We start from the raw sequence: 144,179 nt of genomic DNA, 5'->3' as shown, positions 1-144,179 counted from the left end.
ATTCTTTCAAACAATGATGATAAATCTATATTTTAGGAACTTATCTTTGGAATAGTTGTATATTGGCAAATGTTTGCGAAGTGGAATGGTTAGCATTCACTACCTATGTTGGGTGGACAAAAGAACACTGCTGAAAGAAAAACAGATAACAGGAGGAGTGACTGGAGATGTTTGTTGATTAGAATACTGTTAACAGGATGAGTGACTAGAGATGTTTGTTGATTAGAATACTATTAACAGGATGAGTGACTAGAGATGTTTGTTGATTAGAATACTGTTAACAGGAGGAGTGACTAGAGATGTTTGTTGATTAGAATACTGTTAACAGGATAAGTGACTAGAGATGTTTGTTGATTAGAATACTGTTAACAGGATAAGTGACTAGAAATGTTTGATGATTGGAATACTGTTAACAACATAAGTGACTAGAGATGTTTGTTGATTAGAATACTGTTAACAGGACGAGTGACTAGAGATGTTTGTTGAATAGAATACTGTTAAGAGGAGAGGCTACTAGAGAAAAAAAAGGAAAAAGTCATTTGTATACGTTTATTTGGCGTTGATTGCCAGAGAACAAAGCAATATTTTTGTGTATGTTATTCGTATTGTCTTCACAAACTAATATCTTTAGATGTAGTTTTAAAATGTTATTAGGATAAAAAGTGTCCTTTTTTTTTTTTAGCTTAGTAAAGGCCATGTATGTTTACCTTGGCAAAGAGTTTGTTGATTGTAGGGCCAGTAAAACATTAAATATATAAACCAAGAATAATTTTCTTGCGTTTATTGGTCATCATAAGGTTAAACTTAAAATAATTAAGAAGAAGGTTTACGGCACCTTATGGGCTTCAGACACGAATGTCAACCAGAACGGAAGTGACACAGTCTCACATGGACGTGAAATGTATCTTATTTCTTTACATGCAGAATGAGATCAAAACCAGTTATTTGCAGAATGTCGGGTTTCACAAAGAAGATATTAATTTGTGTTCTCTCCTTCAATTTTATATCATTCTGACATCTGATTTTTCATGGTTATGTGTAACTTGGTAATTTTTATATATAGTAATAAAGTCGTTGCAGATACAGTCATTTAAAATAGATACATACAGACGTGTCACAATAAACTTCTCTGTTGTCCTACATATCCATATCAAAAACAATTATATATCAATAAAATAGACATGATCATTAGCTTTCCGTGTACGTATTTCCTTGAACCTGAGTGTAGTGGCTAGAACATCTTGCACTGGAAGTATTTCCTTTAACCTTTGTGTAGTGACTAGAACATTTGACAGTATATGTATTTGCTTTATTCCTAGTGTAATGATTGAAACATCTTACAGTATAAATATTTTTTTCACATAGAGTGTGATGTTGGGAGCATCTTGCACTATATGTTTTTTTTTCAAACCCAGTGTAGTGACTGGAACATCTTACAGTGCAAATTTTCCGTCATCCGGAGTGTAGTGACGGGACCATCATGTAATGCAAGTATTTCTTGTAAACAGAGTTTAGTGACTGGAACATCTTATAGTGTAAGATTTCCGTCAACCTGAGTGTAGTGAATGGAACAAGTTACTCTGGAAGAGTTTCCTTCAAACAGAGTGTAGTGACGGATACAACTTACACAATAAGTATTTCTTTCAATTTGAGTGTAGTGAATGGAACATGTTACAGTGTAAGTGTTACCTTCAACCTTAGTTTAGTGGCTGGAATATGTTACATTGTAAGTGTTACTTTCAACCTGAGTGTAATGTCTGGAACGTCTTACAGTGCAAGTATTTCCTTTAACCAGAGTGTATCGACTGGAACATCTTACAGTGTAAATGTTTCCTTCAACCTTGTAAACGATTGTAGAGCTTCACCCACTATGAATCTATGGATTTATGGTACGAGACTTCTTGCCGACAAAACACTTTACGCGCTTTGGAGTCTGTTGATACGGTTTAAAAATAACAGTGAAATTCTGCTATTTAGTCTAGCAAGAGCAGCTCAACAGGTGGCTGTGGGTGCTGTTGTGTAGTGGTCTTTCATTTCAAAATTATGACCGCTATGTGCATTCGCTTTTTTTATGTTTTCAAAATGAACAAGCACACCAATTGGCCAACAAATAAACAAACAATTACTTCAAAATGTGGCTAGGTGGTTTTGGCACTGGACTCGTAATCTCAGGGTCGGGAGTTTTAATACCTTCCCTGAACATGCTCGCCTTTTGAGTCATGGGTACGTTATGATGTTTCGGTTAATCCCACTATTCGTTTGTAAAGAGTAGTTCAGAAACTGCATTTTTTTTAGCGTGTTACTTCAAAATTGTATTCACAGTTATAATGTATTGTCACCTAAGAAAGTGGAATTCTGGTATGTATGGTGATTTGAGCGTGATACTGTTTGTAATTTATTAATACTTTGAATGTTAATCAGCCTGTAATCAGCAAGTTTCCTGGATAGAATAAAATTTATTTTTGAACTATATAGTGAGAGGGCTGTGATGGTTTAACTCTTGATATACATTTGACTTCGCTTAGCTGTTTTATCCGTAGTCGCATTATAAAAGTGACAGTCAGTCTTACTGTTCAGTTAAGAGTAGCTCTACCAGTGATCGGTACTTCTGATTGAGTTCACTTTTTCTGGTCAGCAGTTTAAGGCGTTTTAGTCGTTGTTTAATTGAAAATAGGAAGTTTACTGATGTAATGCAAATGAAGGTCTCGTTGTATGTTTTATTATTTTATAGACAAACCAGGTTTTCTGTCGACTTGTCGGATGTTTAACTAACTAAACTATCGTAGGTAAACTTCGAAGGTCTAGATTTTCACTTCTTAGTTTATTCTTTATAAACTTTATCAAAAATCTGCTACTCTGTCATTCAGAAATTCTCCTTTTTTTCTATTAATTTTAAAGTTGTAATTTTAATACATGTAAGCAGCGTAGTTAGAATTTATATGCAATAAAAGCCCCTCAGTGGCACATTGGTATGTATCCGGACTTATACTATTAGAAATCGAGATTCAATACCCATAGTGTGCAGAGCACAGATAGCCCATTGTGTAGCTTTGTGCTCAATTACAAAGAAACAAACAGTCGTGACAAAAAACACGAAACTTCCTGAACGTGAAATGTCGCGGGAACTTTTAAAATTGGTTAACATGTCTTTTCTGTTGAGTCAATTTCAATCTTTCACGGTTTCAACGTCTATTTATTTAGAAAAAAAACAAGAAACAAATCAATAACTTCACAGTACTCTCTTAAAATGTCAAAGTTCAGTTTGGAGATAGTAAGGTACTGATTGCACTAATTTGAATTAAGTCATATAGGTAAGAAGCTTTATATATATAATTAGTTCAGCTTGTAGCCATGGCATCAGAGTGTTGGTTGAAAATAGTAGTAACGTTACTGGTTCGAGTGATAACGCGTTTGGTTGTATCAGAAAGTTGGTTCTTAACTAATGTCTAGTATCAGTCCATCCAATACTTTAGTGGTGTTTCGAATGGTATATTTAAAAAGTTAATTTAGTAACTGATTGAAATCAACGGTTTATAGAAACCAGTTTTAGTAACTGGTTTAGCAGCACCGAGACCAATTGTATACTGAAACTAGTTTTGGTAACTGGTTTAGCAACACCGAGACCAATTGTATGCTGAAACTAGTTTTGGTAACTGGTTTAGCAACACCGAGACCAATCGCATACTGAAACTAGTTTTGGTAACTGGTTTAGCAGAATAGAGATCAATGGAGTGTCAAAACTAGTTATGGTAACCAGATAATTAGTACCCAGAATAATGGTGTTTCAAAACTGGTTTCAGTAGGGATATTTTTTTTTTGCTTTGAATTTTGCTCAAAGCTACACGAGAGTTATCTACGCTAGCCTTTCTTAATTTAGGAGGGTAAGACTGAGGGAAGACCACTAGTCATCACCAACAACCGCCAACTCTTGGGCTACTTTTAACAACAAACAGTGGGATTGATCGTAACACTATAACACCCCCACGGCTAAAGGGCGAGCATGTTTGGCGTGACGGGGATTCGAACTCACGACCCTCAGATTATTAGTCAAGCTCCCAAACCACTTGGCCATGCCGGGCCAGGTTTCAGTCAGTGGTTTAGCACAATGCTTTAAGGTTATTTTTTGGTTGAAATCTACAGATTTGTAAAGATGGCGCTACTAAATTTAAGGAAAAAGAAAGAATGAATAGTTACTTTGTTACAAATTTATTTGATTTCTGTTCATTAAAACACAGCCAGCATTGAGCTTGAGTGCGTATGTTACTAGAATTGGGGTCAATATTTCCTTGTGGACACAGTGCAAATTGTCCATTGTTTAGTAGTTTTCGCCAAAATTATTTATATTATTTTTTTCTCTAACACACAACACAAGATATCGTCTTCGTCGCTGGCCAAATGAAAGAAATGGATTGTTAAATTCTTTGTTGACATTGATGGTTAAATAATATTATCCTGTGTTAATGTTGACTATTGAAAACAGTGGAATATTTTATTCGTTGTTGACATTGATGGTTAAATAATATTATCCTGTGTTGATGTTGGCTATTGAAAACAGTGGAATATTTTATTTGTTGTTGACATTGATGGTTAAATAATATTATCCTGTGTTGATGTTGACTATTTAAAACAGTGGAATATTTTATTTGTTGTTGACATTGATGGTTAAATAATATTATTCTGTCAACACACATGTTGACTGTGTGTGTTTTTCTTATAGCAAAGCCACATCGAGCTATCTTTTCAGCCCACCGAGGGGAATCGAACCCCTGATTTTAGCGTTGTAAATCGGGAGACATACCGCTGTACTAGCGGGGGGGGGTGATGTTGACTATTGAAAACAGTGGAATATTTTATTTGTTCTTGACATTGATGGTTAGATGACATGAGATGTTCTTGTTTCATAGTACAAACATTTTAATTTTTGTAAAATAACAAGGTTTTTTATTTTCTGTAAACATTGATGTATATCATACATGAGAATAGTGAAGTTTCATCAGTTGGTTTCTTTAACGTACAGTCGAGCCTATTTTACCAGCTCATATAAGAACAACTTTCATCATAGCTAACGTTTTATGTTCTTGGCAAAAATTCACATTTTAGTGTTTTACCAGAAACATTCAATTTGTGTACTTGATGTTTTTTATTTAAATAAATGCTATTTTAACTTTATTTTATTTGTAAATATTTTGAAAACAAAAGCCTCAGAAAAGCTATGATTTTTATAACTGTCTCTGAAATCCCCAAACCTTGAAATATTAGATTGAAACTGGTTGACGTGGGATTCTAGAATAATATTCTTAAGTTCCACATTCCATAGCTATCTTGTTTAGACTAATATTTGAAAATTTAAATTCTGAATAAATATACATTTTGGATGATACTACGGTTATTTAATGTCAGTAGTTCTCAAACCTATTGATTGTAAGAACAACATACTAAATATTTGGGAAACGAGTTGAAAAACGCGTCTTAAATTACACTTATATCCCAAGAAGAGAATTATTTAAAATAATAGATCCTTGTTTTATGGTCGTCCAGTACGGTCTAGCAGTACTTGGAGCCTCCACGTTAGAAGTGGACTTACGTGTAAGACAAGGAGGTCAATGACCTGTCTCTGGAATGAAACTGTAGAAGTAGTTGCTAGGTAACGATTGAACAAGCCAGACAGAACACTCACTACTGATACGTCGCTGTTGTTGGGAGGGGGTCTACGAATAGTTCCTCATTTTTTTATTCTACTGATTATGTTAATACTCCAATCATTCAGGAATTACTAATCTTTGGCAAGAATACTTTAGGAGTCAAGAATGTTGTAAAGGTATTATACGATGTAGTTCGGGTACTTTATGAGTCCAGGATGTGGTAAGGGTATTTTGTGACGTACATAAGTACTTTGTGAGTCCTGGATGTGGTAAGGGTATTTAACTATGTAGTTAGGATACTTTATGAGTCCAACATGTGGTAAGGGTATTTTACGATTTAGTTAGGGTACTATATGAGTCTAGGATGTTGTAAGGGTATTTTATGATTTACTTAGGATACTTTATGAGTCTAGGATGTTGTAAGGGTATTTTATGATTTACTTAGGATACTTTATGAGTCCTGGACTGGTATGTGTCTTTTATGATGTACTTAGGGTACTATATGAGTCTATAATGTGGTAAGGCTATTTTACTATGTAGTTAGGGTATTATATTAGTCTAGGATGTGGTAAGGGTATTTTATGATGTATTTAGGGTACTTTATGAGTCCTGGATGTGGTAAGGGTATTTTAAGATGTAGATAGGGTGCTTATTATATAGTTAGGATAATATGCGAGTCCTGGATGTGCTAAGGGTATTTTATGATGTGGTTAGTGTATTTTATGAGTCCTCGATGTGGTAAGAGTATTTTATTATGTAGTTAGGGTACTGTATGAGTCCAGGATGTTGGAAGGGTATTTTATTATGTACTTAGGGTACTTTGTGAGTTCGAGATGTAGTAAGCGTATTATACGATGTAGTTAGGTTACGATATGAATCCTCGATGTGGTAAATGTATTTTATTATATAGTTAGAGTACTTTATGAGTCCTGGATGTGGTAAGGGTATTAAACGATGTAGTTAGGGCAGTTTATGAGTCCTGAATGTGGTAAAGGTATGTTACTATGTTGTTAGGGAACTATATGAGTCTGGAATGTGGTAAGGGTATGTAATGATGTACTTAAGGTACTTTATGAATCCTGGATGTGGTAAAGGTGTTTTACTGTGTAGTTAGGGTACTACATGAGTCTAGGATGTGATAAGGGTATGTTATGGTGTACTTATGATACTTTATGAGTCCTGGATGTGGTAAGGGTATTTTAAGATATATTTAAGGTAATTTTGAGTCCTGGATGTGGTAAGGGTATTTTACGATGTAGTTAGGATACTATATAATTCTAGGATGTGGTAAGGGTATTTTACTATGTAGTTAGGGTAACTTATGACTCTTGGATGTAATAAAGGTATTTACTATATATATAGGGTACTTTATGACTCCTGGATGTTGTAAAGGGTGTTGTATTATGTAGTTAGGGTTCTATATGAGTTTAGGATTGGTTAGCGTATTTTAGTATGTAGTTAGGGTTCTACATAAGTCTAGGATCTGGTTAGGGTATTTTACTGTGTAGTTAGCATACTTTGTGAGTCCTGAATGTAGTAAGGGTAATAAATGATGTATTTAGGATAATTTCTGAGTCCTGAATGTAGTAAGGGTAATAAATGATGTATTTAGGATAATTTCTGAGTCCTGGATGTGGTAAGGATATTTTAGTATGTTGTTAGGGTACTATATTAGTGTAAGATGTGGTAAGGGTATTTTATGATCTACTTAAGGTACTTTATGGGTCATGGATGTAATAAGAGTATTTTACTATATAGATAGGGTACTTTATGACTCCTGGATGTTGTAAAGGGTGTTGTATTATGTAGTTAGGGTTCTATATGAGTTTAGGATTGGTTAGCGTATTTTAGTATGTAGTTAGGGTTCTACATAAGTCTAGGATGTGGTTAGGGTATTTTACTGTGTAGTTAGCATACTTTATGAGTCCTGAATGTAGTAAGGGTAATAAATGATGTATTTAGGATAATTTCTGAGTCCTGGATGTGGTAAGGATATTTTAGTATGTTGTTAGGGAACTATATTAGTGTAAGATGTGGTAAGGGTATTTTATGATCTACTTAAGGTACTTTATGGGTCATGGATGTAATAAAAGTATTTTACTATATAGATAGGGTACTGTATGACTCCTGGATGTTGTAGAGTGTTGTATTATGTAGTTATGGTTCTATATGAGTCTAGGATTGGTTAGCGTATTCTAGTATGTAGTTAGGGTACTTTATGAGTCCTGGATGTGGTAAAGTTATTTTACGGTGTAGTTAGGGTACTTTATGAGTCCTTGATGTAGTAAGGGTATTTTGCGATGTATTTAGGTTACTGTATGAGTCTAGGATGTGTTAAGGATATTTTATGATGTACTTAGGGTACTTTATTATTCCTGGAGGTTGTAAGGGTATTTTACGATGTATTTAGGGTACTGTAAGAGTTTAGGATGTTGTAAGAGTTTTTTAAGATGCACTTAGGGTACTTTATGACTCATGAATGTGGTAAGGGTAATTTTCGATGTAGTTAGGCTACTGAATAAGTCTAGGATGTGATAAGGGAATTTTATTATGTACCTAGGGTCTTTATGAGTGCTGGATGTAATAAGGCTATTTGACTATGTAGTTGGCGTACTTTATTACTTTTGGATGTTGTAAGGGTATTTTATTATGCAGTTAGGGTACTTTAATAGTCCAGGATGTCGTAAGGGTAATTTACGATGTAGTTAGGGTACTTCATTATTTCATGACGTGGTAAAGTTAATATACGATGTATTTAGGGTATTTTATGAATCCATGATGTGGTAAGGGTATTTTATGAGGTACGTAGGGTATTTTATTAGTCCTGGATGTGGTTAGGATATTTTACTACGTTGTTAGGGTACCATATGAGTCTTGGATGTGATGAGGCTACTTTACGATCTCGTTAGGGTACTTTATAAGTCCTGGATCTGGTTAGCGTATTGTACGATGTAGTTAGGGTACTATATGAGTCGAGGATGTGCTAAGGGTATCCTGCTATGTATTTAGTATACTTAATGATTTTTGGTTGTGGTAAGGGTATTTTATGAGTTGAAAAGCTTTAGGTTTAACTTATTAAACTAATTTGAATTGTATTGTTTTGTTGTTTTTTCTTAGTTAAAGAATTCAGTGGATTCATATTTCCTTTTTCGTTATTGGTAGTGTCTGTATATCATGTTATTTACATTGTTACTATTGGAACAAATCATTTCTGCAAATATCCCCTAGGATATATCCATTTTCCTGTACTAGTTAGCCAAGTAAGAAAAAGGTGAGAAGGGAGATCATAGCAGTAAGTATTTGTGATGTCGTGCATAGTAAAGTACCTGGTAGTATTTTTTGTACCACATGATAAATTGGTGTATTTGCATCATTTGTGGTTCATCTTTCTTTGTTTCTAGCTTTTTCGAGGTGGGAGAGTGTTGTGTGGAAGACATCGTCCGAAATTCTATCCTAGTTACTTTCCATTTTTGGATTGCTTTTTCCACGTTATCTGAGTACATTCTATCCTAGTCACTTTCCATTCATCGATTCATGTTTCCATGTCATCTGAGTACATTCTATCCTAGTTACTTTCCATTCTTGGATTGTTGTTTCCATGTCATCTGATTATATTCTATCCTAGTTACTTTCCATTCTTGGATTGACGTTCTCATGTCGTCTGATTATATTCTATCCTAGTTACTTTCCATTCTTGGATTGATGTTCTCATGTCATCTGATTATATTCTATCCTAGTTACTTTCCATTCTTGGATTGATGTTTCCATGCCATCTATGAACATTCTGTCCTAGTTACTTTCCATTTTTAGCTTGATGTTTCCATGCCACTTTAGTGCATTTTATCCTAGTTACTTTCCATTCTGGATTCTAGGATTGCTGTTTCCATGTCATCTGAGTACATTTTATTCTTGTTACCTTCTTAAGAGGTCGTTTTAGAATAGGTTTATGACTGTCACGCCAGTTTAGCGTCATGTACGTGTCGTTATATTCAATTACACTAACAGTCCATGGCTAGAAATAACATTTTGTAAGAATAAAAACCCATCAACTATCTTAGTACCAATAACAACTATTTAAACGCGTTGAAATGTACAGTATTTCAAACCACGATCTAAAACTGACGACCATCTTTATAAAACTTCTTTGTAAAGAATTCGATATTCAACGGCTTGAATGATTGGATAGAATGGAGAGTTGGTAGTGAGTAAACATTGGTTCAGTTAGGTTCTGTTGCAACAGGTAAACACCAATTTTCCTAAATTATATGATTATCAATGTTTGTAGAGAAAACATTTAGTAGTTTTCTTTCATATTTAATACACTTAAAGGTGATGGTCAAAATGGATTTCACATTTGAAATTCATAATGGACTAAGAAGGCTGATTAGAATGAGTAACAAAAACGTTCACGACATAATGTGATTATCACTAATACTAGGCCTGTTGGCTTCAGGAGTTTAGTGCCTTATAACATATGAAAAGTAGTGTGGAATACCTGCCACCATGAATTTCCACTTCGGCAGTAAATTTAGAGGTTTACCACGCTGAAAATCGGGTTTCAATACCCGCTGTGGTCACAGTACAAATAGCCCTTTGTTCAGCCTTGTGCTTAACAAACATTTTTCTTTTTGTCGTTCCTCTGATTTGAAATATTCAGTAGGATTTGAAAAATAAGAATTTTTGAGTCTGTTGTTGTTACATCGTTCTGTCTGTATTTATCGCGTGTATCGAAACCTGATTTTTAGCGTTATAAGCCTTCAAACTTGTCGTTGATCTACCAGGGACAAACAACATCAGTACAATGTGTTGTTATCACGAGTACTACGTATTGAACACTGTAACATTAATAGGTTTGGGCTGTGCGTGATATGTCGATTGGAGTGGCAGACTGTGATATGAAGTTCCTGGTTCACATCCCGTTAAAATATAAACATTATTACCCCGCACTTGGGCTAAATGGGTTATAACATTTGTCTTATAGGCATAGTGGAAGAGTTGGCGGTGGGTGGTGTTGACTAGCTGCCTATCATCTTGCCTACCACGTAAAAATTAAGGACTAATAACGCATATAGACTCTGTGACTCATTCTGACTCTGTGAGAACAGTTGGTGTCAAAACTTTTGAATTACTTCATTCATTCAGTAAAATGTGAACGGTTGACTTAGTGCAGAATATACTAATACTGTACTTAACTTGCTGTGTAGCTTTCTTTGTACGAAATTCAAAACAAGCCAAGCCACAATTTACCCAAAAAAAAATGGACAGCGAACATGTGACGTTACGTATGATTTAGGTTTCGGAGTTCCTATAAACAAGTGTGCAGATCTGAAGTGTGTTTTGAGTCTGTGTTTAGTAATTACGGCAGAGCACAACCAGGGCAAGAAACGGAGTAAGCAGCGGAAGTGCCCAAGAATTGCGTAGAAATATTATCTTTACCCCTCACCGTGTACCTGTTTTCCGCTGTTGTCGGAAGGCGGGAAGAAACAGTTATGTGTCATAACATTACAGAAGCGATTCATCACTAAACTATGTTTCGAACTCTCTCTTAACCTCTTTGATGTAGTTGTCTTTGTTGAATCTGTGTGAAACACCATGTTGGGGCTGCTCCACAACCAAAACGTTATATTTGATTAATGCAAGTTAAGAAGGGTAGATACATTCACTTCCCAGTATTGGAATGAAAGTCCCCTGATTCATACGTACATTAGTTATGAGTTTAACATAAAGAGATCGGGATTCTGATATATAATGTGGTACATGACAGAGTCTAGGGGCTTGAAACTACAAAAGTGAGTATCACACATGGTAGTGTTAGGCCAGCCAATATAAAGTACCACATTACAGGGTCAAGGAGGCGTGAAACTATTAGGGTAGATATTACACTGGGAAGGTTTGGTTAAAGAGGTTATTCATATCTGATAAAAATCACTGATGAATTCAACAGAAAGCCTTCTTGTATTAGCTATATTTATCTGCATACAAATATGTCTCTCGCTAGGTGTTTGGGTATATATATTTGTATACCCAGGAGGGTCAGGTACACTAGACCTCTTCCTCCATATAAATATGTAAGATTCTTTGTTTGTTTTTTTAAAATTCCCGCAAAGCAACATGATGGCTATTTATCAGTGTGAGAATAGAGGGAAGGCACTAGTCATCAATATCCACCGCCAACTCTTGGGCTACTCTTTTACCAAAAAATAGTGGGATTGACCGTAACAATATAACGCACTCACGGCTGAAAGGGCAAGCACGTTTGGTGTGACAAGGACTCGAACAAGCAACCTACTGATTACGAGTTGAACCCTTAACCACCTGGCCATGCTGGGTGTAAATTATGAACTTTCAATCCCGGGAATCCAACCCGCGCCAACGATGTAAGGATAAGTTCTTTCTGAAACGGAGATACAAGTTTATCTTTCATAGAAACTTGCAGCATCGTTGAACTCTTCTGGATTATTGTCGCATAAGTTTGTTTGTTTGTTTGTTTTGGAATTTCGCACAAAGCTACTCGAGGACTATCTATGCTAGCCGTCCCTAATTTAGCAGTGTAAGACTAGAGGGAAGGCAGCTAGTCATCACCACCCACCGCCAACTCTTGGGCTACTCTTTTACCAATGAATAGTGGGATTGATCGTCACATTATAACGCCCCCACGGCTGAAAGGGCGAGCATGTTTGGCGCGACGGGGATGCGAACTCGCGACCCTCAGATTACGAGTCGCACCCCTTAACGCGCTTGGGCATGCCGGGCCTTCGCATAAGTAAAGTAAGTGTAAAATATTGTAGATACTTGTCTCATTAGTAAAGTAAGTGTAAAATATTATACATACCTGTCGCATTACTAAAGTAAGTGTAAAATATTATACATACTTGTCGCATTACGTAAGTAAGTATAAAATATTGTAGATCCTTTTCGCATTACTGAAGTGTAAAATATGTAGATACTTGTCGCATTACTAAAGTAAGTATAAAATATTGTAGATACTTCTAAAGTAAGTGTAAAATATTGTAGATATTTGTTGCATTAGTACAGTAAGTGTAAAAAGATTGTAGGTACTTGGGGCATTACTAAAGTATGTATAAAATATTGTAGATATTTGTGGCATTATTAATGTAAGTGTAAAGTATTGTAGATACTTGTCGCAGTACTAAAGTAAGTGTAAAATATAGATACTTGTCGCAGTACTAAAGTAAGTGTACAATATTGTAGATACTTGTCGCAGTACTAAAGTAAGTGTACAATATTGTAGATACTTGTCGAGTGTGTGTGTGTTTTCTTATAGCAAAGCCACAAAGGGCTATCTGCTCAGCCCACCGAGGGGAATCGAACCCCTGATTTTAGCGGTGTAAATCCGGAGACATACCGCTATACTAGCGGGGGGCGATACTGGTCGCAGTACTAAAGTAAGGGTAAAATATTGTAGATACTTTTCCTGTTAGTAAAGTGTGTGTAACGTTTGTGGATGTTTATCGTATTAAAAAGGTAGTGTAAAATATTGTAGATACTTTTCCTGTTAGTAAAGTGTGTGTAACGTTTGTGGATGTTTATCGTATTAAAAAGGTAGTGTAATATATTGTTAGATGTTTCTCTGTCATGATTACAGTGATTTTATTCTCTGATGTCTCTTAATTTTCTGTGAGTTAAAACAGTTGTGTCGTGTTATACAACAAGAAGGCTTGCAGTGGTCGTGGTTTGTTTTAACTAATAAAAGATATAGTTATCATCTGATAATTTAAATGCTAACATTTGTATCCACCCATTTAAATTTGCTATCATGCAATATCAGAAAATGTTTAGATCTTTTACTTTGTACAAGATGTTTCGAATTTTTAAACATATAATTAATATGTGTTGAACTTCTGTGTAAGAATCTAACACTCTAATGTTTGATGTCAACACAATCAATAAGCAGTATTATTTGAGCACCCGTCATTGTATAGAACTGATAGTGTTCATAAGGAAACAAATCACAACTCATGATATTATCACGTTTGTGTGTATTACACCTAGTAACTACACAATACTGTAGTTACATTATACTTTTGTGTGTATCAGTATGTAGTGACTACACAATACTGTAGTTACTTACATTAATCTTTTATGAGTATTAGAATCTAGTGACTACACAATGCTGTTGTTGGAACTTTGTGCGCATTTGTATGTTGTGATTACACAATACTGTACTTAGTCAAACTAGACGTTTGCCTGTATTAGTAGCTAATTACTACCCAATACTGTAGTTACTTACATCAGACATTTGTGCGTATTAGTATCCAGTTACTTCCCAGTATTGTAGTTATTTACACTAAACGTTTGCGTGTATTAGAATCTAGTCACTACACAATACTGTACTTACATTAAACTTTTGTGTGTATTACCACCTAGTAACTACTGTAGCTACTTATAGTAGACTTGTGTGTATTAGTATGTAGCAATTGTACAATATTGTAGCTACTAACTCTAGATTTCGGTGTTTATTAGTTTGTTTTATTTTTTATTTTTTTATTGTTTTTGCAAAGCTACACGAAGGCTATCTGCGCTAGTCTTCTCAAATTTATCAGTGTAAGACTAGAGGGAAGGCAACTATTCATAACCACCCACTGCCAACTCTTGGGATACTCTTATACTGACGAATATTGGGATTCATTGCACATTATAACGTCCTAACGACTGAACGGCGAGCTTTTTTGGTGTTATTGGTATTGAACTAGCGACCTTCAGATTAAGCTTAAAGCTCTTTAACCTCGTGACCTGTCGAACCATGCGTTTATTAGTTTCAAGTGACTACCCAATAGTGTAATTACAATAGACCTTTGTGCCTAGTAGTATCTAGTGACTATGCAATCTGTAGTTATACTAGACTTTTGTGTGTATTAGTATCTAATATATACACCATATTGCAGCTACTCCCATTAGACTTTTGTGCGTATTAGTATCTAGTGACTACACAATACTGTAGTTATGTAGATTGGTCGTTTGTGTATATTAGCATCTAGTGACTATACAATACTGTACTTACTTAAATTTGACGTTTCTGTGTATTAGTATATTGTGACTACACAATACAGTATTTACTTACAATAGACTTTTGTGTGTATTGTTATGTAGTGATTACACAATACCGTAGTTAATTACATTAGACTTGTGTGTGTATTAGTGTCTACTGACTACCCAATATTGTAGTTACTTACATTAGACGTTTGTGTGTATTACTGTCTAGTGACTATACGCTTCAGGAGTTACTTACGTTATCCTTTTTTGTGTATTAGTACCTAGTGACTACACAATAGTGTAGTTATATCAGAGTTTTCTGTGTATTAGTATCTTCTGACTGCATCTAGTGATTACGCAATATTGTAGTTATTTACGTTAGACTTTTGTGCGTATTAGTATCTAATGACTACACAATACCTTTTATGGGATTTATTATGTAGTGACTATACAGTACTGTTGTTTCTCACATTAGATTTTCGTGCGTGTTAGTGTCTAGTTCCTACACAATACTGCATTTACATTAGACTTTTGTATGTGTTAGCATCTAGTGATTACGCAGTATTGTAGTTACACTAACCGTTTGTGTGTATTAGTGTCTAGCATCTACACAATATAGTGGTTACTTACATTTGACGTTTCCGTCTATTGGTATCTAGTGACTACACAGTATTGTAACTACTTACACTACACGTTTGTGTGTATTATTAACTAGTGATTAGACAATACTGTAATTACATTAGATGTTTGTGTGTATTAGTATGTAACCACTACACAATATTGTAGTTACTTACATTAGATGTGTGTGTATTATTATGAAGTGACTACACAATACTGTATTTACTTACCTTGGACTTATGTATCTGTTAGAATCTAGTGACTACACTATACTGTAGTTATATTAAACTTTTGTATGTATTAGCATGTAATGATCACGCAATATTGTAGTTACTTACGTTAGACTTTTGTGTGTATTAGTATGTAGTGACTACACAGTATTGTAGTTACTTACATTAGATGTTTGTGTGTATTACTATCTAGTGACTACACAATATTTTAGTTACTTACATTAGACTTTGTTCGTATTACTATCTAGTGGCTACCCAATATTGTAGTTACTTACATTAGACGTTTGTGTGTATTACTATCTAGTGACTACACAATATTGTAGTTAATTACATTAGACTTTTGTGTGTATTAGTATGTAGTGACTACACAGTATTGTAGTTACTTACATTAGACGTTTGTGTGTATTAGTATCTAGTGACTACACAATATTGTAGTTACTGTAGTATTGTCCAGTCACTAGATACTAATACACACAAAAGTCTAATGTAATTAACTACACTATTGTGTAACTGTTAGATACTAATACACACAAACGTTTAATGTAAGTAACTAGAGTATTGTGTAGTCACTAGATAGTAATACACATAAACATCTAATGAAAGTAATTCAAATATTGGGTAGGCACTGCATAATAATGCACGCAAACGTCTAATGTAAGTAACTACAAATTTGTAGTTAATTACATTAGACTTTTGTGTGTATTATTATGTAGTGACTATACAATACTCTAGTTACTAACTTTCGATTTCGGTGTGTATTTGTTTGTTTGTTTTATGTTTTTTTTTTTTTTAATTTTGTGCAAAGCTACACGAGGGCTATTTGCGCTAATCATCCCTGATTTAGCAGTGTAAGTCATCACTACCCACCACCACCTTTTGCTTTACACTTTTATCAACGAGTAGTGGGATTGATTGTTACATTATAACACCCTTTCGGCTGAAAGGACGAGCATATTGACGGGTATTTGATCCCGCGATCCTTAACTTGAGGGTCGAGCTGTTTATCCACATCGGCATTCCGAGCCATGTGTGTTTTTTGTATCTGTTGATTACACAATACTATAGTTACATTACAGTTTTGAGTTTAGTAATATCTAGTGACTACACAATACTGTGGGTATTTATATTAGACGTATGTTTGTGTTAGGGTCTACTGATTACACAATAGCGTGTTTCTTAGTTTTGTTGGTTTTTGTGTTTTGTTTTTGAATTTTGCGGATAGGTATATGACGGCTATCTGCGCTAGTTGTTTTTAATTTAGCAGAGTAAGATTACAGTAAAGACAACTAGTCAACACTACCTATCGTCAACCCTTGGGCTACCTTTTTACCAAGTAATAGTGGTTAAACTGAACTTAACTGTAAATGTATTAAACGAAGCTAAATGTGTTTCAGTATAAAATTGTATAAATATATGTATTGTTAACAATATATTTTATATTATGGTGTATATTTGACTATTTACCTAATTTTTGAAGCATATATATATATGCTATATATTCCTGATTCTTTTATCGTTGTTTCATTTACATTGATCACTGAGTTCAAACTAACACGCACCACGTGGTAGTGGAAAGAGTTTTTAATAAATAAATAAATATATATATATACTGTTTTCACGTCTACTTCCATTCTGTAGGAACAGATGTGGTTTATGATACTATTGTTTTTGAAATATCAAATAATATTGAACTGAATGGTATAATACAAGACGTAGGGGTCGCTCCATTCGGTAATCAGGGACATAAAACCTTTCTTCTATTGTTTACATAGTTGGAGTTGTTGTTTTGTGGTTGTCGTCAAAGAAGAGAATAGTTTACTTGTCTGACAATCAAGAAATTGAAGTTTGTTTAAATAGGTTCTATGTATAAAGAGTGTTTCTTGTTTATATACCTGTCTTGATTTTTCACTGAGTAAAATTTGAACCAATTCACTGATTGAATCTTTCTTTTCGCAGTAGAAGTGATAGAATGGTTCGTATTATGTTGTTGAGGTTTTATTTTGTAAGGAATCACTAGTTTAGATATTGTTTGTTTGATATTAATATTTTTATTTGTAGATTTAATTTGTTTTGTTATTATGCACAAAGCTATGCAGAGGGCTATCTGTACTCTGCCCACCACGGATATCGAAACATGGTTTCTCGCGGTGTAACTCCGCAGACATACCGCCGTGCCACTATGGGGCTCAGAGAGCTAGTACAATAATATTTTGTTCTACAATTATTTTGGTGTTTCCAGTGTTGCAACTTGGACTGTTTGCACTCCAGATTTTAGTATTGTAAGTCACTTTTGACCCAACGGGTAACCTTAAGTCACTGAAACTATCGCACTCTTTGTGTCAGAAAGACAGAAATGTAAGAACGCCCTCTGCCGTCAAAAGAGCTAACTTACATTTTATTTAAAGTATGTCTGTCAGATTTGAAAAGAGTTGGATGCTTATTAAACATAATTAAAATTATAATGAATTTGTATACGTGTATATTTTTACTAGAACATGAATATTATGCTATTCATAGTTAGGTTTTATTGAATATTATTTTTTCCTTAAATGTTTCTAAGTTATAAAAGATAATTTCTTTCACCTAAAATAAAAACAACACTTAAATATTATTTTTATTATAGAATAAGAAGCTCCCTCTGCCGATCCAATCGAGTTAAAGAGCTTCACTCCATACAAGTATCCAGTGGTTTCTGTTCTGCCTCTGTCATCTGCTGATTGGTCGCCATCTTGGAATCGCCTGTGACTTTTAAATGACGCGATCGTCTAAGTGGCGACCTAAAATTTCGTTCCGAAGAAGCATTTTTTACATCTTGAACCGCTTTTTAAAAATCACAAATAGCTCAGAATACACGAAGATATTTGAAAAGTATACTATTCGTATTTCTTGTTCGTTTGAACTTGTGAACTGTCACCAGGGTAAGTGCTTTTCTAACCAGTTAGGCCCAACTTTCGGAGTCTGGGTAGTATGTAGTCTACACATATAAGTGAATGAAGGCCAAAATGCTGTTGTGTGGACGTACGGAAAAGCGACATATTTACATAATGTTCTATGTAGGCTGAAGTCATGACACAGTATATAACTATAATCTTCACTTGTAAACATTTCAAGTTGTTATGTAATGTCTTCATGTTCATAATTCTGTGTAATCAATATGACTTTTTTATAAATACTACACGAAAAAAATATAATCGGTACGTAGATTTCGTAAATAATAAATAGTTCCTGAATAATAAACAGTTTTAGTTCTTTGATACATTAGAAGAGTCTTTCATCGAAAAAAACCGGCTATTTCTATGCTTATAAAATTCTGTCATGATATGGATTATGGAGAAACAGGGTTTATGTTGTGGCATCCGTATGAGTCAGTCGAGTAAGTGTAACTGTATACCTAAGTCAGACCAGTTAGTGTAACTGTATACCTAAGTCAGACCAGTTAGTGTAAATGTATACCTGAGTCAGTCCAGTTGTTTAGAACGTGAAACAGAAATGAAAACAATGCAAGGTAAAGAATTAAGACACTATCTGCATGTAAGAAAAAAAGTGACAGAAAATCAGAACAATAATCATAGAAAACCCACTTTACCTTTCTTTGGACGTACATTAATGAGGTTGTGTATGATATTTGGGATCTCTCATGCCTCATATGTTTGTTTGTTTGTTTTGGAATTTTGCACAAAGCAACTCGAGGGCTATCTGTGCTAGCCGTCCCTAATTTAGCAGTGTAAGACTAGAGGGAAGGCAGCTAGTCATCACCACCCACCGCCAACTCTTGGGCTACTCTTTTACCAACGAATAGTGGGATTGACCGTCACATTATAACGCCCCCACGGCTGGGAGGGCAAGCATGTTTTGGCACGACTCGGGCGCGAACCCGCGACCCTCAGATTACGAAGCGCACGCCTTAACGCGCTAGGCCATGCCAGGCCTTGCCTCATATGATTCCTACCACATGGTCAGAGATTCATGCGAAACTCAGAAAAATAAAGTTCCGCGATATTATGGGTATTTTATTGTTCTTATAGCTTCCTACGTATGTGTCAAATTATAATGTATATATTGTAACACGTTTGTATTGTTATATAGTTAAATGTTTAAAATCGTCATAGAAAAGTCCCTAGTTTATGTTTACTTTGTTGTTGCCTTTATATATATATTATGTATTTATTAGACGTCTATTCATCTAATTTATTCTCATGTTTAGTACACTTCTCATGGGATTAATATGAAACATTTCATGCTAATATATGACGTTTCCTGTACACGCTGAAAATGTTTGACCAACGTAGTTTTATAATTGAATAGTTGTTGTTATTTTTTCAAATAGCATTAAATATTCTACTTTCAACGAATATCTGTTTGTACATATTACAAATGAACATTTTGGAAGGAAGTCCTTAAATATTACAGATTACACAATAAATGTCGTAACCAGCAAACTAAAGGCGCGTAAAAGAGTGCGCCACGGTAAAACATGGTTTGACATTTTCAGTACGTAAGTCGGCCAAGGAAAAGTAAATAGCGGTCACTACTTAAACAATTGATAACTACTGTGTATTTGAAATTAATGTTTAGTATACAAAGAAACTATAGAATTAGAAAACAATGTCCATACTTTCCTATACAATAAAAAATATTGGTCTCAACTACGCACGTATTGTGATCTAAACCAGTGTTTACGAAATATTATTGTAGTGTATAGAGATATTATTAAAACTCGTATTTAAAATTAATATATTCAGCTTATTCCGATCATTTAGAAATTATGCTCATTAACATGTTTGGACTTTTTTCTGATATTATTATGTAATAAAAAGTATCAAGTTGTGTTTTACTCTGTTATACAGTACAAACGTTTTTCAAGTTGTATTTTCTGGGGTTGTACAGTATTAATGTTTTCCAAGATGTGTTTTACTCTGTTGTACAGCATTACGGTTTTTCAAGTTGTTTTATTCTGTTGTACAACACTAACATTCTTGAAGTTGTGTTTTACTCTGTTTGACTTACTAATGTTCTTGAAATTGTTTTACTCTGTTGTCGAGTAGAAACATTTCTCAAGTTGTATTTTACTCTGTTGTACAGCACTAACGTTATTCAAGTTGTTTTTCATTCTGTTGTATTGTACAGCGCTAAAGATTTTCAAGTTGTGTTTTATTCTATTGTACAATGCTGAAGTTCTTCAAGTTCAGTTTTTATCTGTTGTATATCACTGATGTTCATCAAGTTGTGTTTTACTCTGTTCTACAGCACTAAAGTTTTTCAAGTTGTCTTTTGTTCAGTTGTACAATGCTAACGTTCTTGAAGTTGTTTTATTCTGTTGTATAATTCTTACGTTTTTTCTCTTTGAGTTTTACTCTGTTGTACCGTAATAATGTTTTTCAATTTTTTTTATTCTACTGGACAAAGCGAACGTTCTTGAAGTTGTGTTTTATTCCGTTGTACAATTCTTAAGTTTTTCACCTTGCATTTTACTCTCTTGTATAGTAATAATGTTTTGCAAGTTGTGTTTTATTCTGTTGTACAATGCTAACGTTCTTCAAATTGTGTTTTACTCCGTTGTACAGTAGAAAAGATTTTGAAGTTGTGTTTTACTTTGTTGCACGGTACAAACGTTTTCCAAGTTGTGCTTTATTCTGTTGTACAGTACTAACATTCTTCAAGTTTTGTGTTTTTCAGTTGTACAGTACTAATGGTCTTTAAGTTGTATTTTCCTCTGTTGTACAGTACTAAACTTTTGAAGTTGCGTTTTACTCTGTTGTACAGTACTAATATTTTTCTTGTGTTTTATTCTGTTATACAATGCCAACGTACTTCATTTGCGTTTTACTCTATTCTACAGTACTAATGTTTTCCAAGTTGTGTTTTATGCTGTTGTACAGTACTAATGTTTCCAAGCTATGTTTTACTCAATTGTACAGTATTAACGTTTTCAAAGTTGTGTTTTACTCTGTTGTAAAGTACTAAAATTTTTGAAGTAGTGTTTTACACTGTTATACAGTACAAACGTTTTCCAAGTTGTATTTTCTGGGGTTGTACAGAATTAATGTTTTCCAAGATGTGTTTTACTCTGTTGTGCAGCATTACGGTTTTTCAAGTTGTTTTATTCTGTTGTACAATACTAACAATCTTGAAGTTGTGTTTTACTCTGTTTTACAGTACAAACCTTTTGAAAGTTGTGTTTTATTCTGTTGTATAATATTAATTTTTATGAAGTTTTGTTTTACTCTGTTGTACAGTACAAACCTTTTGAAAGTTGTGTTCTATTCTGTTGTACAGCACTAATGTTTTTCAAGTTGTGTTGAACTGTGTTCTACACCACTAACGTTTTTTAAGTGTTTTATTTTGTTGTACAGTACTAACGTTTTTTAAAATTTTATTTTATTGTACAGTTCTAATTTTCTTGAAGTTGTGGTTTACTCTGGTGTACAGGACTAACGTTTTTCAAGTTGTATTTTATTCTGTTGTTCAATTCTAACGTTCTTCAAGTTGTGTTTTTCTCTGTTGAACAATACAAACGTTTTCCAAGTTGTGTTTTGTTCTGTTGTGTTACACTATAGTTCATGAAGTTGTGTTTTACTCTGTTGTATAGTACTAGCGTTCTTGAAATTTTGTTTTACTCTGCTGTACACTACAAACGTTTTTCGAGTTGTATTTTATTCTATTGCACATTACCAACGTTTTCCAAGTTGTGTTTTACTGTGTTTTACATTACCAACGTTTTCCAAGTTGTGTTTTACTCTGTTGTACAGTACAAACATTTTCCAAGTAGTTTTTAACTCTGTTGTACAGTACTAACGTTTTCCAAGTTGTATATTATTTTCTTGTATGGTGCAAACGTTCTTCAAGCTGTGTTTTACTCTGTTGTACAGTACTATCGGTCTTCAATTTGTGTTTTATTCTGTTGTACAGTTCAAACGTTTTCCAAGTTGTGCTTTATTCTATTCTACAGTACTAACTTTTTCAATTTGTTTTGTACTCTGTTGTATAGTAATAACGTTTTCCAAGTTATCTTTTACTCTGTTGTACAATGCTGGTGTTCTTCAAGTTGTGTTTTACTCTGTTGTACAGTACTAACGGTCTCCAATTTGTGTTCTACTCTTTTGTACACTACTAACGTTTTTCAAATTGTATTTTATTCTGTTGTACAATGCTAACCTTCTTGAACATGTGGTTTATACTCTGTTGTACGTTAGTAATGTTCGTCAAGTTGTTTTTAACTCTGTTATACAGTTCAAACCTTTTCCAAATTGTGTTGAACTCTGTTCCACAGCACTTAAGTTTTTCAAGTTGTATTCTGTTGTACAGTACTAACGTTCTTCAATTTGTGTTTCTCTGTTGTATAGTACTAACGTTTTTAAGTTTTGTTTTATTCTCTTTAACAGTTCTAACATTCTTTAAGTTGTGTTTTACTCTGTTGTACTAAAGAAACGTCCTTTAAATGGTGTTTTTCTCTGTTTTACAATACAAACGTTTCTCAAGTGGTCCTTTACTCTGTAGTACAGTACTAACGTTTTCCAAGTTGTGTTTAACTCTGTTGAAGAGTACTAACGTTTTTCAGGTTGTGCTTTACTCTGTTGTACAGTACTAACATTTTCCAAGTTGTATGTTTTTTCTTGTACAGAATTAACGGTCTTCAATTTGTGTTTTAATGTGTTGTACACTACTAACGTTTTTCAAGTTGTGTTTTATTCTGTTGTAAGTTCTATCATTTTTCAAGTTTTGTGTTACTTTGTTGTACAGCACTAACGTTTGAAGTTGTTTTTCATTCTGTTGTATTGTACAGCACTAACGTTTTTCAAGTTGTGTTTTATTCTATTGTACAATGCTAACGTTCTTCATGTTGTGTTTTAATCTGTCATACAGTGCAAACGTTTTTCAAGTCGTGATTCACTTTGTTGTACAGGACTAACGTTTTTCAAGTTGTGTTTTATTCTATTGTACAATTCTAACGTTCTTCACGTTGTGTTTTTCTCTGTTGCACAATACAAACGTTTTCCAAGTTGTGCTTTACTCTGTTGTACAATACAAACGTTTTCCAAGTTGTGTTTTGTTCTGTTGTGTTACACTATAGTTCATGAAGTTGTGTTTTACTCTGTTGTATAGTACTAGCGTTCTTGAAATTTTGTTTTACTCTGCTGTACACTACAAATGTTTTTTGAGTTGTGCTTTATTCTACTCTACAGTACTAAATTTTTCAATTTGTTTTGTACTCTGTTGTACAGTACTAAGGATCTCCAATGTGTGTTCTTTTCTTTTGTACACTACTAACGTTTTTGAACTTGTGTTTTATTCTGTTGTACAATGCTAACCTTCTTGAACTTGTGTTTCATACTCTGTTGTACGTTAGTAATGTTCGTCAAGTTGTTTTTAACTCTGTTATGCAGTTCAAACCTTTTCCAAATTGTGTTGAACTCTGTTCCACAGCACTTAAGTTTTTCAAGTTGTATTCTGTTGTACAGTACTAACGTTCTTCAATTTGTGTTTCTCTGTTGTATAGTACTAACGTTTTTAAGTTTTGTTTTATTCTCTTTAACAGTTCTAACATTCTTTAAGTTGTGTTTTACTCTGTTGTACCAAAGAAACGTTCTTTACATGGTGTTTTACACAGTTGTACAGCACTTAGGTTTTTCAAGTTGTGTTTTATGCTATTGTACAGTATTAATATTTTTGAAGTTGTGTTTTATTCCGTTTTACAGTACTAACATTTTCGAAGTGGTGTTTAACTCAGCTGTAGAGTACAAACGTTTTCCAAGTTGTGTTTAACTCTGTTTTACAGTACTTACATTTTCCAAGATGTATTTATTTTTTGTACGATATTAACGCTTTCCAAGTTGTGTTTTACTCTGTTGTACAGTACTAATGTTTTTCAAGTTGAGTTTAACTTTGTTTTACAGTAGTTACATTTTCCAAGTTGTGTTTTACTCTGTTTCACTGTACTAACCTTCTTGAATTTTTTTACAGTTTTAGAGTAGAAATTTTTTCAAGTTGTGATTTATTTTGTTGTACCCTACTAACGTTCTTCAAGCTGTGCTTAACTCTGTTGTACATTACCAATATTTTCCAAGTCGTATTTTATTCTCTTGTGCAGTACTAAAGGTTTTGATGTTGTGTTTTACTCTGTTGCACAGTGCTAACGTTTCTGAAGTTGTGTTTTACTGTGTTGTATGATAGTAGCGTTTTCCTAGTTGTGTTTAACTCTGTTTTACAGTACTAACGTTTCCAAGTTGTGTTTTATTCTGTTGTATAGTTCTAACGTTTTCAAGTTGTGTTTTACTCTGTTGTATAGTAGTAAGATTTTCTTAGTTGTGTTTTACTCTGTTTTACAGTACAACTTCGTCAACTTGTGTTTTACTGTGGTTTACAGAAATAACGTTCTTCACTTTGTGTTTTACTCTGTTTTACAGTGCAAACGTTTTCCAAATTGTGTTTTATTCATTTTACAATACTAACGTTTTCCAAGTTGTATTTTACTCTGTTGTACTTTAATAGCGTTCTTGAAGTTATGTTTTACTCTTTTGCACATTACTAGTGTTTTCCAAGTTGCCTTTTATTCTGTTGTACAGTACAAACGTTTCCAATGTTGTGCTTAATTTATTTTTTCAGTACTTTCTTTTTCCAAAATGTGTTTTAACTCTCTTGTATAGTGCTAACATTCTTCTTGCGTTTTACTCTGTTGTTCAGTTCTAACGTTTTTCAATTGTACAATGGTATCGTTATTGTAGTTGTGTTTTTATTCTGTTGTGTTGTACTAATATTTTTCAAGTTGTGTTTTACACTGTTGTACAGTACTAACATTTTTCAAGTTGTGTTTTATTCTCTTGTAGGATGCTTACTTTTTGAAGTTGTATTTTACTCTGTTGTACAGTACAAGCTTTTTTCATGTTGTGTTGTGCTCTGTAATAAAGTACTGATGTTTTTCTAGTTTCGTTGTATTATATTATAAAACTCAAACGTTTACAAAATTTTTAGAGTTGGTGTGTTGAGTGATAACTGGTAGTGTTACTCTCTGTCTTCATTGTTGGCGTTGCTGTGACTGTTACTAAGTGGCCAGAGTTATTATTATTGTCTCTCTGCATTGTTGGTGTTGAAGTGATACCAGTTAGCCAAAGTTATTATATTTGTCTCTCTGGATTGTTAGCGTTGTTTCTTTGTGAGAGATACTAGGTAATGACTCTTATTATTGGTATCTTTAATGGATTGTTGAAGTAGATTTTTGTGATTACTGCCATTTAGTTCTATATTGTATTACAGTTGCTCTGGATTGTTGATGCTTCATTGTTGTAACTCCTACGATGTAGTGATGCTTATTATTACTTACTCTTTGGATTGTCGGGTTTTTTGTTGTGACTTGTACTAAATATTGACACTGGATTGTTGAAGTTGGTTTTGTGACTGCTACCATGAAATGACATATTCTGTTACTGTCTCTCTGGATTGTTGAAGTTGTTTTACTCTGACTGATACTAGATAGTGACATTTGTTGCAGTCTTTTTGAACTGTTAGAGTTGTTTCATTGTTACTGATACCTTGTAATGACAGTTATTATACCTGTCTCTCTTGATATTTGAGGTTGCTCTCAGTTCGCTGATACCAGGTAGGAACACTTTTGTTTGTTTGTTTGTTTGCTTTCAGAATTTTGTGCTAGCCGTTTCTAATTTAGCAGTGTAAAACTAGAAGGAAAGCAGCTAGTCATCACCATCCACTGCCAATTCTTGGGCTACTGCTTTACTAACGAATAGTGGGAGTGACCGTCACATATTTGAGCCTATAACCCTCTGATTACGAGTCAAGCGCTTTAACAATCTTGTTCTGCCGAGCCCACTTATTATTACGGTCCCCTGGATTGTTGGAGTTGTGAATAATGTCTGGTAGTGACACTTTTATCGTTGCTGTCCTTCTGGATTTTTTTTTCCCGACTGATACCATGTACTGACACTTGTTAATTAAATTATGTCTGGATTGTTGGAGCAGTTTTGTTGTAACTGATAACATGTAATGAGACTTATTGTTTTTCCTCTTGATTGTTGGAGTTATTTTGTCGTAACTGACACCAGTTAGTGACTATTATTTATGTCCCTTTGGATGGTTAAAGTAGTTTTATTGTTACTGATAACTGGTAGTGACACTTATTATTGCTTTTTCTCTTGATTGTTGAAGATGCTTTTCGTCACTTAGACCAGTAGTGACACTTATTTCTGTCTCTCTGGATTATTATAATTGTTTTATTATGATTTTTGTGACTGATACAAGGTAGAGACACTCATTATTTCTGTCTTTCTGGATTGTTGGAGTTGTTTTATTGTTACTGATTCCAGGTAGTAATATTCTTTACTTCTGTCACTATATACTGTTGGAATGATTTTCTCTCATTTCACTACTTTCGTTTTCTTCACAATTTATGTAATACTTTGACGAACAATAAATACAATGTTCTGTATAAGTTTTATGTAAATACAATGTTATGTGTATATTTTATATAAATACAATGTTCTGTGTATGTCTTATATGAATACAAAGTTATGTGTGCTTTATATCAATACAATGTTCACTGTATGTTTTATATAAATACTATGTTCAGTATATGTTTTATACAACTACAATGTTCTGTGTATATTTTACATAAATACAATGTTCTGTGTATGTTTTACATAAATACAATGTTCTGTGTATGTTTTATATAAATACAATGTTCTGTGTATGTTTTACATAAATACAATGTTCTGTGTATGTTTTATATAAATACAATGTTCTGTGTATGTTTTACATAAATACAATGTTCTGTGTGTGTTTAAAATCAATACAATGTTGTGTATATGTTTTATATAAATATAATGTTCTGTGTATATTTCACATAAATACAATGTTCTGTGTGTGTTTAAAATCAATACAATGTTGTGTGTATGTTTTATATCAATACAATGTTCTGTGTATATTTTGTATCAATACAATGTTCTGTGTATGTTTTATATAAATACAATGTTCTGTGTATATTTTACGTAAATACAATGTTCTGTGTATGTTTTATATAAGTATAATATTGTGTGCATTTTTGTAATTACAATTATCTTTGTATGTTTTATATAAATACAACATGCTGTGTATGTTTTATATAAGTACACAGTTCTGTGTATTTTATAAAAATACAGCGTACTGTGTATGTTTTATACAACTACAATGTTTGCATGTTTTTATCAATACAATGTTCTTTATGTTTTATATAAATACAGTGTTTTGTGTATGTTTTACATAAATACAATATTCTGTGTTTTTATAAATAGTGTTATCTTTATGTTTTATATATACAATATTCTGTTTTTCATATAAATACAATGTTCCGTGTATATTTTATATAAATACAATGTTCTGTGTATGATTTACATAAATAATTTTTTGTGTATGTCTTGTGTAAACACAGTATTGTTTGTCTTTTACATAAATACAATGTTCTGTGTATGTTTTGCATAAAATATCATTGTGTCTTCTATATAAATAAAATGTTTTTTTATTTTGCTGAATACAATGTTCTGTGTATGTTTTACATAAATGCAGTGTTCTCTGTGTGTTTTTTATATAAAAGTTTCTGCTTTTTTTTTAAATACAATGTTCTGTGTTTGTTTTATAAATATGATGTTTTGTGCATGTTTTATATAAATACGATATTTTGTGTATGTTTGATATAAATAGAATGTTTTGTGTATGTTTTAAACATACAATATTCTGCGTGTTTCATATAAAAACAATGCTCTATGCATGTTTTATATAATGTTCTGCTTATCTTTATATAAATGAAATGTTCTGTGTATGTTTTTTATGAATAGAATATTGTTTCTTTTATATAAATAATGTTCTGTGTATGTTTTATATAAATGTAATGTTCTGTGTACGTTTTACATAAATACAATGTTATGTGTATGCTTTATATAAATACAATATTCTTTGTATGGTTCATATCAATACTATGTTCTGTGTATGTTTGATATAAATACAATGTTTTGTGTATGTTTTATACATACAATATTCTGCGTGTTTGATATAAAAACAATGCTCTATGCATGTTTTATATAAATATAATGTTCTGCCTATCTTTATATAAATGAAATGTTCTGTGTATATTTTATATAAATACAATGTTTTGTATGCTTTATAGAAATACTATATCTGTGTGTTTTATATAAATACAATGTTATGTGTATATTTTATATAAATACAATGTACTGTGTATGTTTTATATAAATACAATGTTCTGTGTATATTTTATATAAATACAATGTTCTGTATGCTTTATATAAATACTATATCTGTGTGTTTTATATAAATACAATGTTATGTGTATATTTTATAGAAATACAATGTACAATGTTTTGTGTGTGTTTTATATAAATACAACATTCTGTGTGTTCTATATAAATACAACGTTCTGTATGTTTTAAATCAATACAATGTTCTATGTGCTTTATATCAATACAATGTTCTATGTGCTTTACATCAATACAATGTTCATTGTATGTTCTGTATATGTTTTATACAACTACAATGTTCTTATGTTTTTATAAATACAATGTTCTGTGTATATTTTATATAAATACAATGTTTTGTGTATGTTTTACATAAATACAATATTCTGTGTGTTTTTATAAATACAATGTTCTCTTTATGTTTTATATATACAATATTCTGTGTTTCATATAAACACAATGTTCCATGTATATTATATATAAATACAATGTTCTGCGTATGATTTATATAAATACAACATTATGTGTATGTTTTATAAATACAATGTTCTATGTATATATTATGTAATTGTAATGTTGTGTGTATCTTTTATAAATACAATGTTCTATGTATGGTTTATATAAATGCAGTGTTCTATTTTTATATAAAGTGTATGTTTTATATAAATACAATGTTCTGTGTATGTCTCATATGAATACAAAGTTATGTGTGCTTTATATCAATACAATGTTCACTGTATGTTTTATATAAATACTATGTTCTGCGTATGATTTATATAAATAATTTTCTGTGTATGTCTTGTGTAAACACAATATTGTTTGTCTTGTGTTATATGTATGATTTATGTTCTGTGTATATATTATGTAATTATAATGTTGTGTGTATATTTTATAAATACAGTGTTCTATGTATGTTTTATATAAATATTTTATATATATAAATGTTTTATATAAATGCAGTGTTCTCTTTTTATATGAATAGAATGTTCTGTATGTTTTATGTGAATGCAACGTTCTGTGTGCTTGATATAAATATAACGTTCTCTCTATGTTTTGCATAAATAAAATGTTATTTGTGTGTTTGATATAAATAGAATGTTCTGTTTGTGTTTGATATACTCTTCAAAAAAAGAAACGCAAAAGGCAAAATTTGAGACCAATTGTTAATAAGTTTATTCCGGGTAGTTCTATATGACATGTGTGAAACTTTGCACATTCACTGCTGAACATCCACAGTCTGCAAAGGCGAAGTCCATGCTCACTAGTTGAAGTTTAACGTCACTCAACGTCAATATCGAGTATGCCCCCCGTGAGCATCAATAACTGCTTAGCATCTCCTGCCCATGGAAGCGATGAGATGACGAATAACATCCTGTGGAATGGCTGTCCACTCAGCCTGCAAAGCTGCTGCAAACTGAGATAGAGTCCGCGGTTGAGGTTGTCGCCGTCGCAGATGTCGGTCCAACTCGTCCCAAAGATGTTCGATGGGGTTTAAATCTGGTGATCTCGAGGGCCAGGGAAGAACGTTGATGTTGTGGTGTCTCAAGAAGACAGTGGTGAGTCGGGCTGTGTGAGGACGGGCGTTGTCATGTTGAAAAACGTCGTTGACGTTCACCATGATGGGTTGCACATGGGGCCTAAGAATCTCGTAGACGGTTGCGTACGTCTGATCGGAAATCCTACGCAGCCCTGGTATGGTTGAGGCAGTAGACGTCGCAGTGGTGGTTCTATCCCGAAGGTGACATAACCGGATGTAGCGATCTTGTGCGGGCGTGGTCACACGAGGTCTGCCAGATCGTGTACGGTCACGATCCATATTGTTGGTGACGATTCCATAGCCTATGGTGTTTGGGTGGACATTCACAGCTCTGGCAACATCTGATCGAGATTCGCCTGCTTCCAAGAGACCAATGGCGTTGTTGCGTTGTGCTTCAGTCAGTCTTGGCGTAACTGTATTGCGTGTCGGTGGCTTAACACTGAGCTATGGAAACCGAGAACTCGTCACTTTTATCGGGATTTTGCTCGTGTTGCACTTGCAGAACATGCAGATCTCTCAAACAAATTTACTGGACACGAATGCGTTTTGGCGAAAAATCCGATGTTTTCCTCAGTTTTCAAAGTGCACAACTTTTATTGTCATTTTGGTCTGACAATTAGTGCCTTAACACGTGTAACATCACATACTCTGAGCTTGTAGCGTTATTACATATATTTCTCTTTAAAATAAAAAAAAAATCCCTTTTGTGTTTCTTTTTTTGGAGAGTATATAAATATAATGTTATGTGTATGTTTTTATGTATGTATAAAGTTTTGTGCATGTTTTATCTTATCTTACTTTATATACCTGAGACTATTACGTTAGAAGCAAGGTTTGAATATTTTCTGTGTGGTGTATATTTCAGGCCTTCTGTTGTTTTGTATGAAGTATCTCTCTTTATTATTTTTACTTTCAAACACCCCATCCTGGCATATGTAGTTAATTTTATGTAACTTTAGATATTCTGGCTACTGTACTCAATACTTGCATATTTGGGAGGATATTTACGGAATACTTTCTCTTCGGTATCGTTTGACCTCAAAGTACGTACTTGTTCGAGCCTCTGCTAACAGAGATAAATAATATGGGTTGTTATCACCTTCCTGGCGGCTCGTTCTTATTGAACTAGTTTATTTTTAGACATCTCGTGTCTGGTGAGATTTTACGGTTCACTTGTGGAGATTAGTTGATTAGTGTAACGTGCAACGTTGTTGACAAAGGATAATAATAGTGTGGGACATCATTCCAAAGGATAATAATAGTGTGAGTCATCATTCTACTTCCTCTTCCTCCTCGTGTAGTGCAGCCGTTTCGGTGATATTTTATCTATTTCGGTTTTGGTCTCCCAGCATCTGGAGTTGTAAATGTGTATGTATGCAATGATTGAACACTTCAAATTCCTAACGTCCACTTATTCGGTAGGGCCTGGAAGAGAATTTAAGTACTTGATATTAGATTAATTAAAACTTATCATCCAACGTGTCTTACTAGTTCCGTAAAGCCCCTGTAACAGTGGTGCAGCGACCTCTGTCATTTTGACACGGAAGTCTTTATCTTACTTGCATGTCCATTTAAATACACGTTCCACAGATGAATTACACAAATTTACATGGGTCTACAAATTAAATCACTAGACAGCTTTGGATTAGACGAACACTTGTTAACTTAGGTATCACACAAATAGACATATGTTGAGTCCATTTAAAACACGCATCTATTAAAAATAGACGGACGTGAGAATAATTTTTGTTTTTGAATGTCCGGGGAAACTTCTTTCGGTCAACGCACACTTGTGACCACCACCCACTACCAACACTTGGACTGTATAACAACACGTTATAACAGTCAGCCGGTAAATAACATTATAAATACGTGAATCAGGTGGACCTAACAGTCAGCCGGTAAAGTCCGTTGTTCAATAATAATTTTAATAATTACAACTAAGTTGAAAGACCATAACTCATGATCGTTACTCCCTAGAAGAAGACGTTAATAAAGTTTGGTTGTTAAAAGAGAAATACAGTGATGGAATTAGTAACATTAACCAAAACTAACGAATCATATTTATTTGTATCTGCTACACAATCAGTTATCTGCTCTATGCTGACGACGGGTATTGAAAGCCGTTTTTAGCGTATACGCCCTGAATCATACCGCTTGGCCACTGGATGAAGGGGGAGAGGTCAACTTCATATGAAATGCTCGTTAGTGTGTTTTAAATTGTACTTTGGATATCTATATGAAGTTTTGTCTTTTTTAGCAAACTAGGTGTAATTGTATAAGAAACGACATGAGAGATCTATTTCTATGTCTATTTCACGAGCTAATGAGAAAGTAGGTTCAGTTTCATATCTCGGTTTGTTTGTTTTTTCATTTCGCGCAAAATGATAGATAGAGGGAGGGAATGCAGCTAGTAAATACCTCCCACCGTCAACGTCTGAGCTACGGAATAGTGAGATTTGACTGTCTTACTTTTAAAGCGTACATTATAGCACCGTATTGCAGAAGAAATTTGCTTTGGCAGCTACGAGACGCGAATCATGCGCCGCTGTTGGTCCAGTTCCCAAAGCAATCAGACTTAAATGTATTTTATGATAATAACTTATTATTGGCGTAATTATAGTTTGTTTCTCTAGTGCTCATGTATTTCAGTCAGAAATAGACATTGTTTGTTTGTTTTGAAGTTTATCACAAAGCTACTCATTGGAGTATCTGTGCTCTACCCACCACGAGTATCGAAACCCGGTTTTAGCATTGTAAGTCCGCAAGCATATTGCTGTGAAACTACGAGGCCAGATATAGACATAAGTGTATTTTGCGATAATAACTTACGATTGATATAATTTTAGTTTGTTTCTATGGTACTAAATAATAATTTAATTATCAAGCACTCAACCTGGATGCATGGCGTCAGTTGGTACGTTTGTTTATTTGTGTATACACTAATTATTCAGTGTTTCCTGAATATATGTTTAGAAACAGAAGCAAAATAAGAGTTAGCGATCATACCTTAATAACCTTTAGCGGACACTAAATAAAAATGACTTAATATTAATAGTTTAAAGCATAAAGTAACCCTAAATTTAAATTACTCTGATAAACATTAATGGTGTAAAATGTGATCTCATAGGAACAAAACTAAAATCATGCCCGTCTTAGTAAAATATCCTTCATTGACGGTCTAATAACTGGGTTTGATATGAGAAACTATGAACCATGATTTATCTGGTGTGGGAATCTAGGAACAGCATGGTCCAAATGCCTGTAGACTATATATCGCTAAAGAAGTAATTAAAAACAACAGTAATGATTTATAATAGTGTTATTGGACTAATTGAATGACAAACATATAACTAACTGTTTAATACTTAAAGTGTTATCACCGTGTACTTGCTTCAAACTTGTCTGGTTAAGGTCATTTGAGGTTAGGAATCTCAGGAATTTGACCGAAGTGGCCGCCCGAGGGCGCTCCTGGCAATCACAGAACGTCAGCTCTGGATCGTGAGCTTTTAGCGGCTCCTATCTTCAGTGTAATTTATTAGGTTCTGTCTAATAAGAACAGCTTCTTGCTCTGTCGTTTGAGTTCCATCATTCAAATCGTGCAGAAACTCGAACAGTGATTAGTCGACGAGATCATTTCACGTGTCTTTATTGGTTAGTTTAGGAACGATACTTCTAGCGATGTCGAACCAAGGTGACCGGCTTTAAGACGTCTTGATTCTAAGAAAAAAGAAGTAAAATTATTGTGCTATCACAAATATTCGCCCGCGGCGTTTTTTTTTATTGTAGAGATAATTCCCCCCTCCAGATTTACTGGTATTCAATTCTACTGATTAATTAGACGCTAGTATAGATTTGTTACTGTGATATATTGTTGGTAGCATAGATTTGTTTCTGTGATATATTGTTGTTATCATGGATTTCTTCCTGTGATATATTGTTGTTATCATAATTTGTTCCTGCGATGTATTGTTGTTAGCATAGATTTGTTCCTGTTATGCATTATTGTTAGCATAGATTTGTTCCTGTGGTATACTGTTATCATAGATTTCTTCCTGTGATGTATTGTTGTTAGCATAGATTTGTTTCTGTGATGTACTGTTGTTAGCATAGATTTCTTCCTGTGATATATTGTTGTTAGCATAGATTTGTTCCTGTGATGTATTGTTGTTATCATAGATTTGTTTCTGTGATGTATTGTCGTTATCATATATTTGTTTCTGTGATGTATTGTCGTTATCATAGATTTGTTCCTGTGACATATTGTTGTTATCATAGATTTGTTTTTATGATGTGCTGTTGTTAGCATAGATTTCTTCCTGTGATATATTGTTGTTAGCATAGATTTGTTCCTGTGATGTATTGTTGTTATCATAGATTTGTTTCTGTGATGTATTGTCGTTATCATAGATTTGTTTCTGTGATGTATTGTCGTTATCATAGATTTGTTCCTGTGACATATTGTTGTTATCATAGATTTGTTTTTATGATGTGCTGTTGTTAGCATAGATTTCTTCCTGTGATATATTGTTGTTAGCATAGATTTGTTCCTGTGATGTATTGTTGTTATCATAGATTTGTTTCTGTGATGTATTGTCGTTATCATAGATTTGTTCCTGTGACATATTGTTGTTATCATAGATTTGTTTTTATGATGTGCTGTTGTTAGCATAGATTTCTTCCTGTGATATATTGTTGTTAGCATAGATTTGTTCCTGTGATGTATTGTTGTTATCATAGATTTGTTTCTGTGATGTATTGTAGTTAACATAGGTATGTTATTGTGGTATATTGTTTCAACTTTGAAAGACATATACGTGTAAATTATAGTATTTTATGTTCATAAAGTAAGAAATAATCACTGGTTCCCGCCTTATCGTTTTTTAGGCACCCCTGGTGGGATTGGATCACTTAAAGTTTACTACACCTTATTTAGTGGAGTTTACATTAAACGGTGACGTCGCACTGACGACCCATATCTAACACTTACGTCACCGTCTATTCTTGACGTCACATAACGACAGAATTACTTCATATTGTTGCCTGTTTTTAGAAACGTGAACAGTTTCACTTCACTTGTTTTTGGTATTACCACGCGTATTGATGCCTGGGATCTGTCTGCAACTAACGGTATATATATTTTTTCATAACCTAGCCTTATAAACTTTATTATAACGGTATTGTTTTCTTTTTTATTATTATTTAAAAGGCAACTTAATAGTGTCATTATTCTCTCGCATGTTATAAAAAAAGACGTCCAAGTGTTTAATTTAGGTTTAAAAAGTACAGAAGTTAATATCGCCTACATGTAGCGGGTATAGTCAAATGATCTCCCAGTGTGCTGTAACCGTTATGGGTGGTGTGATTTACAATACTCTGTGTTTCTTATTCGTTTATTATATGCAACTGTCTTCGTCATTTTATAAGTTACTATATGATTTTCTTCTAGAGAATTAGCCTTATTTAGGTCAATATATTAACTTTGTTATTACATGACTAAATCCCCCCAGAGGCCCAGCGGTATGTGCGTGGATTCACAACGATAAAATCCGGATTTCGATACCCGTGATAGACAGATCATAGATGACCTCTTGCGTTACTTTGTACTTAACTTCAAACATGTAATACACACTTGAAATACACGACTAAATAAGTATTTCTTTCTTTTTGGATATAGATACAGATAGGAGTAACATATTTTACATTTTCTCGATATAGATACAGATAGGAGTAACATATTTCACATCTTTTCTATATAGATACAGATAGTAGTAACATTTCACATCTTTTCGATATAGATACAGATAGGAGTAACATATTTCACATCTTTTCTATATAGATACAGATAGTAGTAACATTTCACATCTTTTCGATATAGATACAGATAGGAGTAACATATTTCACATCTTTTCTATATAGATACAGATAGTAGTAACATTTCACATCTTTTCGATATAGATACAGATAGGAGTAACATATTTTACATCTTTTCGATATAGATACAGATAGGAGTAACATATTTTACATCTTTTCGATATAGATACAGATAGGAGTAACATACTGGGCATTTTTTTCGATATAGATACAGATAGGAGTAACATATTTTACATTTTTTCGATATAGATACAGATCGGAGTAACATATTTCACATCTTTTCTATATAGATACAGATAGTAGTAACATTTCACATCTTTTCGATATAGATACAGATAGGAGTAACATATTTCACATCTTTTCTATATAGATACAGATAGTAGTAACATTTCACATCTTTTCGATATAGATACAGATAGGAGTAACATATTTTACATCTTTTCGATATAGATACAGATAGGAGTAACATATTTTACATCTTTTCGATATAGATACAGATAGGAGTAACATATTTTACATGTTTTCGATATAGATACAGATAGGAGTAACATATTTTACATGTTTTCGATATAGATACAGATAGGAGTAACATATTGGCATTTTTTTTCGATATAGATACAGATAGGAGTAACATATTGCGCATTTTTTTCGATATAGATACAGATAGGAGTAACATATTTTACATCTTTTCGATATAGATACATATAGGAGTAACATATTTTACATGTTTTCGATATAGATACAGATAGGAGTAACATATTTTACATCTTTTCGATATAGATACAGATAGGAGTAACATATTGGGCATTTTTTTCGATATAGATACAGATAGGAGTAACATATTTTACATTTTTTCGATATAGATACAGATCGGAGTAACATATTTCACATCTTTTCTATATAGATACAGATAGTAGTAACATTTCACATCTTTTCGATATAGATACAGATAGGAGTAACATATTTCACATCTTTTCTATATAGATACAGATAGTAGTAACATTTCACATCTTTTCGATATAGATACAGATAGGAGTAACATATTTTACATCTTTTCGATATAGATACAGATAGGAGTAACATATTTTACATCTTTTCGATATAGATACAGATAGGAGTAACATATTTTACATGTTTTCGATATAGATACAGATAGGAGTAACATATTTTACATGTTTTCGATATAGATACAGATAGGAGTAACATATTGGCATTTTTTTTCGATATAGATACAGATAGGAGTAACATATTGCGCATTTTTTTCGATATAGATACAGATAGGAGTAACATATTTTACATCTTTTCGATATAGATACAGATAGGAGTAACATATTTTACATGTTTTCGATATAGATACAGATAGGAGTAACATATTTTACATCTTTTCAATATAGATACAGATAGGAGTAACATATTGGGCATTTTTTTCGATATAGATACAGGTAGGAGTAACATATTTCACATCTTTTCGATATAGATACAGATAGGAGTAACATGATTTACATTTTTTCGATATAGATACAGATAGGAGTAACATGTTTAATTACTTTTTCCGATCTTCCAAGTTTTCTAATTTTCCTTTTTATCAGCCATTGCAAGTAACAGAAGGTTAAATTATAATCCCCCTTTGTATATCTATAAAAGTGACTCTTTATATTAATCTTGACTGGATTATGTCAGTTATTGGTTAGATTATTACTTTAAAGCTCCTGATAAAAGAACTGTGTGTTATCCATGTTTGGTTTTTGTTAATATATATGACTATCATTATTGTTCGTCACCAGTCATTGATCACGTTTCATGAGTTTCTTTTATTTGCTTATTTCTGGCACATTCCATAACTGTTCCACTAAACTGTCCAAAAGAAATAATTTCAAATTTCTTGTTGAGTTGCTACGTAATTTAGCAATAATGAACCAGAAGGAAGACACCTACTCAAACCACCCACCGCCCGCTGTTGGGCTACTTCTTTACTATGAATAGCGGAATGGACCGTATATTATAACGCCTCCAAGGCTTAGAGAGCAAATGTTTTCGGTTACTGGGATTCAAAACCACACAGCGGTATGTCTGCAGACTTACATCGATAGAAACCAGGATTTGATACCCGTGGTGGGCACATAACGTATAGCCAGAACATTGTGTATCTTTCTGCTTAATTACAAATAAATAGAACGCCCATCGACTGTCGGTTTGTTTTATCAGATATAACGATTTTACACAAGAGAGTGGGGAAACTTTACACGTTCTGAAGTATCGGTGGTCTGAAACTAGCTACTGACTAGGAAACGTTTGAATAGAAAACCACGTGTACAACAAAGAAGAGATCACATTTAATATAATTATTAATGAAATATAAAACCATGTTGTTTCTTGACTGTGGTAGGTCTTCAAGTAACGATTTATAAACAGCCATGTTATGTATCACTTATTTATGATATTATTAACAAATTTGTCATAAATAATTATTGTACTTCGTAGACCAAACTGGAGTAAATCTTCCAATTGGACTTTGTGGTTACATCATGTTTCTGTAGGATGGTTAAACTTTTCTAAAACGTACACTAAAGTAAGAGAGAACTATAGCTGTTATTAGAAGGTGTTGACATCATTATGTGTAAAGAGAGAGTGAACTATAGCTGTTGTTAGGTGTTGACACCATTATGTGAACTATAGCTTTTGTTAGAAGATATTGACACCATTATGTGTAAAGTGAGAATGAACTATAGCTGTTGTTAGAAAAAGGTGTTGACACCATTATGTGAACTATAGCTGTTGTTTGAAGAAGGTGTTGACACCATTATGTGTAGAGTAAGAGTGATCTATAGCAGTTATTAGAAGAAGGTGTTGACACCATTATGTGAATTATAGCTGTTGTTAGAAGAAGTTGTGGACAACATTATGTGAACTATAGCTGTTGTTAGAAGAAGATGTTGACACCATTATGTGTAAAGTGAGAGTGAACTATAACTGTTGTTGGAAGAAAGTGTTGACACCGTTATGTGAACTATAGCTATTGTTAGAAGAAGGTATTGACACCATTATGTGAACTATAACTGTTATTAGAAGAAGGTGTTGACACCATTATGTGTAAAGTGAGAGTGAATTATAACTGTGGTTGGAAGAAAGTGTTGACACCGTTATGTGAACTATAGCTATTGTTAGAAGAAGGTATTGACACCATTATGTGAACTATAACTGTTATTAGAAGAAGGTGTTGACACCATTATGTGTAAAGTGAGAGTGAACTATAACTGTGGTTGGAAGAAAGTGTTGACACCGTTATGTGAACTACAGCTATTGTTAGAAGAAGGTATTGACACCATTATGTGAACTATAACTGTTATTAGAAGAAGGTGTTGACACCATTATGTGTAAAGTAAGAGTAAACTACAGCTGTTATTAGAAGAAGGCGTTGACTCCATTATGTATAGAGTAAGAGTGAAGTATAGATGACACCATGAATTTTTTTCAGTGATCAAGATCAGGATGAACTGTGAACGGCTGGAAAATAATATCGTATTCTGTCATTGTTTTGTGAATGTATTGTTTCTAGTTCTCACAGTGTAACAATGACAGTCAGTTTTCTTTCTTTAAACGTAAAACTGACAATGGGCTGTCTGAGTGGTGTCTAACAAAAGTATCGAAATTCAATTTTCAGTGTTATAAGCCCTTAGACTTGGAGCTAAGACACCAATGGGCAACAATGTAAGTCAAAGGTTAACTAATAGAATAAAATGGTTATATCAATGACTATTTGAACGATAGGTCTATAAGATATGGCTTTGTTTAGTCAATGTCTATCTAAACGGTAGGTATTAAGATATGCTTTTAGTATATTAAATCAGTAATTGTCTGAACGGTAGGTTTTAACATAAAGTTTTAGTTTCTTAAATCACTGACGACCGGAACTGTAGGTATTAAAATATAGTTCTAGTTTATTAGATCATTGAGTATCTGAATGTTCGGTTTTAAGATATGGTTTTAGTTTATTAAATCACTGACTACCTGAACGGTAGGATTTAAGATTTGGTTTTAGTTTATTAAATCACTGACGACCGGAACTGTAGGTATTAAAATATAGTTCTAGTTTATTAGATCAGTGAGTATCTGAATGTTCGGTTTTAAGATATGGTTTTAGTTTATTAAATCACTGACTATCTGAACGGTAGGTGTTAAAATATGATTTTAGTGTATTAAATCACTGACTATCTGAACGGTAGGATTTAAGATTTGGTTTTAGTTTATTAAATCACTGACGACCGGAACTGTAGGTATTAAAATATAGTTCTAGTTTATTAGATCAGAGAGTATCTGAATGTTCGGTTTTAAGATATGGTTTTAGTTTATTAAATCACTGACTATCTGAACGGTAGGTGTTAAAATATGATTTTAGTGTATTAAATCAATAACTATCTGAACGGTAGGTTTTAACATAAAGTTTCACTTTAAGTCACTGACTATCTGAACGGTAGGTGTTAAGATATGGTTTTAGTTTATTAAATCACTGACTATCTGAACGGTAGGTGTTAAGATATGGTTTTAGTTTATTAAATCAGCGATTACCTTAACTGTAGGTATTACGATTTGGGTTTCATTTATTTAATCAGTAACTATCTTGAATGGTAGTTATTTAAGATATGGTTATAGTTTATTAAATCAGGGACTATCTAAAAAGTATGTATGAAAATATTTTTTTTGGTTTATTAAATCAGTGGCTATTTGAAGGGTATGTTTAGTAAATGTTCCGGTAATTATTAAGGACTCTTTTAGTGCAAATATTTTTTTTGTCTTCTATTTTGGTGATTTTGTATACTGTACAAATAAATCACCGTAATAAGGAAAAACAAGTGTGTATTATTAACTATGTAAATGTATGTAATAAACTATGCAATTATATGTGACAAACTGTATAAGTATATATGATAAAGGTATATGTAATAAAATTGTTTAATTCAATATAGTAAGCTATATAAATATATGTGATAAACTGTACAGTTATATATGATAAACTATACAATTATATGTGATAATCTGTATTAGTATATATGAACTGTATAAGTATATATAATACACTAGTAAACTATATAAGTGTGTGTGATAAACTCTATAAGAGGTGTTTACCTAATTACTCCATTATGAATGTTGTTTTTGGTTCTGTGACTCTTGTCTTAAGTCTTGTAACCAACTAAAATCATTATCCTGTAAACAGTTTGGTGTACGAAGAAAGAAAATTTCATTTTAACTAACCAGTGGAACTTTCTAGTTTAAGACGTGTGCTCCATGCTAGTTGAACCAATCACCTTGTGTAACTGACTGACCCGTGACTTTGGTAATGTTTTTGTAGGGTTAGTAACATTTGTATTTAATAAGGTATCACGTGTTTAAAGAAAGAAGTTCAATTTTCTATGGAAATGTAGGTTCATTTATTAAATTATAATCTGTACTATAAATGTTGGATCAGTGTAGCGAACCACAAGGCTTAAGTATTGTCCAGAAGTGAACTGAAACCAAGATGGATTCTTCTCATTAAAACCCAGATTCAGTCCGTTAAGGTGTGAAACATTAACGCCAAGAAACCGAGTTGTTAAAACACTAGTTGAGTTACCTCGAGGTTTAACAGATAACAGTTTAAGAGTCTTAAATTCTAAAGTTGTCATTTGTCTTTTTCTCTATTTGCGAGTTACGTTAGTTGAGGATTCGTGAATTTTGCTGGCTATGGACCCTCTACTAACCTAAACCTAATCAGTATTAATAAATTGCCCTAACTACTGGTGTGTGTCTTACATAGAAAGTGGACAATTTCTCACGTCTTAGATTAGGTCAGATCCTTGAGTGATCTGACAGACAAAGCATGAAATTACTTCGCGTTCTGACACCATGAGCAGCGAACAGTATATGTAAAAATTGTGTAATAACAGGATATGTAAAAAGTGTATAATAACAGTATATATAAAAAGTGTGTAATCAGAGGGCTGAACGGGATACCACTCTTTTTATAATTAAAGGAACATATAAATTTTCGAATGGATTTTTTTTCTACTACTGGTTAGCACACGCCGTAAACCTAACGATTCTGTGTTTCTACTCCAAACAATACTTTGTTACGTTGCTCTTGACGTGTGATAAGTGTAAAAACCTGGGAAAAAGAGAGAATTTACTGGCGAAACAAGATCAGAATGGGATTGTTAAAGAATTTATATTTCTTGATTTATTCCCAACAGTGGTAGTGTGTATGCTTATATCGTGAATATTGTTTTTTTCTGTTCGATTACTGTACGGCATGAATACGGGAGTGAACCTTTATACAGATTCTCAGAGTTTACACACCGTGAAGCTATGTGGAAAATGACCCCACCCTACACAATTTCGTTGTGTCAAAGTGAACAGGGAAAGTGAGAAATATAGATCGTGCTGTTTTGAGTGCACACATCTGTCGATAGATGGCGATACGTACCGGATTTCAGCATGGTATGTTTTAGTCGATTTGTTTTTGTATTCGATTATTATTTAAACCTTTTCGATCTGTAAAAATTGTGTTATTAGTTTGGCGAGGACAATGTTCTTAGTTTAAGTATGATTTTTCTCTCAAAGTATATTTATTCATTTCACTAGAGAAAGTGACGTAAGTCTAATACAATTAGCAGTTACTTTTACCTCCAATCAGATGGAACGAAAAAACTACCTTGGAATGTACTAACAGGTATTTTACACTGCTACTAGATGCTACAAAGTATTTATGTTATCGTAGTTTACGTTTTACTTGCATTGAATTATTCCGACAAAGTAGATAACATTTGTGATGAAAGAATAACATACTATAATATATAATTTTTTGTATAAACTTTTATTTTTCTTCAATCTTAAAGAATTACGTATTTAAAACATAACTAACTGTTGGGGTAAAGGTTTCACATACGTGTACTAATAATGTATGTCTTGTAGTACTCATTATACTGCTATCTCAACCAGCATTCGGGAAATAGGTTGAAATATAAGCAGGTTAATGAAAATTTCTATTAATACAAAGATAAATAAAAAAGGTCCATTTTTTGTTAAGGAGGAACTAATAGCGTAGACTAACAGTGTGATATTGAGTTCATGTTTTACTTTATTATCGAATTGCTAAGCTAACCGAACCTCCTGAAATATTATTGGGATTACGGTCTATAACAGCTAGAATATTTTACTTATAAAAATAAGGAAGAGAGGTTTATTACAAGTAAGAACGTGATAAAAGTATATTTAGTTATACTTATTACCAAGTTGATTTGTTTGTTTGGTTTAAGTATATATGGCTAATGTATGTGAAATCTGAAACTCTTAACAACTTTATGTTAGAAAAATATGATTTCAGTGTGTGAGCCATTCATTAGAAAAGTTAGTTCAGTGAAGATATTATATACCCAAGGAAACTGTATTCGGGAAAGGATAGAGCTGTTTAACTGGTTTATATCCAAGGAAACTGTATTCGGGAAAGGATAGAGCTGTTTAACTCGTTTATACCCAAGGAAACTGTATTCGGGAAAGGATAGAGCTGTTTAACTGGTTTCGAATCCGTGTAATTTCCACAAAGTATTGCCATCCAGCTTTAAACAATGAGTACATTATAAGAGTGACAGTCAATTGTTTATCTCAGATTGTATGGTTTTCCGTGAGTGGTTTCCTGCCCTAAGGCTAGTAATACCAAATTATGATATGCCTTACTAGCTTTCGTTTATATTAGCTTTTCCACCTTTTACTCACCCGAAGCTCTTACTGAACTAAATAGGTTGCAGTCTTGTTTAAGGTTGATTCAGGGAAAATTTCAGAAACCGAAACATAAATGTAACGTTACTTTCTTCACTGTTACTGGAAAAAGTCACTAGATGGGGCCAGTGAGGTTCGTTTATATAAAATTGCAAATTAAATAACACGGATAATATTGTTTATTTCTGAGTACGATGCATAATTTGTTATGTTCGAATAACAAGGTGAGGTACTAGAATCATACATTGTGGATTTTGTGTTAACTACTACAGGTAGTGAAGTGAGGTACTAGATTCATACAATGTGAGTTTTGTGTTAGCTGTTACAGGTAGTGAAGTGAGGTACTAGAATCATACATTGTGGGTTTTGTGTTGATTGAAAACACAATTAACAAATTATTGAAACCACATTAAGAAGCTGACTTCAGGGCGGTGAAGAGTGATACGAAGTCTGTGATTCGTCTACTCCTCCCTTCCCCCCACACTGATGTAAAGGGATAAGTTCGAATGTCGTTAGATTTACAGTTGTCGCACACAATACTGAATGTAATTAAGCTAAGTGCTAAACTTGCGTCTACAAATTATATGGATTATATTTGGTTTATGAGGCTAACATGGTATGTAGAGATCAATGGATAAAAGAACGTATAGTCTTCGCAAGATAGTGGCTATTCTTTTGTAACTGAAAATTCACTGTGAACATAATTTTACAAGAAACAGTATACGAAGATGAGCTTATGTTCCTACATGGGAGTCTTTAAATATCTTGGACAAAACTGGCCTTCACATTGATTTTCCAGATGGATTTGTTTTCTGAGATCATTGTGAAAGCTGATTTTGTTGTCCTGTCGGCGTGACGTCCATCATTTAATTGTGATTGGTTTTTTAAACTGTTATGTATCCTAGTGCCGTCGAGGGATTGGCTTTTTAAACTGTTACGTGTCTTGCTATCAGCCAGTGGCTGGAGTAATACATGGTTTTTCCTACATTACCTTAACGTTTATAATGTCTGAACGTGACGTTAACAGTAATATACCTTAACCTTTATGTGTCACGATCTGACGTTAATGGCAATATATTCAAACATTACTTTAATTGTTACTATTGTAATGATAGAAGTATAATAAATAAAAGAGATAACTTTATAGCACTAGTAGGAATAGATGATTTTGATACAATGAAAGTAACTGAAACTTGGTTAAATGTAGATGATTTTGATGTAATGGGAATAAGTGAAACTTGGTTAAATGTATATGATTTTGATATAGTGGGAATAAGTGAAACTTGGTTAAATGTAGATGATTTTGATGTAATAGGAATAACTGAAACATGGTTAAATGTAGATGATTTTGATATAGTGGGAATAAGTGAAACTTGGTTAAATGTAGATGATTTTCATATATTATGGGAATGAGTGAAATTTGGTTATATGTAGATGATTTTGATGTAATGGGAATAACTGAAACATGGTTAAATGTAGATGATTTTGATGTAATGGGAATAACTGAAACTTGGTTAAATGTAGATGATATTATGGGAAAAAGTTGGTTAAATGTAGATGATTTTGATGGAATAACTGAAACATGGTTAAATGTAGATGATTTTGATGTAATGGGAATAAGTGAAACTTGGTTAAATGTATATGATTTTCATATATTATGGGAAAAAGTGAAACTTGGTTAATGTAGATGATTTTGATGATGGGAATTTGATGGTAAATGTAGATGATTTTGAATAGAATAAGTGAAACTTGGTTAAATGTAGATGATTTTGATGTAATGGGAATAAGTGAAACTTGGTTAGAAATGTATATGATTTTGATATTTGATGTAATGGGAATAAGTGAAACTTGGTTAAATGTAGATGATTTTGATGTAATGGGAATAACTGAAACATGGTTAAATGTAGATGATTTTGATGTAATGGGAATAAGTGAAACTTGGTTAAATGTAGATGATTTTCATATATTATGGGAATGAGTGAAATTTGGTTATATGTAGATGATTTTGATGTAATGGGAATAACTGAAACATGGTTAAATGTAGATGATTTTGATGTAATGAGAATAAGTGAAACTTGGTTAAATGTAGATGATTTTGATGTAATGGGAATAAGTGAAAATGGGAATGAGTGAAATTTGGTTAAAGTAGATGATTTTGATGCAATGGGAATAAATGAAAATTGGTTTAATGTAGACTATTTGATGTAATGGGAATAAGTGAAACTTGGTTAAATGTAGATGATTTTGATGTAATGTGAATAACTGAAACTTGGTTAAATGTAGATGATTTTGATGAAATGGGAATAAGTGAAACTTGTTTAAATGTAGATGATTTTGATGTAATGGGAATAAGTGAAACTTGGTTAAATGTATATGATTTTGATGTCATGGGAATAACTGAAACTTGGTTAAATGTAGATGATTTTGATGTAATGGGAATAACTGAAACTTGGTTAAATGTAGATGATTTTGATGTTGGAATTAAATGTAGATGATTTTGATGTAATGGGAATAACTGAAACTTGGTTAAATATAGATGATTTTGAAACTTGGTTAAATATAGATGATTTTCATATATTATGGGAATAAGTGAAACTTGGTTAAATGTAGATGATTTTCATATATTATGGGAATGAGTGAAATTTGGTTAAAGTAGATGATTTTGATGCAATGGGAATAAATGAAAATTGGTTTAATGTAGACTATTTGATGTAATGGTATTAAGTGAAGCTTGGTTAAATGTAGATGATTTTGATATGAGGGAGAATAAGTGAAACTTTGTTAAATGTAGATGATTTTGCTATGGTGGAAATGACTGAATCTTGGTTAAATGTAGATGATTTTGATGACAGAAATTTCTTTGAAATACAAAGTTAAAAGGGTATTTAACTGGGATAGAGTTTTAAAGAGGGGGTTGGTTCTATTTTAAAATGTGAGTTATATTTTATTGAAGTTTATGATATCAAAAAGTAGGAAGGAAATTGAGTTCGTTCAGGTTTTATTGGTGGACATAACGGAAAATTAAATTTTGAAGGCATCCAACAAGAATTATCTCTTGTTATTTGGTCAGCTGAGTTATATAGAGACACTGATGATGTGTAGAAAGACAAATATTTAAATATCTAAAGTAAACAGTCTTTTAAGAAAGTAAATGGTAGCTGTATGTAAAAAACAAGGTTGGTTCACAAAGGGTATGAAAGAAAACATCACAAATGTAAGAACGTTAAATTAAGTGATATAATAGTTGATTTACAAGATTATAAAAGATCAGTAAAATTGGTGAAACAGGAAATTAGACATCAAAGAGGATGTATGAAAAACAGGTTTGCTGAAGATGTAAAGATTAACAGTAAGGATTTATTTGAGTAGATAGGGTAAACAAAATGTATAATTTAGATTGGAATAATCTTAAGTGTCACAAGAGAAAGGGATCTTGGTGTAATGGTTGATCAGTCTCTAAAACCATCCAAGCAGTGAACTGTTGTTAGCAATATGAGAAATATGATTTTAGGATGTACTACAGAAATATTTAATATAAATCTAAAAAAGTTATAATTTCATTGTACAGGTCACTGGTTAGGCCATATCTTAAATATTCTGTTCAGTCCAGGTCTTCTTACCTAGGAAGTATATTTAATTGTTGAAAAAGAGTTCAGAGAGGAATTACTAGAATGGTACCTAGAATGGGATGGAGGGGTTGTCATATGAAGAGAGGCTGAAATCTCTCAAATTATTTTCTCTTGAAAAAAGAAGAGTTAGAGAGATCTGATTGAAGTGTTTAAGATTGTAAAGGAAATAAATAGTGTTTAAAACTGTTTATGTATTTTTTATATTATTTAACAGTAAGAACAGTAGGACTAGGAGACATAAGCATAAGTTTGGCAAGGCAGGTGTCATTTTCAGCTAAGACAGTTTCATTTTTCTAACAAGGTGGTTGGCTTTTGGAATGGGTTGCCTTTGGATGCCATGGAGGCAGTGAATTTAAGTAACTTTAAAATAAAGTTTTATAAATATATTAATCATAAGGGCTGGCTTTTCTTTTATCATTATATTTAATAGTTTACGTTTAAAGAATAGAAGAGTCGAGATGACCAATAGGTCCTATGTTGTTCCAATACATTATGTTATTTTATGATGTACTATAACATTACTTGAATCTTTATAAAGTAATCAGCCTTAAAATTCGTAGGTTAGGGTAGTGGTCAGATAGTGTCCACCATGCAGGTTAAGCCTAGACAATCGAGCATGCCATGTGGAAGTCAACAACTTCCACTTGTCCAGATACGTCTAGCCCTATTCTTTTTAAACTTGAAAAACAAATTTACGAAGGGACATAGGTTAACTATTCTTCGTTCTTTCTGATGAATTTTTTTTTCGGTACTTGTCACATCTTGTGTGTGTGTGTTGTTGTTTTTTGTATTTTCTAAAATATCATTGAGAAAACAAATAACCTGTGTTATTTTACTGAATGCAAACTCAAAGATGGTTTAAAAATAATTGTTTGGTTTTCATTTAGACTCGTTTTTCGATGTTGACTTTCGAGGATTCTTCGATTTCCTTGTAATTTGAACTACTTTTCATAGTAAAGTGTTGTATTGTTGAGATTTGAGATGCTTTCAAGTAATATGATTTCTTATGTGAATATTAGATGGCGCCACAACATAAGGACGAAAATGTAAGCAGCAAATATTTTTAACATGAAACTTTCTCTAACTGTAAATAGTTATATTATCACCAAATTAAAACCGACAATCTATAGAATTTTGTTTTACAGAGAAACAGTTCTAGAGTAACGATTGTGTATCTCTTTCTAACAACAGTTATCTTAATGGCATCAGCTTTACCAGCTAACACGAACAACCTGCAGCTGCGATATGGGTTACTTAGTATCTTAGCGAGTATCAATACAGTAAATGACGCTGAAATCAGTGGTACTGGAATCGATTTTGTGTTGAAGAATGAAATGTTCATAATAATTATGAACTTACCAGGTTAACGAAGCCTTTCGGAAAACGAACAAGCCTACTGTACACATGTGTTTACAATTTTTGTCCTACAGCGTTGTCTCTGTGTTTGACTCAGAATGACTAGTTACAAAGCACATTATTGCTGTACATCTTGTAGTTTGCATAAGATATTTACATAACCTATAGAACATGCAAAAGGCACACCTACAGTTTTTCTTGGGCTTCCTATATATTGTAACCAGGATTAGCGCATCTGAAAATATTAACCTGCAGTAACAGTGTGTTAACCAGGCTTAACTGGTTACTTAACACTTTGAATGGTGTTGTTTCCCAACTAGAACCACTAAAGTTGCTCATATAAACAACAATTTGAATGGTGTTGTTTCCCAACTAGAACCACTAAAGTTGCTCATATAAAAAATATTAAAGTAACATTTTTCTCCACCTAGAACGATCCAGTTTGGTGACTACACAAATTAAACTTAGTCTCTATAATTGCTCGTATAATGTAAGTTATTTTTACAAAGTAAACAGCTGCTTTATGTTTTATGTTGTAATTAATAAAATATTAACGTCAATTATAATCATTTCTATTATTAAACATTGTTAATAAGAAATGTCTATATTTTTGTTGCTAAAAGTATTTATATCGATTGAGTGAGCTTGGAGTTACAAATTATATTTTGAATGACTTGTAACGAACCTCAGAACAAACAGGTATGGCCTAGTGATTATCTGTCGGTCTGTGAAAGTCAATGTCCATGGATAATGTCACATTGCCGCAAAAGCGCGCTCCGCTCTTCGAGACGCGAGTACACTGTGAAAATTAAGTTAAATCTCACTATTCGATTATAGTTATCCAAGATTTGGCGTATGGTACTGTAGTTTAGCTTGCCCTCCTTCTAATTTATCAGGTCAAACTTAGGAACGACTAGCAGAGACAGCTCTTATGTAGCTTTCTGTTAAGAGGGCTATCCAATCCAGCAATCAGTTTAGCTAATAACAATTGTATGATAGCTTCATGAACTTAAAAACGCTAAAAACTGGGTTTCGATTCATTTTTATGGACAGAGTGCTAATCATTTATTTCGTAGCTTTGCGTAAAACAACAACTCAGAAACGTAGGCGATGTTTAAAGTTCACACGTGTTTATTTAAAATTATTTCTTATTTTGACATTCAAAGTAAGTTTTACCAGTCTTTTGAAATGGAAAGGGTCGATTTAGTTGCTTTCCATAGAATACCCTGTTTTCTTGCGTTTCTCAAGAAGTGCACGTGCTTACATAGACTTGCTATCATACCTCTCCATTGACTGCATTTTCATACCCGGAATCTATTCGATTTCTCAGAACACTTCGTCACATCACGAACTTCGATTAACCACGCGACCGACTTTAATGCCCCCTCCAGCACTTGTTTACAGGACAATTGTTGCTTCCTTGAACTATACACATGAACAAATTTACATAACACACTTTTGTCAGAGCCCAGACAAATCCGGTTAAAATTAAAATCACTTACAACTATTAAGTTAGGTAAATGGAAGATAGGGTCATAAAACGTGGCAGTCTGCTTTGTTAATAGGTTTTAATTATACGATCTTCACTTGAAATGAAGGTCATAAAAAGGACACCTTACGTTTTCATCATATCACCGTGAAGGCTGTGAAAGATGTTGCATGACAGCCAAGTCTCTAGGATGTTCATCATATGACGTGGGGCATGAAACCTGAGAGTTCAATCTGGGTAGAATATTTTTCACATATTCTTGAAATGTTATTCACGAAAATGTCAGAGTCGAAAAAAAAACACGACATCGTTTGCTGTAACAGGTGTTATTTTAAGTGTTAAGTACACTTAAAATAAGAACTAGTCAAAGCGACTACTTTTGAATAGTAAATCAGGTAGTCAAGCGGTGCCAAAAAATACTCTCCAAGTAGTCGCTAAAATCGATGACTACCTAATATAACCATTAAATATTAGTCATTTGTACTATTGTGTAGTCGGAAAATAGTCGGGTGATGGTGGCAGGGATACCTGGCAGGTAGTAAATTTGACTGCTCTATGATAGGCGTTATGACTTTCGTTAGGTAGTCATTCTGAGCAATGCTGACCACCTGACAATAGTCTCATTGCCTACCTGCAAACCACTACAGAGTAGTCATGACATAGTCAGTGGGACCCTATTCGTCCAAGGAGCTGTTGTCATAATGACCATCCATTAACAATGGACTGTTGTCATTATGACTATCCAACGACCATGGAAGATAAGTTGACCCGGTCATGACCACCTCTGCAATGTCACTGTTAGGCAAAGAGACCGTCTTCAGTCAGTTGTGGTCAGCAGAACCATCACTGAGTAGTCAACCCTGCTGCCATCTGATGATTCAACCTAAGTCCCAGTAACCTGCCACCATCCTGAAAAATATGCATTTTAGCAGCACCATTTCTATCCCAAACTGAACACAAGTGTACATCAATATACATGTACAAAAATAAAATTCAAAATGCAGCAACAATTTGAAAATAAACAATTGAACTTTACACTTAGTTTTTGAAAATTCGCTCTGGATCAAATACACATGACAAGTTACTGTTACCAGATCTAATATAACCTTATGGCTTTGAACACTTTCCTCTTCCTTTACTTTTGGATGTTTTGACAGATTTCCCGCTACTATGTTTTTGACATTCAAGAGATCAAGCAACTGAAGAACACATCTGTCTGTATCTTTATCAGATTTGGTAATTTTCCTGGAGTCAGCATAGAGCTTCAGAACAATTCCTTCAACAAAGTTGAAAGTTTTCTTGAGTTTTGTTGGAAATGTAAAGTTGAAGATATAAAAACATACATAGTGAATGCTTCCACAAAATCTTCAGTGGCACAGATATCAAAGCCATCAACATATAGTTTGAATTCCTGATCACAAAACTGAGAAATTGAACCACATTGAATGTGTATACCACTCTCAGCATGTTCCCTAATTTCAGTACCCATCATGATACTTTCACTTTCTTTTAGAAGAAAAGGGATACCAAGAATGGTAATACTAGATGTAACATCAGGAATGTGTGAGAACTGTTTCATAAGAAATGCTAACAATGGATTATTTTCTGGTGATGTGTTTCTGTCCTGCAGGTGAGAATTTACTGAGTCCTTATGTTGAGAAAGTTGGATACCCCTTTTTCTGCATCATTTCCAACCCGCTTAAATTCATTCAATAGCTGTACTGGTAATGCCACAAGGAAAGGATAATGCTCTATAAGTTCATTGACAGGAGTGTTGTCACTGACCAGTTTCCTATGATCATGCAGAGATTTGTCCATAAGCAAGTCCACTTCACAAAAATCACCCTTTTTTCTGCAATGAAGACGAGTTTTCATCCTCCCCAACTGGCTTTTCAGACAAGTATTGCTTTAATCCATATAGCCTCTGTTCTGAGATGTGGTTTGGAAATGGGGTTTCATCTGTTGCAATTTTCGTCTTTTTTTCTTTCTTGGACTATAGACAATGATGAATCCTTCCGCTTTCTATTATTCTGGAATTTCTGACGAAGCCTTATCCTCCACAGCTCGTGCAATTAGAATTGACAAAATTAGTTCTATTGAGAATGAATAACAAAACTGCCCTGGTATAACTATAATTATTTTAAACAATATTTCTTTTAAACCACTTTTGGCATTTTCAGGTTTAATCTGAGAAACTGAAAGTCATACACATACTGGTTAATAAATCAGTTGTACGAGTTCATCTTGACAATGTATTCTCTTTAGCGTCAAATTAGTAGTTTCATTAGTTGAGCCATGTTATATGGTATAAAACAAAACAAATGTTTCAAAGTATCAAAATAGTATTTTCCACAGCCCCTCCTTGGTAGACATATGTACTTGTGTGTATTTAAAAAATATAAAACTTCCCACAAAATTTTCACTCGTTTCTTCACTAATATTATGCAACACAAAAATGTTACTTAATTTATTTTGTAACTAATGAACATACTTCTTGCAGAATACATTTACACCCTTACAAGTGGTCATATGGTCATTCCTGTTATGCACTTTAGAACAAATTTTATTGGGCTCATTGGATTTTAGGGTCATAAAGTCAAATGTATAGATAAAAGAATATATTTGGGATGAAAATATATTTCACAACAAACATAATGAACATGTGGATAGTACTTACACGAACACCTTGAGGTGTTAGATTTGGCAGCCATAATAGAACAGGACAAATTTTAAAAAAATACTTGTAGTTTTGTAAGTAATATTTTCATTTTCACGCAGCTGCAGAATTGTTTTAGCTAAGGTTCTTCACTTGTTTGTGACAATCATCTCCTTATTACCATCAACTATCTCATCACTGTCAGAGTTTTTATACCTCTGTTTCATAAAGTATTCGCACATTCACCACCAGCTTCATTATCATGCATACTGGTAGTAGCAAACCATCCATGCATTTTATTTATGTCTTTTCAAATATCTGATGCGTTTTAATGGTCTTTCACATCCATTAACCCCACATGAGACAACAAATCCAGGCTCATGCTCATGAACCAAAGAAAAATGTGGAAGAAGCTTGCTAAAATGCCTAACCTTATAATTACATTTAATGCAAGGGAAAATATTGAAAACTTCTGACTGTTCTGCCATGTTTAACTCCAAAGTTTACCAAAGTTCACAGTGTCTATTAATAAATATCATGCAAGACATGCATCCAAAGGTCACGGGTTTTCATTCTGGAACGTAAAATGTATCATTTATTTAACTAAATTTAATGAAAAATGTCAACAATAACAACTAGCAAATGTCGGTCGCCCGCGAACCGACGGTGTATCCTCGGACTTGCCCTCAATCTAGCGAATAAAAACGTATTTCAAAATGCAAATTCTTGCCACAACCCCCTCCCCCCCGGGGGTGGCCAAAGACATTCATTGGCCAGACCTCAACCTAACTAACATATTCACCAAATTAGACATAAATCCGTAAGGAATTGTGGACTATAGAGTGAACACAAGGAAATCTCTGCAGACGCATATGCATGCTGATGCGTGATCCATTGTATCCACTGATTTTCGTAAGGGTATACAATTTTTATTATTTTAACTACACAACTCGGTTGCTCATGGCTCGATGCAATATCCCCCGGATCCTACATTTTTCTCACCGGTATGGATGTGGTATGGATTATGGGAGGGACACAAAGTCTGAGAAAGTTCCCTGGGAACAAAGAAGGGAGAGGGGTTGGGGGAATATTTTACAGGATTACAGGCCTTCTATTCATAATGTACGGCCTGACGTTGGCTCCTATCTCGCACCATTCGATTTCAAAGTATAGAGTTTAAAATTTAAATACATTTTGTATGTGAAGATATTTTAGATAGTTTGTAATGTTATATTAAAGAAACACACATTAAACACAATATATGTTTCACTTTTTCACTGTTTTCATATGATTTGTCTTGCCACCCCCATTTGTAACTCCATTGTTGGCTGTGTCAGTGGATCCCGCCATAATACACACGTTGCATAAAGTGTGTACGCTTTAGCATTTGTAGCTGTGCTGAATTATTAGAAATAAGGATTTATTATTTACGTATTATCGTATGTCATCTTTCATTATCAAAGGTCTATAAAATAATAATAACAGACGAGGTCCTTTTTAATGAGTACACAACTTTCATCTGTGTAGCGGTGGCCGTACAAATCTTTTTAACAGCGGTGAAGTTGGCGCTAAATTTAACAGAGCAGCAACATGGATCATTGCGGGCTTTTGATTCTACCACAGGATATACATTCAAGATACCAAATATGTGCATTACTTATGTCAAGACTGGAGAATGTTTTCGATTTCATACTTGCTTCAAAGCATTACCAAAGTATAAATATTCCTACTCTACTACTACTGGACTATAGTAGTACATACCTACATAATGTAACGGGCAACCATCCTTGTTTACACATAACGAGTTGTACAATAATATATGGATGGATTCACTTCAGCTAATCTAGAAAGTTAGACATTCGTATTCTTATATTGCTTTATTGAAACATAGTATAGGAAAATAAGACATAAACGATTAATATTTACCTGAATTTCTTCTTTAGTTTACTTTAGACATTAGCTTACTAGTGTTTCTAACCAGTTTCTATGGTTTGACAAACATTAGCTTACTAGTGTTTCTAACCAGCTGTGATGGTTTGACAGACATTAGCTTACTAGTGTTTCTAACCAGCTGTGATGGTTCGACAGACATTAGCTTACTAGTGTTTCTAACCAGCTGTGATGGTTCGACAGACATTAGCTTACTAGTGTTTCTAACCAGCTGTGATGGTTTGACAGACATTAGCTTACCAGTGTTTCTAACCAGCTGTGATGGTTTGACAGACATTAGCTTACTAGTGTTTCTAACCAGTTGCTTTAGTTTGACAGACATTAGCTTACTAGTGTTTCTCACCAGCTGTGATGGTTCGACAGACATTAGCTTACTAGTGTTTCTCACCAGCTGTGAGGGTTCGACAGACATTAGCTTACCAGTGTTTCTCACCAGCTGTGATGGTTCGACAGACATTAGCTTGCTAGTGTTTCTCACCAGCTGTGATGGTTCGACAGACATTAGCTTACTAGTGTTTCTCACCAGCTGTGATGGTTCGACAGACATTAGCTTACTAGTGTTTCTCACCAGCTGTGATGGTTCGACAGACATTAGCTTACTAGTGTTTCTCACCAGCTGTGAGGGTTCGACAGACATTAGCTTACCAGTGTTTCTAACCAGCTGTGATGGTTCGACAGACATTAGCTTACTAGTGTTTCTAACCAGCTGTGATGGTTTGACAGACATTAGCTTACTAGTGTTACTAACCAGTTGTTATGGTTCGACAGACATTAGCTTACTAGTGTTTCTAACCAGCTGTGATGGTTTGACAGACATTAGCTTACTAGTGTTTCTAACCAGTTACTAGTGTTACTAACCAGTTGTTATGGTTCGACAGACATTAGCTTACTAGTGTTTCTAACCAGCTGTGATGGTTTGACAGACATTAGCTTACTAGTGTTTCTAACCAGCTGTGATGGTTTGACAGACATTAGCTTACTAGTGTTACTAACCAGTTGTTATGGTTCGACAGACATTAGCTTACTAGTGTTTCTAACCAGCTGTGATGGTTCGACAGACATTAGCTTACTAGTGTTACTAACCAGCTGTGATGGTTCGACAGACATTAGCTTACTAGTGTTTCTAACCAGACATTAGCCTACTAGTGTTTCTAACCAGCTGTTATGGTTCGACAGACATTAGCTTACTAGTGTTTCTAACCAGCTGTGATGGTTTGACAGACATTAGCTTACTAGTGTTTCTAACCAGTTGCTTTGGTTTGACAGACATTAGCTTACTAGTGTTTCTAACCAGCTGTGATGGTTTGACAGACATTAGCTTACTAGTGTTTCTCACCAGCTGTGATGGTTCGACAGACAGACATTAGCTTACTAGTGTTTCTCACCAGCTGTGATGGTTCGACAGACATTAGCTTTAGTGTTTCTCACCAGCTGTGATGGTTCGACAGACATTAGCTTACCAGTGTTTCTAACCAGCTGTGATGGTTTGACAGACATTAGCTTACTAGTGTTTCTAACCAGCTGTGATGGTTTGACAGACATTAGCTTACTAGTGTTTCTAACCAGCTGTGATGGTTTGACAGACATTAGCTTACTAGTGTTTCTAACCAGCTGTGATGGTTTGACAGACATTAGCTTACTAGTGTTACTAACCAGTTGTGATGGTTCGACAGACATTAGCTTACAGTGTTACTAACCAGCTGTGATGGTTTGACAGACATTAGCTTACTAGTGTTTCTAACCAGCTGTGATGGTTTGACAGACATTAACTTACTAGTGCTAACCAGTGATGGTTTGACAGACATTAGCTTACTAGTAACCAGCTGTGATTTCTAACCAGCTGTGATGGTTCGACAGACATTAGCTTACTAGTGTTTCTAACCAGCTGTGATGGTTCGACAGACATTAGCTTACTAGTGTTTCTAACCAGCTGTGATGGTTTGACAGACATTAGCTTACTAGTGTTTCTAACCAGCTGTGATGGTTTGACAGACATTAGCTTACTAGTGTTTCTAACCAGCTGTGATGGTTTGACAGACATTAACTTACTAGTGTTTCTAACCAGCTGTGATGGTTTGACGGACATTAACTTACTAGTGTTTCTAACCAGCTGTGATGGTTTGACAGACATTAGCTTACTAGTGTTTCTCACCAGCTGTGATGGTTCGACAGACATTAGCTTACTAGTGTTTCTCACCAGCTGTGATGGTTCGACAGACATTAGCTTACCAGTGTTTCTAACCAGCTGTGATGGTTTGACAGACATTAGCTTACTAGTGTTTCTAACCAGCTGTGATGGTTCGACAGACATTAGCTTACTAGTGTTTCTAACCAGCTGTGATGGTTTGACAGACATTAGCTTACTAGTGTTTCTAACCAGCTGTGATGGTTTGACAGACATTAGCTTACTAGTGTTTCTAACCAGCTGTGATGGTTCGACAGACATTAGCTTACCAGTGTTTCTAACCAGCTGTGATGGTTTGACAGACATTAGCTTACTAGTGTTTCTAACCAGCTGTGATGGTTTGACAGACATTAGCTTACTAGTGTTTCTCACCAGCTGTGATGGTTCGACAGACATTAGCTTACTAGTGTTTCTCACCAGCTGTGATGGTTCGACAGACATTAGCTTACTAGTGTTTCTCACCAGCTGTGATGGTTCGACAGACATTAGCTTACCAGTGTTTCTAACCAGCTGTGATGGTTTGACAGACATTAGCTTACTAGTGTTTCTAACCAGCTGTGATGGTTTGACAGACATTAGCTTACTAGTGTTTCTAACCAGCTGTGATGGTTTGACAGACATTAGCTTACTAGTGTTACTAACCAGTTGTTATGGTTCGACAGACATTAGCTTACTAGTGTTTCTAACCAGCTGTGATGGTTTGACAGACATTAGCTTACTAGTGTTACTAACCAGTTGTTATGGTTCGACAGACATTAGCTTACCAGTGTTTCTAACCAGCTGTGATGGTTTGACAGACATTAGCTTACTAGTGTTTCTAACCAGCTGTGATGGTTTGACAGACATTAGCTTACTAGTGTTACTAACCAGTTGTTATGGTTCGACAGACATTAGCTTACTAGTATTTCTAACCAGCTGTGATGGTTCGACAGACATTAGCTTACTAGTGTTACTAACCAGTTGTTATGGTTCGACAGACATTAGCTTACTAGTGTTTCTAACCAGCTGTGATGGTTTGACAGACATTAGCTTACTAGTGTTTCTAACCAGTTGCTTTGGTTTGACAGACATTAGCTTATTAGTGTTTCTCACCAGCTGTGATGGCTCGACAGACATTAGCTTACCAGTGTTTCTAACCAGCTGTGATGGTTTGACAGACATTAGCTTACTAGTGTTTCTAACCAGCTGTGATGGTTTGACAGACATTAGCTTACTAGTGTTTCTAACCAGCTGTGATGGTTTGACAGACATTAACTTACTAGTGTTTTTAACCAGCTGTGATGGTTTGACGGACATTAACTTACTAGTGTTTCTAACCAGCTGTGATGGTTTGACAGACATTAGCTTACCAGTGTTTCTCACCAGCTGTGATGGTTCGACAGACATTAGCTTACTAGTGTTTCTCACCAGCTGTGATGGTTCGACAGACATTAGCTTACTAGTGTTTCTGACCAGCTGTGATGGTTTGACAGACATTAGCTTACTAGTGTTTCTAACCAGCTGTGATGGTTTGACAGACATTAACTTACTAGTGTTTCTAACCAGTTGTTATGGTTTGACAGACATTAGCTTACTAGTGTTTCTCACCAGTTGTTATGGTTTGACAGACATTAGCTTACTAGTGTTTCTAACCAGCTGTGATGGTTTGACAGACATGATCCTGCTCTCTCAATCAGATGTGTGGTGGTTTTTGGCACAAAGCCACAAATAGAACTTTATAAGTTATATCCTTTGCGGGGAATCGAATCTCCGGTTTCAGTGTTGTAACTTTGCGAACCCTCATCGAAGAGTTCTCCGATTGGTAAAAAAATCCAAGATCTGCAAAATCAAATAGAAATAGAAGAAGGAAAAGCAAGTGACAAAAGAAGGTGTTTCGTAACCAATTGTTTACTTGTTGGAAAAGTGTAAACAGAGAAACTCTAACAGAACTATTTCTCATTTTCATAAAATGAAGGAAACTAATTTTCACTCTTATATTTTAGTAATAACTGTCCTGTTTCATAGTTCAAATTTTGCAGTTAATGTGCCGCGTAAATCGACAATAAATCGGGAGATTTTGCCCTCCCGAGGTTTGTTTGTTTTTTAATTTCGCGCAAAGCTACACGAGAGCTATCTGCGCTAACCGTCCCTAATTTAGCAGTGCAAGACTAGAAAGAAGGCAGCTAGTCATCACCACCCACCGCCAACTCTTGAGCTACTCTTTTTCCCAACGAATAGTGGGATTGACCGTCACGTTATAACGCCCTCACGGCTGAGATGGCGAACATGTTTGGTGCAACAGGGATTCGAAATATTTAAACTCGTATTAGATGCTACTATTACTTATTTCTAAAAATAATGGAATAAAAAATTCCCCTCCTCTTCTCAAATTGAGTTTCACGTCCAAATCTTTATGTAATTAATAGAAAGTTCTGAGAATATGGAAACATCATTATATTTAAAAACAAACATCGTTTGATTAAGATACTTCTCTGTAAATACATTTCATCTGTTTACAGTTCCTGGTACTGTACTACAGGGTTTTATTTTTCTGTCGAGGCACAAACTAATCCGAAAGTTTGTTTCGTGACGACGCTAGTCCATTAAAGAGATTTCAAGCTATTTAAATTACTATTTACATTATTCAACCTTTCAAAGTATGATGTGTTGAAATGAAAGACGAATAATTTACAATTTTTTAGCAGTTTATTTCCTAACATACTAATATTAACTGATATTCATTTTGCGTGTTATTTTAAAGCACAAACAGAACGTTCAGTTTTCCACCACGCAACGGAATGCATTACATGACCCTTAGAAGTTTGTACTTGAACTGTGATAAACTTTACATGGTCTGGACGTATCCAAATGGTTAGTGTGGAGGGTATGAACAGTAAATTCAAGGTTGCGGTCTCGATATGCTGCAAAACGTGCACCCCCATTATAAATCTATTGAAACAAGTTTAATGGTGAAAATAATCGCTAGAAAAAAACCAAAAAAAACATTTATGCAGATCTGTCTACTGAACTGGAGAAAACTTACTAAACAAGATAGAGAGATAGGTGGACTTAATCTGGCTACTGATAATGTATTAATTCGCCGCTACAACTGGGGTTCAGTAATAATAATAATAATAAACCTTACACCTTGACAACAACAGAAATCTAAAGTGTAACTTTCAAACAATTGAAATATAAAGTTGATAACTCACCAAAAAAGGGCTTCACCCAGAACTAGAACTAATGTAATGTAAATTCAGCCTAACAAATACTGAAATCAATAAATTAATAAAGGAATCGGAAAAAAACAAACCAAATGAATAAAACCTATTTCCAACATAACGATATTCCATATCGAAACTGAAACCTCACTCACAACATACATTAAAATTACCATTTAACTATACTGGGTTAAATAAATTATTATACCTAAATGTCAAGTTTCTATTCACTTGTTAGATTGCGAGATTACAAATCACGTGATGGTAATTTACATAATCCTGTGGTAAACATCCGTGCAAAATTTACATACTTGTTTTGTATTAATAATATATTTAATCACCGCTAGGAGAGGCTGATGACGGTCTCATAAAACATGCAAATTACTCAAATTAAATGTAGTTATCTGTAAGAAAGGTTAGATTTTTAAATGTGAATAAAATTCATAGCTAACTTAAACAATAGAAATAATAATATACATAAGTATAAACAAATTAAAAGCATAATTAATTACCTCACACTTCATCCATTTAAAAAAACGACATTAACCTCTTCATTGAACATGCTCGAGCTTTCAGCTTTGGGGGCGTTATACTGTAACCATCAATCTCACTATTCGTTTGTAAAAGAATATCCCAAGGGATGGTGGTGGGTGGTGATGAGTAGCTGCCTTCTCCAACTGTAACGTTAATTACGTGATATAAAATATCATAGTTTCGTATAATTACTTTGTAACCTTTGTTTATACTGATTAAATTTGTATCCTTACTTTTTACTCTTTGTGTATACTGATTAGTTTCGTATATTTACTTTTTACTCTTCCTTTATCTAACTAGTTTCGTATTCTTACTTTTTACCCTTTGTTTATCTAGTTAGTTTGGTATCCTTATTTTTTACCATTTCTTTATACTGACTAGTTTCGTATTATTAGTTTTACCCTTTCATTATACTGAAGGGTTTTGTATCTTTACTTTTAACCTTTCTTTATACTGACTAATTTCATATACTTACTTTGTAACCTTTGTTTATGCTGATTAGTTTCGTATCCTTACTTTTTACCCTTTCTTTATCTGATTAGTTTCGTATCCTTACTTTTTACCCTTTCTTTATCCGATTAGTTTCGTATCCTTACTTTTTACTCTTTCTTTAAACTGGCTGGTTTCGTATCATTAGTTTTACCCTTTCTTTATCTAATTAGTTTCGTATCCTTACTTTTAAATTTTCTCTATACTGACTTGTTTCGTATCCTTTCTTTTTAATCTTTCTCTATACTGATTAGTTTCGTATCATTAGTTTTTACCCTTTCTTTATACTGACAAGTTTCGAATCCTTACTTTTTACCCTTTCTTTATACTGATTAGTTTCGTATCTTTACTTTTACCCTTTCTTTATCTAATTATTTTCGTATATTTACTTTTACCCTTTCCTTATATAGACATCATGAATCATTTATAGTTGAAATACAGACATCTTACAATAAAAATACAAATGTTTTTAAATCTTGTTTACAGTCTCTAACTTCTGGCTCTGATTTGACTTATCAGAAGTTTAACTGTTTGAAATACAGTTAACTAGGATAACGAATTCTAAGTAAGGAACTGGTTGTTAAAGTTCCACTGTATTTCATCAAACTGACAGAATGGGGAACTCACCAACGTGTTTAATGAAACTAACCTACTCTGGAATTCACCATTAGACCTCCTCCGTGTTTCACTGAACTAACTTAACGGGGAAATGGCCATTTGATTTCCATCTTGTTTTTCGAACTATCTTCTATAAATACGAATTTTGCCAATACTTTTTAACATAGCCCAGAATGACCAACTTGCTCGTGCAGCCACAGTTCCAAACTTATTTCAGGAGACAAGGTACTGTGTGTTATTTTTATGCCCAAATTTATGTAGAGAGTGACCTAATACCTATAAAAACCCATAGTTTAAGATAAGCATACGTACTTCCAACAAGTGATAAAAGCTGTAAGATGATACTGATGAAATGCTGAAAAATACACATTCTGTGACATTGGTCACTCAGTTTCTGTTTTGTGAAATATTCACCATTATGAAGGAGAGCTTAACAGTTTATCATCAAGACAACGTCACATCTTTCCCTTAGTGAGCCTGAAAGAACAATATAGCTTATTGGCTAAACATCTGGCCAGAAACACTTGTCTTCCAGTGTTTCTTTCTTTTCTCACAATTATTTCGCTTGACATTTCGAATATAGTTCATATTACTGTACATTATATAAAAGATGTAGGGTTTATTTAGTCTTTGTCGTTATTTTAGAATATAGGACATAAGTAATATTTCTTGATGACGAAAATACAACTTGAAATAAAAATGTATCTCAGAACGGCTGGTATGAGTATTAACACTTTTATTGATAAGGGGTGAACAACGTTTCGACCTTTGTAGGTTAACCTGAAGATGACTTAGAAATGTTGAAACGTTGTTCACTCCTTATCAATAAAAGTGTTAATACCCATACCAGCCGTTCTGAGATACATAAGGAATATTTGTCTCGGTATTGGTTACAGCAACGTTTTCAAGTGCAGTAACATACCTCACAACGAGAAGTCTTCTCTTGATAGATTAGAAGTTTTGTCAAACTTCACACTACAGATCACGAAAAGAAATTGAAAATAAAAATTGGTAATAATTTGCTCTTTCATTTTTACTTAAAACTGCTCGTGCATCAAAATCTTTCTCACAACAATTCTCTGTCAAGTTTTAACAAATCAAGCTAATCTTATCAATTTTGTTTTGACGATGAATATACCTTTAATTCTATTGTATATATATATTGTAATTATATGTTCTAAAGTCTATGTCCCATCAAATGGTGAAAAAAGTCAAATTTCGTTCATTGATCGTTTTATCGTTTTCGAACGTATACGAAGGGTTGAGTAAATTTACTACAGATTTTAAATTTGCAGATCAGTATATCATGTGTCAATCACAATAGATGTAAAACTTCGATGGAATGGCATCTATAAGAACTATGTTTTGATATTGCTTGCTGATCGTAGATCGTCGATATCATATGAGTTTTATCGAATTTTAGGAAGGATTGTAACAGCCCTTTTCACAGAAAATATTCATACACAGATCATAATAATGTGTTAGTATCGGAGATTTAACATTTTTAAGACGGTGAGAATATATCTCATACTTAACAACAGTAAAAAACAAAGGAAATACCACGACGTAGTTGAAAGAAGCTGATATAATGAAGTACCACTATATAGTGACAAGACGCTGATATAATGAAGTACCACTATACAGTGACAAGAAGCTGATATAATGAAGTACCACTATATAGTGACAAGACGCTGATATAATGAAGTACCACTATACAGTGACAAGAAGCTGATATAAAGAAGTATCACTATACAGTGACAAGAAGCTGATATAATGAAGTACCACTATATAGTGACAAGAATTTGATGTAATGAAGTACCACTATACAGTGACAAGAAGCTGATGTAATGAGGAACCACTATACAGTGATTAGAAGCTGATGTAGTGAAGTACCACTATACAGTGACAAGAAGCTGATATAATAAAATATCAGTATAAAGTGACAAGAAGCTGTTATAATGAAGTACCACTATACAGTGACAAGAAGCTGATGTAATGAAGTATCACTATACAGTGACAAGAAGCTGATATAATGAAGTACCACTATATAGTGACAAGACGCTGATATAATGAAGTACCACTATACAGCGACAAGAAGCTGATATAATGAAGTACCACTATACAGTGACAAGAAGCTGATGTAATGAAGTATCACTATACAGTGACAAGAAGCTGATATAATGAAGTACCACTATACAGTGACAAGAAGCTGATGTAATGAAGTATTACTGTACAGTGACAAGAAGCTGATATAATGAAGTACCACTACGCAGTGACAAGAAGCTGATGTAATGAAGTACCACTATACAGTGACAAGAAGCTGATATAATGAAGTACCACTACGCAGTGACAAGAAGTTGATGTAATGAAGTACCACTATACAGTGACAAGAAGCTGATATAACGAGGTAAGAGAAATATTTCTCAGCTCAGCATAACGTACTTCAGTGAGTGAAATGTTGAGATATTACTTGGCTACCGTGACTACCATAACTTGTAGATGAACTTTGACCGTACTTCCTATAAGGTTGTGCGATCTGATATCATCTGTCGTCATGGTTATATGATCCTTGAAGTCTAATTCTTAAATAAGTATAAGTAAATAAAAGTGAATAATTAATCATCAGGCTTACGATATTTTCCACGATACACTACGCGTATCTGATCATGTAATTCTAACATTTCTGTATATTAATCTAATTAATTTGAATATTTTAAAACTTGTCGCTAGAAATTCGTATTTAAAAGAATAAAATAAATACAAAGAACATTACCTGTAATTTGCATGTTTTGTACATAATTAGATACACATCTCTTGCACGAGTGTTTATCAGGTGCGGACAGTTGTTTTGTTTTTTTTCAATTTCGCGGCAATCTACAAGAGGGGTATCTGCGCTAGCTGTCCCTAATTTAACAGTTTAAGACTTGAGGGAACGCAGCTAATCATCACCACCCACCGCCAACTACTCTTTTACCAACGAATAGGGGGATTGACCGTACATTATAACGTCCACGCGACTGAAAAGGCGAGAATGTTTGGTGCGACGGGAATTTGAACCCGTGGTCCTCAGATTACGCGTCGAGTGCCTTAACTACCTGGCTATGCTGGGCCACGTGTAGATGATAAACAAAAGTACAAATCTTAAGCTTTGCCACGTTATTGTAGTCATACTCTGTCTCATAACCATGCATCTTGACAATAGCCCTGTAGAGTAGTTTTCATTGGAATAAGTTCCATAGTAAAGCTGTTACGTTCAAAGCATGCCCTTCTTCCCTGAGGGCTTTCCACAATCCAACTAGTGTAGAAAAATCACAGTTTCAACGGTTACACCGAAATTCATAGACGATGCGTTTGGTGACTTGGTCGACATGAGTTTATGTGAAATAACATGAATGCATGAATGCCCATTTCATTCCAGCTACTTAAAGTTTCTGATGATTGAAAACATATGTCGTAGAAGCAAACATTTTGTGTTACTTTCAAATGGTTTGTTTTTGTTTTGAATTTTGAATTTCGCCAGAGCTACACGAGGGCTATCTGCGCTAACCGTCCCTAATTTAGCAGTGCAGGACTAGAAGGAAGGCAGCTAGTCCTCACCACCCACCGCCAACTCTTGGACTATATTAAGAATGAATAGCAGGATTGATCGTCGCATATAATGCCCCCACGGCTAAAAGGGCGATCATGTACGGTAACGGGGATTCGAACCCGCGACCCCCAGTGTACACCCTAACCACTAGGGTTTACTTGCCTTGTAGTATTATTCCATTACTTTCGTTCCATTCATAAGTAATTTGTTTCTTACAGATTTATCCATTTTCTCAGTGCAAGGTATGGCTTCTATTTATGTTCTGAAACTAATAGTAATGTTATATATCGTCAGGAATGTCGATCTAGTGGTACGTACGTGTTATGCTAATAACATAGCACATAATGTATACCCTACGGTCGTTGTTGTGTGTTAATAACTCTGTGTTGGATATATAAATTTCACCAAAGTGAAAGTAAGTTACAAAGATAATAATCTGGACTAATTTCCAGGACCATTTCTTTAGAATACATCGATTTTCTAAGTAATTCTTTACTACTCTAAAAGCGGAGATAAATTGAACATGTCACTAGAATTATTCATTGTCCATTCCCTGCTGAGGTTTCAGCGCAAATCGGTGGAAAGAGGAAGCAAGTTCTTTCAATGGAGAGACTTTTACAGAATGACGTGGAAGTGTGACTTAAATCGAAAGTTACCATAGGAACTAAAGCTGTAATAGTATAAGAAACAATGTTTTCAGTAGGGTGTGGAACGTAGTGACTCGGACCTAATGACCGTTTTATAATAATTTAAAATGATTGTGGCTGTTAATTGTACTCTCTGTCTCTAAAACACTTACACGTGAGTAAAATCTACAATCAACTTTAAATAATTTAATATTTATTACTTTACATATTAGGATCTTACTTGATATAACTTATTACTAGTTTCATGAGATTCCAGTCTTTCGGATACATCATGTATCACTATAGACATTTAACAAAGTACTTTAATTACGTTTTATACCGGATAACACGGTTTAAAGTTTTGAAACTAATTGACTTCATTTGCTAAATATTTGTAAATCAGAAAATTCTAGAATTAATTAGAAGAGAAATGGTTATTTTTTAAGAAATCGCGTCTGTGATAACTTTATTCAAGTATCAAACTTTGGTAGTGTAATAAGAAACATGAACCAGAGAAGTTGAAATGTAATATAAAAAACCTGGTAATTACGTCATAGCCTGACGAACCTATAGGTAATAAAATAATGATGATCAGCATTTAATCTGTTAGTGACGTCACGATCTGATGAACCCATAAGTGATTAGATATGAGGAATCTATGATGTCGTAGTGACGTGCTATATAATCTTAGATGTAATTGGTCCAACCATGTTATTATCCTATTCTTACTTAAGAAATGTTTTACACAAATGTTATTTGTTCGTACCATGTAACTTGCACGTTTTACTTCTGTCATACTAAGATAAAACAATACATTTAACAAGCTCTAACTATTTAATATTTACACTGATTTCAACCATAGAGCACACTAAATACATACCACATCTAACTGCATGGTTATAGAAGTGTTCAACCGTGAATTGACATTTAAATTTATTGGGCAGGTCGTGTCTTAGTTCTTAGAGTGCCGAACAATAAATCTAATGTCTTTACTTCACTTTAAGACAGTAATAGCAAGATAAGAGTAACCCCATATTTGATTCGGAAAGTTGACGGTGGGTACTACTGACCAGCATCCTTCCCTCTATCTTCTAAGCTTAAAATGAGAAATATAATGCGTAGATAACCCTTTCTATACTCTTATACGAATATCCGAAATACATTGTTTCGGTATTCGATGTTTAATAATAACTTTGGTTATTTTAAACCACTAGGAAATCTAACTTTCGCTGTTATAACCCAGACCGATAAATGGACCTTTTACAGAACATGTAAGCTTTAGTGATTTCAGTTCTCTAATGTGTAGATTGCGTGATACGTCGTATGTTTTCTCTTTCCTTCTTCCAATGTTCCACTCCACTGCCCGCCCTATAGAAAACTTGATGTTTGTCTAAAGTTAAAAAATAACTTCAAATTACACAGAAAACTCTGACTAATTTGACCTAAATATTAAACTACCTGTGTGTAATAACGTGAAAGCGAAAGCATTTGTTCTCAACTGGACAGAAACTTGTACAGCTTTGTGTCTCTTCAGTTTTAACATTTCCTGTGTTTGTGTTACATTCTTCTTTAACACATTTTATGAATTAGGTATCTCTTCAGTTTTAACACCTTCTGTGTTGATGTTATATACTGCTCGGTTAACACATTACTATCAAGTTGCTGTCTGTTCATTTGTCCCACGTGCTGAATCCATGGTCTATAATTATTTATTATAGCTAGATTCAATACTTTAGTACCATGGTAATGAAAACAATAAAGTTATAGCTATATTCAATAGTTTAATACCAGTGTAATAAAAACAATAAAGTTATAGCTAGATTCAATAGTTTAGTACCAGTGTAATGAAAACAATAAAGTTACAGCTAGACTCAGTAGTTTAGTACCATGGTAATGTAGACATTAAATGTATAGCTAGATTCAATAGTTTAGTACCATGGTAATGAAAACAATAAAGTTATAGCTAGATTCAATAGTTTAGTACCATGGTAATGAAAACAATAAAGTTATAGCTAGATTTAATAGTTTAGTACCACGGTAATGTCGACATTAAATGTATAGCTAGATTCAGTAATTTAGTACCATGCTAATGAAATCATTAAAGTGATAACTAGATTCAATAGTTAAGTTCCATGGTAATATGGACATTAAATTTACAACTAGATTCAGTAGTTTAGTACCATGGTAATATATACATTAAATTTACAACTAGATTCAGTAGTTTAGTACCATGGTAATATAGACATTAAATTTACAACTAGATTCAGTAGTTTAATACCATAATAATGTAGACATTAAAGTTATAACAAGATTAGTTCCTCAGAATCATGTGACATGAATATTAAATCCGCATCTACATCGAGTGGTTTTAATATCTAGATCCGTTAAATATTTTTTGAAAACGGTGATTTTCTCTGAGGAACTTGCGCGAGACATATGTTGAATAGTCGCACGTGCATCTAGGAAGACTTTGGTTACTGTGGAGAATATTAGTAATGAAGTAAAATAGTTTTAACAATAACTTTAATTAATTAATATTGTGTTGATTTAAAAATATAAATTAATAAAATATTTTTATATCGTTTTAATTATTTCTCAGTTAAATACAAAATTTCGATCTTTATGAGTTTGGTTGAAATAAATATTGACATCAGGTTATTAATAAATATATGAAACCTTTTTTATACGACATATAAAACTTAACCTAGTAAGTTTCTGGATTTATTTTTAATTTCGATTTATTGTATGTAACGTTGTTTTATTAGAAATGAATGATTATAGGTTTTAGTTTCCAGGTTTGAAATTAGTTATAGATATGCTTTATACGTATGTAACTATAATTTTGTCTTTCACTGTAAAACAGGCGACTTTCACTACCTTTAATATTGCCTAATATACGAAAGATTAACAATAACCACTTCTAGAGAATACAGGCGTAAAGAATGCGTTTTCTGATATTGTTGTCCTGACAACATGAGATGTTTGTACCGTTACCAGGGGAACATCCTGAAATTCTTGACGCAGTTAATTTTCAAAACACGTCAAAGTATTTCTCTCGTCAATAGACAGTCAAGGAGTCAGACACATCACGAGGGCCGCTTCCTGTAGCCCAGGAATTACAATGTCAAATGTCCGAAACCTCTTTACCTTAGTCTACTTGGGTAAGTAATGGACAGAGTAAGACATATGTATATATCAGTGTTGGAATAAAGAACAAAGAATCAGATAATATATTTCTTAAAGAAGTAAATCTCCGAAGTATTAAGTTTCTGACGGAAAGACAGCTTTTAAAACAAAACTTTTCTTTGTCACAAATTAATTTTATAAAGGGTTTACACTTTGTGAATTATGTTTGTATACTAGTAAGTATAAGCTTATTATATATAGTAATATAATCATTTAAAACTATCTTAACATAACTGTTCAGGCGAATTTACTTTTCCATAGGTCTTACTTGACATTACACAAACATTCAGATCAATTATCAAAACTGACAGTTGAAGGTGAGATACATACGAACACATATATAAATATATACATCTATAATCATTCACAAAGTGTTTAAATTAACATTTTTTTAAGTTATAACCACATTCACTAAGTACAAGTCACATGAAGGTAAAATATATAAGAATCTAACAATGAAACTTACATAGATTCTTAAGTATAAAACATGATGAAAGGGAGGTTTAGTACAGCAACAAACTAAAATAAAGGTACGTATTTTAAACACGCCTTCTGACATCAGTAATCAAGATACGTATTTTAAACACACCTTCTGACATCAGTAGTCAAGATACGTATTTTAAACATACCTCTGACATCAGTAGTCAAGATACGTATTTTAAACACACCTTCTGACATCAATAGTCAAGATACGTATTTTAAACACACCTTCTGACATCAGTAGTCAAGATACGTATTTTAAACATACCTCTGACATCAGTAGTCAAGATACGTATTTTAAACACACCTTCTGACATCAGTAGTCAAGATACGTATTTTAAACACACCTTCTGACATCAGTAGTCAAGATACGTATTTTAAACACATCTTCTGATATCAGTAATCAAGGTAACTATTTTAAACACATCTTTTAATATCAGTAATCAAGGTAACTATTTTAAACACATCTTCTGATATCAGTAATCAAGGTAACTATTTTAAACACATCTTTTAATATCAGTAATCAAGGTAACTATTTTAAACACATCTTCTGATATCAGTAATCAAGGTAACTATTTTAAACACACCTTCTGACATCAGTAGTCAAGGTAACTATTTTAAACACATCTTCTGACATCAGTAGTCAAGGTAACTATTTTAAACACATCTTCTGATATCAGTAATCAAGGTAACTATTTTAAACACATCTTCTGATATCAGTAATCAAGGTAACTATTTTAAACACATCTTTTAATATCAGTAATCAAGGTAAGTATTTTATACACATCTTTTAATATCAGTAATCAAGGTAAGTATTTTATACACATCTTCTGATATCAGTAGTCAAGATACGTATTTTAAACACACCTTCTGACATCAATAGTCAATATACGTATTTTAAACACACCTTCTGACATCAGTAGTCAATATACGTATTTTAAACACACCTTCTGACATCAGTAGTCAAGATACGTATTTTAAACATACCTCTGACATCAGTAGTCAAGATACGTATTTTAAACACACCTTCTGACATCAGTAGTCAAGATAAGTATTTTAAACACACCTTCTGACATCAGTAGTCAAGATAAGTATTTTAAACACGTCTTCTGATATCAGTAGTCAAGATAAGTATTTTAAACACGTCTTCTGATATCACTAATCAAGATAAGTATTTTAAACACATCTTCATAGACAATAATCAAAGTTCGTATTTTAAACATACTTTTTCAATGAGAAATGAAGAGACGTATTTTAAACACACCTTCTTGAATTAGAAATCAAGTGAGGTATTTAATCACACCTGACATCAATGATGAAGATACGTGACCTCATCTTCTTAAACCATAATCAAGAGACGAATTTTAATCACACCTTCTTAAATCAGTAATCAAGAGACGTGTTTTAAACACACCTTTTTAAATCAGTAATCAAGATACGTATTTTAAAGAATCCTTCTTAAATCAGTAACCAATATACGTATTTTAAATACACCTTCTTAAATCAGTAATCATGATAAGTTTTTTAAACACACAATCTTACAGTAGTAATCCATATATGTATTTCAACACACTTTTTTCAATAAGAAATGAAGAGACGTGTTTTAAACACACTTTCTTTAATCAGTATTCAAGACACTAGTTTAAACACAGTTTTTTAAATTAGCAATCAAGCTACGTATTTTAAACACATCTTCTTAAATGAGTTATAAAGATACGTATTTTATACACACCTTCTTCAATCAGAAATCAAGTGACGTATTTTAATCAACTTTCTAACCTAAGTAATGAAGACATGTGAACTTACCTTCTTAAACCAGTAATTAAGAGACGTATATTAAACAGATCTTCTTAAATCAGTAATCAAGATAAGTATTTTGAACACACCTACTGACGGTAGTCATCCATATACGTATTTTAAACACACCTTCTAATATCAATAATCACTATAAGTAATTTAAACACATCTTCTTAAATCAGTAATCAAAGAACATATTTTAAACACACCTTCTAATATCAGTAATCACTGTAAGTAATTTAAACACTTCTTCTTAAATCAGTAATCAAGGAACGTATTTTAAACACATTTTGATATCAGTAATCAAGATGCGTCTATTAAACAGACCTTTTTAAATCAATAATCAAGATAAGTATTTTAAATATACCTTCTGACGGTAGTAATCCATATACGTATTTTAAACACACCTTCTAATAACAGTAATCAGTATACATAATTTAAACACACCTTGTGATATCAGTAATAAGAAACCTATTTTAAACAAACCTTCTAACAGTAGTAATCCATATACTATTTTAAACACACCTTCTAATAACAGTAATCAGTATACATAATTTAAACACACCTTGTGATATCAGTAATAAGAAACCTATTTTAAACAAACCTTCTAACAGTAGTAATCCATATACTATTTTAAACAATTTCTGACATCAGAAATCAATGTACTTATTTTAAACACAATTTATTAAGTCAGTAATCAAGAGACGTATTTTAACACATCTTCTGATATCAGTAATGAAGGTAAGTATTTTAAACACACCTTCTCGGATCAGGAATCAAGAGACGTGACCTCACCTTCTAAAACCAGTAATTAATAGAAGTAGTTTAAGCACACCTTCTGATATCAGTAATCAAGATACGTATTTTAAAGACACCTTTTGACAGTAGTAATCCATATACGTATTTTGAACACGTTCTTAAAGCAGTAATCAAGATACGTATTTTGAACACGTTCTTAAAGCAGTAATCAAGATACGTATTTTAAACACTTTCTGACATCAGAAATCAAGGTACGTATTTTAAACACTTTCTGACATCAGAAATCAAGGTACGTATATTAAAAACACTTTCTTAAGTCAGTCAGTAATCAAGACACGTATTTTAAACACACATTCCTAAATGAATAATCAAGGTACATATTTTAAACACACCTTCTGATATCAGTAATCAAGATATGTATTTCAAACACATCTTTTTAAATCAATAATCAATAGGCGTATTTTATATACACCTTTTTCCAGTAATCAAGGTACGTTTTATAAACATACCTTCTTGGATCAGTAATCAAGAGACTACTTTAAACACACTTTCTTAACTCAGTTTCCATGAGACGTATTTTAAACACACTTAATTGAATCAGTAATCAAAAGACGTATTTTAAACACACTTAATTGAATCAGTAATCAAAAGACGTATTTTAAACACACCTTTCTTAAGGAGTAATCAAGGTACGTATTTCAAACACACCTTCTGATATCAGTAATAAAGTTAGGTATTTTTAACTTTTTTAAATCACAAATGAAGAGACGTACTTTAAACACACCTTCTCAAATAAGTAATCGAAAAACGTGATTTGAACACACCTTCCTAAATCAGTAATCAAGAGACGTGTTTTAAACACTTCTTCTTAAATAGGTAATCAAAGTACATATTTTAAACAAACCTACCTAATCAGTAATCAAGGTACGTAATTTAAACACACCATCTTCAATGAGTAATCAACATACGTATTTTAAACACCCCTTCTCGGATCACGGATCAACAGACGTATTTTAATCACACCTTCTGACATCTGTAATCAAGATACCTATTTTAAACAAACCTTCTGACAGTAGTAATCCATATACGTATTCTCAACACACCTTTTTAAATCAGTAATTAAAATAAGTATTTTAATCACACCTTCTGACATCAATAATCAAGATACCTATTTTAAACAAACCTTCTGACAGTAGTAATCCATATACGTATTTTCAACACACCTTTTTAAATCAGTAATTAAGATAAGTATTTTAAACACATCTTCTGATGTCAATAAAAGAGATACGTATTTTAATTACACATTCTTAAATCAATAATCAAGATGAGTATTTTTAACACATTCTGATGTCAGTAATTAAGATGAGTATTTTTAACATCTTCTGATATCAGTAATCAAGAGACGTATTTAATCACACCTTAAATAAGTAATCAAGATACGTATTTTAAACACACTTTCTGACATCAGAAATCAAGGTACGTATATTAAACACACTTTCTTAAGTCAGTAATGAAGATACATATTTTAAACACACCTTCTTATACAGTAATCAAAGTACGTATTGTAAAACTTTTGAATGAAAATGAAGAGACGTATTTTAAACACATCTTCTTAAACAAGTTATCAGGATACGTATTTTATACACACCTTCTTGAATCAGGAAACAAGAGACGTATTTCAATCACATATTCTGGCATCTGTAATCAAGATACCTATTTTAAACACACCTTCTGACACTAGTAATCTATATACGTATTTTCAACATACCTTTTTAAATCGGTAATTAAGATAAGTATTTTAAACACACCTTCTGATATTAGTAATCAAAATACGTATTTTAAACACACCTAGTGATATGACTAAACAAGATACGTATTTTAAAGACACCTTCTTATACCAGTAATCAAGGTACATATTTTCAACATATCTTCTGAAACGAGTAATCAAGGTACGTGCTATAAACATACCTTCTTGGATCAGGAATCAAGTGAGGTATTTTAATATATATGTATTTTGAACACATCTTTTGATATCAGTATTTAATATTCGTATTTCAAACACACCTTCTGAAGTCAGTAATACATATATGTATTTTGAACATCTTCTGATATCAGTAACCAAAAGATGTATTTAAACACACATTAAATCAGTAATCAAGATGCGTTTTGAAACACACCTTCTGATATCATTAATCAAGATACGTATTTTAAGCACACCTTCTGATATCATTAATCAAGATACGTATTTTAAGCACACCTTCTGATATCAGTAATGATGGTACTTATATGAAACACACTTTCTTAAATCAGTAATGAAGATACGTATTTTAAACACACCTTTTTAAATCAGTATCGAAGAGGCTATTTTAAACACACCTTTTAAATCAGTAAACAGGAGACGTATTTTATACCTACCTTCTTAAGTTAACTATAAATATACGTATTTTATCAGTTCATAATTAAGTTACGTGACAGATAACAATGATAAACCAGCTGCTACTTTGTTTACATCATAAGTCCATCAATGGGATAGCAATAAGTGTATGAATTCACGTCGTTAAAATAAGCGGTTCCATTTTCCTCTGTTGACACAGGAGATAGCCCGCTGTAGATATGCTATAAGAAAACAGAAACAATGAAATCCGATGAACGTCACTAAGATTGGAGTTTGAGTGAAAGTAAATAATGAAAAATGAAACTATCAGAAAACAAATAGTTAAATAGGATAAGGTGAGATAGATATTGGAAGCCATTTTTATATATAGCTTAAACTGTGACATATCCCGAACAATATAATGATGTTTATCATTTATTTAAACAAAATTACTTTCACTGGTTGTTTGCAATTAAGCATACAGCTACACAACTGGCGAGCCACCTACCAGGGGTATCGAAACCCGGATTCCAGTGTTGTAATTTAAATTTGCAAATTAAAAAGATTTCTCTCTGTGTGAAGCCTGGTTTGTTATTTCTTAAGATTCTTTGACATTTCTTTTTTGACCTGTTCATGTGATCGTGACAGTTTTAACAGTTCTATATTTACGTTCGTGATCGAACGTCACCATGCATGTGATGTACAATTTTCCACTTTAACTTCTCCAGTGAGTTTAACCGCGCGCTGTTTCCTTGAATAAAACCGACTCGATAAAATAACTATGTGTACCACAGTCACCTAGAAACCTGGAATACGGAGAACACGTTGTAAACAATTTCTTTCCAGGAAATATCAGTTTTCAAAAAGAATTAATTTATTAAATAAGTTATACATTGTTCTGGAAAAATCTAATCTTATAAGGAAGTTACTTTGTAGTAATGTGACGTTATACACACACATTATTTATTATGTTTGTTATTCCACACACGCATGTATTTATTATACTTGATGTTCTAAACACACACACATGTATTTATTATACTTGATATTCTACACACATACGTATTTATTATACTTGATGTTCTACACACACACACATGTATTTATTATACTTGATATTTTACACACACATGTATTTATTTTACTTGATGTTCTACATACACCGATGTATTTATTATATTTGATGTTCCAGACACACACATGTATTTATTATAGTTGATATTCTATACACACATGTATGTATTACACTTGATGTTCTACATGATTTGTTTAACTATTTGTTTGAATGATATTTTAGACAATTTTAATATTTGTAGTATTCTGGTTTTACTCGACTTCTGCGTCTTTTGATCTGAAGAAATTCTCAGTACAAAAGTCAAACAGACGCAAACATTTAAAGTCGAAACTCCAGAGAGTGTTTTAAATAATGTTAATATGATTCATAATCACTGTTAGTTATGTGTTTTTTTTTTAATTTACTGTCCTATTTTCGTGTTCTTAATATGATGATTGCTTCATGCTCTTTCAACGTTTAGAAACAACTCGTATCACATTGCTATTACAGGTCTAGCCGTTTCTGTCATATTAACTTTATTGGTTCATGCTTCAATCGCTCCCAGTGAAACAACCGAAAATAACTCAGATCTCGGATTTCCTGAACTTCCTCCACCTTGCCCAACCATTCAAGTAAGCAAATACCTTTTAAGCCTAAGTTTGTTTCTTCTAATTTACATTTTATTAGAAACAATACTTCCGCAAACACCCTTACTGTGAGAGACGATAATCTGCTGCGTGATAATCATCTCGAAATTGGTTAAGAGGAAACAATAGATGTATATATTTATCCCGGCATGGCATGGTGGTTAAGGCACTCGACTCGTAATACGAGCATTGCGGGTTCGAATCTCCATCGCACCATACTTGTTCACCCTTTTAGAAGTGGGGCGTTATAAAGTAAGGGTGAATCCCACTATTCGTTAGTAAAGAGCAACCCAAGAGTTGGCAACTCGTGGGTGGTGATGACTACCTCCCTTCCCTCTACCCTTAGACTGCTAAATTAGGGTCGGCCAGCGCAGATAGCCCTTGTGTAGCTTTGCGCGAAATTCAAACTAAATATATATGTTTAGAACAAAAGTTATTTTTCTTCCTACGATTAATTAATTATTTTCGTGTTACTTTATATTTAACTGTTCTAATCATTTCCATCCCTTTTAACTTTCAGTTTATGCATGACTTTTGACAACTGTGAAAGTATATTTACTCGTTAAACTATTTTATTCACGTTCGCATTTTTTTTGTCACAAAACTTATTCCCCAACAACTCAGCAGTAAGTACGAATTCCTATAAGTGTAAAAACTGAGTTTAGATACCCGTGGTGGATACATCGCAGATAGCCCATTCTGTAGCTTCACTGTTATCAACAAAATGGTAACCGAGGTAAAATTTCAATGCTTTCTTTGAAACGCCACAGAAGCTTTTTTTCTCTCTTTGGAATAAGATAAAAACTTTTCTAATAATCTAGCGACATTCTATTTCTGGTTTAATTTCTCGTTTCTACGACTTCAGTGTCTTTCAAATCACACTTGTTTTTGTCTGCCAAAATTAAACACCAGAAACACTCAATTATTGTTTGTTTTTGAATTTCGCGCAAATCTACACGAGGGCTATCTGTGCTAGCCGTCATTAATTTAGTAGTGTAAGACTAGAGAGAAGGCAACTAGTCATCACCACCCACCGCCAGCTCTTGGGCTATTCTTTTACCAACGAATAGTGGGATTGACTGTCACATATAATGCCCCACGGCTGAAAGGACGAGCATGTTTGGTGCGACGGGGATTTGAATCCACGACCCTCAGATTACGAGTCGAATGCCTTAACTCACCTGGCCATGCCGGGCCTAAATTAATTATTATTTTCAGTATGTGTCGTGTGTTTTACTATGGTGTTTTAAGGTTGTACAAACATGTTTTTTTTTACATGTAAGTGAAATATTTCATTTACGTTGGTTGAAATAACCAAAAACTGTATGCTATTTTGTCATTGTTATTATGCAATAGCAGAATTAGAAAAAAAATCACTTACTTACTGACTTTATTGCAAAAATATATCAAAAGCAAAGTGTTTATTATTTATCTACGTGTTTAAGGTTTTGTACAACCCTAATCTGTTAATAAGTATTATAGAACAAAAACTAGTTGTATGGAAGTGTTCTGTTCGAAGAATAAACAAAACCAAAACTATAAGTGACAAATACTATTATTTCATGCTTTTAAAGTTCATATGGCATGCTCTATTGTAGGCTACAGAATACATAATTCTTCTCGTGATTCATAGCATGCGCACATTTTACTGACGTTACGATCGTACAAATTTAAGTTTTAAGCGCCCTTTAGGTGACGTCATTTTAGTATCTACTGACTGACTGACTGACAGACAACAAACTACTATATATTTGTGCGAGTGGCTAAAACAGGTCACTCTTAGCCAGCATCGGACTCCATTTCGGGGAAATAAATAAACATAAAATAATTTATTATCTTAGTGACGACAAGCGTACTAACATTGATAATGGTATAAATAGCCCATTGTCAATCAATTGTTAGCTTGTTTTAAGTGTCTGTTGTGTTTTGAGAGAATTAAGTGCTTGCTAAACACGTTACTTAGTTATAAAAGTAGGTTTCGATCGCATAACACGTGATTGGTTTTACTTGATTTGTCTCTTTACCTGTCTGTTGTTAGGTGTCTAAACTGTGTCATTGAGTCGAAGGTGCTTTAAAGTCGATATTGGTGATCAACGGAAATTAAAATACATCTACATTACTTCATTTAAATAATTATAGATAGCTAGAGGGTGGGGGTACTGGTAGGATTCGAACTCTACATGTTAAAGAGGATAGCCTTAGGTAGATAAGAATATCGGAGAAAAATGTGAGAAACTCACCTGTAAACAACTGTCGTATTTTAAAACTGAGACCTTAGTTTATCTTGCAGGGAAACGTTAATAAATATAGTAGACTCCGAGGTCTTTTTTGTCAGTTCTAAGAACTGATGTAGCTTTTCTTTTGTAAACTTGTTACGCAGGGTGTTTTTGTCAATGTACACTATAACACTACCAGATTCCGGGATGTTTCACTTTGAGAAGTAAATGTCACTAGGGTCTCACTTTTAAATGGGTAATACTACCTAATGACAGGAATACTGTTTGTCCACACTAAGTAACCTTCTTACCCCATTCTTCAACACATCACTAGCACTATACCCCATTCTTCAGCACATCACTAACATTATACCCCATTCTTCAGCACATCACTAACATTATACCCCATTCTTCAACACATCACTAACATTATACCCCATTCTTCAACACATCACTAACATTATACCCCATTCTTCAACACATCACTAACATTATACCCCATTCTTCAGCACATCATTAACATTATACCCCATTCTTCAGCACATCACTAACATTATACCCCATTCTTCAGCACATCACTAACATTATACCCCATTCTTCAGCACATCATTAACACTATACCCCATTCTTCAGCACATCACTAACACTATACCCCATTATTCAGCACATCACTAACATTATACCCCATTATTCAGCACATCACTAACATTATACCCCATTCTTCAGCACATCACTAACATTATACCCCATTCTTCAGCACATCACTAACATTATACCCCATTCTTCAGCACATCATTAACATTATACCCCATTCTTCAGCACATCATTAACATTATACCCCATTCTTCAGCACATCACTAACACTATACCCCATTCTTCAACACATCACTAACATTATGCCCCGTTCTTCAACACATCACTAACATTATGCCCCGTTGTTCAACACATCACTAACATTATGCCTTCGTTCTTCAGCACATCGTTAACGTTATGCCCCGTTCTTCAGCACATCACTAACATTATATCCCATTCTTCAGCACATCACTAACATTATACCCCATTCTTCAGCACATCATTAACACTATACCCCATTCTTCAGCACATCACTAACACTATACCCCATTATTCAGCACATCACTAACATTATACCCCATTATTCAGCACATCACTAACATTATACCCCATTCTTCAGCACATCATTAACATTATACCCCATTCTTCAGCACATCACTAACACTATACCCCATTATTCAACACATCATTAACATTACTCCCCATTATTCAACACATCATTAACATTATTCCCCATCCTTCATCACATTATCTACATGAGCTACATGAGGGCTATCTCTGTTAATTGTTCCTAATTTTAAAATAATAGAGTTACTCTTATGATGCATCCATGGGGAGTAACCGAATAAGAAACACAGAATCTCAGATCACAGACGGATAGAAAGAACATCACCAATACAGGCCAACATCACCTCTCATCAACTGGGGAAAGAACTTTAACAAGACAGGCCAACATCACCTCTCATCAGTTAGAGAAAGAACATTACCAATACAGGCCAACATCACCTCTCATTAGTTAGAGAAAGAACATTACCAATACAGGTTAACATCACCTCTCATCAGTTAGAGAAAGAACATTACCAATACAGGCCAACATCACCTCTCATCAACTGAGGAAAGAACTTTAACAAGACAGGCCAACATCACCTCTCATCAACTGTGGAAAGAACTTTAACAAGACAGGCCAACATCACCTCTCATCAACTGTGGAAAGAACTTTAACAAGACAGGCCAACATCACCTCTCATCAACTGTGGAAAGAACTTTAACAAGACAGGCCAACACCATCCTCATCAGTTTGGGAAAGAACTATACCAAGACAGGCCAATACCACTCTCATCAGTAAAGGAAAGAACTATACCAAGACAGGCCAACATTACTCTCTTCAAATAAGGAAATGACTTTACCAAGACAGGCCAACACCATCATTATCAGTTAGGGAAAGAACTATACCAAGACAGGCCAATACCACCCTCATCAGTAAAGGGAAGAAGTATACCAAGACAGGCCAACATTACCCTCTTCAAGTAAGGAAATGACTTTACCAAGACAGACCAACACCACCCTTATTAGTGAAGAACCGTACAAAGAGAGGCCAATACCACCCTCATCAGTAAAGAATCTTACTAAGATTGGCCAACAGATAACAGTTTGTTTGGTTTTCCTCAGAGTTATTTACCAGTACCATTAAGTGCGAGGGTAATTTTATGACATCAGGCCACGAACCATGAATTCTTTAATTCACAAATTGAGAACAAACATTATACTACAAATATCATTATCGTTTTAGAAACTCTTTCACCTTTGTTCTTCATTCCCAAATTGCGAGTTTTGGTACTGAACGATAACTATTTTGTTCAGTTACTTGTGGGAAACTAATGATAGATCTAAACTTCTTTCCTGTCTCTGATAGTGAATATGAAATAGACAGATTAAGGGAAATAAGTGTACAGTTGACGAGGTCTTTATCATACATTTTACATCCATTAGTAATTTCTATTCCCATAACAACGGAATTGAAGCTGGCTTTTGCTACTGTAATGCCAGTCAATAACACAGTGTTCGATTTTATAAAGACAAGCTTCGTGAAGGTGTTGGCTAGAATCAGGCAGATTTTACTCCATTAAAACTTTTCATAGAAATCAGAGTATTCAAAGAAATGTGTCATTAATTGTTTATTTCCTAATAAACACAACAAGTAAATAGTTTAAACATTTCATTTAACGCAACCACATTACAAATAGTGTTATCTCTCAGGTCACATATCATTAGTTCTTTTTCTGACAAGGTTATATATACTTGACAGTATTATCTAACAGGTTACGTATCATTAGTTCTTATTCTGACAAGGCTATATATACTTGACAGTATTATCTAACAGGTTACGTATCATTAGTTCTTATTCTGACAAGGCTATATATACTTGACAGTATTATCTAACAGGTTACGTATCATTAGTTCTTATTCTGACAAAGTTATATATCCTTTACACTGTTATCTCTCAGGTTACGTATCATTAGTTCTTGTTTTGACAAAGTTATATATCCTTTACACTGTTATCTCTCAGGTTACGTATCACTAGTTCTTGTTCTGACAAGGTTATATATCCTTTACACTGTTATCTCTTAGGTTACGTATCATTAGTTCTTGTTCTGACAAAGTTATATATCCTTTACACTGTTATCTCTCAGGTTACGTATCATTAGTTCTTGTTCTGACAAGGTTATATATCCTTTACACTGTTATCTCTTAGGTTACGTATCATTAGTTCTTGTTCTGACAAGGTTATATATCCTTTACACTGTTATCTCTCAGGTTACGTATCATTAGTTCTTGTTCTGACAAGTTTATATATCCTTTACACTGTTATCTCTCAGGTTACGTATCATTAGTTCTTGTTCTGACAAGGTTATATATCCTTTACACTGTTATTTCTCAGGTTACGTATCATTAGTTCTTGTTCTGACAAGGTTATATATCCTTTACACTGTTATCTCTCAGGTTACGTATCATTAGTTCTTGTTCTGACAAGGTTATATATCCTTTACACTGTTATCTCTCAGGTTACGTATCATTAGTTCTTGTTCTGACAAGGTTATATATCCTTTACACTGTTATCTCTCAGGTTACGTATCATTAGTTCTTGTTCTGACAAGTTTATATATCCTTTACACTGTTATCTCTCAGGTTACGTATCATTAGTTCTTGTTCTGACAAGGTTATATATCCTTTACACTGTTATCTCTCAGGTTACGTATCATTAGTTCTTGTTCAAACAATATGATTTATCATTGTTTCGTTCATTCTAAATGGTGCGTTCATTGGTTTACTATAAGTCGCAATGAAGCTCACTTTAAAATACTAATTTGATACACAAACAGTTTTCCGTGTTTCATAACTAACTTGGAATGTTTTTTTTCTGCACACTCAGTGTGACCCTGACGGAAAGTGTGCCGAGATATGTTCTTCCTATCCTTATTATCCCTGGATCAGTGAGAATGGAACAATTACTTGTCCCCTTGGATATTACTTCTGTGTTGAGACAGAAGACTGTGCAGTATGTCGAAATAAGAAGAAAGGTTCGTCTTGCTCCCCTGGGGCGGCCTATTGTTTGGATCAATGTCCGTCAGGTCTCGTGTTCTGTGAAGATCGACAGACCTGTCTGCCATCTTGTACAGACACTGCTCTTTGTGCTCCTGAAGAAATATTTTGCCCCAGGTTCCAAGCTTGTTCCAACGTGTCAGAATGTTTCAGAAACGAGTCGTCGTGTAACATTATATTAAATATAACAACGACGTCAACCCCGATATTTTGCTTCAATAGAAATATTTGCCCGCAAAATTCTACTTGTTGTCCAAGCGACGAATTGGCCATCTGTATCACGGATTCCGGCGTTCCTCTGGTGAGTTGCTAAGAAACTATTATACAGCTGTTCTTGCTTCGCAACTCGAGGTCTATCATTAGACCAACGGGATTGACAGTATTAAATAGAACAAAGGACTGTGGAAATCTAAAATTTTTATTTTATAATTAAGATCATATCCTCATAATATTTTTGAAACTTGAATCAATTTAGAGCCAACCGTATCAATTTTGTATGTTTACTTTGCACAGAACAAATCTGAAGTGCCAGTTCCTATAGAAGCCAGGTTCACGGACACACTGGATGCAGTGGATATTTCTTTTACGACCGCATTAACTCCTCAGGGTCCAATCAACTGTTTTAGAGTATTCGACCAGTTCAGTTTAAATCTGTTTGGTCAAGGTACGATAGCTAATAGCGTTCTGGAAGTAATAGTTTAAAACAAGTGACTGCTGTATTGTTGATGATTTTTGCATGAATTGAATAAAATTCGAGTTTTTAATTTCAATAGAATACAAATAATTTATTTTAATAGATTTCAAGTTATTTATTTTAATAAAATTACGTTAATTATCATGAAATACAGGCCCGTCCTGTGTAAGTATAGCCGACACCATGATTGTCTATCTCGGAGAAGAACCTGCTTTATCATTCAGTAATATACTGACCCTGCGGACTGGTAACGACATGTATAATCGAGACAAATCATCAGAAAAAGGATTTGAGGCTACTGGAATGATCAGAGTAGAAAATGCTGTTAGTCCGGTAAGTTTAAATTAAACACATTTTAGTACCTGTAACTTTATAATAAGACGTGTATGTATTTCAACTGTTTAGAAATTCATGTCGAAATAAAGTAAATTCTGTCTTCGTGCAGTTTACTCCATACTTTGAACTGTTCGGTCCGAGTGAAGTCTGTGGAGGAACCATAAATATTACCGTGACTGACGTCACAGCTGACGCATGTCATGAAATGGATTACTTCAGCAGTATCTTCCCGACAGATACTTCAGGTAACATTTGTTTGTGTGTTAAACATATGTGACACTTTAGGTAACACTTGCTTGTGTGTTAAACATACGTGACACTCCAGATAACATCTGTTTGTGTGTTAACATACAAGGTGCTTGTTTGTGTATTAAACATATGTGACACTTACAGTATCATCTGTCTGTTTGTTAAACATACGTGACATTTCAGGTAACGTCTGTATGTAGTTAAACAATGTTTTAGAACAACATGGGTTCTATTGGATCATCTCGGTTGTTCCACATTACAAACTAAATTAACTTAAAAACATAAAGCTAACCCTTATCATTCATGTACTTATCAAGGTTTTAAATTTACTATGTCTACAATATCTGAAGACAACCCAGTCCAAAAACCAACCACCCTGTTACAAAAAATAAAACTGTTTTAGCTGAAGATGATTTCTACCCTGCCAAAATTTATATTTGTGTCCCTTAGTCCTAATATTGTCACTTTTATTTATGAGAAAAAAAAGATTCATCAACACTATTAATTCCCTTAATAAGCTTAAAACTTAAATCAAGAACTTCTTAACCTTTCTTTCCAAGAGAAAACATTTTTTAGAGATTTCAGTCTCTCCTTGAATAAAAACTCCTTCATCCCAGGCACCATTCTAATAACCCTTCTCTGAACACTTTCCAACAGTTCAACGTCTTTCATAAGGTATGGAGCCCAAGACTGAACACAATTAATATATCAAATGTGGCCTAACCAGTGACCTGTACAATGAAATTATAACCTATTTAGACTTGTATTCAATATTTCTGTAGAAACAACCTAAATTCCTATTTACTCTACCACTAGCAACAGCACACTGTTTGGATGGCTGTAGAGCCTGGTCAACCATTACACCAAGATCCCTTTCTTTCACGTCTCTGTTAAGTTTATTTACATCCACATTATACTTATAATTCAAACTATGATAACCCACATACATTATCTTGTATTTATTATAATTAAATTCCATCTACCATTTAGTTGCTCAACTCACTAGATGATCTAAATCCTTTTGTAAATCAGCAGCATCCTCTTCACAGCCAACACCACCCAATACTTTAATATCATCTATAAATGGGGCTCAGTCAAACCAGATCAACGTTGTAAGTGTACCTCGATCTTAGGACCCTTACTTTTTTTATTTAAATAAATGACATAATTTGATGAAATGATTGATAGATTACTTACATTTATGTATGTCTGTTAAACACACGTGACACTTAGAATAACCTCTATCTGTGTGTTAAACATATGTGTCATTCAGGGTAACCCCTATCTGTGTGTTAGATATACGTAAAGTCGTTGTTTGGTTGGCTCTATTAATGCCTAATACATTACAAATGAGTTACGCTAAGCTAACCCTAACTTAGAACTGTTCGCTAGAAGAATAACCTATCTTAAATGGCTTCCTTCCCTTAATCGCATAATAGGATTTATTGTCACTTTTGTGAAAAACATGCTTATCTAAAAGTGCGTATTTAGAGGGAAAATGCGGCTCGAACCTGACACCTTTCCACTCGCACATCAACGTCCGTCTTACAAACTGAGACAGAGGACAAGCTTCCTGTTGTCGAAACTGTCAGAAAAACATATTCAAAACCTTATTTTAAAATGATTTAACTACACGTGTTAATAGTTCTGTCTTCTTTTGTTTAAAGTGGGGGTTTTCATAAAGTGAATTATCCAACAACATAATAGAATGACGTACAATATTTCTCACCCAGTAACAACGTATAGAACTGTATCTCAGAACGGCTGGTATGGGTATTAAGACTTTTACTAATAAAGCAGAGAACAACGTTTCGATCTTCCTTAACAAAGAACCTGATGATGACCTAGGAAGGTCGAAACGTTGTTCTCTGCTTTATTAGTAAAAGTCTTAATACCCATACCAGCCGTTCTGAGATACATGTTTATTCAAGTGGGTTTCTCGTCATCAAGAACGTATAGAACTGTGTACTGTGTTAAAGAAAATAGTACTGACACTAATAATAGATCAATAATATTCGATCCTTTCCTGAAGCCATGTTTATATTTTTATTATTTTTCTACCCCAAATGCTACTTGTTTCATAGTACTGTACAGATTTTACGAGTTGTATTACATTTCCATAAATGATTTCCTAATTTTAGTGGGTTATTTTCAGGCTATACAAGGTTATCTATTTAACCCTTTCGGTGGTATCAACTGTGACAATTTATGTCAAGTCAAAATATAACTCTTATTTAACTTTATTCACTAACAGTATTATTAAAAATAACGTTTTGACTGTTTAATAATAAATACCACACAATTTTCTTTTCAAGATTTTCTTCTTTAGTTTGCCGTTAAGCCTAAAACCACACAATGGGCCATCGGTACTGTACCTGTCAGATATATCGGATTCTGCTGTTGTGCGTGTTTACGTATTGTAAGCCTTTAGATTTAAATTATAAAGCCACAATCCAGTGAGGCTAATCTAATTTTAAAGACGGATCAGACTTTTATTTCACTATGAACGCCCCCCAGTGGCTCAGCAATTATTAAGTATACATACAACGCTAAAAATCCGGTTTCGATAATCGTGGTTGGACAACACAGATAGTTTCCGGCTACTTTCTGCACAGTAAAAGTGCCATCTATCGGTTATTGTTACAAATATCTTTAATATTATGAATATGTTTTATTTCATAATAAAGATCTTATGGATATGTTTTAATCGTGTAAACACACCTTAATAAAATGTATGAAAAAAAGAAGAACCCTCTGCTGGCAAAAAATACAACTAGCCATTTTTGAAAGGAGAATTGTGGCGCCGGCATTTGTTGAGACGACGAAACAGATGGCATACGTAACCGAGTTCAATAGCTGCAATTGAGACAAATAACTGAGAAAGAAATCTCTTACAAAAATCAAGTTATTTAATAATGACAGGACCACTGACAGTTACAGCTAACACGCTACTCAATATCTTCTGAATTCACAGAACTGTCTTAGATGGTTAACATGTCGGGTTGGGTATCGAAACTCCAGGGTTCGTGTCAAATGTTGATAAACATGCTACGCTCTTCCAGTTGCAGAAGTGGCGTTATAATTGCGACAGTCAGTTGTGCTTCTTAGATAAAAGTTGTTATGTAAACGACAAGTGGTGTTACCTGGTCACTCTTTCTTTAGTCAGTATTCAGTTGAAAACTATCAAACTATTTCTACATCCGGGTGTATCTTATTTGATTATTGAAAACGTAAAGAAATTCTAATCTACAAAGTGAGTGAAATAGACTTGTTATGTCATAACCACAAACCAAAGCTGCATCCGATCGAGGAGGTTTTCGTGAAACATTGAATTTCGTGAGAAGAACAAAACATCTCTAGTTCAGTTCGTAGCACTTGTTGTTTGATAAGAAAACAATCACAGAAACATAACGGAATATGTATACATACATATATATATAAATTCAAACACTACATGTGTTTATATTTGTGTGTTATAAATATATAATGTTCCATACCCGTCTATTATAAACATTATAACTTCACAGTTATTTAGATATTTTAAAATATGTAATAAATTACAATATTTTATTAATAATGTTGATGTACTGATAAGAAAATTAATAGTTAATGGATTTAATAAAGAAATTGTAAGTAAAATTATTAAATTATTCTGTAATAAATACAAAAATGTATTAAATAAATACAAAGAAAGTAAAATCAGAGAAATTCTAGTAAGAATTATTTTTAGTTAAAAATAAGGTCATCTAAGAACTTGGCACTACTTTATGCAGATGTACACCTTGAGCCGCATATTAAAGCACGACAGTCACAGTAAACTGTCACTTTACTGATGTCGTGTTAATTAGTGCCTCTGCCATATTGGGCGCAAGAACGTTTACTTCAAGAGGTAAGTTTTATCTTATTTACCCCCAAACGGTAGTACCTTTTTTAAATCTTTTTTTATGTTTTTGTTATTCTAACTTGGTAGAACAGTCACCTTCCCACAACTGTCTGCAGACAGTGAAGGCTGATATACGAGGGCTGTTCAAAAAATACGCGGACCGACGTCATAAAACAAAATGTACTTTATTTAGAAGTTACAGGTCTGGGACCCCTTCAAGGTACTCTCCTCCCCAACGCACACACACTTATCCCAACGGTGTTTCCACTTGTTGAAACAGCCCTGGTACGCTTCTTTTGTAATGTCCTCCAGCTCCTTCGTCGCATTTGCCTTAATCTCGGGAATCGTCTCAAATCTTCTTCCTTTCAAGGGTCTTTTGAGTTTGGGGAACAAGAAAACATCGCAAGGAGCAAGGTCAGGTGAGTAGGGGGGGGGGGGAAGAACAGTGATTGAGTGTTTGGCCAATAACGCACGAGTTCTGAGGCACAAATTTCGCAGCAACGCGGTGCATCTTCAATTTTTCGGTCAAAATCTCGTAACAAGATCCAACTGATATCCCAAACTCTTCAGCAAACTCCCTAACAGTCAGACGTCGATTTGCCCGCACCAGGGTGTTGATTTTGTCGACGTGTGGGTCGTCAGTTGACGTGGAAGGACGTCCAGGACGCTCATCATCTTCAATGGACTGTCGACCATCCTTAAAACGTTCATGCCACTTGAAACATGCCGTACGCTTCATAGCAACATCACCGTAAGCCGTGTTAAGCATAGCAAAAGTTTCAGTCGCAGATTTTCCAAGTTTAACACAAAATTTCACAGCAAGTCGTTGCTTCTTCAGGTCATTCATTCTGAAATCCGCCAAACGAAAAAATCGCACTTCACTTAAAACCGCGTAGCTAATACACAAATGAAGATATCTGCAATCGGGAAATGGCGTCGTAATCAGCTGATCTGTGCGAACCTAGCGACACCAAGCGGATTTCACTGGAACCAACTGGAGCCGCGCAATTCAAACAGTCCGCGTATTTTTTGAACAGCCCTCGTAGATGTGGGGCGTTGTGGGCTCGAGCACCTACATTTCGCTCTCCTAATTTCTGATATTCTTATATGAGACTAGTGAATCGGAGGTTAAGACAGATAGACGATGTATCTCCACCCCAATATGGGTCCTTCTTCTTCAGTGACCTCCAAAACTAGGATAATTTTATATGTCCAGGTTGTAGCTTGTATCCTAGGATCCTTCTTAAAAATATGCAGTGTATTTTGTTTCTGGATTTAAAATTTATGTATATATATATATATATTTTTTTTTTTGATAGACGGTGTATCCCCACCGGAGTGTTGGTCCTACAGTCACCCCCAAACACGGTCCTTCCTTTTTATTTTATCTTATTTTACTTAATTCTTCAGTATTAATATCCTATATATATATATATATATACATACATACTGTACAGGTTATATATATATATATATATATAATTGTAAAAATTTTAGAGAAAATTAATATTGATACAGTTAATCAAATTAATTTAAAACAAAATCAAAAAGGAAGGATTATGTTAAAAACAGCAAATCCAAACCTTTGACTAATTATATTAGTTTGTTATAACCAAAAACAAGCCAAAACAAATATAAATTAAAATAAAAACGCTACATAAATTCAAAGGATCCCAGGATATAGGTTGTAATGCGGAATATAAAATGCACCCTAGGTTTACGAAGTGACTGTATGTAGAACCCACATTGCGGTGGGGATACACCGTTTATCAGTCTTAACCACCATTTGCCAGTCTTACATAAAGAAATAAAAATAAAGGAGTAGCAATAAATATGAAAATTAGGAGAGCGAGATGTGTGCGCTCAAACCCATAATGTCTCGCATCTATATTACCCTTCACTGTCTACACTACAGACAGCTGTGGGAAGGTGACAGTTCTTCAAAGTAAAGAGGAAAAGAAGTTAATTGAAAAATAAGAATAAGAAAAGTAAGGCACTACCATTAAGGGTAAGTAAGTTAACTTACCTCTCGAAGTTAGCATTCCAGCCCCTATTATGGTGGCAAGGCACTAATTGGTTGCCTAGTAAACGAATTATACTAGTATGAAGGGTCCCATCCAGTTATTTAAATTAACTAGCATAACTCCCAACCACCAATCATTAAGTCTACTGCAATTAAACAAGCATTTACATTCGGTAAGGTTGTACATCCGCATACAGTAGTACCATGTTCTTAAATGACCTTATTCGAAACTAAAAACAGATATTAGAAAATGTTAATAAACTTTATTTAATTTTTATTTCTTTATATTTATTTAATATATTCTTGTATTTGTTACAAAATAGTTTAATAATGCTACTTAAAGTTTCTTTACTAAATCCATTAACTATTAATTTTTGTATCAGTATTTCAACATTACTAATAAAATATTGTAATTTATTACAAATTTTACAAAATCTTAATAAATGTGAACTTATAATGCTAATAACAGGAAAGTATGGTACATTGTTATTAAAAGAGGGTAAACCATATATTGAAAAGGTAAAATATTTTCTTTTATCAAAAATATTTGCATTGATATCCTTATCTATTATTTTAATTTCCAAATCTAAATAATGTGTTTCTATATTAGAAATTGAAGTATTTTCAATATTTAATTCTACTGGATAAATAATGTTAATAACGTTATTTATTTCAGGATTACTTACAGTAATTAAATCTTCTATATATCTGTAAGTTACGCTAAATATATCTGGATCTCTTAGTTTTCAATAAATATATTTTCATAATAGTAAAGATGTAAATTTGCTATACAAGTAGAATAGTTAGCTTCCATTGGAAATCCTGTTACTTGTTTAAAACCCTGGTTATTGAAAAATGTATAATTATTGTAAATATAGAAACTTGTATATTTTATGTTTTTGGTGCTAAATATTCTTTGTTCCAGTTATATGAAAGGATAACAGAACTATTTTATTAATGATTTTAAAACAAAGATTAAATCATTTAATTGAAATGTGTTGCACAACGTGGTGAAATCAAATGTTTGAATATTTATTTGTTCACAATAACTTGGATATTTTAAAATATAGGTTGATTGATAATTGTTCTTATTGAATTAGAAATAAATCTGAATTTAATTGGATATTCATAGAGTTCGGGAATAGCACAAAGAAATGGTAAATCTACGTAAAATTCTGTTTAGAATAAAGTTTATTATAAGCCTTAACCACCTGGCCATGGCGGGCATAATATATTCTATGGAATTCATTAAATTGTTTTTAACTTAAGTTCTGTGCAAATTTATATGTATATGGAATGGGTTAGAAGTTTGACCCGCATATTCTATATTACATTTTGTTCATGTTAATAGATGAGTTACATTTTCTCATTTTACAAAATGAATTTGTGCAATGGAAAAGTGTGACATAGTCACCAACAAACTACACACATGGAATATATTTTAGAGAAAATTAATATTGATAGAGTTAAGTAAATTAAATTAAAACTTTACTTTGAAGAGCAGTCACCTTCCCAGAACTGTCTGCAGGCAGTGAAGGGTGATATAGATGTGGGACGTTGTGGGATTAAACACCCACATCTCGCTCTCCTAATTTCTATATATTTACTTTTAGTTTCTATTACTATTCCTTTATTTTATTTCTTTATGTGAGCCTGGCGAATGGAGGTAAAGACTGATAGACAGTGTATCCCCACTGCAGTGTGGGCCGTACTTCTTCAGTCACCTCCAACACCTAAGGTATATTTTGTATCCCACTTTATAGCCTGTACTCTGAGATTCTTTAAATTGGTGCAGCATTTGTTTGTTCTTATTTTTGTTTCGTCTTTTTTTGGTTAAAACAAACTAATATAATTGTGTATGTATATATATGTCAGTGCGTGCTTGTATATACATATCTATATAAATATAATAATAATACTTGTGTCCAGAGAACATACTCCAGCTATTATGTTGTTATAAACTACGAGTTTCAGCTTTCATACAAACCTTGTGAAACTAAGACATGTCTTTGTTTAGATAGGGGCATCAGGTATGTTTTGTAACATCATACAACCATAATTATACTATCATCTATTATTCTGCTGTCGGAACTATAACCACTCTAACTATATTTATCGGATCTTTTAATATAAACCAAAATGACGGGAAAGACGTGTCAACATTAGTATTTGAGCCACACAGGGGAACAGCATTGTTCTAAATGAACCACACAAGGGAACAACGTTGTTCTAAATGAACAACAAAAGGGAACAACATTGTTCTAAATGAACCACACAAGGGAACAACATTGTTCTGAATGAACCACACAGGGGAACAGCATTGTTCTAAATAAACCACACAGGAGAACTGCATTGTTCTAAATGAACCACATAGAAGAACAGTATTGTTCTAAATGAACCACACAAGAGAACAGCATTGTTCCAAATAAACCACACAGGATAACTGCATTGTTCTAAATGAACCACATAGAAGAACAGTATTGTTCTAAATGAACCACATAGAAGAACTGCATTGTTCTAAACGAACCACATAGAAGAACTGCATTGTTCTAAACGAACCACACAAGAGAACAGCATTGTTCTAAATGAACCACATAGAAGAACAGTATTGTTCTAAAAGAACCACATAGAAGAACTGCATTGTTCTAAACGAACCACACAAGAGAACAGCATTGTTCTAAATGAACCACATAGAAGAACAGTATTGTTCTAAACGAACCACATAGAAGAACTGCATTGTTCTAAATGAACCACACAAGAGAACAGCATTGTTCTAAATGAACCACACAGTACAACATTCTTCTAGATTTAGGATTGTATATATCTACATTAGATAATAATTAGGGAAGAATGATAAGTTGGAGATTGTTTTTTTTATAGAATTAAAGGTGGTTTTCTTATTTTGTGTTTGTGGGGAAAATTATCCTGTCTAACAACTGGACATAGCACTCACACCCTAAGGTCTTATTGAACATTAGAATATATGCAATATTTTTAAATCACCACGAAAATTATTGTTTTGAAATGACAAAAAATTTATATTTCCGTAGAAACAGCTTAATTATGCATTGTTTTCCTACAGTTTTACTGACGTGATCATTTATTTGTTGACAATTACATCTGTAATAAAAATGTATTCTTCCATAGTTATCGAGTAATGGTCTGTAACTTTGTGATATAACACAGATAATTATGAAGTATATATTTATACCAACATTTTACCTACAAAATAGTTGAGCGTTTTTGTGGAGTTTTCGTATGTTATTAAAGGGCACAGCAACTAAAAGACCATGTGGGGTAGATAAATGTCATTTGTTAGTAATATTTGTATCCATATTTACAGTGTAGGTGGATAAATGTTATTTGTTAGTAATATTTGTATCCATATTTACAATGCAGATAGATAAACTTTATTTCTTGGTTTGGTTTTACAAATTTATTTTACCAAACTTCAGACCTTCAGCTTATTGTATATTGGTTATTCATTTCTAATTAAAACGTGATTATTTCTATGTTACTCAACGTTTAAAGATCCAAGCATATATTACGGCTTGCACGAGTTACAGCAGGAAATTTCAAGAAATAAAGCTCTAAATCCAAGATTGTTGTCCTTCTCAAGTGACCGGGTAAGTAGAGAGAAGTTGGTCATTACTTTAGTTGTGTCTATACTTTCTCAAAATGGAAACAAATTAATAAAAACGAGTGTTTTCAAAGTACGTTACGAAAGACTGTTTACAGTGTTCTGAAGGCTTAACATAAACTTTTTGCTCACATCTGCTTCTTTCACGTTTTTAGTTTCCTCTGAACGATAGTCGTAAACCTTTAGTCTGCACTTGCCTGTGTGATGTCTGTCGGATATTTATAACGTATCAGAATAAACACAACCATTTTCTTTCTAGTATTTAGTTTGTGAATCATTCTTAAATAACGTATTCCCAGATAATTTACCTGAAAACAACATAAACTGCTTGAATGTTTTCTTAGAATGTGTTATCTTTACTTTAGTTGAAGGAAAACGTTGACTTCATCGTTATGTTGACAGCTAGGAACCGCCTAGGGTCACACACCTACATTCCTGTGGTTCACACAGTTCGTCGAACGTCCAAATCACTCGCATTAACACTCGCGGGTCCTAAACTTATTAACCCTGATAGTGACGTCACATTCACAACCTTGGTTGACATCTGCGCAAGTGTAAACCTGACGTCATCGATACTTCAAGTAAGATCAGTTTCAAATCAATTTTAAGTGATTTTGAAAGAAGAAATATTATGTTTTTAAGAAAACCGTTATAACAAATCTTAAGATATTTGATATGATTATAATAATTGTTATACCAAAGCTGTTAATGTCATGTGACGTTCATCATTAGTTTCTATTTAACCAGTCATCATTAATTTTAAAAAATTATAATTTCCGACCTAGTTCAAATCTCAACAGGAAATGTACAGAAGCGACAGTCTAATTCTACTAGTCGATTAGAGAAGCCCAAGAGTTGGCGGTGGGTGCTTTTGAGTAGTCCACTAGCTTAAAATTAGATATTACTAGTGCACGTTATTCTGGTGTCATGAGTAACAGTTACATAATTGTAAAAATAAATGTTTAACCCTTACCCACCATTTGTTGTGTGGACTCCAAATTAATTTCTTTATAAAATATCATTTTTAAATATATTACTGTATCCAAAGATGTCCATTAAATTACTATAGTGGAAAAATTTATAATTTTATTACAAAGTGGTAAACATTAGTTTTGCCCAACCCGTCAACAAACACTATGTCCCTTTGTTCTGCTCGCTTCATTGACCAAACGTACCCTTAAAAGTAAAATAGAAACAATCATACATAAAAACGGCTTTCAAATACACTCTCGAAATAGGCCTGGCATAGCCAAGTGGGTTAAGGCGTTCGACTCGTAATATGAGGGTCGCTGGTTCGAATCCCCGTCGCACCAAACATGCCCTTTCAGCCATGGGTGCGTTATAATGTTACGATAAATCCCACTATTCGTTGGGAAAAGAGTAGCTTAAGAGATGGCGGTGGGTGGTGATGACTAGCTGCCTTTCCTCTAGTCTCTCCCTGCTAAATTAGGGACGACTAGTGCAGATAGCCCTCGTGCAGCTTTGCGCGAAATTCAAAACAAACAAAATGTCAAAACATTGCAAACTATATTAAAAGTCATTCCTATAGGAGGGTTATACACATAAATGTTTTTATACATATTAGACCAGTTATGCGAGGTAGTAATAAACAGCTCTAGGAAGTATGAGTCGACAACCTCAAATTATATAACCTTACAACCCAAACCTTGTCCGAAAACGTTCCAGCATAATTTGTTTAATTACTCGTCACTGATGTATTTCACGAACTTGTTTCGTTCCTGTAGCTTGTGGTAAGTGAGTATTTCACAAATCCACGAACATGACGTGGCCTGTAAAGTTAAGTTGGTTTTTGCCCCTCTTATCTGACGTAGTCTACACAGTTAAGTTGGTTTTTGGCCCTGTTATCTGGAACAGTATACACAGTTAAGTTGGTTTTTGGCCCTGTTATCTGACGTAGTCTACACAGTTACGTTGGTTTTGCCCTTGTTATCTGACGTAGTCTACACAGTTAAGTTGGTTTTGCCCTGTTATCTGACGTAGTCTACACAGTTAAGTTGGTTTTTGGCCCTGTTATCTGACGTAGTCTACACAGTTAAGTTGATTTTTGCCCCTGTTATCTGACGTAGTCTACACAGTTAAGTTTGTTTTTGCCCCTGTTATCTGACGTAGCCTACACAGTTAAGTTGGTTTTTGCCCCTGTTATCTGGAACAGTATACACAGTTAAGTTGGCTTTTGCCCCTCTTATTTGACGTAGTCTACACAGTTAAGTTGGTTTTTGGCCCTGTTATCTGGAACAGTATACACAGTTAAGTTGGCTTTTGCCCCTGTTATCTGACGTAGTCTACACAGTTACGTTGGTTTTTGCCCTTGTTATCTGACGTAGTCTACACAGTTAAGTTGGTTTTGCCCCTGTTATCTGACGTAGTCTACACAGTTAAGTTGGTTTTTGGCCCTGTTATCTGACGTAGTCTACACAGTTAAGTTGATTTTTGCCCCTGTTATCTGACGTAGTCTACACAGTTAAGTTTGTTTTTGCCCCTGTTATCTGACGTAGCCTACACAGTTAAGTTGGTTTTTGCCCCTGTTATCTGGAACAGTATACACAGTTAAGTTGGTTTTGCCCTCTTATTTGACGTAGTCTACACAGTTAAGTTGGTTTTTGGCCCTGTTATCTGCAACAGTATACACAGTTAAGTTGGCTTTTGCCCCTCTTATTTGACGTAGTCTACACAGCTAAGTTGGTTTTTGGCCCTGTTATCTGACGTAGTCTACACAGTTAAGTTGATTTTTGCCCCTGTTATCTGACGTAGCCTACACAGTTAAGTTGGTTTTGCCCCTGTTATCTGACGTAGTCTACACAGTTAAGTTGGTTTTTGGCCCTATTATCTGACGTAGTATACACAGTTAAGTTGGTTTTTGGCCCTGTTATCTGACGTAATCTACACACTTGAGTTGGGTTTTGCCCCTGTTATCTGGCATGGCCTATATAGTTAAATTTTCTTGTTTTACCCTTATTAACTGATGCGACCTATATAGTTATTTTTGCCCCTGTTAATTAATGGGGCCTATGCAATTAAAATGGTTTTTGGCCCTGTATGCTGATGTGGCCTATAGACTTAAGCGAGAGAAAGGATATTTAACAACTCTTAGATTTTGTAAGGTTCAACGATTCATTGAATCAAATTTAGTATATTTTTATTACAGTTCTTGTGGTCAACAAACAGTTCGGACTTCAGTTTGACAGCCTTTACGGGAAGAAGTGCAACTGTAACAAGTAATCAACTGACCAGTGGTGGACCGTTCGTTGTCTCTGTAACTGGTGAGTATGTGTACTCTGTTTTAAAACGTTTCTGAACAAGAGAAAGTTAACTACATAACCGAAACTAAAAGTAATATATTTCAGTATAGCTCACGTGTCAAACCTGTATTGCAGAAACTAAATCTTATATTATTTGAATACAGGCATTATCAATTTGTGAACCTTTGTTGTTCAAGGTATTGTCGGCCATAATCCCAATAATATCTCACGAGGTTTGGCCAGCTTGAGGAATAGTTGTCAAACATCTTTACATATGAAATCCCTTTAAAGAAGGTAATGAATGTCGGGTTAAAGTCGGTAGTGACACATAAGTGTGGGGAAACTTGAAGTTTTGTGACTGATATATTTTGTTAACTTCTTTTTGAGGACTATTCGCGCTAGCTGTCCCTCATGTGAATGTTATAGACTAAAAGGAAGGCAACTAGTAAACACCTTCCATCACAACCTCTTCGATTACTTTTTCACAATGAAAACTGTGATTAATCGTCGCACAATGAAATCCCCACAAATGAAAGGGCAAACATATTTGGTGACAAGATTCGAACCCGTGACCCGCAGGTTAGTCGATTGGCCTAACCATTAGTTTATACTGGGCTTCAGTATATCAATTTAAAAGCTGTCTTCAAATTGTTAAAAGACTGTGAGTAGAAGAAAAATGGTAGAAGGTGACTAGCAGCATTGTTTGGAAAATATAATGTACGGTCATGTTTGTGACATGTTGGAATATTTAACTTCAACCATGATACGAATCAAGCTGTATATACACGCATAAATCTATGTTCTAGTTCTGCGACAAGAATATAACTTGCTAAAGACTGATTTTAGAAACTATGGTAGTCATACTCTGAAAAACACTTAAAACTTACTATTATAAATAATAATTATCAAATCAGTTTATTCTGATAATAAAAAACGAGAAATATCTAAGGCAAACATTTGATTTTGATCACAAGAGGCGCGAAAAGTTGAGTTTGATCAAAAACATTTATTCTATTACTCATAATATTAGTTATATACACCGACTTATGCGTCAATTCAGACTCCCAGCTAATAGTTGGATAAGCTACTTTTCTTCTAGATTCGAAGTGTCAGAAATCCAATTCTGTCCCGTTCTTAGAGATGTGAAATCTGTCAGTTGTTTACAGAATTAAAATAGGTAAGCTGTTTACAGATACCACAAAATAAGTAAGTAAGGAAAAGCGACGCTCAAGCTCAGTTTAGGTGGCATTTCTGTAATAAGTTTTTCTAACGTATTGACCTAAGTATTGACATTTCGAACTGATTTCAGACAATAAAAATTTGGATATTTTTAATTCTCACCTTGGAAGAACTATTGTCAATAGTCATGCTCAGGTGTAATTAGGATGTTCTTGATTAACTTTTCATAAACATCATACGACCCAAATACTGCAATGGTAATATTTCCCACACTATTACACCACCTTTAGCATTTTAAGATTCAAGTAAATCATGTAGCGTTTTCCATATTACTCTACCATCAATACAAAAAGAATGGATACGAGTCACTAAATTCTATTACATACTTTTAGTAACTTACTGGTGACATTTTGCATCATTGAAGGTTATTACCTCTATGTTTGTGTATGAGATAAGAATTTTAAAACAGTACTTCAGTATCATCTTAATCTGACGTATTTTGTATTTCATGAGCTAATTATAGTTTTCCTCTTTCTGTCATCAGCCACTTACAGTATTTTCCAGAGGAAACCATGCTCATTTCCTTTCGCTACTTTTAATATGCCCAGTGAATCAACAATAAAGTTACGAACTTACAATGCCAAAAAAAATCTGAGATTCGAGCACGCGTCGTGGACAAATCGCAGATAGTCTATTGTGTAACCTTACGTAAGAATAAATAAAAATATTTTTACAGTCGTTTAAAATAACAGTATTTTAGAAATATATTCTGACGCGGTGTTACCAAACACCGTTATAAAGTAAGCTGATACATTCTGTGAATAGTCTCTTTTCAATATAACAATCAAGGATGGGTTCTAAAACATTAGACTAGGCGAAGAGTCCCCCAACCCCAAATGGAGAGTCAGTACATGTAAATAAACATCGTTAATGTGTCTTAATAATCTGGAAAAGTGGTCACACAATATCTGATTATCAGTCTGTCACAGTTTCAACCTTAACAGCATTGACAGACTTAACGTTTACGGAACATAACACAAAACTTGAAGTCATGGTTTATTTATATATCACGTGACATTAGTGGAGACTCGTTGAATGAAAAACATTTTTATGGTTTGTTACACATATACAAATAAAGAACGAAGGGTATTACTGACATAATGAAACTTGAAGTAGTTGAAGTAGCGGTAATTTACTTAGAATAAGGGTTTATGATAATTGAAGTGTTATTATTCATTAGTTTGTTTGTATTTTATTTTCCATAATTGTGTTTAATTGATTTATAATAAAATTGTGATATTTATAGTATTTTATTTTCAGTTTCTGTGAATGGTAGTGACATCTTGCGGGGTGAAGTTAGTCGTTTATTCGTAATTAAGAAAAGGTCTTTAAGACCTTGGGTTGACCCTGAAACCCTGGTGATTGGAAACGAAACTAGTTACTTCTTGTTGAAAGGCGCTCCTTACTCCTACGTCAACCCCAACACACTTACCACAGAAAACATTCTATTTGATTGGTCATGTCACCACCAGGTGGCGAATACTTGTTTCAACGAGAGCGTAACAACTAACGAACAAACGCTTACTGTCTCAGCTGGGATGTTGAAACCTGACAGGTATGACATACTCTTTAAAAATTTAAGATAAAACTTCATAAATAACTATAAATACGAAGCTTTCTTACGTTATGCCATCTATCGACGACTAGATGAAGCTTAATAATTGTGTTGAAGATTCATTTGAAAGTTGTAAACAGGAAACTAAAATATACCCATGTATTTAGGTTAATTTTAATGATAATAACTGTGTTAACATGTATGGTATGTAAATGTGTTCTAACGAATCTCTGTAATCTGTGTTAACATGCATGGTATGTAAATGTGTTCTAACAAATTTCTCTAGTCTGTGTTAGCATGTAAGATATGCAAATGTGTTCTAACGAATCTCTGTAGTCTGTGTTAACATGCATGGTATGTAAATGTGTTCTAACAAATTTCTCTAGTCTGTGTTAACATGCATGGTAGAAGAATGTGTTCTAACGAATCTCTGTAATCTGTGTTAACATGCATGGTATGAGAATGTGTTCTAACGAATCTCTGTAGTCTGTGTTAACATGCATGGTATAAGAATGTGTTCTAACGAATCTCTGTAATCTGTGTTAACATGCATGGTATAAGAATGTGTTCTAACGAATCTCTGTAATCTGTGTTAATATGCATGGTATGATAATGTGTTCTAACGAATCTCTGTAGTCTGTGTTAACATGCATGGTATAAGAATGTGTTCTAACAAATTCCTCTAGTCTGTGTTAACATGCATGGTATGAGAATGTGTTCTAACGAATCTCTGTAATCTGTGTTAATATGCATGGTATGAGAATGTGTTCTAACGAATCTCTGTAATCTGTGTTAACATGCATGGTATGAGAATGTGTTCTAACGAATCTCTGTAGTCTGTGTTAACATACATGGTATGAGAATGTAGTCTGAACATTTGTGTTTCAATATTGATAAAGATCTATACGTATGAAACCTTTTTTTTTTCATTTTATAAGAAACTATATAAATTACGTGGTTCCTATCTTGTAAGATACTACTGTACAGCAATATGTGCAAATAAATGTGTATTAAAACACATGTGTTTTTAGGAGTAAAGAAACGGACCAATATATATTTTACTATTACTTGAAACGACCCTAAAATTTAATGAAAAACATTCCAAATTTAATTACATATGTGAACAGAAGATTTGAGTTGAAAGTAAATTTCACTTGTAACAAATTGTGTTAAATGATAACTTCACTGATGTCAGTTGAAAAGCTAAATAAATTATTGTTTTATATTTTAAGTTTTACGTAATTCAGTATATTTAATTTCAATTAAATTTCAATTTCTAAACTGTATACATTACAAATTAGTTTTTGGATTTTTCCAATATGGTGGAGGGCCTAGGATGGTTTTCTCGTGTATTCAACAGGTACAAGGTAACTTTCAAAGCCACCAAAAATACCCTGATCGCTGAGAAACAGATTAGTGTAATAGTCCTACCAGGAAAAGTACCAGTCGTATACGTTAAGAGAAGCTACGTAGGGCCTGTTAGTCCAACAGACAGACATGTAGTAAATGCTTACGTCACTAGTGACGTGGACGTGAGAGTGTGGTGGGAAAGTGTAGTTGAGAAAGGTGAGTTGATCTGAAATCCTCCAACAAGCCTAGAATTTCTTTATTTTATATGCCTATTCTGGTCATTTTATGTAAAGTGTCACCTTGCCAGTTACAGTATTGTTGAATTAATAATACAGAAGAAAATGGTGCTTTATGAAATTATGTTGAACCTTGTTACTAATATAAAGATATTAAGTTTAACAATGTTTTTTCACGGTCACTACATATCATCAGTGTACGAAATAAGTTAACTTATTTTGTGATTTGTTTTTCATATTAGATGGTTTACTGATCACAGTTCCCAGTGTGAAATATATTATTAGCTTATGGCCTTTTAAAGTAAAATTAGGTTTACTTAAAGATTTCAAGCCATTCCTTTGGTGTATTTTTACAGAAGTATGTTGTTTTCTAATGTACACACGCATATAGGCGTTTATTCCTTTATAGTTACTTGTTCTAACAAATTATTTTTTTGATGTCTTGCAGTGTATAGGGATCTAGGACTAACTTAAATTTGGCCGAACCTTATTAGACATTATTGGGTTTACGGCCGAAAACATCATTAACAGAGAGAGTACCCAACTGATGAAATTAAGCATTCTAATCGTCATAAGAAAGAACGTAGAGTTATAATTAAGATGTATTGTTTCGTAGAATACGCCATAGCATCGCTGGATGGAATGACACCATCGTCACATCCAAGAAATTACAGTGGTCCAATGATAAGACGTCCTTTCCCTTTGTTGATTCCGTCTGTTAATTCTCATTGGCGCGGTCTTCTCGGTGGTGGCCGCTACAAATTTAGGATAGTAGCAGAACCAATCAACGGAGACGTACGAGGCTACGCTGATATAATTGTTGAAACTAAACAACCACCAATTAGAGGAGGTTTGGAGGTAATTTGGTTTTATTCCAGAACACACCCACACATTCGTCATAAAAAAAAATTAATAATATTTTACGATTTAACTTAAAACGTTGTTTACATCTTCAGAAAGTAAAACCCCTTATAAGACCACAACATTATGTTTTCTTTGAGTAATAAATAAAAGTTTATTTTAAGTTTGCAAGCATCGATGGAGTGGACAAGTAAAGATTTTTTAGCTTTTTTAAAATATAAATTGAATTACTCCTCGTCTCAGATGATTTAGGCCCCGGCATGGCCACGTCATAAGGACACTCCACTCGCAATCTGAGGGTCGCGGGTTCGAATCCTCGTCGCACCAAACTTGCTCGCCCTTTCAGCCGTGGGAGCGTTATTAGGTGATGATGAATCCCACTATTTGTTGGTAAAAGAGTAGCCCAAGAGTTGGCGGTGGATGGTGACGACTAGCTGCCGTCCCTCTAGTCTTACACTGTTAAATTAGGGACGACTAGCACAGATAGCCCTCGTGTAGCTTTGTGCGAAATTCAATTTGATTTATTTTTATTTTTATCTTCATTATTCTTTTATGGATTTCGAATTAAACGTGTGAAGATAGCTAAATCTGTGTGTGTGTGTGTTTTTTCTTATAGCAAAGCTACATCGGGCTATTTGCTGAGCCCATCGAAAGGAATCGAACCCCTGATTTTAGTGTTATAAACCTAAATCTAACTTGTATCTGTTGCTGGTAGCCTAATAGGTATTTCGACAATACCAGAACGCTTCAATTGGGTTGGACTTATGTCAGCCATTCTTTTAGTAGTAGGTATTTCAATAAGACTTTCAGAACTGGAGAAGACACATTATGTATCCTTGCCTTAGATATGATAATTAATTAATCGTAATGAGTTCGAAAACTAATAAACACATTATGAGCAAAGTAAATATTACAAACATAAATAAAACTGGAAAGTGACAGTGAAAGAGTATACCAGTACAGAAGAACGAACGTCAAGAACCTGAAAACCGATGTGTGTGTAAGTTTTGTTAGAGTAGAACCACATCAGACTATCTGTTGTGTCCGCCGAGGTGAATCGAGTCCATGATTTTTATGTTATAAGCCCTAAGACTTACCGTTCTCCCATTGGTGGACTTCAAAAACGATAAAGACCCCTACAGGTATAGAAGAAGGAGTAGGAGTTTAATTTGAAGATAATTAAAGTGTCTGTAGAACAAACCTGGACTTTATGCAACTGACTGATAAAGATAACAAAGTATATATAGACAAGTGTCAATATTCATCTTGATTGCACTGTTTGTGATTCGTTGCCCAGTCAATATTCACCTTACTAGCACTGTTTGTGATTCGTTGCCCAGTAAACATTCACCTTGCTAGCTCTGTTTGTGATTCGTTGCCCAGTCAATATTCACCTTGCTAGCACTTTTGCGATTCGTTGCCCAGTCAATATTCACCTTGCTAGCTCTGTTTGTGATTCGTTGCCCAGTAAATATTCACTTTTCACCTTACTAGCACTGTTTGTGATTCTTTGCCCAGTCAATATTCACCTTGCTAGCACTGTTTGTGATTCGTTGCCCAGTCAATATTCACCTTGCTAGCACTGTTTTTGATTCGTTGCCCAGTCAGTATTCAGACGCGACGATACAAGTATTACATACAATCAACACATTGACTGTTATTTTTTAAATAATTAATATCAGTTTGTTTAACAAAATTATTTTTGATTTTCTAGGTGACACCACCGTCTGGAATCGCATTTCAAACAGCTTTTACATTAAAAGCTACAGGGGGTTGGAGGGATAAGCCCCAAGAGTATCCATTGAAATACATTTTTTTCTATCAAGTGAGGAACGAAGGGTTCAAAACTCCGATAAGAGTCTTTACTGGAGAGCCACCTGGTGTGCACAACGTTTATCTTCCGGGAGGTAAAAAAAAAACAAGAACTTACTAACGATTTTTTTTCAGGATATGTTTCTGTACTTTAAGACATACGTGACAAATAACTGTTCCGGTAAAAAAAATTCTGGTTTTAGTTTTACACATTTTTATAGTCAAATTACACATATGATGTCATACAAAAGGCTGAATTACTTACATTTTTATTAAACTGATACAAAATATAGCATTAAGTTTCAACATTTGACCCATTCAGGTTTGGCTAGGCCTGGTGGTTAAGGTGCACGAAGCGCAATCCGAGGGTCGCGGATTCGAAATCTCGTCAACGAAATTCTCACCCTTAGGAAGGATAATGTAACGGTCAATCCCATTATTCATCAGTAAAAATGTAACCCAACAGTATGCACTGGGTGGTGTTGACTTATCCATATATTGTCATTGCTAAATTTGGGCAACTACTAAAAGTAGATTTCGTGTAATTTGTGAAAAATTCAAAACAAAAAAAATCTAGAAGACATAAAGTAAACAATGGAAATACTATTTAATTTTTAAAAATATTAAATGAACATCCTTTGTCGTAGAGGGCGTATGAAATAATGTCGTCACTTGTCAAAATGTTTTAAATATTTAATAATTCTAATAAGCCCTGTCTGTAACATTTTTCTTAAATTAAATAAATCATAAGAAAATGTATGATAAATTATCGTAATCTTAGTTTCTAACTTCTCAAAATGAAAGAGATAAACAAACGAATGTATTAATTATATATACCAAACTAACCTCTAACTAAGGTGTAAACTAATTCTCTGTTTACACATTTGGTACCATCTTCAAATATTGGTACCATATCAAATTTCAAGATATATTTGAAAAGTTTCAGGAGGACCGATATCCTCTACAGTTATAAATTTTAAAATGATAACTGAGACCACCTTTACTAACATACCAGCTGGTAACTGAGACCACCTTTGCTGACATACCAGCTGGTAACTGAGACCACCTTCAGTAGTGAAAGACATACGACTTATGGTAAATAACAAATACATATTTATTTATATAACATTATGGTATACTAATCGTTGTGTATGTTTGGTTGAGTTAATGGTTTATTTATATAACGTTATGTTGTACACATCGTTGTGTATGTTTGGTAATGGTTTATTTATATAACGTTATGTTGTACACATCGTTGTGTATGTTTGGTAATGGTTTATTTATATAATGTTATGGTGTACACATCGTTGTGTGTGTTTGGTTAAGTTAATGGTTTATTTATATAACGTTATGGTGTACACATCGTTGTGTGTGTTTGGTTAAGTTAATGGTTTATCTATATAACGTTATGGTGTACACATCGTTGTGTGTGTTTGGCTAAGTTAATGGTTTGTTTATATAACGTTATGGTGTACACATCGTTGTGTGTGTTTGGTTAAGTTAATGGTTTATTTATATAACGTTATGGTGTACACATCGTTGTGTGTGTTTGGTTAAGTTAATGGTTTATTTATATAACGTTATGGTGTACACATCGTTGTGTGTGTTTGGTTAAGTTAATGGTTTATTTATATAACGTTATGGTGTACACATCGTTGTGTGTGTTTGGTTAAGTTAATGGTTTATTTATATAACGTTATGGTGTACACATCGTTGTGTGTGTTTGGTTAAGTTAATGGTTTATTTATATAACGTTATGGTGTACACATCGTTGTGTGTGTTTGGTTGAGTTAATGATTTATATCAATAATGTTATGTTATACACATCAATGTGTATGTTTAGTTGAGTTAATGGTTTATTTATATAATATTATGGTGTACATAAGTATGACGTGTGGTATTTTCTTATTTCAGACATTAGTCCTAATATTACAGTTGCTTTACAAGTTTGTGGATATATATCTTGCTCCATCACTAAACAGACGGTCCCCATTAGCCCTGCTGACACTTCAGTTGAGGAAAGTGTCAACATATTGTCAGAACAAGCAACTACTCTCCTAAATGAAGGTAGGGGCTTTGGAATTATAAAAACTATATTACTTTCTGATGAAACGTTGTAATCCACCTACGAAGGCATACTTTTGAAGAAAAGATACAATAATGTTTACTCGGCTTATTTAAGAGTATGATAACCTATGTTTTATACACTTAGAAGTTTTAATATATAGGTTATTAAATAAGGATAACTCACAATATGTTATACATATATTTTGTGTTTATCCAGGTGACATAACCCAAGCACTAGCAACTGTCAGAACAGCAGCGTTTCTATCTGGTAATCAATCAGAAACTCTCTTTCACGACACTATTAATGCTGTTGCTGTGAGGTACCTAAACGGGTAAGTAGTAGTTTGTTTGGATTGTGTATAAAAGATGTTGTAGATGTAAGGAACCTAACTGGGTAAGTATTACTTTGTTTGGATTACGTATAAAAGATGTTGTACATACAAGGTACCTAAACGAGTAAGTATTACTTTGTTTGGATTACGTATAAAAGATGTAGATATAAGGTACCTAAACGGGTAAGTATTACTTTGTTTGGATTGTGTATAAAAGATGCTGTAGATGTAAGGTACCTAACCGGGTAAGTATTACTTTGTTTGGATTACGTATAAAAGATGTTGTAGATGTAAGGTACCTAACTGGGTAAGTAATACTTTGTTTGGATTACGTATAAAAGATGTTGTAGATGTAAGGTACCTAACCGGGTAAGTATTACTTTGTTTTGATTGTGTATAAAAGATGCTGTAGATGTTAGGTACCTAAACGGGTAAGTATTATTTTGTTTGGATTACGTATAAAAGATGTAGATATAAGGTACCTAAACGGGTAAGTATTACTTTGTTTGGATTGTGTATAAAAGATGCTGTAGATGTAAGGTACCTAACTGGGTAAGTATTTCTTTGTTTGGCATATGTATAAAAGATATTGCAGATGTAAGGTATCTAACCGGGTAAGTATTACTTTGTTTGGATTGTGTATAAAAGATGTTGTAGATGTAAGGAACCTAACTGGGTAAGTATTACTTTGTTTGGATTACGTATAAAAGATGTTGTACATACAAGGTACCTAAACGAGTAAGTATTACTTTGTTTGGATTACGTATAAAAGATGTAGATATAAGGTACCTAAACGGGTAAGTATTACTTTGTTTGGATTGTGTATAAAAGATGCTGTAGATGTAAGGTACCTAACCGGGTAAGTATTACTTTGTTTGGATTACGTATAAAAGATGTTGTAGATGTAAGGTACCTAACCGGGTAAGTAATACTTTGTTTGGATTACGTATAAAAGATGTTGTAGATGTAAGGTACCTAACCGGGTAAGTATTACTTTGTTTTGATTGTGTATAAAAGATGCTGTAGATGTTAGGTACCTAAACGGGTAAGTATTATTTTGTTTGGATTACGTATAAAAGATGTAGATATAAGGTACCTAAACGGGTAAGTATTACTTTGTTTGGATTGTGTATAAAAGATGCTGTAGATGTAAGGTACCTAACTGGGTAAGTATTTCTTTGTTTGGCATATGTATAAAAGATATTGCAGATGTAAGGTATCTAACCGGGTAAGTATTACTTTGTTTGGATTGTGTATAAAAGATGTTGTAGATGTAAGGTCCCTGAACGGTTAGTGTTACTTTGTTTTAATTGGGTAGAAATGTTTTAGATATAATTGCGATTGTCCCTGCTGTTAGGGTTGACTTCCAATGACGTCATTGAAGTGTACATCTCTAATATAAATATATGTCTCTCAGTATCAAGTCACCTGAGGAAGAGAAGTCTATGTTACAAAGCCGTAGTGGTTATACATAGTTTTACTTTAAGAATTTGTAGTTTTTGAACTCATCTGTTTTTAGTAGATGTTTGATATATGTATCTTTTAATAATCTTTGCAGTTTTTCTTCAGTTTGGTTATATTAATAAGAGTACTAATACATTTTGTGACATTACGTGACTTAACATTCAAATAATCAATCTTCTTATCCTTCACATCCTGTGGAGTTCGCAATTAAACGTAGAGAACTCACCAGAACAACCGAGTGATTTGAACATACTTTTCATGTTAAACATACAACAAACTAGAGAAGTTGGTAACGTAATTAATTACAGTGTTAATGTTACTTATTTCTTGTTGTTTGTTTACCCACCTTAATGAGAATTCCTTGACGAACTAATTTATTGACCATCAACCTTTTTGATTTATACAGAAATGTCTTTTCAGTTCTGATGGATCTAGGCTATCTTTGGGTTCAGGAATGACAAAGAAAATACTTATATATAACTCTGTGACCCATAGTTTCTATAAGATTCTAAGGTCTGTGATCAATTCCATCTTTTAGCTTGATGACTGACCCATCAAACAAAGTTGTCGCACGTGAAGCACTCCATTTTCTTTATCTGACTTTAATAACGGTAGAGGACGCTAACATCACTCTGGGCAGCTTGGAAAACCTTGTGAATTTAAATAGAAAAGTTTCGAAAACTTTGACAGGATCGACGTCAGCTGAAGGCGAGTTTCAAAATTAGTTTCGTGTTTTATTATGAACAAATAATTAGTTATAATAATATAACTACTTTGTTCTTCAATAAAATATTAAAGGCTGAACAAACAAGGAGTTCAGAGTACAAATTCAGTGTTAACTTTCGGTCTATTTTTTAGAAAATATTTTATATAAATATTTCTTGAATCCATAGTTTTCAGTTCACAGTTAATGTTTAAATAATAAAATAATTTTTATTTGTTATTATTAATTTTCAACGGAGCTTTTCCAAACAGAATATTAATAATAGAGAATGTTCTACTGAGTCCAGTAGGGGACTCAGTAATTAATACATGTTTATGTTTTTTTAAAGTCTTTGATATAATAATAAAATTTTCAAACAAATTATTTTGTTGACATTTTTAATACATCCTTTAGTAATCTGGTAGAGGGCGTTATCACTTTTGAACCTAACACTGTACCTTGTAGAACTTTCATTGAAAATTAATTTGCCCACATCATAAAATTGATGAAAATTGTTAATATTTTGTTGTAAAATTATGTAATATATTCTAGATTTTTAAACTGATTTTAGATTTCACGACAACTCTGATCTCCAGCAGCAAACTGACTCGAGTGAAGCGTTTCGTAGAGTCTGATGTCTCCGATCTGGACGTCTTTACCGTACGTGTTAGATGAATGTTGTCATTGGGTTACTTACTTATCATTGTTAACTTTTGATCAAAACAAGCTACCCAAATATATCAAATTTAAAAACTAATCGACTGATGAATTTCAATAATCTAACATATCATTCTTATTTTCATTGATTAAGATGTCTTGATTTATCATTTTGGTACCTTTGCTCCAAGCGACGTTTTCGGCCTTAATTCCAATAACACCTAAAATTCAAATCTCACATATCAAAGAATCCTTGTAATAAAAATATATAATAATAATAATAACTGAACTGTATTACATATATTAAACAATTAAAACCAATATTATTAATAAAATTACCGCGAGAAAAAATAATAAAATATAACTTTGCTTTCAACACGTACAACCCTAGTTGTTTACTTTAAAGACGTTCACAGAACCCTTGTTTGTTAAAAGCCTTGGCACCAGTGACATCCAAATTATTTAATATAACGGCAGGAGTGCCCCAAGGATCAGTCCTCTCTCCACTTCTTTACATAATTTTCGTCAGTGACATACCTTTTCCAAATCTAACATACACACACAATTCACAATACGCAGATGACATCGCAATCTGGAGCACCTCCAGAAACCCAGTAATGGCCATGTCTCGCGTACAAGAATCACTAAACAACGTCTCAACATGGAGCAACAAGTGGAGGGTCGTGTTAAATCCGACAAAAACACAAGCAATCACCTTCTATAGAAAACTAAAGAAGCAAAGAAAAAATCTAGAAAAAATAAATCTATCACTTGGAAACACAACCATTAACATGAGCAAAACACATCACATTCCTTGGCGTCACTTTCGACACAAAACTAACATGGAAAAACACATAAACAATATACACTCATCAATCAGAAAAAGGATTTCATATCTAAAGACTATAACTGGTAAACAATCGAAATGCGCACCGAACACCATTATACAAATATACAAGGCTTACATCCGTCCACTAATAGAGTACGGATGTCAAGTAACATATAATATGTCAAACAACACACTCCAAAAAATCCAAGTGCAACAAAACAAAATATTAAAATCCGCATTCAGTTTACTATCTTTTACACCAACAAATTATCTACACCAAATTAGTAATTTACCAACTATAAGAGATAGAATAACAGAACTTTCTATGAAATATTATCGAAAAGCAGAAAACAGAAACAAACTAACGGCATCACTACACAAATTATCAAGTGCACCAACAAAATACATATCACCATACAACATATTTCAAGAATCACAATCCACTCAACAAAGAGTCTAAATACATAAAAACTATGTTAATAACATGAATTCCTTTTTTTTCAGGTACAGGGCACACGACAGGCAAAACTTTCGGCGCCTGTCGTGTGAAAGTGGGTTTTCTCGGGGTACTCCCGTTTCCCCCCACATCAAAATCTTCAGGCATTGGATTTCTAGATCCCAGCCCAGGCAACCTTTTTGCCAGACCCAGAATCGGGCCGTTTGATTTGATCTGAACTTGAATGAATTACATTCATGTTCACATCTACCCAACTTTTTCTTTTCGAGACAGGTCCCGACCTTTCCTTCTTTCCACTGCTACCTTTGCCTCCACCCAAAAGACCATTTAGTGAGACATTCCCCACCCAAAAAGTCAAGAATAATAACGATAATTAATTTATTAAAATAATAATAATAAAAAAAAAACCCACCACTTAATCCTAATAACAATCCACGAAAGGGGACGAAGAGGAACTACAAAGTTCCTGAACACCCCAGTTGGAGAGAGAACTCTTCGGATTTCTCTCTCTCTAAACTGAACCCCTGCCACGTTAGTTTAGTTTAGTTTAGTTTAGTTTACATCCAATAATACTCTTTAACAATGTTTCCTAACCAATAAGATTTCATTAAACGGCTCCGACAGTGTCATTTTATTGTGTAGCTTAACATGTGAGTTGTGTTTATGCTGAACTATACATCAGTCATGTGGCAGTAGAACACCACAAGAAGTAACATTTATAAAAATAAGTCAATTAAATAAGTAACAAAATCGTACAATAAATAGAAATATAATAATACACTACTTGAGGTAAGTATGTTTCATTTAGTGAATTATTATTTATATACAGATTATAGACTAGCACCTAATATGACTTTAGTTATCGTCCATAATTATGAGCAGTCAGATGGAAATATTAAATAAAGTTGCTAGAACGTAAACCTAGCTCGAATATATAAGTTTTAAAACTTAGTTCCGGTCATTTTCATTATTATAATTCGGTAATAATTGCCAATAATATATATATATATATATATCACATGGTGAAACAAAGTGGCTTTAAAACTATATCTTATTATTTTCTATATTATGTTTAGGTAAATACGTTGCTGTCTATGGACACTTTTCAACTGACAACCACTCCGACTACCTCTGATGCAATTCAGCTGATCAGGGACGTCACATCCTATCTTGCCGGGACGTGCAAATACCTCGTTGTGAACGAAGAGCCTGCAATGGTTGCGACCTCTATCGTTGCTGTTCGGAGCGAAAAGTTGGAATTCGATTTATTGTCTGGAAAGGCAGTAACTTTAGCATCCCTCAACAGTAAGAAAACGAACCAGGTATGGAAACTCGCCTTATAGATTAGTGTAAACATTTTCGGAGAGAACTCGTGTCATGTCTCTAGTGATGAGATACTGTGAACCTCCCGAAGATTGAGACTTCTAAATATTGTTGTTTTTGTAGTTTGTTATACGTGGTTTAATGAATTATTTGGGTTATTATCGTTTCAGGTCAGCCTGGGTGATGAGATTGTCGAGACATACAGAACATGGCCGTGTACCAAGCATGAACTATGTTATAGCGCATGCGTCGGGTCAGCTGAGATGAAATCGGATATCGCTACACTAGTCAGTGGAGAGGCTTTACGTGGCTCTCTTATTCTTTTGCAGTTTTTTAACCCTCTTACCAGCCGCCAGATGGCTCTTGAACCTCTTCTGATACCCATGATTCTGACTGTTCCTATAGAAAATACCGATGTTGAAGAAGGGGAAACGCTTGTGGTAATAAAGTTGATCAGTAAACGAACCAGAGAAAACCCAACTTTAACCTAACGAACCACAGTTAACATAAGCTAACCTAACGAATCATAGTTAACCTAAGATAACCTAATGAACCAGAGCAAACCCAACCCTAACCTAACGAACCATAGTTAACATAAGCTAACCTAACGAACCATAGTTAACATAAGATAACCTAATGAACCAGAGCAAACCTAGCCCTAACCTAACCTAACGAACCATAGTTAACCTAAACTAACCTAACCAGAGCTAGCCTCTCCCAGTTTATCAATGACAATCCGTCCAAAAGTTTCACTACATTCACGACAAGACTTTTGAATTTCATGTGAAACATCGTTTATGTTAATTTTGTTATAAGTTAAATTGAAGTTTATTTGAGATAATACATTAGTCACGCTTGTGAGAAACAAGGCTGGTCATGGTGTATTAAATATGTTACCTTCAGCTATTCCATGTTAACACCATGATACTAGGGACAAGTTTTGTTCAGTGTTAAATTTCTTTTTTGGACGTGTACGTTTTTTACGGCTTCACTTTCTTTATAGATTTCTTGTTATCATGTAATTCTATAAAATTACCATCCTTTATCGGCCCTGACATAGCCAGGTGGTTAAGGCGCTTAGCTCGTAATCTGAGGGTCGCGGGTTCGAATCCCCGTCACACCAGACATGCTCGCCCTTTCAGCCGTGGGAGCGTTATAATGATACGGTCAGTCCCACTATTCGTTGGTAAAAGAGTAGCCCAAGATTTGGCGGTGGGTGGTGATGACTAGCTGCCTTCCCTCTAGTTTTACTACACTGCTAAATTAGGGACTGCTAGCGCAGATAGCTCTCGTGTAGCTTTGCGCAAAATTAAAAAATAAACAAACAAAACCAACTTTTATAAATATATAAGTAGCGACTTAATAATATTAATTTTTTTTATGTTAAAGTAATGAAATGTGAGGGTCTTGTATGCAGTTGGGTGTTTAGTAGAAGTGTATACGTAATAAATACTATATCTCGATTCATTTCTCACGTAAAGAACAAGTAGCTCGCTAAAAACCACTCAACTTTAAAATTATGCCTTCATCTATCCGTTGAGTAACAATACTATAAAATAGGGCTAAAGAAACAAAAATGTTGTATGTAATGTGACACTTCTGGTGCTATCAAATATAATACTTTATGACTGTTCATAAAATCTGATAATTCATTTTAAAATGTTTCAGTGTGGAATGTTTGACACTGGTAGTCTCACGTGGCAGACACGGGGATGTGAAACAATTGGACGAAATCTGACAACTGGATACCTTACTTGCTCGTGCCATAACGTTGGGTCTTATGGGTAATTTCAGTGTACTAGTTCCAAATCAGTACAAAAAGACAATTCATGTTAAAATAGTTCTAGATCAGTTAAGACAACAAACCTAGAAATGTTTAACTAATCATTGTTCCTAAAATAGTGAAAAAAAAACAATACAGTCAGTTTAATGTATTTTATAAGGGAGCTGTTCCTTTATATATATAAATGTGGTAGAATATTTTTGTAGTATTATAACAGTGAACTTATGTGTAATAATTGAATCTTAGGGCCATTGTGACGAAAATACCAACCACAACAGGTGAACCTATCACCACAGAGAAACCTGCTACAACAGCTGAAGCTTCCACCACAGAGAAACCTACCACAACAGCTGAACCTTCCACCACAGAGAAACCTGCTACAACAGCTGAACCTATCACCACAGAGAAACCTACTACAACAGTTGAACCTACCACCACAGAAAAACCTACAACAGTCGAACCTATCACCACAGAGAAACCGACTACAACAGCTGAACCTACAACCACAGAGAAACCTACCACAACAGCTGAACCTTCCACCACAGAGAAACCTGCTACAACAGCTGAACCTATCACCACAGAGAAACCTACCATAACAGCTAAACCTACCACCACAGAGAAACCTACTACAACAGTTGAACCTACTACCACAGAGAAACCTACCACAACAGCTGAACCTACCACCACAGAGAAACGTACTACAATAGCTGAGCCTACCACCACAGAGAAACCTACCACAACAGCTGAACCTACCACCACAGAAAAACCTACAACAGTCGAACCTATCACCACAGAGAAACCGACTACAACAGCTGAACCTACAACCACAGAGAAACCTACCACAACAGCTGAACCTACAACCACAGAGAAACCTACCACAACAGCTGAACCTACTACCACAGAGAAACCTACTACAACAGTTGAACCTACTACCACAGAGAAACCTACTACAACAGTTGAACCTACTACCACAGAGAAACCTACCACAACAGCTGAACCTACCACCACAGAGAAACCTGCTACAACAGCTGAACCTTCCATCACAGAGAAACCTACCACAACAGCTGAACCTACTACCACAGAGAAACCTACCACAGCATCTGAGCCTTACACCACAGAGAAACCTACCACAACATATGAACCTACAACCACAAAGAAACGTACTACAATAGCTGAACCAACCACCACAGAGAAACCTGCTACAACAGCTGAACCTTCCACCACAGAGAAACCTACCACAACAGCTGAACCTACTACCACAGAGAAACCTACTATAACAGTTGAACTTACCACCACAGAAAAACCTACTACAACAGTTGAACCTACCACCACAGAAGAACCTACTACAACAGTTGAACCTACCACCACAGAGAAACGTGCCACAACAGCTGAACCTATCACCACAGAGAAATCTACTACAACTGCTGAACCTACCACCACAATGAAACCTACCACAACAGCTGAACCTACCACCACAAAGAAACCTACTACAACTGTTGAACCTACCACCACAGAGAAACCTACTACAAAAGTTGAACCTACCACCACAGAGAAACCTACTACAACAGTTGAACCTACCACCACAGAAAAACCTGCTACAACAGCTGAACCTTCCACCACAGAGAAACCTACCACAACAGCTGAACCTACTACCACAGAGAAACCTACCACAGCATCTGAGCCTTACACCACAGAGAAACCTACCACAACATATGAACCTACAACCACAAAGAAACGTACTACAATAGCTGAACCAACCACCACAGAGAAACCTGCTACAACAGCTGAACCTTCCACCACAGAGAAACCTACCACAACAGTTGAACCTACTACCACAGAGAAACCTACTATAACAGTTGAACTTACCACCACAGAAAAACCTACTACAACAGTTGAACTTACCACCACAGAAGAACCTACTACAACAGTTGAACCTACCACCACAGAGAAACGTGCCACAACAGCTGAACCTATCACCACAGAGAAATCTACTACAACTGCTGAACCTACCACCACAATGAAACCTACCACAACAGCTGAACCTACCACCACAAAGAAACCTACTACAACAGTTGAACCTACCACCACAGAGAAACCTACTACAACAGTTGAACCTACCACCACAGAGAAACCTGCTACAACAGCTGAATCTTCCACCACAGAGAAACCTACCACAACAGCTGAACCTACTACCACAGAGAAACCTACCACAGCATCTGAGCCTTACACCACAGAGAAACCTACAACAGTTGAACCTACAACCACAAAGAAACGTACTACAATAGCTGAACCAACCACCACAGAGAAACCTGCTATAACAGCTGAACCTTCCACCACAGAGAAACCTACCACAACAGTTGAACCTACCACCACAGAAAAACCTACCACAATAGTTGAACCTACTACCACAGAGAAACCTACCACAACATATGAACCTACAACCACAAAGAAACGTACTACAATAGCTGAGCCTACCACCACAGAGAAACCTACCACAACAGCTGAACCTACTACCACAGAGAAACCTACCACCACAGAGAAACCTACCACAACAGTTGAACCTACTACCACAGAGAAACTTACTACAACTGCTGAATTTACCACGACAGAGAAACCTGCTACAACAGCTGAACTTACAACCATACAGGTACTCACAACATCAGCTCAACCTACTACTACGGAGGTACTCACAGATGTTCCCACAACGATAGTTGAACCTTCCTCCTTAGAGATACCCACAACAAAAGTTGAACCTACCTCCACACATAAACCCAAAACGACAGCTGAACCAACCACAACTGAGTTACCTACGACGACAATTGAACCTCCATCAACACAGGTACCCACTACTACAGTTGAACCTACCACCAAACAGATATCTACAACGACAGCTGAACCAACCACCACAAAGGTACCCACTACTATCGTAGAGCAAACTACAAAGAAACTGCCAACGTCAACGACGTTTATAACAGAGCTGGTAAGCTCTACTATTATCTATGATACGAAAATGTAGTTGTTTTTATGTAGGTATGAAGTTTTGTGTTAAAAAATATTTGTTACTATTATGTAGTATTCACTCAATTTCCCTAGTTGTTGTTTTCTTTTTCTTCTATTTGCTAATATTCCTCTATTATAGTGCATATTCTCCTGTCTTCGAGTATATCTCCACGTTTTTACGATAGAATTCCCTGTTTTGTGAAATATTTTTAGACTTTTTTCAGTTACTACGTCCATTTATCGTGTCATTCATCACTTACGTGTCACCGGGGTTAAAATTTGCAGTTTTTCTGAGATCCAATACTTTGATTTTGTGGGACCAAAAGGAGAGAATATTGTTATTCAAAAGAAACGGTTCCGCATGTGAAACAGTTAATGTTGGAGAAAGCGTGTTATCTGTCTTGAGATGTATCGTAACCGCATGGCGTACATAAGATATAATCACTAGAAAATTTAATGATTTACGTAGGACGCATCATATAGGTAGCCATGAACGTCAGTATTGGTAGAAATTCTACTTTATAACGTAGAACAGCGAAATGATTTATGTAGAATCTCTTATATTACTATATTGTCAGCAGAGGCCTTTTTTTATGTAACTGCTTTTTTATCAGTTTGTGAATCTGTTTGCGCGATAGGAACAGAAAAGCGTTTGTGCTAACAGCTTACGGCCTAAGCATAAATCAGTATAAATATAATACTAATCTCTGTTGTTTGTCCATGCAACTATTTCGCAGGGTATAGATGTATTTTCACTAAAATTGGTATGGGGGTTCACTTTGAGCTTTGCGGTTTTTATAGACGTTTTTTTTTTTTACCTTCACTTCTCCCACAAGGATGGATCTTCTCCAAATTTCGCATAAAGGTTTGCTGGGTTTATACTGAAAAACAGGGAAATTTTCGGTTTCCTATTTTGTGTTTTGCAGTTTTTGTGGTCGTTTTTTATTTTAATTTTTAATTTTTACAATTACCTTTAAGGGAAGCAACTTTTCGTGGACATTCCGTGTGGGACAGAGTACTCCACCTGGTATCAAATACGTTACATCTTTTAAACCTTATTTCAGTTTTACTTTTTCCTTCTCTCTACTCTAGGTAACCCAAACAACTATTCAACCACCAGAAGCTCCTCGGCCAATCACAGCTCGATTTGCTGACAGTCTTGATAACGTCCTTATAACTCTGTCTGACAGTCTTGGTCCTGAGGGATTGGTCAACTGTAGTGACCTGTTCAACCAGACAAGTCTGGAATTATTAGGAAAAAGTAAGGACATGCTCATTATATATCTGTCAATAAACCTTACAATTTCAAGATAAGTATGTACAAACAGTGACAATACATGATCAAGTATTACATTGGTCCAGTAGTTTATAGTGATTTAATACTAGTTAAATTGGTGTAATATACAGGTTGTCCCCTAGTTTATGATTTATTAATATAATGTGTTAACGTTTAGTCACAATTTTGGTTTTACTTCATTTTACAAGTAATAATATATCTTAATCTAATCTCTATTTAACTGCTGTTAGATTTTTTTATTTTTAGTATATTCAGTTTCTACACTAGCAGTGGTACATTATAAATTATATTTTTATACTTGTTTTCTGTAGTAAGTATGAATTTTAAATAATTTCTAATATAGTTATGTTTTTACCATAATAACTGATCACTCTAGTTTTAGTATATTTATACGAATAAAAACTTCTACCACGAAGGTTCTGTGTATATACTATAATACTATATAGTTACGCTATATAATTAGTTTTAATGTACTTATTTTTAATGTATAGTCTTTTTTCTTTAGTTTGTTTATGCTACAATACGTTTTTGTTATAACAGCTTTTCACTGTATAGCCAATTTTAACGACAGTGTGTAATACATATATGTAAATTAAACGATTTAATATCGCCATCCAGTGTAGAAACTTTTAAGACGTTCAATGTTCATGTGTTAATTACATCTAATTGAACGGTTTAATATTGCCCTCTAGTGAGGAAATAAAGTATAAATCTTTGAGTGTTTATATGTCAATTAAATATAATGTGAGAGTTTAATACTGTCATAGTGTTTTGAATATGTAAAGATGTTTTTAAATTGGATTTATTTTGAAAAACTTCTTACAAACTGAATCCAGAGCTTTGGTTCGGTAATTCAGAACCTTGGTTGCACTTAGCTGTAGAAGATTAGATAACTTACACAACACTTCCTATAGGTCATAACGAAGATCTGAATATTATTTTATTATTAATGTCAATAAGCTTATTTATTATTTCAATGACAAATAATTTATGGTTCAGCTACATGCTCTTGAAGTATGTGGAACACAATAATTTGGACAACTGGTACAAACACATCACATACACGCAAATATTACGAATAGGCTACAAAGTGTTCAAACTAATTCCAAGAATTCCATGTGTGTTTTTTTTATATCACGTGCAGATCCCAGGTGTGTCAGTATAGCAAACACCCTAACAATACAGCTCGGACGAGAGCCTGATCTAATACCCGAAGATTCACTGACCTTTCTGTCTGGTAATGGACTCTACAACAGGGACGTGTCTCCTGAAATAGGGTTAGAGGTCACCGGAACAGTTGCAATAGAAGAAGCTACCAGTCCGGTAAGTAACGTTAGTAGTTGTAGAGAACAGTGTTGGTCTGGTAAGTAATGTTAGTAGTGGTATAGGACAGTGTTGGTCTGGTAAGTAATGTTAGTAGTGGTATAGGACAGTGTTGGTATGGTAAATAACGTTAATAGTGGAAGAGGACAGTGTTGGTCTGGTAAGTAATGTTAGTAGTGGTATAGGACAGTGTTGGTATGGTAAATAACGTTAATAGTGGAAGAGGACAGTGTTGGTCTGGTAAGTAATGTTAGTAGTGGTATAGGACAGTGTTGGTATGGTAAATAACGTTAATAGTGGTATAGGACAGTGTTGGTCTGGTAAGTAATGTTAGTAGTGGTATAGGACAGTGTTGGTATGGTAAATAACGTTAATAGTGGAAGAGGACAGTGTTGGTCTGGTAAAATGTCACCCAAGGAAAGAAATCTATAATTTTTTTCTTATTTCTGATAGAAAACAGTTATTATAAGAGCTGTAGAATGTGTTGTTATTACAGTATTAACCATCATCAGTTCGACAGAATTCTTGTTAGTTCCTTAACGTTGAAAACTTTGTATTACAGAAATATCTTGAACGAAAGTAATTATTCGTTATAATTCCTAAACGTTTGTTTACGTAATATGTTACAAACTCACAGAGAAACAGTGAAAGAAACAAACATTATCTTCGGAATCTTGTAAAACTATTGTACAGTATTGTTTGTCCTTGATAAATCATTGTTGTAAATTTTGAAATATAGTAGCACAAGTTAAAGGATTACAATCAATCAGTAATTAATATTTTAAAGGTTTATATTGTAGATATTTGTTAATCCATATTAACTCCCATTTCTTGTTCTAGTACACCTTTAGTTTTAATTAGAAATGTTATGTCAGTTTTATTTCTTAGTCTGTGTAAGTTTTTTTACGACAGTTTCTTTCTAAAGTTTAAATATTAGGAAATTATTTACTAATTTATAATTAATTAATTTTATAAAACCTGTTGTGATTTGAACAGTTTACTCCATACTTTGAACTGTTCGGTCCGAGTGAGGTTTGTGGAGGAACCATAAACATTACGGTGACTGACGTCACAGCTGACGCATGTCATGAAATGGACTACTTCATGAGTATCTTCCCGACGGATACTTCAGGTAACATTTGTTTTTGTGTGTTAATCATACGTGACCCTCCATGTAACGTCTGTCTGTTTGTTAAGAATACCTGACACTTTCGGTAATGTCTGTCTGGTCTGTTTATTAAACATACGTGACAATTAATGTAACATGATTTCGAAATTAACATATTTTATCCATTCTTTGTAAGAAAGTGAGCGGCACCATTACCAGATATTGTGCCATCTGTACTATAATTATACAATAATATAGTTCTCTAGTTTTTCGATTATTAAGAGAGAAATGTCCAGAAGTATTCTCCAGTAGTGTTTATTCATTAGAACTATTGTGATATATTTTGTAATTTGATCACATTATATCCAGTTATCCTTCTTATCATGATATATTTGGGTATTTGTGGCGTTCGGATATCATATGGATATCTGCAACATTTCTGGACTTTTTTTTAACTGACAGTAAGTAAATTAACTGATCAATTACCAGTGATGATTTTGCAGAAGACAATAACCGTTTTTGTCTGTTTTAAAGATCCAACTATATATTTTGGACTTCATGAGTTACAAAGACTGATTTCAAAGCAGGGAACGACACACAAAACTAACGTCGTGACTTTTTCAAGTGACCATGTAAGCTATTTTGTGTTTTATTGTGGTTCTGACCGAAGTCTAATGAATTCTCTTAAACCTATTTCTATTTCTTGATTTAATAGTTCTATTTTTAAAGATGGAGCTCCTATAAAACTTATTGGCATGTTTTAACTTCATAAAATAAATATCTTTCATTTTGGAATGCTAGTTTTGGTTGTTGTTGTTTTTTGTTTGTTTTTTTGGGGGGGGGTCAGTATGTACCAAAGAAACCATGTACAACACACATTCATCATCACCAGGGAGCGCTATCTACTCTATGTGACCCCCACTCGGTCATGCCAACGATGACCTGTATCCTTTGGATGGCGAGAGAGATAATACATTTAAAAAAAAGCAACAAAAACATCTGTACAATAACCAGCATAGTCTCGTGCTGGAGGATGGTATTGGTCAAGTATGTTGATGTATCAGGTGTTCCACAATATGCAAAACTGATTTTAATCGAACATCACGTGGGCCATTCGATAGCCTAGGACCCTGTTGAATGTCGAACAGCTTCGTTATACTGCCTATTACGTTTATCTAAGGCGCCAGGCTACCTGCTGACAAGAATAATGGCCACTTATAGCATATATCGCCATCTAGTGACAGTCGTTAATGGCAACATATTTGTGTTGCCTACGGTGTTTTTGGTATGTTCACCAATGACCTTAATAATGTATAATATTAAACTTTGTAACATACAACAGCAAGTAGAAATAACATGTCTTGTGATTTTTATTGTTCACTGAAGGCAAACACACATTATATTCTCTCTTCATACATACAACAGCAAGTAGAAATAACATGTGTCTTGTGATTTTTATTGTTCACTGAAGGCAAACACACGTTATATTCTCTCTTCATACATACAACAGCAAGTAGAAATAACATGTCTTGTGATTTTTATTGTTCACTGAAGGCAAACACACATTATATTCTCTCTTCATACATACAACAGCAAGTAGAAATAACATGTCTTGTAATTTTTATTGTTCACTGAAGGCAAACACACATTATATTCTCTCTTCATACATACAACAGCAAGTAGAAATAACATGTCTTGTGATTTTTATTGTTCACTGAAGGCAAACACACGTTATATTCTCTCTTCATACATTCAACAGCAAGTAGAAATAACATGTCTTGTGATTTTTATTGTTCACTGAAGGCAAACACACGTTATATTCTCTCTTCATAGTTTTTATGTTAATTTAATAATGGGTGTAAGTTGTCTAAATTAAACTGACTCGTTCGGTAATTATTTAACCAGAAACTGGGTTAAATGGATAGCAGTTAACCTTTCATGAATCAGAAATATTAAGAAATTAACTTATAGCGGTATTGGTTTTCTAATTATACTTAAGTTTTATGTTTGTTACTTAATACTTGTCCTTAATAATGGTGGAAAATGCGTAAAGATTTCATCCAATACAGTCGTTCTGCTTGGTACGAAAACTGGGTTTAAGTACAACCGTAAGTGTATAAATATTTAACTAGAAAAAATATAGCAACAACACCGTTGTGTATTTTTAATTATACTTTTGGTCTATCTTCAGCATTAATTAAATCGATTTGATAGTTGTTAAAACTGTCTGCAAGGTATATAAAAAATCCTGTTTTTGAGAATTTCTTAAATATGTTTCATGTTTGTGAGTTTGTTTATAATTAACCACTCATAGTTTATATTTATTAGGAGATCTACAATTTATGTTGAATAATTAAAGCATAGAAGTCATTAAACAATCAAGTCATTCGATTATATGAAACAACACAGAATTTTTTAAAATTATTTTCTGTCAAAACGTTTTTATTTTCGTGCCGAACAAATCTAGCTAAAGGAGAACATTGGTTATGTGATAATAATCACGGCAACAAATCGTTTTGGTGGTGAATCTTACCTTCCCTCCACTCATCGTGTCAAACGTGTAACGAAACCATTGGCTCTTACACTGCTAGGCCCGAATGTCATTGAAGCTCGGCATGACGTCACATTTACAGTTATTGTTGACATCTGTGGAGAGTTGGACATGACGACGTCAAGTCTACTAGTAAGTCACGTGTAAAGTATATACACTCTCTGGAAAGGTTGGTAACTAAAGTTATGTCATAGCTTCAAAGATTAGGACATCATTTCCATGTCAATAGTGTGTATGGCACAGTTCAACTTAGGCCTATTTACTTGAAGTTTAACTGTGTTACCAGAACACCACTATAACTCCTACTATCTCACGAAAATCAAAATATTTATTTACTTTACAGTTTATTTATTCTGTTCAAACTAATTTCTTGTACTATCATAACTTAAGAACACATATCGGTTAAACTGTCAACTTATCAACGAATGGAGAGTTTTTCTTTTCTCAGAACTCAAACTGATATTCATCACGCCTGTCCATAATCATTTCGTTTTAAAATCATAAAGGTTACCTTACTGAGTTGTTCAGATCTGAAAATGAAGATTATAAGACTGACCATAATTACTAATTAACTTTTCATTCCATAGTCTACTCTTTAACTGACTCGTGTCTTAATTGACTCGTGTTTTAACTACAATCTACTCTTTAAATGACTCGTGTTTTAACTACAATCTACTCTTTAAATGACTCGTGTTTTAACTACAACCTACTCTTTAAATAGCTCGTGTTTTAACTACAACCTACTCTTTAATTGACTTGTGTTTTAACTACAATCTACTCTTTAAATGACTCGTGTTTTAACTACAACCTACTCTTTAAATAGCTCGTGTTTTAACTACAACCTACTCTTTACCTGACTCGTGTTTTAACTACAACGTACTGTTTAACTGTCTCGTGTTTGAACTATAATTTGCTGTTTAACTGACTCGTGTTGTAAACTCACTTTACGGATCAATACCAATATTATTATTCCTAGTTGTATCTTAACCCGATAGACGGCACAAAATAAGTACTTTACATTTTTCTTTTCCACATTAAAATATTTTAACAACATCTCTAATAAGCTGTAACAGCTGTATCTGTGTATACTGTTAGCAGCGTTAATACCTTATTAATTCATTGTTCTATATCTATATATACTGTTAGTATTGCATTATTCATTGCTCAGTGTTTGCATGTACTGTTTCTATTGTTAGTGTAATTTTAATTCATTGTTCCATTAATCGTTTCTAGTTTAAGTGGTCCATTTTCCCTTCAATTGTGGATTTAAGTGGATTCGCTGGAACTACAGCGACGATCCCTAAAGGCTATCTTCAGTTAGACAACAGTTATAACGTGTCAGTAAAAGGTAACTGTTTTATAGATAGATACATACCAAAACATATAATTATTACCATGGATTTACTTAGAAACGTGCACGTACATAAAGTTTTATAGAAAACCAATTAACCAGCTATATATGATGAACACAGAAACTTAGACAGTCAATGCAAACCTTGTTTTTTGGGGTTTTTTGGAACGTTGAATATGAGTTTTGACTGATGTCCATGTAGAATCTTGACAGGTAAACTTAATTTTACAGTGTATTTAAACCCTGATCAGAGTCAATGGCGTGACGTAACCCGACCCATCAGACTTAAGAGAATGAATCTACAAGCTATTATTAGTTCCTCTAATCTTATGGTTGGAAACCAGACGTCCTTCAAACTAGATGGCGCTCTTTCTTCTGACCCAAGTAATGCTGCGGGCAAACTTCAGTTATTATGGTCTTGCACTGAGCAGATGTCATCTGGTTCATCTTGTTTTGGGTCTAGTGTTTTGGTCAACGAGAAAGCACTAACTATACCTGCAGGAGAACTACTTCCTAACACGTGAGTTCTAAGTATTTGTTAACTTCATCTTTAGTACAGGAGACTAGCTGGTCACACCTAGTTTCACTTTATTTAAACTTTGTCCGAATATATTTTATTATGTGATATAGATCGATAAACAACGTTACCTAACTGTTAAGTATTAAGCCCTAATTTCTACTGAAGCTTTTGTTTGATATCTAAAGCCACGTGAAACACGTACGTCGTCACCGTCTTGCTAGTTGATAAATTTAATGGAAATCGAAGTCAGAGAACGAACAGTAGAGCCACGAAAACAACTGTCAAGAGTCTTTGATGAACATTTATGAATGACATATATTCGATCTTCAGTAAACCTATGAAGTTAAAGTTTTACCTGCATGTATCTACCACATGTAACTTACCTTTCAATGTAAGACTTCAGATAAAATGTATTTAGTTCAACAAAAATCGATGATTTGAAGACAATACACAGTTTCCTTTGATAGATTGTTTTCGCAGAGTATTCATGATAAAACTTTGTAGAATGGACGGCAACTGCTTATTGTGGAGACACGAGTGTAGAGGATGATGTTTCGAAAGTCTTCCGCCTGAAGACGAAAAGCGGAAGACGTTCGAAACGTCGTCTTCTACGCCGTCCATTCTACAAAGTTTCATCAATACACAGTTTAACTTCGGGGTAGAAAGACTGTTTGGGGTTAAAAACAGGAATCAGTTTTCCAAGGCTAGGGATAACAAATGTTAGAGAGAATATAGAATAAGACTGAATATTATTTCATAGTTCTTTTTATTGTTAAGAAAGTCACGTGACAAGTTTTCTAGTAAGTATGAATCATACACATTATTTCATAAGATTTTCTGATGGACAGTTACTTCACTCTAATCGACCCCCCACGCTTAGTAGCTTTGTGATGAACAACAAACAAACAAACCCCACTATTTTCAATTGAATCTTTTATAATTTCCTAACACTATTCACTGTATTTTTATACTAGAATTATTCTAAAATTATTCAGTTTGTTATATTCATAGATTTACTGAACATGGAATATCATATCAGTTTGTACCTACCATAGTTGATGTATAGGGTCAGGTAATACTGCTAATGTTTCACTTGTATCACAAGTGTTAAATAATACTGCTAAAGTTCAACTTGTCTAACAAGTGTTAATACTGCTAATGTTTATCTTGTCTCATAAAAGGTTAAATTATACTGCTAATATTTGACTTGTCTCACAAGTGTTAAATTATACCGCTGATGTTTAACTTGTCTCACAAGTGTTAAACAATACTGCTAACGTTTAACTTGTCTCACAAGTGTTAAACAATACTGCTAACGTTTAACTTGTCTCACGAGTGTTAAATGATACTGCTAATGTTTAACTTGTCTCACAAGTGTTAAATTATGCTGCTAATGTTTAACTTGTCTCACAAGTGTTAAATTATGCTGCTAATGTTTAACTTGTCTCACAAGTGTTAAATGATACTGCTTATGTTTAACTTGTCCTTCTTACAAAAGTGTATTCGTATTTTGTATTTATTTTTGTAAATAATAGTTTGTCATCAGTTTTCAAAATATCGTAATAGAAGTTCGTCTGATAGGCCTAGTTGGTCATTTACTATTTTAACGAATAAATATATTAAGTGTAGCTTTATGAAGATTGACCAGTTATATTATTTCTTATAAGCGATTTGATTGAGTTGAGGCTTAGAAAATTAGAAGTCACTTGGTGAATGTGGCTCAACAGTGTTATTCAGGATTCGAAATAAAAAGGTAACGAGTTTCTGAATGTCATCCGGATAGGGTTTAGGCTTAGAGATATTTTAAGAAGTTCTACAGAACTACACATTCTATAACTAAAGTTTCGTTTTCGATAAAAAGTGAAATGTCGTCTTTATTATTATTTTTTCTTTGTATGATAAAATAACTTGCTTTAATACCTGAAAGAACTTCTTACCATTACTGTTTTAATTTTGTGTATAGTCTGATGTACTATCCAGAATCTATTGATTGTTTTGTCGATCAAAATTAATTTAATCGAAATCCTGTTGTTCAAACGTTAGATACTAGACTGTTTTTTAAAATTATCTACTAGTTTGAGAAGTAGTACACAAACTGAAAATATCTTGGTTGCATTTCCATAACACTGAAATTTTAAAAGAAAAGCAAAATTTACAATTTTACAGTTTATTAATCCAATAGTTGTCTATCGTTTACTGCGAGTTCTACTGTTTGATTTGTCTTCTAATTTTCTGTACCTGATGCAGGTTCTAATGTTTCATTCAGTTGATTCTTCATGTAATTGACTTTAGTTTTATCACGGATTCTATTGTTTGAGTCACCTGATTTACGCTGTTACCGTGAGCTCGTGACAGGTGGCTCGGTATGGCCAGGTGAGTTAACTCGTTCGTCTCGTAATCCGAGGGTCGCGGGTTGGCATCCAAACATGCTCGCCCTTTCAGCCGTGGGGCGTTATAATGTGCAGTCAACTCCATTGTTCGTTAATAAAAGAGTAGCCCAAGAGTTGTCGGTGGGTTGTGATGACTAGCTGCCTTCCCTCTAGTATTATACTGTTAAATTATGGACGGCTAGCGCAGATAGCTCTCGTATAGCTTTGCGCGGAATTCAAAAACAAAACAAAAAAGTTCTTGACAAACTGTACTGTTTGAGTCAGTTAATTCGTCTTGTAATTTCGTTAGTTTATGGCGGGTTTTATTTCTGTGTCACTTGGCTTATTCTTTAGTTTATTATATCTTCTGGCTGTATGGAAAGTTAATCACTTTGTTTTAATCCAATAGATACCTCATCACACTTCAAGTTTTCAAGGGTTCTCGTTTTGCTCAAAGCCAGACTACGGTCACTGTTCGCGAGGGGGAGCTACCTGTTGTGTACATTAAAAGACGGAAAGGTGGACGGATTAATCCCACAGAAAGAGTTGTTATAGATGGCTACGTCACTAGCCGAGCTAATGTCACACTTCGCTGGGATGTCATGGTAGAGAGAGGTGAGTTTTTATTGGGTTCTTCACTCAACTGAAGTGAGAAAGTAAAACCTTATAGATTTCAACATAAATAACTCGCAGGGTAAGTTTGTGATCTCAGGCATGCATATATATGTCTAGTTATTATTTGAACCTTTTTTCTACTGTCAGGACCAGGAGTGGCCTACTAGTTAGTGTGATCTGACTGTGAACCTAGGGTTCGAGCTCATGGTTCATTTCAGCAAAAATACACCTTACACTTTGAGGCTACAAAAGTGGCAATCAAATCCGCTATCTGTGAGATAAGACTATTACCTTCCCCTTAGCTCAAACTAAGAGGTGACTCTGCCCTCTTGTGCCAGTAAGAGACCATAAAGTGATTTATTATTCCGAAAATATCTTAACTCCCTAATGGCTCAGCGGTAAGAGGACTTATAACGGTATAAACCAAGTTTCGATATACATAAACTAAACAGTCTATTGTTTAGTTTCGATGTACATAAACAGTCTATTGTTTAGTTTGTGTAGTTTCGATGTACATAAATAGCCTATTGTTTAGTTTGTGTAGTTTCGATGTGCATAAGCAGTCTATTGTTTAATTTCTGTTCTTTCGATATCCATGTTGGGAGCAACATAAACAGCTTATTGTGTAAATTATATATTTACAAACGGCTGGTATGTGTAAAGAAGGCACTAGTAGTGGAGCGAACAACGTTTTGATCTTCTTCGGTCATCGTCAGGTTCATTTTAATTTAGATTCCAGTGTCCTGGTGGATAAATTTGTTTCATTTCTCTAATTTTACTCACGTGAGCAATCACTCTATCGCTGCTGTGGAAACAAAGATGTTTTCGTAGTTTTTGTTGGTTTCTTTATGTGCTAGTCATCACAAAGCTACAAAATGAACTAATGATGCGTGCAGTGCCCATCACCGGTATCAAAACCCGATTTTTACTGTTATATGTCTACAGACTTGCCACTTGGAAACTTCTAATATCCTGTCAAGGGGCGAAGATCCCTCACGTAGTGTAAGACAATAAAACAGCCATAAACAAGAGAGACAACTAGTAATAGTTTTCAAAATGAAATATTTTACACTAATTTTTTTTTTACTCAAACGTTAGTAAGAGCTCATAGTCTGTTGCTTGCTTTAAAGTTGTTAATGTAGCAAATTGTTGGTTTGTGTGAATTGTCAGGATACGTTTTATCAAAACACTAAACAATGTTCGTGATTAGAACATAACATATCAATCTGAGCACATCCAATCTGCAAGATAGTACCATACCATGCCAAGTATCGTATACTAGTACCACACCATACCACGTATTGTATGATAATACCACACCATGCCAAGTATCGTATGATAATACCACATCGCGTGAAGTATTGTATGATAATACCACATCGCGTGAAGTATCGTATGATAACACCACATCGCGTGAAGTATTGTATGATAATACCACATCACATCAAGTCTCATGTCACAGTACCACATCATGCCATGTATCGTATAATATAATACCACATCACGTTAAATCTCATATCATAGTACCACATCATGCCAAGTATCTATGATAGTACCACATCACGTTAAGTCTCGTCTCATAGTATCACATCACGTCAAGTCTCATGTCATGGTACCACATTACGTCAAACCCCATTTCTGGCGTGACGTGATCTTACATTATATTACCACATGGTGCCAGTTTTTTCAATGATGTACTAGTCATAATAATCAAATATTCTAAAACAGGTGTTCTTCCGTTTCATTCAATGACGTATAAAGAGGTTAAATTAGTTACTTAGTTATTCAACGTATATATTCAAATATTCTCCGTACCAGTAATTCTTTATGTGCTCTACTTCCAGAATACGCCCTCTCTTCTCTTGAAGGGGTTACGTCATTGGTAAAACAACGAAATTACAGTTTATCTTCTGTTGATCGTCCGTTTCCACTACTGATCCCAGAAATGGACCAGCAGTGGGCGGGGCTACTGGGTGGTGCTCATTATAAATTTCGATTAACAGCTCAACCAATGGACGGTGGAAAACTGGGTTACTCTGACGTCATCATTGAGACTAACGATCCACCTATCGGAGACATGCTGGAGGTATATTTAAGAAATATATTTATTTATATTACATCTCATTTATTTGGAAATGAAAATAATCACAATTATTGTAGTTATAATTATGTTCCATTATTTATAGACTCAGTAAATATAATAAGATGAGAAGTTTCATATCCATACTGACCTTCCCCAGGTGGAGCCACTCTCTGGTTATGCCTTGAACACAAGTTTTACCCTCAAGGCTGGTGAAGATTGGAGAGATTCCCCACAAGATTACCCTCTTATTTATGTCTTTTCTTACCGTCGTACTAAAAATGATGTTGACACTACTATCACTAGGATTTCTGGAGCGCCCCCTGTTGTCAAAGACGTCGTTCTTCCTGGCGGTAAATAATTATTACACAAATGTGTTAAAATATACTTGAATAATTGTTCTGTTGTTTTTTTTATCAACGATTTCTAGATTCCATTTGTGAATGAGAAACAGCTTCTAAGGTTGTCGTCGTCTAACTAAACTTACTTAAAATTTAGGCTTTTAATCTCCGCTGTGGGCACAATACATATAGCCCACTGTGTAGATGTGTACATGCAGCAAATAATCAACCGATTTCAAATTGTTTGCTTTTGAATTTCGCGCAAAGCTACACGAGGACCATCTTGGCTAGCTGTCCCTAATTTAGCAGTGTAAGACTAGATGGAAAGCAGCTAGTCATCATGTTTGGGATGATGAGGATTCAAACCCGTGGCTCTCAGACTGCGAGTCGAACGCCCTAACGACCTGGCCACGAGGCCTTATTTCAAGTTAATTCTGCTTGTCTTATCTTGTAATTTCTCCTTCATGTCTCTCGTTCACGTGTTTATAATAAATATTGAAAATTGATTGAAGTGTAGTATCGATGCAATATAAAATAGTTACGTCATAATAAACGTATAAATAGACTGCAAGTGAATGTGTCATTTCATTCTAAGAAGGAAATATTGAATTCCAGTTAAAAAATAACAATAAAAACCAGTTATATTTAACATACTTTTATAAACAATTTCGTTCGTGCGTGGACTATACTTAGTGTACAGGTCTTTAATTCCGAGATTCTTGATTTGAGTCCCGTTATAGTAAAATCATACTTCGCACTTTGGAGCCGTTGGTGCATTATAAGAGTGAGAGTAAAATCTGACTTTTCGGTACGATATGAGTATTCCAAGAGTTGGCTGTGGGCACTGTTTATTAGTACCTTCTATCTGATGCACTTGTTTAAAATTAGAGACGGTTAGCGCAGAAATATCTTGTATAGCTCCGTGCAGTTATTTGAAATATATAAAACTTAAAAAATTCTATAATGTTTTATTCATATGTATTCGTCTCTTTACTATTAACTAGCATACTTTTAATATCCAGCTGCTTTATTTTGTACATTGTATTATTCAAAATATATTTTCAATATATATTCAAACCTCCACAGTACCAGGTGGCGCCACTAGTCTCATAGTTCAAGTTAAAGTGTGTGACACGTTAAATTTGTGCATCACTAAAGAGAGGACAGTTACCATCCATACTTCGTCATCGTGGACAGCTGACGATTTCGACCTCTTGAACAAAACGGTTCTCAAATATTTAAATGAAGGTAAGTTATTTCAACAATTCACATAATTTTTCCGTTTGATTTTGAATTCATTTATTTTTAAGAAAACTAAATTAAAACGATTTGTTATTTTCTAGTTACTTGCACGATCTTCAAAATTTCAATAGCAATCCACTTTATAAACTAACCGATGGCCAGATAGATACATATCTAGTACTGTACTGGATATCACCTCTGCAGTTCTTTTATTTGTTTCAACTACCAAGTGCTATAGTCCCCTGGTGAAAACTACTAAGTATTATAGCCCTCTAATGACTAATTTTGAGTTTGAATAATTTTCTAGTAATTGTGTATTTTATTATGCTGATATTAATTAGTGCATATAAACTTTAGAAAATACTACTTTTAGGTGACCAAGTCCGAGCTTTCTCAGTGGCCACAGCTGCAGCTCTAACATTAAATAGTGACCAGTTTGGTGATTTAGCTGACCGTTCAAACATCTTGTTTCAAGACGTTGTAGACAAGATGGCCAAAAGTTACCAAACTGTGTAAGTTTATTGAACATTTGTAAATATTTATAGTAGGCACAGGAAGATAGAGGAATATAAAATAGAAAATTGTGAGGAGATGTCTGATGTCTTTATATACACGAAGAATATTTGTTTGTTTTTCTTTTTTTGAATTTCGCGCTAGCCGCCCCTAATTTAGCAGTGTAAGACTAGAGGGAAGGCAGCTAGTCATCACCACCCACCGCCAACTCTTGGGGTACTCTTTTACCAACGAATGGTGGGACTGACCGTCACATTATAACGCCCTCACGGCTGAAATGGCGAGCATATTTGGTGCGACGGGGATTCGAACCCGCGACTCTCAGATTACGAGTCGCACGCCTTAACACGATTGGCCATGCCGGGCCCCCACGGGGAATATATTTATTAATTAGTGTTCAGTGAGTATCTGTGTATATTTAATATGAGAGTAACTTATGCATATTTAATGTGAGTGTAATTTATGCACATTTAATGTGAGTGCTACTTATGCTCTTATTGTAATCACAATATAAGTAATCTTACTTTCTTATAGACTCGACACTGAGACCATTAGCACTGTTGTGACCAGTGGTGTTCTTAACCTCATGGCGGTCACCAAGATGACCCTCCAACCCAATTCTCTTCGTGATGTCACGCAGAAACATTTAGCGGACCTGACAGTCTCTCTTGTACGGTCTTTCCATGGTTCTAGTTCATCCACTGGTAAGTTTTGTCACCTACAATAATTATTTGAAACTTCCATCTTGACGCTCTATTGTGTTCGATATATCTAAGTAAATTATGAAAAAAAATTATAATATATCACTACTGATTTTCATGGAATTAATACATTTTCAAAAGTTATATACGTCTGAAGTTATCAAAAACATATTTCGAACTAAATAGTTTTGAAATATATTTACGCATTTTACTAAATGCACGTGTTTCGAACACCCTGAAGTGAACCGCTGCTGAATCTTTATAAATATATACCCGTACTATCTGTTTTTGTTGTATGTCCATGTTACTAATTCGCAGGTTAAGGATGGAACTTCAAAATTCATATGGTTCATTCGGTCCATGAGGGGTACATACAAATTTTTAGTTTTGGATTTTGCGGCATTGGTTCGGATTTTACGTTAAGACAGCCTTTCATTAACATTAACTTAAATTACTTCCGACCAGGGGACGGGTACTTCACTTCGTGTGTAATATGAAATTTATTCTTGTTGAAAACAGTTAGTGGTAGAAGGGAAGTGTGGTGACACATATATGACAAACAATGTCTGTAACAGTACCGTGACATTCGTATGGAGTTTTTTGTGGAATTGTGTTGGCACTTCAAACAATATATTTAAAGTAAATCTCTCTTTATATTTCAAACAGTTATCATTTTTTTATTTTCACGAAATATGTATATAAAATACTACTTTATGAGGTCAAGTCGTCTGTTTAATGACGTGTTGACATTAAAGTAAGCTAGTGTAATTCGCTAAACTGTTTTAAATTAGATCCTCACAACACTCGAGTTAATCAATGTCCATTCTGAACAAACGTATCACATAACATTAATGTCCACATCATTCAAACTTAGTTCTGCGTCTGTTTATGGTAGCTGTGATGACTTTAAGTCATCTATAAATACGGCATTGTTTATTATGGTAGCTGCGATGACTTTAAATCAACTTTGAATATAGTAATGTTTATAGTAGCTGTGATGAATTTAAGTTTAAACTTTAAATACGGCATTGTTTATTGTAGCTGTGTCGTTATATGATAGGCATGTTGTTGTATATAGACGGGTAGACTTACCTTATACTCTTTACAGATATGTTACCGTGTATAGACATGTAGATTCTTTCGCGTTTGTATACTCGTTTGTGTTTGTCTGTCTGTGATTTATATTTTTAATATAAAGAACCACTTGCTCTCTGTTTGGATTTTCGTTAGCTGGCCGGCCAGTCTGGGCCTGGTGGTTGAGGTCCTCGACTCGTAATCCGAGGGTCGTGGGTTCGAATCCCCGTCGTAGCAAACATGCTAGCCCTTTAGCCAACGGGGCGTTAAAAGTGATGGTCGATCCCACTATTCATTGGTAAAAGAGTAGCCCAAGGGTTGGCGATGCGTGGTGATGATTATTTGCTTGCTTTCTAGCCTTACACTGCTAAATTAGGGACGGCTAGCGCAGATAGGCCTCGTGTGGGAAATTTAATACAAATCAAACTAATCAATCGTTAACTTGCCTTATAAAAAGATAATCCTGCGCGCAGGCACGTAGATAAGTATCAATTCTCATGTGCCCATCCTCAGGGTCTACTTATTGTGAGTGCAAACTTTCATGTTTCATGTCCTCTACTCTTGAGGCTAAAGCGTTCGCATTCTTTTCTGTGCTGTTTTTTGCTAATTTGTCTCACAAAATGATGCGCTTGCGCACTCTCGTATATAAGAAATAATACCCAGGTGCACATTCTGAGAGTTCACTTCGTACTGTGCAAAATGTCACTCTTTCCTGTTTGAGCTAAGTGGTCAAAGACACACAGGTCAAAAGATTCTTTCTTTTGTTATTATGGATCAGTATTTATATACAGCAACATGCCTACCTTATATTCTGCTCAAAAACTCATTTTAAGAAATAAACAAAGGAGTTAATATTTAAAGTAATGCATCTTGTGAACATGTTGCGAGTAATTTACTATTAATTTATTAAAATTTTTTGTGTGTTTTAACCCTGGAAGGTTGGTCAGTGATGTTTTCGATAAAAGTTGTTTGTTTTCATTGGTAGCGAATGTTCTGATGAAACAAATATTACAAATGAAAATTACAGTTATGTGTTTTGAACACAGAAAACTCGATATAAATAAATTACATTTCAAGTTGTTAAATCTTACAACATAATAACCTTACATTGTTCATTGTTCTTGTTTTCGCAATTTACAGCTGGTTCTATCAGGAGACGAAAGAGACGTCAGATTGACTCTTATACTTTACCCATTTCACCGGTAGAGGTCAGTTTACAATCAGTGTGTGTAGCGTAGAGTTGTTTTTATGTCTGTTTGTTTTTGTTTTTCGAAGAATCTGCGCTTGTTTATAAAATAGAATATCGGGTTAATTCACTTCTACTCAGAGCCTGTTACGTAAAGTGCTGTGAAACTGGTAATCTATATAGGAAATGTATGATTTTAAACACATTTAAATTTATGATTTTAAAATTACTGTCACAGAATATAACAATATAAAGTGGATTAATTTTACTTCTGGTTTAAAACTGGAAATTATTACCATATCTAACTTTTTTTCGGAGAGGTTTTTTTTCGCATTTGGTTTGTTGTCAAACGCAATAGGCTATTTATTTTTTACCCATTGACTTATCAGTGAGACCCGGGAGGTAGAGGATTCTCCAGTGAGTAGTATTTCTTTAAAAGTTTATTCTTTTCGAGTGATTCACTTATACATTGATCATTGTTAGGCTTAGCATTTAAAAACAATGAATATATTTTACTCTAAATCTGAAACAGAAATATTGATGCTGATAATAAATAAAGACACGATATTCTGGTAATACGTATAGACACGTTACTATGGTGGTAATTTTTGAAACGTTAATCTGATAATAAATACAGACATGTTACTCTGGTAATAATAATTATTGAAACGTTACATTCGTAACAAATATAGATATGTTACAATAGTGTTAATCATTGACACGTTACTCTGATAATACTTATTGATATACTAACCTGGTGATAAATATAGATATGTTACTATGGTGATAATTATCGATATAATAATCTAGTGATAATTATTGATATATTAATCTGGTGATAAATATAGACATGTTACTATGGTGTTAATTATTGAAACGTTACATTCGTAATAAATATAGATATGTTACTATGGTGATAATTATTTATATATTAATTTGGTGATAAATATAGATATGTTAAACTGGTGATAATTATTGACACGTTAGTCTTTAGTGGCTATGGTTTTAAAGTAGCGAACGAAGTGTGTTTACCATTATTGTATACTTTAGTTGACCTCGTACGTAGTACTTTAATTGGAACGAAATTTCGATTAATACAACGTTACACCACTTTTTTATGTTTGGTGCTTTAACTGTCTTTTGCTCACTAGAGTGAACGTATATTTATGTAGGATTTAAAGAATATGCTAGACCTATATATAGGTATAGGTTCAAAACAACATACACGTGATACACATTCAATTACAATAATAAATCTATTTTAGTTCTTCCGATTTGCCACTTGTTCAAGATAACTGCTCGGAATCGGTATAACTCAATGATAAGTGATGAACCAAACGATAGATTAGGCTTAATGTTTAATTTGCTTTATTAAAGTTCTCTGTTGAAACTATGTTATCATTACACACCATGGATAGTCATGTTTAATTTAAAAATGAATGGCAGTCATAAAGTTTTATATTTTTTTCAGAAAAGTTCGTCTGCAAATAAAAAAAATGGAAGATCCAATTTATTTAAAAAATATTGTCAATTTTAGTTGTTAATTTCTAGCCGTATGAAGCTTTCGAATATAAACATAATATATATACGTATATACAGTATCCAACAGTATAGCTGGAAGTTTAGGCACTTTACTAAATTAGATCTAGTTTCACTTAGTAAGCTAATAGGAAAATAAGCATAAGGGAATAATAATAATATTACAAGTTATTTTAATACTATTTAACTTACTATGTTTTATATCTGAGTGTTGTTTACCGGTACAGGTCCACAATCTCTTTTCCCGAAACCCTTGGGGCCAGTTGTGTTTCGGAATTCGGATTTCAGAACAAATGTGTCACCCCAGTAGGGTCCAGGGTGCTTAAACATTAAGCCTAATCTATCGTTTGGTTCATCACTTATCATTGAGTTATACCGATTCCGAGCAGTTATCTTGAACAAGTGGCAAATCGGAAGAACTAAAATAGATTTATTATTGTAATTGAATGTGTATCACGTGTATGTTGTTTTGAACCTATACCTATATATAGGTCTAGCATATTCTTTAAATCCTACATAAATATAGGTTCACTCTAGTGAGCAAAAGACAGTTAATCATATACGGTTATAGTACCGACACCATATTATTCAATAAGACGCCGCAAAGACACACCGCGATCAAGCTTCTGCAATAACTCCACTTTCTGTGTTATTGAAAACCTCAGGTGCTTCCTTTTCTCACTGTTACCCACAGGGGTATCTGTAGCTCTTTTTGAAATTTTTACAGTGAAATTAAACACAAAGTCACAAAGTAAAAAGCAAGAAAAAATATCAGCAGACACATATGTGACCAGTAGGAGGGCTGAGACACAACTGACGCGCCTGTCAGACTGCTGGGCGACGCCGCCACGTCACACCTGAGTGACGTGAATGTGGAGTTGGGTCAGCTGTTATACTGACGCTCCACACTCCACGAAAAAAAAACTTCTGTTTTCGGAGCTTTTCGAATTTCAGAACTTCGAATACGGTGGAGCTGTATTATATCTATCTTAAATATTTTTATTACAAAAATTAATGAACGTGTCTTTAGAGAACAACAGAATATATTTTATTACATTACACGGGTTTCGTTATGTAATGCGAGCTTGTATGTTTATATCTCATTACCATTCGTAACAGAGTCTGGAGATTAGGCTTAGCTAAAAACCCTAAAACAATATTTCGGAATGAACGAACGTAAAGGTAAACCTAAAATATGTATAATGTACAGTTTGTTTCCAATAGGTGTTTCTTGTTGTTCTTGTTTTAGTACAATGTTACAAAATAGGCAATTTGCATCCAGTTCACCGTAGAGAAACGAACCTCGAATTTTAATGTTGTAAGTACGTAAATTTACCATTGACTCAATGGACGACAGTCTGAAATTAGTTTGTTTCTTGTTAAGCGTAAAGCTAACGATTGGTTTTCCATCTTTTGCTTATTGTACATATTGAAACCTGAATTATAACGTTATAAACTTTGAGACGATGAGCCACGTGACGGGCCGACTTTTTGGGGGCCTGATGCATTTATTATAATATTTAGGCCACATTCGTTTTGATGGGCAATGTTCGATGTATCAAGAGAATGAAACGACGTTTTAATTTATAAGTATTGGTTTGTTCATTTTGAAGATGCTGCTCATTGGCACGACCTCTTTCGTCAAACTATCGCTATGAAATGTTCATACACTGAGGTGTTTATTAAAAGATTGAACATCGAACTAGAGTACACTAATGATAAATGATGTTTTACAGGTGAACATCATGTTGGGTATGAATGCTATGGTAACCACAGCTTATCCCACTACATCTGCTGTAGAACTTCTGTTTCATTCTGTAAACCTGTATCTGAGTGGAATCTGTCAGTATCTGGTAGTAGGAGAAGATCCGGTCACCATCTGGACTTCACTTGCTGCTATCCGTGTTGAAAAGATGGAGTTTGACGCACTGGAAGGGCAGAGACTGACCTTAGCTTCTCTGGACAATGGTCACAATAACCATTCGGTGGGTGTTTATCATGTCGTTTGTTATCATATGTTGATACGATAAAGTTGGCATAAGAATTATTGGCTAGGTTTAACACTGACAGTAAGGAAAGGTCTCTATTTAGACTGGTTCAGATGGAAATTTTGATAAATGGAGTTTATCAAACACTGACCTTAGCATCACTGAACTGTGGTTAGAACAACCACTCTGTGGGTGTTAAAATGCTGGAAATTTTTACTTGTTAATTGTTATAAAACTAATTGTTTAAGATAAAATTTATTAACTTTATTCAGACAAATTAAAGATAACGGTAATTACAGCTGTCAAGCAAACTGACACTAAATGACTACACACTACACCTTATTTCTTGAAGGGCAAGATCCAAGTTTGCCCTTGAAGAAGAAAGGTCCACCTTTGAAGTAGGCCCGGCATGGCCAGATGGGTTAAGGCGTTCGACTCGAAATTTGAGGGTCGAGGGTTCGAATTCCCGTCGCACCAAACATGCTCCTCCTTTCAGCTGTGGGGACGTTATAATGTGATGGTTAATCCCGTTATTTGTTGGTAAAAGAGTAGCCCAAGAGTTGGCGGTGGGCGGTGATGACTAGCTTCCTTCCTTCTAATCTTACATTGCTAAATTAGGGACGGATAGCGCAGATAGCCCTTATGTAGCTTTGCGCGAAATTCAAAACAAACAAACCAAACCTTTTGAAGTGCTCTGGTTATAGGGTTTATCATTTTGTATATTTTAGCTCCAAATAATATATTAACAACTGAATATACTTAATAGAAAAGACTATAAAAGTGTATTCTTGCTTTGTGCTTGTATATACGCCTCAAATATGAATAACGTAATATCTGGATATTCTGGTGAAAATATAAACGGTGGTAACTGAAACTGTTTGTTATGAATTAATTTTCTTTATGTCTCTGTTCTTTGTTCCAGATCGACTTTGGAAGCGACTTGATACACACGTTTCAAACGTGGTCATGTGATTCAGATACGTGTTATGGCGGATGCATTGGTTCTGCAGAGATTGCCCTGGAAACAGCAGTTGTAATTGCAGGAAAGGTTCTCTTGGGACCTTTGATACAGATCCAACTTTTTAATCCAAAGACAGGTCAACAGATGACAGTAGAAAATCTCTCATCACCAGTTACTGTAACAATACCAGTTGAATATGTTGAAATTGGAAGTGGACAAGTTATACAGGTTAGTATTAGACAAGTAATGTTTTATCGAGGACTGGTCAACAGATGATGGTAGAAGTTTTCACATCACCAGTAACTGTAACAATACCAGTTGAAAATGTTGAAATAGAAAGTAGACAAGTTATACATGTCAGAATTAGACACATAATGTTTCATCAAGGACTGGTCAACAGATGACTGTTCAGCTACAAGACCCCGCATCACTACTTATCATGATATAATATATTTTCAACAAGATATCAATATTCAAGCCAGGGGGTTCTTTCGCACTCCAAGTTTCTGTGAATGGCTCTTTATTGTATTATAACGTACAAGCGTGAAGTTCAAAGGATTATGACTTTATGAGATTTTTCATGATAAGCTTGCTAAACAACTTAATTTATTTTACTTGAAAATTATGAGAACGTGGTTATGTCTTTCAAGAATTATATGTTAATAGATTATGTCATTTCCCTGTAAACGTTGCTTCATATGGATGTGTGAGTTGAAAGTATTGTTTGAAATTTAAACCGTTTGTCCATCTGTGTGCCTGTGTATTTTTGTTATATTAATCTCTTCCAAAATATCTTGAATGAGCCGTTGATTTGTTATCGGTGTATTCGTTGTGTGCCAACTCCAAACTCCAGTGTTGATGAGAACATGAAGATTGTAAAACCATCGGCTGCTATTGTTGATTACTTGATTGAACCATTGTTAAAAGGGTCACCAATTATTTGTGAAAACGTATCCGGTTTTGTTTCTAAAAGCTGTATTAGCAATGCTAAAATAGAAAATAAAAACTGGTCTTGGTCTTCTGGAGAAAATGGCGAACACTTACTAAAAATAATTGATACACTACCACAAGTTAATAAGTTCTCGGTAATAAGAATACAACCAAGAAGTTAAATGCAATTTCATCTTATAAATGGCTGTTTGGAGGAATTATCATGTATAGATGGCGGTAACTCTTTTGTTTTAAACAGGTAAACTTCATTCTGGATTACTCATTGTTTGACTTTGAGGCCATGGGTGAGTTCTAAGAACCACGGTTCGATTAGACAAGACAAATAGTTTGCTCTGGGTGCTGTTCACTAACCGCTATCCCTCTACTCTGTAATTTATAAATTAGAGACAGCTAGCGCAGATGAGATAGCCCTTGTCTAGCTTTACATTAATATTATTAATACTAATATCTTAATCTAAGGTATATTACCTTAGATTCCGTTGGGTAAGTTGTCACAAGAAATAAAATCTAATTGAAGTGCACTTGCCGTGACATAAATAAAAGCGCTGAAACTGATGTTAAGTATGTGGTGATGCCTATAAATAGTTAAATACCTAATCTTAAATTTATAGAAATAATTAAAAGAGTGACTAATAGTAAATACTTTACTGAGTAAAATATGAAGTGTAATACTTTCAAGAAATAACACTAGAGTTACTTACCTCGTATCAAGTGTCAATATTTTATTAGTTCCAAAATCTCTGTGTTTAGTTTTAGTTTGTATTGTTTTTATAAGTTCTGTCTTCAGTTTTAGTTTAGATATATTTCAGCTGAATGAACTACTATAGTCAGTTTAATTGGATACATTTTATCTAAATGAACTATAATACTTGCTTTAGCTGAATTAACATTTCTTTCCTAGTGTGGAATGTTCGTCCTGACCACCAGTAGTTGGAACACAAATACCTGTGTCACAACGAGTCTAGTTTCGAAACCGGGAATCTTGACTTGTGAATGTTCTAGTCTAGGATACATCGGGTGAGTCTCCTGGAGAAACACGATAAGTTTATAACTCACAAATGAGACTTTAACCATATTTACTTCTGGCCACTCAAACACTTTGAAAGGCGTTATATTTTGTTTGAGTTCCAGTGTTTTTAACGTAATAAAATATTTATATGTTTTGTATTATATGCATTTACTTCTTTTACATTTTTATATACAGTAAACCTATAAATTCTGTTTTATGTATATTAGTTGTGCCAGTAGGTATTGCATCTATGTTTTCTTTTACCATGTTCGGTTTACTTTTAGTTTTTGGTATCTTTCAGTTCTACACTTCCTGTAATACGTTATACAGTTTTATACTGTATTTATTAATAGCTTATGATAGAAATTTAAAGTACCTTCAAATAAGTTATATGAAGTGTCAAGAAAATACATTAACTCATTCTCGAGCACAAGGAAACAATTATGTTAAAGTGAAAAAAACAACAACACTAAATTAGGTTTGTGCTTTACGTTAATCTGTATATACGCTTTAAAACAATGAAGTTCGAATATCGTTTTTAGTAATTTTAAATGTTAAAACGTATCATTTTTAAGTAATCCTAACAGTCATTGCAGTGAAAGATGACAACTGTCAAAAGAGGAATACATAACTGAAGGCAATTTTGTGTTTTATAATTCTGAATCCATTTTAAGGGCCATTCTGCAAGATATCTCAACAGCAACAATTCATCCAACAACAACATCTGAACCCACGACGACATCTGTACCAAAAACAACAGCTGAGGGACGACGACATCTGTACCAACAACAACAGCTGAGGCCACGACGACATCTGTACCAACAACAACAGCTGAGGCCACGACGACGTTTGAACCAACAACAACAGCTGAGGCCACGACGACGTTTGAACCAACAACAACAGCTGAGGCCACGACGACATCTGTACCAACAACAACAGCTGAGGCCACGACGACGTTTGAACCAACAACAACAGCTGAGGCCACGACGACATCTGTACCAACAACAACAGCTGAGCCCACGACGACATCTGTACCAACAACAACAGCTGAGGCCACGACGACATTTGTACCAACAACAACAGCTGAGCCCACGACGACATCTGTACCAACAACAACAGCGGAGGCCACGACGACGTTTGAACCAACAACAACAGCTGAGGCCACGACGACGTTTGAACCAACAACAACAGCTGAGGCCACGACGACGTTTGAACCAACAACAACAGCTGAGGCCACGACGACATCTGTACCAACAACAACAGCTGAGCCCACGACGACATTTATACCAACAACAACAGCTAAGCCCACGACGACATCTGTACCAACAACAACAGCGGAGGCCACGACGACGTTTGAACCAACAACAACAGTGGAGGCCACGACGACATCTGGATCAACAACAACAGCTGAGGGCACGACGACATCTGTACCAACAACAACAGCTGAGGCCACGACGACGTTTGAACCAACAACAACAGCTGAGGCCACGACGACGTTTGAACCAACAACAACAGCTGAGCCCACGACGACATCTGTACCAACAACAACAGCTGAGGCCACGACGACATTTGTACCAACAACAACAGCTAAGCCCACGACGACATCTGTACCAACAACAACAGCGGAGGCCACGACGACGTTTGAACCAACAACAACAGCGGAGGCCACGACGACGTTTGAACCAACAACAACAGCTGAGGCCACGACGACGTTTGAACCAACAACAACAGCTGAGGCCACGACGACATCTGTACCAACAACAACAGCTGAGGCCACGACGACATCTGTACCAACAACAACAGCTGAGCCCAGGACGACATTTATACCAACAACAACAGCTAAGCCCACGACGACATCTGTACCAACAACAACAGCGGAGGCCACGACGACGTTTGAACCAACAACAACAGTGGAGGCCACGACGACATCTGGATCAACAACAACAGCTGAGGGCACGACGACATCTGTACCAACAACAACAGCTGAGGCCACGACGACGTTTGAACCAACAACAACAGTTGAGGGCACGACGACGTTTGAACCAACAACAACAGTTGAGGGCACGACGACATCTGTACCAACAACAACAGTTGAGGGCACGACGACATCTGTACCAACAACAACAGCTGAGGGCACGACGACATCTGTACCAACAACAACAGCTGAGGGCACGACGACATCTGTACCAACAACAACAGCTGAGGCCACGACAACACCTGGACCTACAACAACAGCTGAGCCCACGACCATAGATCAATCAACAACATCAGGTGAACCAACGACGACATCTGGACCAACAACATCTGAACCAACGATGACATCTGAATCAACAACATCAACTAAACCAACGACAACAGCTGAGCCCACGACGACGTCTGAACCAACGACACCCGCTGAGGCCACGACGACATCTGAAACAACAACAACAACTGAGGCCACGAAGACAGTTGAACCAACAACATCAGCTGGACCAACAACAACATCTGAGGCCACGACGACATCTGAACAAACGACAACAGTTGAGGCCACAACGACATCTGAACCAACGTTATCAGCTAAGCTAACAGTGAGTTGTTAACCAATTGCACTCTTCTTTAAACAGCACACAGCTTCTCAGCTATTGAAAAAAAACATTGATAAACCTTTTTATTCAGTATTAATAAAGTTTATTACACAAAATCCCTTGCTGTTAATGAACTAGCGTTTTTCTCTTTTCTCAAGATGACCACAACAACCATCCAATCACCAGCAGCTCCACAGCCAGTCACAGCTCGATTTGCTGACAGTCTTGATAACGTCCTTATAACTCTGTCTGACAGT

General features: G+C 34.2%; 1 protein-coding gene and 1 long non-coding RNA gene across 2 annotated transcripts in view; both read left to right on the top strand.

Annotated features, from left to right (window-relative positions):
- Nucleotides 1-18,738, top strand: part of LOC143239138 (uncharacterized) — a 19,484-nt gene extending 746 nt beyond the window's left edge. The window contains exon 2 of the long non-coding RNA XR_013021031.1: nt 18,108-18,738. This is a non-coding gene — a long non-coding RNA (uncharacterized LOC143239138). The remainder of the gene's footprint in view (nt 1-18,107) is intronic.
- A 50,348-nt stretch (nt 18,739-69,086) lies between these two features.
- Nucleotides 69,087-143,628, top strand: LOC143236408 (uncharacterized). The gene is made up of 39 exons (XM_076474671.1): nt 69,087-69,361; nt 76,361-76,482; nt 82,717-83,187; nt 83,400-83,550; nt 83,735-83,913; nt 84,026-84,161; nt 93,603-93,697; nt 94,077-94,292; nt 96,878-96,992; nt 99,471-99,765; nt 101,126-101,331; nt 101,968-102,209; nt 103,927-104,119; nt 105,939-106,091; nt 106,309-106,423; nt 108,426-108,595; nt 109,162-109,250; nt 111,610-111,855; nt 112,027-112,296; nt 113,525-113,640; nt 113,886-116,619; nt 117,732-117,900; nt 119,081-119,259; nt 120,256-120,391; nt 120,902-120,999; nt 122,835-123,050; nt 124,152-124,266; nt 124,501-124,789; nt 127,568-127,773; nt 129,618-129,859; nt 130,014-130,206; nt 131,281-131,442; nt 131,810-131,948; nt 132,484-132,653; nt 134,865-134,932; nt 138,186-138,434; nt 139,360-139,626; nt 141,251-141,366; nt 142,033-143,628. Exons 1-39 carry the CDS (start codon nt 69,322-69,324, stop codon nt 143,609-143,611), a joined length of 10,947 nt encoding a protein of 3,648 aa, XP_076330786.1. The 5' UTR covers nt 69,087-69,321; the 3' UTR covers nt 143,612-143,628.
- Nucleotides 143,629-144,179: the final 551 nt, after the last annotated feature.

Source organism: Tachypleus tridentatus, chromosome 13 (assembly GCF_004210375.1).
Source record: "Tachypleus tridentatus isolate NWPU-2018 chromosome 13, ASM421037v1, whole genome shotgun sequence".
NCBI lineage: Eukaryota > Metazoa > Arthropoda > Merostomata > Xiphosura > Limulidae > Tachypleus > Tachypleus tridentatus.
Note: the sequence above shows the minus strand (reverse complement) of the source record. Positions and strands in the feature narration are given on the sequence as shown.

Bases quoted from the DNA above. Each gene is read 5' to 3' on its own strand.
- LOC143236408 (XM_076474671.1), top strand. From the start codon at position 69,322: ATGTCAAATGTCCGAAACCTCTTTACCTTAGTCTACTTGG. The intron at 69,362-76,360 runs GTAAGTAATGGA...TTGCTATTACAG, and splicing joins CTTTACCTTAGTCTACTTGG to GTCTAGCCGTTTCTGTCATA. The intron at 104,120-105,938 runs GTAAAAAAAAAA...TTCTTATTTCAG, and splicing joins CAACGTTTATCTTCCGGGAG to ACATTAGTCCTAATATTACA.